The following is a 144,179-nucleotide window of genomic DNA, read 5'->3' as shown; positions in this document are numbered from 1 at the left end:
TCACATAATAAAACGCCCCGGGAAAGTCACCGCAGGGGTGGCTGACTTTATACCATCACCTGCTATCCTTCGGCTGGGCGTCGGGCTCCGGCTCTTTCTCTTCATGTTTGCACAACGGCTGCCGTGGTTCCAGATAAAACTTCCAGACACTACAACACCTTGTGGCTGAAAATAGCCATCTCTTTCTTTGTACTATTTATTTGTTGTTATATTTGATCACACATGTCAGAACAACTAAAATGGTAGTGGTTGGGGTATGGCTTCTTTTCTGCTGTATCATGTCTATGTTGTCCATTCCCACAGTCATCCATGAACCAAGGTGACTGCTCTACCCCGAGCTATCACAACCATGTTCCACGTAGCAAAATGAGACAAGGAGAAGGAGGCAAAAAGCACCATGAGTCAGCTATCTAGACGGAGCTTTATACACGCGTCTGCTTTCTCTGCAAGGGCCCGAACATATATGTGAGTTGAGAAATGCATTCCGTGTTCTGGGTGCCCCTATGATTTTTGTCCTAGTGCACAGCTACAAGGAGTCATGCCATGTTCATGTACCTCTCCATCATCTGGAAGCCACTTGCAGATTCCTCAAACATATCACTGCACACAGGTGCATGCCCAAGCCAAGCGTAATGAAGGGAGGATGCCGTGGAAATGGCTTATGTTTATGTTATCTTATGGAGTTGGTTAGCCTCTTCTGCAGCACATGGCTTCCAGTAACAGGGCAGATGCCGAGTGAGATCAGAATTCTTAGGAAGGAAGAAGACACAGCCAACACAAGGACCCACAGTCGTTTGTGCTCCCGTTGTACAGAAAACACCTGTCTAGTCCTTGATTCCATCAGGTGTAAATGCTTAACTGTGACAGTCTCCATGTAGTCACATTTCTCTACAGTTGCTAAAACCAATGTGGGTTTCCTGTGTCTGTATGAGACAAGCTGAGGAGAGGAAATTGGAATACTCACCCTAAATCTATGTACTGTTCCCACTTATTCAGCCTCTCCTACTTCATTCAAACCAAATTTATTTGTATCCAAAAGAATTGAATCGATACATTTCCCAGCAAAAACCACCTGTCCCTCATTGGGGCTGACTAAGAAGAGAGTGACAGAAAGACAAGTAAGAATTTAGAATGTTGTGTTTAGTTACTTGTATGCTTTTTGTGATATATAATTTTTTGAGGGTGAAAATCAAGCATACAAGAAAGAGAGAGAGAAAGAGACAGAGACAGAGAGAGACAGAGACAGAGAGACAGAGACAGAGAAAGACATAGAGAAAGAGAGACAGAGAGAGAAAGACAGAGAGAGAGAGAGAAAGAGGGAGAGACAGAGACAGACAGAGAGAGAGAGAGAGAGCAAGAGAACGAACAGATGCAGAGAACAGCTGTGAATGGAAACGCAGTAAGGACATGCCTGTGGCACAGGAGAGGTGCTATGTGCTTTTGTCACTATTATGTTGCTATGGTAATGAAGCAAAACTCAGCTGGATGAACTCTATGAATTTGCTGTAAACGAAGGACCAAATATGTGCCAGACAGATGACAAGAGGGATCTATAGTGAACCAAATGGACCATCTGTTTAGACATCAAATGAAACTTCATCACCACCTTTGTAAGACTGCCTGTCATTGGAACATCCGCTAAAAAGATTGCAGAGATATATACAGTAATTTTGAAATTTATTTCCATGAATTGAGGATGAATGAAAAATTCACAATTACAAAACTTCACAATTACAAATGCATGTTTCCTGTAAAGAAACACACACATACACACACATGCACGCACGCACATGCGCGCGCGCACACACGCAGAAAGCAGAAAAAAGCTGCCTGGTCCTGTTTGTCAACTCTTTGAATCAATTCTTCAATCTCCCCACTTAGGTGTTTTTACTTAGGCAGATAGTTATTGGATGCTAGCTGTTGGAGTTGGGGTCAGTTTGCCACTGTTTCCTGTAAGATTTCCAGGGGGAAAAACGTAAATATTTTGTTACCGTCCATTAAGTACCCAAGGCTATTCTTGATACATTGTAGCTATGCAACACGAAGGCGCTCCCCTAGTTTGTTTCAATGCTAGGAACTCTAGTCAGCAAGGTTAGTAATTGATTGTTGACTTGTCTGTTGAGTTGTTGTTCAACTATTACAGGTGTGGGGTTCAGGAGCCTTCTACCAGGGTCTCACAAGGAAACATATACAGCTTTTTATGGCTTTCAAAGGAAAAATACATACTATATTTATTATGGAACATGTATCCACCTGTTAGCCATACCCTAAACCCCACAAATTCATTCATTGAGAAAAGAAAATGGGTCTATGCACTGGAATCTTACAGGATGCTGAAGATTAGTGTGGAAGTGGTGGAGACAGCTGGGAAGTGAGGGTGGCTATGATTATCCAGTGGCTTTTTTTTTTTTTTTCAAACAATGAGGCGTTGCACATTTTCAGGGTGTGGCTGAGAACGAGTTCTTAGTTACAAGATGACGGGTGGTAGGTAAAAGGATGATGAGGAGATGTGCTGTTCTGCACAGCACTCTTGCAATGTTGGGGGAGAATCCTTCAACATAAATAGGCCTGGAGGAGACCGTGCATCTACTGGACCATAGAAGTAGGTGTGCCACCGTGTATGCAAGCACCAGAATTCCCTCTACAGGACTTCCAGTGCTTAGTTGGGCAAGTAAAGAAGGAACTCTTCAAAGGACCAAGCTGTGAGGACATGGTCCCAGGCCCAGAATTCCTGAGGACTTTTAAGGGGAAATTCCTGATCTCCTTTTAAAGGCTTCTTAACAGAGCCTGCTGCAACAGAGAGATAGGAGGGGGCATGGGGGGGTCCTTTCATGGTGAGAGGGAGGTGGGAGGATGTAGGCAGCTTCAGATGGGAAGAAACAGCTTCTCAGAGGGAAATGTGTAAACCCCCAAAACAGACAATGGCCTCCGTCAGAGTCCCCCAGACCCTGGGGACTAGGGTAGCATTTTCAGCCCTTTGCTCTGCTGCATGAGCTTAATCTTTCTTGCTTAGCAAGGTAAGGGAATTTGGGAGACACCCCTTCCAGCCCCCAGTCCCAGTTAGGATTGCTAGTGCTTTGACCATGACCATGACCATGACCATGACCATGACCATGGCCCAAAGCATGACCAAGCAACTGGAGGGGAAAAGCGTTTATTTGGCTATACTGCCACTTCACTGGTCAGGACAGGAACTCAAACAGGGCAGGAACCTGGAGGCAGGAGCTGATGCAGAGGCCATAGAGGAATGTCACTTACTGGCTTACCCATCATGGCTTGCTCAGCCTGCTTTCTTATAGAACCCAGGACCACCAGCCTAGGGGTGTCCCCACCCACAGTGGGCTGGGGGCTCCCTCATCAATCACTAATTAAGAAAATACCCTTACGGGCTTGCCTACAGTCAGATCTTATGGAGGCATTTTCTCAGTTGGGGTTCCCTCCTTTCAGATGACTCTAGCTTGTGTCAAATCCACATAAAACGAGCCAGCAACAATGCAAAGCAGAGTATTGTGTAGTATACGCTCAAATGTCCCCAAATCAGAATACCCATAGATTTCTCCATACAGATTTCTCATTGATTCCCAGATGAAACCCCGCCCCTTTCCCCATTCAGCCTGGCTTGTCAGCGGCACTGGCCACTGGAGCCTAACACAACAGAAGTCCTACACACTGCACCCCAGCACAGCCTACCACCGGGCTCCCAGTTTTACTGTGAATTTCTTGGTTCTTCTCTCTGCACTGTGGTGACCTTTGTGCACATCCTGATCACAAGATCTTCCTGACCTTGCCATCCTCCAGGCTGTTCTGAGCATTCTCCACCTCCCCCTCAACCCTCTCTGCATGGGAGTTGTTGCTGTTGTTTTCCTTCCACTGCTCAAATATCCACAGTTTGAACCCGCGTTTGCTCTCCCCGCAGCTACTCCAAGCCACTGGGAGCACTCGGGCTTCTGGCAGCCATGCTGAACAGCTGAATTTTTGCCAGAATCTTCTTGCTGCGAGAGTCCTTGGTGATGGCTGCCACCCTCCCAGACTTGCCTGAGATCTTCTGGACAGAATCACTGGGCTAACAGCACACCTGCTGCCCTGTCTTGTGAATAGCTACGTGTCTCATTTCACTGCTAAATTGCAATTTTTTTTTTAAGATGGAAGAGATTTTTTTTTTTTTTTTGAGATAGGGTTTCTCTGTGTAGACTTGGCTGTCCTGGACTCACTTTGTAGACCAGGCTGACCTTGAATTCACAGCTATCCTCAGCCTCCCGAGTGCTGGGATTAAAGGGGTATGCCACCACCACCACCCGGGAGATAAAAGAGATTTGAATTGGATTCTGATTTGCATCCCATTGCCTGCTTTGAGCCTGGTATATGGCACACCCTTATCAGTACCTATTGAAGGACAAATAAAAGGATGAAGTAGTTCAGAGAGCATACCTTATTGACTGGACTCTCGCTGCTGAGAGAGCCTGCTCCCAGCTTGCATAGACATCACCCTATGAAACATTGTTAGATCTTATCCTGTGCAAACATTAAGTCCTCATAAAAATGTATTTGCCATCAAAGATTCTGGAAAAAACAAACAAACAAACAGCTGTCAAATGCCTTATTTTTTGAGAGACCAGGAAACTCAGGCACAGAGGTTAAATGGCGCACTGGTCAGGCACAGATGTTAAATGGTGCACTGGTCAGACACAGGTTAAAAAGCGCACTGGCTCACACGGATTAGATTTGATCTGGGGCCAGCTGGGATGTGATCTTGACCTCTTGCCTCCTGACTCATCAGCTTTTGATCTGGTTTCCACGAGAAATGCCTGGTGTGTCTTGAAGACACCTCCAACTGGACTTTCCCCACATGTCTGAGATGGTTTAACTGCGCATTTCAGGCAGTGGAACTACAGATTTCAACTTTCCGCGTCCTCTCTCCTTCATGTGCTTCAAAACTTCTCAGCTTCTCAGCTTCTCCGCTCCACCTTCTCCCCTGCCCCCCTAGCCCCCTCCTGGCAGAATGAGAAGGGTCACTTGCTTGGGTTGTGCTTCTTCCCTGTGGGTAAGAGACACAGCCAAGCGCTAAAGTCTCCTCTCTACTTTCTCAAAGTGAGCTCGGTCTCCACGCTTTGCCTCCACTCACCTCTCCATGTCTCTGCCTTTTGCCCATCTGTAAAAATACCCCCAACTTCTTCTCTCATTAGTGTGCTTCCTGCTTGGAGATATTTACACACACACACTTGGCAAGTTAGCTTGACAGGGCTTCCTTTTGTCATGGATATTAGCCAATTTATTAGGTAGTTGACTTAACCTGGATTATTGCATCTAAAATACAGTTGGCTTTTAAAGTGTTTTTAAGTGTTTTGTGCATGGCCAATCTGTTTATCAAACCTTTGCCTTTTATTGCCTCTGAAGTTTTAGTGTTTTTTTCTTGCAATGGTAAAGGGTGTTTGCCCACCCACAGGGCAACAACTAAAGCCATTAACCTGCACTTGGTAGGGAGGAAGTGAACTGGGGGATGGAGATTTCCATCTTATTTAACTTCTAGGCTCCAGGGTTTCATTGTGAGCCACGGATTGCATGCCATGCTCTTGTGTGGAAGATGTGTGAATATGTGCACTTAAAAGTATGAATACCATCATGTATGAAGGAAGCGCCCTGTGAAACACATGGTTAACAGAAGTCTGGTGGAGACAATCGCACATCCAGGTATGTCACGTATGTTTCATGGATTTACACTGACTAAAGAAAGATACTCCAAATACATCCGAGTCACTGCTAGGCGTGTAGCTTAGTAGAGGGCTTGCCTAAAATGAACAAAGAAGTGGATACAATCCCCAGCCCCACCAGGCACGGTAGTGTGCTCCTGTAATTCTAGCACTTGGGATGTGGATGTGGGAGGATAAGAAGGTCAAAGCCATTCTCAGGTACCTAACAGGTTTGCCATCAGTTTGGGTCACGAGAAATCCAGTCTCAAAAAGTAAATAAAATAGAATATCAAAGCTGAATCAATGTCTTGCACACTTATGATTGAAGAATATTGAAAACACCATGCAATAAGCCTGGCTTTTCTGACATACAGGGAAGAAATGTTTCCAGTGTTTCCAGCACTGGTAGCCTTGAACTCACTCATGTCCTGCAGAGATCTGAACCTCCTCCTGAAATCCCTTCCCTGCACCCACCCAGCCATCCTTTTCTGTAGGCTCCCAGAACGCCCGGACAAGCAGCCTCAACATTCCAGTAGGGGGCGCTGTTGTCTAACGCAATGTCTACTGTCAATCGCCCCCTCCCCCTCCCCCGAGATCATTCTAAACTTTGCCCTTTTCCAAGATTTAATCTGTTTAAATGGATAGTGGTTATTCGCTTTTAAGTTCACTATGAATTTAATCCCATGTTTAATACACTGAAGTGCTATATCATTGCTTTTGCTGCACCGATTAACATAACTTTTCCCAAAATGTGTTCTGAATAGAAAGCAATCTTGTTCAGGAGCACGAGTAATAATTTCATTGTTTTTAAAACAAGGCAATATTTAATGACTTTGTAAAAAATAAATGAAGAGAATTTTGATGAGGTTGGTTCTGAAATTAATCTGGGTCGTCTCAAAAAATTGAATAAACAAATTCTGCCTTGAAAATTTATTTTATTTTATTAGTTGTGAGAGATGCATTCTATTTGCATTTTTGAGCCTGAATAATTTTAATTCCATATTTATTGTGCAAGGCCAAGAGGAGCATTTACCTTATTTTCTGTGATACAATTATTCTTTTCAGATACCACATGAACCATGAACCATAATATTATATTGCTGGCTAATACGTTTTGGCAAAAGTGTTAGTATTTAAAGTATTTACGTGAAAACACAATACATTAATGTAATGACTTTCTCGTCTGAGTACATTGTTGCTACAAAGCAATCATCTTTATTTTAATACAAGTAAAATTCATTAAATGTTTCTCAATTAGCTGAGCAACTTTTCCAAATGAGCTGGCAAAGAAAAACACTGCCTATTCTACCCAAGCCGGCTGATTTGACTGTTGGAGAGGAGAAAAACAAAGAGAAGGGCTTAATTTTAATAGATGTAATGCTGACTCTTAGGGGATTAGGTGTGGTCCTGATACACTCAGTTTCTCTTTAGTTCATTTCTAAATAATATTAGATTTGAAAGCAAAGGCCTTCGAAACAAAGATGTGTGCTTAAGACTTTCTCTAAAAGTATTAAGTATACATACCGTGATGTGTGTGTGTGTGTGTGTGTGTGTGTGTGTGTGTGTGTGTGTGTGTAAAATTCTTCCATTTTACAATTGTTCTAAAAATTAGGAGTTTACTTTGCAGGAAGGATATTTAAGACCGGTTCTCTTCCGTGGTTCTGATAGATTTCAGGGAACTGGTGGCAAGGGTACATGCATCGGTGTGAAAAGCAACGATGCCACACACAGGGTTTTTCATTTTTGTGGATATTAGTGTTGATTGTGTTTGAAGAAGCTGGTACTCATATGAAGGATATGTGAAAGCTGGTGAGCATATATACTGGTCTTTGTTACTTTTCTTTTCTTTTTTCTTTTTCCAAAAATTTTTATACTTTTATTTTATTACACATGTATAAAACAAACTACATACAGCAGGCAGGGAGAACCATGTGACAAGCATGAGAATAATGAGTTCTATACATGTTACATTCACAGTGACTTGGCCATCTGCATTCGACCCATTTGAAGTAAGTGTCTTTCCTGTCGTGTCGGGTCTAAATTTCCGAATAAAATTCAGTATCTATCCTATCTCAACTCTAATAGCTTAACTTCTTTATCTTTATCTAAAATTATCTTGACCCCTAACCAACTGAACTTGGTTGTAAAACTATACTATCTTGTCTTCAATGCCTCTCAGAGACTTGAGAAGGAATAAAACTTAATCGATATATATGGTAAATTAGTTGAATAAGGTCTTCAAAAGCCTCAGAGACACACAGAATACGGCATTTAAAGTTGTTCTCACAATCCTAAATTTCTTCGACAACAAGACAAGTTAACTCCTGACAACACCCAGCCTACCTCAAAGAAGATGATGAGCATCAAAGAGCCTCCTTATGGAGATGGCATCAAAGGTAGCAAACCAGCCACTGGGCAAAATGTCCTCGTTCCTGCCACAAACAGAATCTGCCTAAAAATGGGCAATTTAGATGCAGGCAGAGTTGACAGCCACACTCTGCTAAGTCAGGGTAAACTAGTCCTCAATGGTCCCTGCCCTGCAAATAAGTCTGGCAGAGATATTAGGCCAAAAAGCTGAAGATGAGGATCCAACATTATAAAGTGTATTGGGTGACTGGTCACGCAGTAAATTGTCTTAAGTCAATTTGTACATTTTGGAAGCTGCTAACCCACACTTCTGGTTCCCTCTGGAATTTAAGTTTTGTTACTTTTCTATTGCTCTGATAAAACACCATGACCAAAACAACTTATAGATGAAAGAGTTTATTTGGGCTTTTAGCACCAGAGCAATGAGAATCCACAGTGGAAGAGCAGAGGCACGGTGGCAGGAGCTGGCAGTGGAGAGTTTACATCCTGAACCTCAAGCAGGAAAGGGCAAGAGGACACCGAAGATGGCACTTGGCTTCCAGTGACATGGTTCCGCCAACAAGGCCACTCTTCGCAAGACTCCACAAGTGACACCACCAACTGAATATCAAGTATTCAAATGCCCAAACTATGGGGGCATTCTCACTTACTACAGGCTGGAACTGGGGTTATATATGTATATTTTTTATTTATCCCTTGTCGGTTTACGTGTGTGTGTTTACACATACCTCGAATATACAGAGGTCAGAGGACAGCTTGTAGGAGCTGCTCTTTTCCACTTACCATGTGGATCTGGAGAGGAACTCTGGTCACCAGGTGAGGCAGTAAGGTTCTTGCGCCAGCTCATCGTCAACCCCTGTTCTTTGAGTTTCATACATGTGTATCTTCATCATGCCCACCTACCCAGGCACTCCCAACACACCGTCCTCCCACATTTGTGGCCTCTTCTTTTTCTGTATAACTAACTGAGTCCAGTTAGTGCACAGCTGCATGGTGTAGAGCCATCAGCAATCTGCCCACTCCCACACCCTCAAAAAAAAAAAAAGATACCCTCTTCTTCCTTCCGTGACCACCAATTGCTCATGGATCCTCAGCTAGGATGACGCCTCTCCAGCCCCTTCTCCATCCATGATGGAAAGATGACTGGCTTGACCACGTGCAGCTAACAACAGACGCTATGAGTCCCTGAGCACAACAGCCATGCCATGTCCAGAAATGGGATTCCATTCTCCTCCTCATTCTCTCACCCTTATACTTTCTGCACCCTCTTCCAAGTTGTCAGAACTGTGCTTTTGACATGACATACTGTGGCTTTTTTTTTCTCTTCAAGACAGGCTTTCTCTGTGTAGCCTTGGCTGTCCTGGTCTCACTTTGTAGACCAGGCTGGCTTCAAAATCATAAGAGATCCACCCGCCTCGGCCTCATGAGTGCTGGGATTAAAGGCATGTGCCACCTAGTGGATTCTGGGTTTTTCTAATTAGCTTCTCTTTTTCCTTTTTGTAGATGAAGGGATTTCTGTACCAGTTTTATGAAAATAGACACATACAAGCAACTTTTGGGGATCTTGAATCTCTACATATGTAACTCAAATGGAATTTCAATTGAGGTCATGCCAGCCTGAGTCTGCTTTTTCCCTTCAGGTGTCCAGACACCACTACACACCAGGCTGGGTGGATGGATTAGCAGTATTTTGGTCTGGTGGTGAGTGCAGGGTTGGGGAGCCTTCTCCCTTATTGGGGGGGGGGAGAATAAAGACTATATAAACCTTGGGGGAGTGGGTAGAGATTTTTGGGGTGAGTGAACATCATTAGCTTGGGCTGAGGTGCTGGGAATGCTTCCTTTGCATGAAGAGGAATTCCAGATAGTAGTCGAATGTGTCCTTATAAGGAAACAGGAAGTTTTAAGTGGGAACCTGGCCACCAGGCTACAAGACTGCCTCAAGGGTGGCAGAGGTCGGGGTGGCAAGGCTGCATGCACCAGGACATGCAGGCCCAGAACAGAGAGGGATCAATTCTTATTCCTGCTGGTCTCAAGATGAGATTTTTGGGGTTTGGACACATCTCAGCCTCACTCTTGCTCTGGGCTGGCTCCCCTGGTTGCTCGTCTCACCCGGCCCACATCTCCCCCCTTTTGTATTTATAAAGAGAGATTTCATCATAGTTATCAGTCTCAATGTTAGGAACTGTTTGGTGTTGAACCAGAACCTGATCAGCAGTGATTTTTACAGTGCTATTTATCTACTGTTTTAGAAATTGGATGAGGCAGGCTGCCAGGAGATGTAAGGCTCCAATGGCCAGTACAGGGGCAAGGAGGGCTAGGAGCCAAGCTACGAGAGGGTTTGAGTACCATGAGGTAGGAGTGTTGGGCGTATAGTGTGCCCAGAGATCTCAACGAAGATCTTTGGGCATTTGCATGTGTTGTTCCACCAGCCCAGATTCATTGACATAGAAACTTCATTCCTCCCCTAACACAATGCAAACACTTCCTTGTCCAGCAGTTAGTAAGACCAGAGCTCTCCAGTTTTGAAGACCAACCCCCCCAACAGCGAGGTGATCTGTAGTTGAAGGGACTCCTGACTGATCCTACTGTCTGATCAAGCTTGTACCAGAAGTTGCTAGCCAGCTGGTGTGTTTGGATGAGGTGAGGGCAGCTCCAGCCACTCCCGGGGCACCCAGCAAGATGGTGAGACCCAGTCTGATGCCCAGAGGGATGAAGATCTCTTTTTCCTTTTTGTTCTCCTCCCAGCTGGAAACTGAATTCTTCAGGCTCATGGAAATAAACCTGGAGAACAATAATTCCAGGCTTCAGAACCCTAGAGAAGAGGGGTTAATGTGGAAACCGGTAGTGTTATTGCACCAGAGGAAAAGGGGAGGGGGAAATTTACATATTGTCTTGGTGACAGTGATGCTATAGGAACATGTAGGATGGGATCTTGAAGAGGGTTCTACAAGGCAAAAGGGGAGGCGTAGATTAAAGAAAGGGATGCTTTGTAACTTTCATGTGCATAAGGTTCCATGGGTTTCATGAAGCAAGATGCCATTAGTGGCCGAGAGAGGAGGGCACAGTAGAGGCAGTTGGGGAGTTGGGGCAGGTGCTTAGGGGAAGGAGCTCATCTGTATATTGGCTGCATTGTAGCCAGGAGACGGTGGCTAGGACCTCCTTCTGAGTTTGATTCTCCTGTTGAAGAATGTTAACACAGGTAAAGACTGATTTGGAGGCAGGGGTCGGCTCTGGTGTATTTAGTGTAGCCATTAGAACAGAGCTTATCCATAACTCCCATAGAATGTCGTTCATCCCAGGGATCGACGATGGAAAGACGAAAATGAGTGTGTTTTAGGTTGACGATCATGGTGCCACCACAACTGGTGCATTCAGTTTGGCATCCCCAATGTCTGCAATCTCCATATATGGAGGCCTCGTGAAGGCAGTCACCTGTGTTGAGGTAAGGAAAGCAGAAGAAAGGGTTGGGGATCATGGAGATGGGGTTGAGGAATAGAAGAACTTCAATCCCGGCCCAGCATCTTTCAGGTGGGCCGTCCTGGGTTCCTGGGATCTTGTCGTGTCTGTGGTAGGTCTCCTGAGCAGAGAATCTGCACTGGTGAGTCCGGGTATTGGGAGGGCTAGGGAGAGGCTGGGCAGTAACAGGGTTAGAACGAAGAATAACAGAAACAGTCCTAAGAATAGAGGAAAGGGAAGCCCGCGGAGGACATACGGCCTGGGAAGCAGCCACCAGGTCATGCATGTCCTTCCAGGAAATATTGCTGTTCTGTTGGGCGTGGCATCTTCTCTTCCATCTGTCAGCAAGAGGTGGGCCATCTTCTTGGTGGGTGAGGTAGTGTTGGACATTTCTGTCAGGGACCCAAATAGTCCTAGGCTGGTCCTGTGTAAAGACACAAGAAAAACCCCTTTCAGCTATAAGGAGGGAGTCTGGTCCCTTCCAAATCTTATTCAAGGATACTAGGATAGGCGGAGTTATTCCTGCTGTGTGCCAATGGAGGAAGATACGAGGAGGTTTTGAGCTCTTGTAAATGTTAAATATATTTAGGGCAGTCAGAGCCATCATTAACTGTATGTTGAGAGGGTAAACATTTGCTTTTTGTTTTATAAGTTGGACTTCTAGCTGTTAATGTTTTCTTCCTATTATCCCTTGGCCCTGGAGGGCTGTGAAGAATCCCTGTGTGGTAGGAAATTTCCCATTGTGAGAGGTTTTGAATTGGGGGCTAGTAAAGGCAGGGCCCTTGTCAGTTTTTTTTTTGTTTTTTTTTTTTTTTGGTTTTTCGAGACAGGGTTTCTCTGTGTAGCCTTGGCCATCATGGACTCGCTTTGTAGACCAGGCTGGCCTCGAACTCACAGCGATCCGCCTGCCTCTGCCTCCCGAGTGCTGGGATTAAAGGCGTGCGCCACCACGCCTGGCTTCCCTTGTCGGTTCTTATCTGCTGAGGAATGAATGCCCATGATAGCAAAGGTGGAGAGCCTGTGGTGAATTAACCTTCTTGAGTTTTCTCTTGTTTGGGCTGTAGCTCGTATAAAATGTGAGTGTCCCCAGTAACAAAGACAGATTTTTGTCTGTTGGATTGGGAAGTGTGGGTGGCGTCAATTTTGCACAGAGCATTGGATTTGAGGCCTGGGGGTTACTGCACATAGCTGGGGTAGTAATAAGCTGGGGTAGCAATAAGGGCTGCACAAGAGGAGCCTGCTTTTACTGTTCTCTGGAGCTGGGTGAGAGGGATGTGGGAGAAGCCCATGTGAAGAAGCCCTCTCTATTTGTATGTGTCCATGAATGGAATTGACTGCTCGCCCAACAGAGGCTGTGAATGTTCCTGTCGAGCCGGTCCAATCAGCAAGGGCGTTTCCGTCAGCTATCAACCTGGCAGGGGATGGTGAGACTGACATGCTGGATGGAGAAGGGAGTGGCTCTTCCCTGTAAAAGGGTGGAAAGTGGATTGGTGTGTAACTTGGTCAAGGATCTTGATAACCAGGGGAGAAAGTTAAGAGCATATATGCGGTCTGAAAAAAGAAATATTAAAGGGCCTACTGACTTCTTGTAGGGTTAAATAGACAGCATATAGTTCATTATGCTGGGGGGAGTAAACAGGCAGCAGTGTGAATCAGGTAACAGGGGGTTCATCCCCAGTGGGGTAGTATATTATTGATACAGTTCCCCACTTTCTTCCATCAGGAAACATTGAGGGGGCCCCAGTGATGAGCTTCTTTTAAAGAGCCAAGGGAGGCAAGTACCATAACAGAGGAAGGGTAGAAATCCATTTTTGGTTAGCGTAAAGGTTATCAATTTGTCCTGGGAATCCTATTAAGCTAATATCAAAGCAGGAATGATTTGTGAGTAGCCATTGAATATCAGAGAGAGAGAAAAAGGGGGTGGCAAAAATGTCATCCCCCCCTGAGGTTTGTAGGGCTCTATCCCTGCCATGTTTAATCATAATAGTGAATACATCTACCTCATATTTCTAGGTGCACTGCCCCCTGGGGTGTGGAGCTATTCCTGCACTTCCTGGGGCTGATATAAGGCTTCCAAAAGTGTAGGAAAGGAATTAAAGTTAAGCTGTTTGGGCATTGTTGGGTCTATCTAGCAAGTCTTTCAGAGTCATATTGACAGAATTTAGAGCTTAGATTGGAGAGTGTTCATGGGGAGGAGGGGCTTCTACTTCCTTTTAAGATGTCAAAGAGGGGCTGGGGAGTGCTTGTGGGAAGGAGAGCCAGGGTTGAAGCCAGTTATGGTTACCCAAAAAGCTATGGAGGGAGGCCAAGTTAAGTTTTGAGGGAAGGAAAGGGTGGGCTTGAGGGGGCATATTGATGTGAAGGAGATTTCCACTCCTGAGGATATGATAGGTGGAATAAGATGGATTTTGTGAGGGGCTATTTTGAATCCTAGAGTGGATAGGGAAGGAAATGATTGATCTTTAAGTTGGGAGGGAAAGGTGGAAGAATCTCCCCATTCCAGGATGTCAGCCATGTGATGGTATATATTTACTTCTTGGTCTAAGTAAGGTTTTAATTCAGTGGCCACAGCCTCCCGGCAGAGGATGGGACTATTAGCCATTCCCTGAGGAAGGACTGTCCATTCATAGCAGTTATGAATGCTGGCCCAAAGTTATTAATGGGGGGAGGTATTGAAAACACCAAGCATGTACAGGGTGGAGAGGAATAGAAAAAGAACAGTCTTTGGTATCTATTGCCTATAAAGGGACATTGGCAGGGATGGTTGTGACATTGGGCAGCCCCTTTTGGGAAGAACTCCAGAGTTGCATGGTTTTATTAATTGTCCTTAAATCTTGCAGTATTCTTCATTATCCTGCCCCCCTTTAAATAGTAGACACAGGAATGTTCCATGGGCTGCAGGAGAGGCAAATATGTTGTAGAAGAAGTTGCAGTTTACTGATTGTGTGAGTTTCTTCCTTGATAGAAGCCATTGTTCAACCCAGACCAGTTCCTTTGAAAGCCAATCAAGGCAGGGAGTGTGAAATTTAATAGTGGCCTTTAGAATTGGGGGTGCTTTGGAGGGTATAGTTTTCTTTATAGATATGATCATCCATCCTGATGCAATTCCTTTCTGATCGGGTGGCAACCACCACCTCTAGGGCTTGTAATATGTCTCTCCCTAGAAGATTGGTGTCAGCTACCAGGGACATATTAGACCGGCAGCTCCCTCGGGGTCTTCCCATCTGTAGGCCTCCTTACTGACAAGTACATGGGTGCAGCCCCCTACACCTAGAAGCTGGGGCCCAGGAATTAGCTGCCAATCGTGTGGGATCTCTTATTGTCTCCAAGTTGTCTTGTCCACCTCAGTATTAATAAGGCTTTTAAATGGCTTGTTATCTTCTTTTATGGCTCTTTTTGGGTGGGAGCTCCCTGAGATGCTGGCCACCCGTGAAGCCTCTTGGGATGCACTTTTTCCTGTCCAGGGCTCCCCTGTTTTAAGTTTGAAGGTACTATTTGTTTGTCATCTTTATCATAATGGAAGAGAAAATCTTTCTTCCAGTGGAAAGCGTTGAGACTCTAAGGACAGACTGTCTTAGGGCCATTGGAACCTGGCTTAGGGCATTCATTTTTCTAGTGTCCTTTTCCTCCACATTTAAAGCAAATCTGTTCTGTTTTTATTGTTGCTGTTAAAGCCTGAGCTACAGAAGTAGCCTGATGTGGTGCTGTTCCTATGTCTTGGGTAGCCACAACTCACTTATAGTGCTTATTTTTGAGACCTTGGCCGGTGAGCATGGACTCAGAAGTCACAGCCTCCCAGATGATGTTTTTAAGGAGGTCTCTGGCTGCAGGGTCAGGAATCTTGCTCTCTAAGCTCATTTTTGTTCTAAGAATAAAATCAGATGTCTTTTCTGCATTACGGCAGAGAAAGAGCCGGGAGGAGGGGCAGGGTGATTACATCCCGTGCTTAGAGGGCCCAAAGACACACCTGGTAATCATAACTGGAATGCTGCTCGCTGTGCTTCTATGGAAAAGGCTCCTGGCCAAAGCCAATCGTGGTGGTGCAAACCTCCCAGCACTCGGGAGGCAGAGGCAGGCGGGTCGCTGTGAATTCAAGGCTAGCCTGGTCTACAAAGCGGCTCCAGGACAACCAAGGCTAAGACAGAAAAACCCTGTCTGGAAAAACAAAAACAAAAAACTAAAACTAAACCAAAATAAAACAAAGCTCCTGGCCAAAAAGTTCATCCGCTCTCCACAGGATGTCACCCCGGTCCCGATTTTGCCTGACTTGCTGTAGGCATATTCATCCCAGAAGAAAGCTTCCTGTTCTAAAAAGATTAGACTAGGCAAAGAGGGGTGACAAGTATCCTGCCAATCTTGGAGTGTGTTTAAGGTGGAAATTTTGATTCTTTGGGAGGGTTTTTGTCCAAGGTGTGTGAATGCTGTCTTTCTTTAGCACTTGTTTGAGTTCTTTGAGTTTGTGGGTTGGTAATGGTACCAACTAAGTGGTTTATTTCGAGTGGGGTTTATACTGACTGGGAATGCCTGGATTTCTGTTCCCGTTTTTGGAGTCGCGAGTAGGGGCTGAAGGGCAGAGTTAACCACTAGATTCATTGGCATTGTTTTGTTTGTTTGTTTGTTTGTTTTGTTTTCTTCTGCTTTTTGCAACAGAATCACGGAGATTGCAAAACTGCTGCGTGGTAGAGAGCTGGGGTTAGGAAGCCAAGGGCTTCTGTGTCATTTCCTCCTTTTTCTTAGTGGGCTCCTAGAGAATGCAGCTCTGCTGGTGTGGGGTGGGATGGGGGTGTCCTTCGAGTGTAAGGTTTTCGGGCAAGGGGAAGAGAGCTAGGTGGGCCCGAGGGCTTGAGTAGTGCTCCCTTGAGGGCGCCTACGGGGTGGGGGCTGGGGGTATATGGTTTTGATTTCTAGTCTAGGGGTTGTGAGAGCTCCAACAGGGCAGTCTTTAGCGCTCTGGTCCTTACTCCCCTGATGGAGGAGACCCAGCGTTCTCAGAGGGCCCTGTTCCAAGAGAGCCGATGCATTGGTGGATTGCAGCTACCCCAGGCAACAAATGGGGAAATGGAGTTATTCTTTCTCGGATGTTTCTTGGTAGCCTTTCAAAACTGACTGCACAAAACTCGGAAATTTTAGAAACTAAGTGTCTAGGATTAATTTTGCTTTCATGAAGGAAATATATTAGTTTGGAGATTGCTAACTACTAGGACGTGTCATTACAAGAGATGCTATGATGTCAATATATAATATTTTTGGAAAAGTCAGTAACAGCTTGTCCGCGTAAAATAAAATAGATCACAAAAATGGTCTTATTTTTATTACACTAACTGAAGACTAAATAATAAAAACAAAGTAAAAGAGGGCAGAACCTATTTCCCAATTAATTTTTGTACCAATTTCATATTGAAATAGCATATTAGTTATATTGGTAAATGCACTAAAATTACTTTCACCTATCTCTTGTTAACTTTTAATGTATTTGCTAGAAAATATTGTTATACATAGTTTACGTTTTATTGCTATTACATGGTACCGTTTAAGAACACAGGCCTTTAATTAGGTTGATTGATACCAGAAGCAAGCCTATTTATGACAGCATGCTTACATGGAATTTCTCAAGAGAAAGTAGATTAAGATCTTGACAGCCTTTATCAATAATAGTTCTGTGATTTTATTAATTTAGTCATTATAGACTGCATTTGAAAAAAGGTAAATGTGTGAGTTAGTTGGTTTATTTTACATGGCCATTGGTAACGAGAGCGCCACACCTGGCTCTCATGACTGTTTTGGCCGTTGATTACCACCACTCCATTCCACAGTCATGCTACAATTCTGATGTTGGAGCGTCTGCGTCGCCTCTATAATATTCTGTGATTACTACCCTCAGCCCCTCTTTCTGTCCTTTTGACACTGTCTGGCTATAGGGCCTGCACTGGCCTTGAGCTCTCAATCTTTAGGCCTCTACTTTCCCAAGTGCTGGGATTATAGAGGCCTATGCTAACTGGGCTCTCTAGTGCTTTAATTTGGAAGGGTTTGCCAATTTTTCTTTTGATGTACTTGCATTTTTCTATTAGACTCTTAATTATGTGTAATATGTAATATATTATACATGTATATATGTTCTATCTATCTATCTATCTATCTATCTATCTATCTATCTATCTATCTATCTATCTATCTTTTCCTGGATGTCCATGTTAATAAAACCTCCCATTTTAGGAAATTTGTATGTAAGGTAGATTCTGATAATAGCAGTTTCTTTTATGTCATGTTTTCATCTTCTTCTATGTTCCTTCTTGCCTCTAAGTTGGAACTTGGAGTTTTTTGTTTGTTTGTTTTGTTGTTGTTGTTATTTTTTATTTATTTATTTTTTTTAGCTTTTTTGGACCTCACTTTTTATGTTGGAGGTTTTCTTAGACACCTAAGCTTTCTTGGTTTCTTGACTGGTCTAGAGTAGCTTAAATGCTTGGAAGATTCTGTTTTGCACGAGTGGCTGACCTGGCCTTATTATGGGAACTTCCAGTACATCAGTGTTCCTACATGTTTCCTCTATGCTGGTTTAGATGGTCAAGGAGGCAACTTTGTATTTTGAGTGGTATAGCCTTCACTGTCTGCTTCCAGGAGCCAAATTGCAAGAAGGACAATGGCGAGTGCTGATACTGAGTACATGAACACATTTCACACAGTCGTCTTTTCCAGAGAGTATCTACTCCATAACAGTTGCTGGAGCCACCTCCAATCTACCCATCCATTCCAAACACCCTCTTTTCCTTTTTTTTTTTTTTTTAAATGAGAATTCAGGCCAGTTTTCCACCAGGTGAGAGTGACAGGAGTTAATGAAGTTCCAACTACACCTTTAACAATTTTTCTAATGGCTCTCTTGTTTTCATCTTCATCTACATTTTCATAAATGCTAGGGCTATCAACCTCCAAGGCTTTAGGGACACGATCCTGAGGACTGTGCTTCTTGTCACGCTGGACCCCTCTTCACTGGTCTAGTAGGTGAGATGGTGGCTGTCCTGCCTCCCACTACCAACATATCCTTGCTTTCAATCACTTCTTGCTGTTCTGAGCTGAAAAAATAGTTTTAGAAGAATATTGACTTGCTTACTTACTCACTTATTGTGGTTCCACATGGCAAAGCAAAGGCCCTGAACATGCTCTCCATCTAAGCTATATTCCAAGTCCTCTGCCCTTCCCCAACAAAACGACAGCAACAACTACAACAAACCATCACTATGACTACAACAACAACAACAACAACAAAATCAAACCCAAATAAAACCTTCCATTTCAGTGTTTGGACAAAGTACTTTGAAGAAATGTGCATATCTGACTGCTTACCTGCTCTTTCACGGGTGGCAATCCAACAATAGGAATGAAATGTTTTCTTGGGCCATACAGCTGAATCACTAATCAGCTGCCGATTTCCTATGAGTTAAAGTCAAATAATCATTGTAATAGTTTTGCCAGATAGAATACAAAACTCTTCTTATAAGCACTTTACGTATTAAGAATTCTTTTAAGATGTTTTAAATGGCTGATGGCATGCTCGCCCTCCTGTGTATGCGCATGTGCTATGGCATGGTGTGATGGTCAGAGGGCAACTTCCAGGAGTCAGTTTTCTCCTTCCTCCACAGGTTCTGGGGACTGCATTTTGGCCGTCAGGCTTGTGCTCCTGTCACCAGTGGGACTCCTTGCTGGATCTATAGTGAATTCTTGTGACTGGCCTTTAACCTGTTAGTGTCTTGTGAAATAAGTAGTCAAAGAAAAAAATAAACCTAGAAATTTCATAGTAATATGAAATTACTCAGCGAGATATTAAAACAGAAAAAGTGAAGAATCCTAGTTTAAAATTTTCAAATATTGAAAAGGAGCTGAAAATTTTACATACTGTTTAGATCAAGGTAATCATATTTATGAACCCAGGTTGGGTGGTAGTATATTTGCCTTGGGCTCATATTTCAAGATCACGTTGGGTCACTCATAACTGTCTTGAACCATGCAGTTCAGAGGTGACACTTACCTCTGGAGAGTATTAACTTATTAAGATGCACAAACATGCTGGGCAGTGGTGGCTCACACCTTTAATCCCAGCACTTGGGAGGCAGAGGCAGGCGGATCTCTGTGAGTTCGAGGCCAGCCTGGTCTACAAAGTGAGTGAGTCCAGGACAGCCAAGGCTACACAGAGAAAAACCCTGTCTAAAAAAAAAAAAAAAAAAAAAGAAAAGAAAAGAAAAGAAAAAAAAAAAAAGAAAAAAAATGAAAGAAAGCAAGCACACACATAAAAAAGAAAAAGAAAGAAAGAAGGAAGGAAGCTGGGGACAGGTACCACACGCCTGCACTCTCAGCACTTGGAAGATGGAGGAGAGCGGATCCGGCGCTCATGGCCATCTGCTAATACATGAGGAATTCATGGCCAGTCTGGGTCACATGGATGCTTATCCGAAAAAACCACTACCACGAATAGATGCGAAAAATAAGTAGGTTTAGATACAGTGATCTTTTTCTTGGGACAAACTATTTTTCTCACACAGAGCTGACTTAGTTTCCCAAAAGCCAACTTGTTTTTTTTTTTTTTTTTTTTTTTCCAAAGTTCTGGTCATAGTGGCTCCGGCAGCGCCCGGTAGCTATACAAGGAAATGAAGAAGCTTATGTCTGTTAGGGGGAGAAGATGCACAACACCCCCATTTAAAAAAACCAAGGCAAAGGGCTGCATGTTTAATATGCTACCTTGTATGTAAGAGTGGGGAAAACAATATAGGCATGCCTTTGTATGTGGTTAGATGTGCAGGAGGGATGCTTATAAGGTTGCGGTTTTTCAAAAGTTAAAAATGAAGTCCCAGCACTAGGAGAAGCAAAGGCAGGAGGATCTCTGTGAGTTCGAGGCAGCCTGCTCTACAGAATAAGTCCAGGACAGCCAAGGTTACATAGAGAAGCCATGCTTTGAAAAACAACCAAACAAAACAAAAATAAAAAAAACAAGCAAAAAAGTTAAAAACGAGCTGTGAAGTAGGAACTTGGCACATGAGGAAAATCTGAAGAAGACATTTTTGCTATATACATTTTTTTGTGGTAGCAATTTTTAAAAGAAGACTTAAATAAAAAAATGATTCAATTTAAATAACAAAGCCATATCAAACTAAATCAGATTGGGAACAGTATTTTGTTGGTTTTGTATTCAGAGACCAGGCTCAGGACCAATGAATAAGACATGGATAAAGAAACTTGGATTTTCACGCACTGTGTTTATTTGTATCACCCATTCTCAGCTCTTGGCTGCCTTCTTTCAAGGAGCATATGGCTGTCCGCTGAGGTTCTGGAGAAATGGCCATCAGACCCAATGGATCATAGGTTTACATAATTCTCATGCCTCCCAAAGAGAAAAAGAAATCCTCTTTTCTTCTTTGGCAATAAAGTCTCAAGAAAGAGTCTTATCCCATCTACCGTCACATACTTAACCCATCCTTGATCCATGGGCTACATTGTGGTCAGGAGGCAGCAAGCACACTCTGACTGGGGAGAGGCACAGGTCACAGCAGATGTTACTACTGTTTGTACGTTCACCACGTGGGCAGGGAGAGGTGGTCTCTCGAGCTAGGCCTGGTGGGCAACGTACACATCCATTGCAGAAGCATGCTGCATATGAAATTTGAATGAATCATTTACATCCATGTAACTTTTTGGTTCTTTTTGTTTTGTTTTCTAAGTACTTCAGACCCACTGAGAACATAGTGAATTACAAGATGCTAGGGCTGTGAGAAATGACCAGCCTATCTAAGAATGTGCTGCCTATTTATTTGGGCTTGGAAATTGAAAGGAGAGTATGACATCTTTTTATTTTAGACTCTAAAAGTTGTATTATATAGATCTAGAAACCCATTAAACCCCTTCTCTGAAAACTCTGTTTATTCCTTCTTGAGAGTCTCAACTACAATGGTGAAACAAAGGAAAATTGATGTCAAAAGAAAGCGTAATACAGGAAGCTCTGGTTTCAGGCATGCTGAACTGTTCTTTACCACCTTGTGGGTTATTATTATTATTACCTTAGTTTGTTTGCTGGTGCTTGATTGGAGCCCAGGACCTCTGACATGCTGGGTACATGCGATGCCACCATACTACATGCCTCTAATTTGGCAATTTTTTATAATTTATTTTATTTTATGTGCATTGGTGTTTGGCCTGCATGTATGCCTGTGTGAAGGTGGTAGGAACTCTGGAACTGGAGTTACAGTCATGAGCCATCATGTGGGTGTTGGGAATTGAATGTAGGTCCTCTGGAAGACCAGTCCATGCTCTTAACCATTGAGTCATTTCTCTAGTCCCTTAACTTGACAAATTTTTAGAAAATGAAAAACTTAGATAAGCTTATTAACAAGTAACGTGCCTGATGATTGAAACAGAAGGATGGGTCTTCAGAAGGACAGTTAACACTGCATTCTGTAGCTTTTTCAGAGCCTGCAGAGAATCCATATGTTTCAAAAGACAACTCAGATGCGCTCAAAGGCTGTCATCCCTTTGCATGGCAGAGGCAGAAGGGTGAGCCAAGCTATGCAGACACTTTTAAATACCCCTTTCCCCATCAATACCAAGATGGAAGCAAACAAGAGACAAGATCTATAGCTCTAGGGGCACACATTTTTCTACTTCTTCCAAGAAGACCCCATTTCCTACAGTCTCCACTAACTCCCAGAAGTCAATGCAACTATGAATCCATGAGTATGAATCCATTGATGAGATCAGAGCCCTCAGGATCTAATCACTTCCCTCAAAGTCCACCAATAAACACTGCAGCATTGAGGCCAAGCCTGAATTCAACCCACAAGCCACTGGAGGATACTTCAGATCCAAATCATACATGAAGTCACATTAGAAAGACAGTTCAGGTCAACAAACTAGGAACTAGGTCATCACCAGATACTACTGTCAATTTTCTACATCAGCATCCCTAAGTGGATAGCATCTGTATAGCACTTGCCGTCTAAGGTAAACACATTCACAGGTTGTGGGTATCAGGACACGGACATTTTGGGGAGGTCATTATTCTGCCCACCACAGGAGTTTAAAATGAAATATCCACGATGATTCTTAGCTCTGTGCTTTCTGAGTTCTTAGACACCTGGTAAATGTTAACTTACAGTTTTAAAAATTCAAATATTTGACTATGTCTACTGCCAGGGTTTGGATCTGTCCCATGGACTCATGTTTAAAGTGCTGGGTCCCCATCTTATACTGCTTTAAAATCCTGTGGAAGGTGAGGCGTGGCTGACAAGACTGGATCACAAGAGGTGTTCCTTTGAAGGTCAGACAGACCTCTGGTTCCAGCTTGCTTCTTTGCTTCCTGGTTGTCAAGCGAGCAGCTAGGCCACGAGCTCCTGCCAATGACAGACTAAGCCATTGTCCCTTGCCTTTCCCACTATGAAAGACTAAAACTGTTAATCAAGTGAGCCTTTCTCCTTTTAAGTCATTCCACAGAGGCATTTGATCACAGTGACACAAAAATAAAGTAGAACAATGTAGAAAAAGACCAATTATTAGATATTGACTTATGGATTTATTTAGTGACTTACTTAAAGCACTGTTTGCACTGCCTACTTGCCAAACATGGCTTCACTTGCTACCTGGAACAGAATGACCTGGAGTAATGACTGAAACAGGGGTCTTTGCCTCTGACAACCAGCGGGCTGCCATGTACAGTTTCTGTGAGCTCTTGCTTGCTTGCCCTCCTCCACCTTGTAGTTTTAGAGTATAAGATGAGACTACAAAGTGCACCTAGCATCGAAGCCTCTCAGAAGCTGCCCTGGCTTCAGCCCACTGGTGACACGTCCTCTCTTTCACTCTCATTGGTATTAGAATATTCAAGGAAGATCCCACAGCATAGCTAATACACATACTATCCAATGTCAGTATCCAGGGTGAGGCAGAAACATAATGGCACAGGCTCATGGGTTCCAAAGGAAGGTGTTACACCTGTGAGCTTTGTGAATGTAGCGTCGGCAAAACTTCTTGTTCAAAAGTAAAAGGCAGTGCATAAATTACTTTAAGTAGAAGAGTCATCAACATATGAGCTGTCTTCAGCTGATGTAGACCAAAGGTACACATCTGGATTGTGGAAAGTTTTTTTTTTTTAAAGAAAATCTTCCATGTCCTGAAAAGTGCTGCAGTTTGTAGATGGCATTTCACAGATTCTTTCATCAGACACATTGAATTATCAGTGTAAGCAACTCATTGTATCACCCTGTACCGTGCCTGGTCCTAAGGGCATCCCTCCTTGTGGGAAGGGCTTGCTGGCTCCAAACTGTACTCAGCACAGTGCAGCAGCCCAGGCCAAGGGGTGGAGTCGGCTAGATGGTCTCCTCCTGCTTTACAACACTCCAACACCTCTCATGGCTAAATACAACTCCCATCACACTGAGGAAGGTGTATGGTGGCCATAGAGAGCCTCTAAAAATGGTTCATGAAGCTTAACCTTCACCCTCTAAATAAGGGGACAGAGTAAGGCTTTAGAAGTTCTAATAAAAAAATTAAAAAAAAAGAAAGAAAGAAAGAAAAAGAAAAAAGAAAAAAGGATACCCAGAGAGGTCAACCTCTGCAGGAGAGAAGTTTATATTTGGTATGGTGGGCCATCCCTGGTAGGTGCTCTTCTTGGCTAATAATAGTCTTTGTTCAGTAGTCGCTCTCCTGGGAGGGCATGCTAATGCAGAACTCACCGAGTTTTCTGCTGCTGGCTGGGAATTATCAATAGGTCATAAATAAACTACAACTACACAGAAAAGACAATGCGATTATAATGTACTCCCACCACCTCTAATTACAGTAAGAGCAACAATTATAAGGTTGTACTCCTGCAGCCACCCTGGGGAGAAAATGAGAGGAAAACGTTCCATTAGCTTAATGAAGAGAGTAGCAGAGTTGCAGGCAGATTTTGCCACTATTAGCACCTATGGTGTGCCCCAGCACCCGAGGAAGATGGAGTTGCAGAGTTAACAGTTCAACTTTCTGACAATTAACCTCTACAGCTCACAGTCCCTGTCTCCCAGGGAGACATTTCCATTGGTCTCACCTCCTGACTATGAGATTTGAGTGAATAATTTTCTTGTGGAAATGGAGGGACTCGTAGCGACTAAGAGGCATCATTGTCAGGCCACTGGGGAGCACACTGCTGGGGAGCATACATGGATGGAACCACCAACTGGGAAAGGCAGCTGAGCACAGCAAGGAAGACAGGACCACCTAGGGGGAAGAGTAGGTGTGAGGCTTTTCTTTGCAAATGCCAACTAGCCAGGCTTATCTCCTGGAAGGTACTGTGCCAGACGCACAAGAAGGAAGGCTCCCAGAGCACACTATCCTGGGCTCCGAGGCAGCTGTCACATTTAACCTTCCCAAGCCCCGTTGTTCTCCTGTGTACAGTGGAAGTACTGAAGGATAAACCGCATGTGTTACTGAAGGATTAAGAAGGCAATGCATGGGGATCAGTCATAGGACCTGATGAGCTGTCTATGGTACCCGGCTATCTTAGTTGTCTAAGTTTAGAATCCCAGCACTCAGCAGGCAGAGGCAGGCGGATCTCTGTGAGTTTGAGGCCAAGCTCGTCTCCAGAGCTAGTCCAGGACAGCCAAGGCTACGCAGAGAAACTCTGTCTCAAAAAAACCAAAACAAAACAAATTATAGCAGCTGTTTTAAGGTATGTTTGCTTTTTATCAGACTACTGGCTGCTTGCTTTTCCAGAGGTCCTGAGTTCAATTCCCAGCACTCACATGCAGTTCTTCTATAATGGGACTTGATGCCCTCTTCTGGCATGCAAGCATGCATGCAGACACAGCACTCATATATAAATACATGCATACATTACATTTTTAAAAGTGTGTTGGCATTTTTCAAGACACTGGTTTGAGAAACAGAAATCACTGTACTGTCAGCTGTGCTGGGGACTGACATCTTGGTGTCAGGCAGGCACTGACTAGCTCAGTCCTGGGCATGTGGGAAGGTGCCTTCTCATAGCATATTGAGCTCCTTCCTTGCTGGCTAAAGTGGCTCTCTTTTGCCTTCTGTAGCCTTCCTCCATTTCTGTGACCGTGGTGCATTATGTTGTAAAAGTTACACCCACTTCCATGGCAAACTCTTCAGTTCTCTTTCTTTGATAACCCCAAAGAATTTATAAATGCAAGTTCTAGTTTGTCTTTTATCCATTTATGCCAAATTCCACATTAACAGGAGGCTTTATTCTATCCTTCATCCTCCAGACGTAAAGCAATGCCTGGCGCTAGTAGATGATAAGTTAATGGTTACCTGTAAGTACAATTTGATAAACATTTTTGTGATTTGCATTGTATGGGAAAGAGTTTGTAGCTGCCTTCTTCTTTCTGCTGTGATCAGCCCGTGATCACCACTGCCTACACTTCTTCTGGATTAGTAATAATTTCACTCTTAAGTGGCCTACAGATGATAACATTCGATACCTACATTGACAATAAAAGGCACGATATTAAGATGATAAGATAGTGAGGGAGGTGGCTCGGCAGGCAATAGTCCTTGTCACCAAGCCTGGCATGAGTTCAGTCCCTAGGACCCATGTGGTAGAAGGCAAGAACCAGCTCCTACAGGTTATCTTCTGATCCACACATGTGATATGACATGTATGTGCATGCTCGAGTGCGTGTGCGCGCACACCCATAATGGTGGGGGGGCACCCCTACTCTTTTTTTCCATCCCCGTTTGCTTTAGGAGTGGGGACCGGCATCAGTGATGCAGCTGTACAGCTTCCCTCATTGTTTGAGTGTGGGCTTTCCTGTTTCAGTTCTAGATAGAGAACCTGGCAGTCATTCAAATGATTTGATAGTTCATGCTCATCAAAACAGAAGCTCCTTTAAACCTCTGAGGCCTTGCTCCCCATCTGCAATCATAAACAGGTAATTTCCATTGTTACCATATCAGCATGCGTCATATGAGCAGGACGGATGGGGGTCAGAGATGTACTGTAATGAAGTAGCACAGAGACCCTAGATCCCAATGTAGAATACTCTGATTCTCAAAAGCTTTATCACTGGGATTTATGTTAAGTTTTACCCACTGTACTGGCTGTTTTGTGTCAATACGACACAAGCTAGAGTTGTCAGAGAGGAAGAAACTTCAGCTGAGGAAATGCTTCCATAAGATCCAACTGTAAGACTGTGCTATTGTACAGTTGTCTAAATGGTCCCGATGTTTTGCAAGATGCTTTGATTGTATTAAAATTATCTTAACTGGTTTTTATTACCTAATACATTATTGTAATGGGCCAATAGTATGTATAAGTCCTCCTGTTTCGAAGACACATGTATGTGAATTATGAAGTCCGGCATATTTCCTTATTCTGTAAAACATGCTCCCTATTGGTAGCAGCATGATCTGGGTTTTAGTTTGGTTGGTAGCAGGATTTTGTTCTGTAGCCCAGGCTGTCCTGAAACTCACTACCTCTGTTCTGGGATCACAGTTTTGCCAGCACATCCGGCTGGTAACAGAATGGTCACAGATCCATCCCACAGATACATATTTAACAAAGCACAGTCTTTGTTCTCCACTCTCCTTTTCTGCCTTTCACTCTTTTCCCCTTTGTCATAACTACTAAGAAACCTATTGTCCTGTGGAAGTGATGGCCATTATCCACTGTAGGCATGACACTAGATTGTATGCTGCAAGTTTGTTTGTATGTTGAGTTCTAGACTGAGTTATATAAGGCCAATTTCACTTTCATTTTTAACTCTATTAAAAGATAATAATTATTGTAATCACTTTGTCTTTACTAGTTAAATTGACATTGTTATTGGGTTTTCTGTGCAGCTGTATTAGGGTTCTCTGGAGGAACATAACTGATATATTAACCATGTATATGTACATATGGATCTATTAGCGTGGCTTACAGGCTGTGGTCCAGCTAGTCCAGCAGTGACTGTCTATTGATGAAACTTCCAAGAGTCCAGCTGAATAGCTGTTCAGTTCACAAGGCTGGATCCCTCAGCTGGTCTTCAGTAAACACTGGAAACATAGGTTGTGATGCAAGTGAAGGAATGCCTTAGACAGGATGGAAGAACTTGCCAGTGAGGGTGAGGACCAGCAGGCACAAAGCAAAAGCTTCTGTCCTTCACTTAGGCTGCCACCAGACCCCAGATTAAGCTGCCACCAGACCCCAGATTTAAGCTGCCACCAGACCCGAGATTTCAGGTGTGTCTTCACACCTCAAATGATCCACTCAAGAAAAGTCTCTCACAGGTGTGCCCAGCTGCTCAGGTTTTAGTTAATTCCAGACATAGCCAAGGTGACAACCTAGAATAGCCATCACAGCAGGGTACAATATTAACCTACTTTCTGTGTGCTCACAATAGTCTTGTCACAGAAGCAGCATGATGGAACAAAACACAACAAACAGGGAAGTACATGCCTTTTGTGAGTTAAAAGGGGGCAATTATGTCAGCCTTACAGCACCTGTGGGTGAACAGCTAAAGCTAATTGAAGTGAAAATGCCAGGAAATATTAAACACGAAATACAAATACCCAGCAGATTGTCCTGAAAATGGTCCATGAAACATAATTCTTAGTTTTTCTTGATAGAACATTCAAATTGGAACACGAACACACGTGTACAAACTGCTTTTATTTCTTCTTTGTTTTAAGCTGTCTCACCCCTCAGCTATACACTCCAGGTACAAATGCTGTACTTTTCCTGTCAAAATAGGTATTTTCTTTAAAAGATCCTCAAAATCCTATTTTCACTTTTTGAATTTATCTTAATGCTCTGTATAAACAGGACCAAGATAACTCTGATATTGAAAATGTTTTGGCTTCTAGAAACATGTGGTCTTATTACATACTGAGTGTGCCTATTACTGAGACCTATTTAAACCAACCAACCAAGGCTGGCAGAACAGCTCAGTGAGTAAAGATGCTTACCACCAGCTCTGAAAACATGAGTTCGATCCCCAGGACCCATGTAGTGGAAGGAGAGACAGGACTCCTGCAAGCCACCCTCTGACCTCACATGCGTACATGCCTTCACAAAATAAGTAAATGTATTTGTCTTAAAAAACAGCAGAGGAAATTATAAGGTTCATTTTCTCCCTATTGCTTCCAAAGTAGCTTTACAGGCCATGCAGAGGAGCCCCTGAGTGCTTTATGGGAGCCACACTGAAATTATATCTAGAGAGGAATCAGAAAACATACAGTTGTGTAGATATTGATTTCTTTTTGAGACAGGGTCTCCCTATATGGCTCTGGCTGTCCTAGAACTCATTCTGTAGATCAAGCTGGCTTCTAATTCAGAGATCTGCCTACATCTGTCTCCCAAATGCTGGGACTAAAGGTGTGCACACCCAGCTTCTAATTATTTAAAGTTTCTTTTCTGTGTGTATGTGTGGGTGTGGGCTTGTATTCTGTGGCACCCTCAGGTGTCCTTCGTCAGGAGCTGTTCACCTTGTTCATTTGAGACAGCAGCTCTCACTGGGACCCGAGGCTGGGCTTATAGGCTGGTTAGCCAGTGAGTTGTAGGGCTCATGTGTGTGAGCACCACACTAGACTGTATGGAGATTCTGGAGATGGAATCAGGTCTCCCCTGCCATGCTCTCTTTTGATAGTCAAACAGATTTTAATGACATTTGATGTGGAGCCCTGATTGATGGATAGTGTATCTGTGTGAGCAAGAATGAAACATAATCAGACATTTGACAGAAACTTCCTGACAAAATCAGATTTGAATTTCTCTATGATCTCCCTCTTAAATTGTGCCTAGATCCGGAGTGAGCAGTGGCTTCATGCTATTATTTGCAAAAAGTAATTACTTTTAGCCTTAGTCCAAATTTTTAGAAAATCATAATAAACATCAGCAAGGACGAGAGTGCAGCACAAGAGGACATGGCAGGACACAGCATATTGAGACAGACAGAAGGAAAGTCAGAATAGTATAGTGAAAACAGTACTTAAAAGCTGTTAACCGTATGTGGAAAGACTCTCTGCATTCTTAATAAAGGTGAGAATGTCAGTCCTCAACTTTCTAGTTACCAAGACAGAGAGAGACAAGGATACATGTGTGTATGCTCACTTGCATCCTCTCCTCTCTATCTGCTCTCTCCTTCTCCTCCTTTTTGTGAGGTAGGATCTTTCTGTGTAGTCTAGAATACCTTGGGGCCTGTTATATAGCTCAAGCTAGCCCTAAACTCCCACATCTCCTTTAGCCTTCCAGGAGCTGGGACTGTATTTGTCACTGTAAGCAGCCTGTTCTTATTTTCTGTGCGTCTGTGCATATACTAGTTAGCTCATTTGCCATTGATACGAATTCTATGTGCTGCAATACAGATTCGGCACTTGGCCATTCCTTTGCTTACTAGAACATTGTCAGAAAAATATGTGGTATGTAAAATGATGGGACTACATCTAGCTCACAGGCTATAGATGGAAGCGCGAGCAATCACATTTATGGTAATCCCTACACTCACATTACAAGAAAGCCAGGACCCTGGGGCCCAAGGCCTGCTTGAAGAGAAATGGTATTTGAACTGTACTCTGCCGAACCATCAGCACATCCTTCACCAAGCTGCTCACTAACTCCCCAAGCGTCACTGTAAATCCTCGGCAGCACGATGGTTTCCTGTATTGTAGAGTCCCTAAGCATCAGTCTTTGATTTGTATGAAGTCCTTAGGTCCCTTTTGTGCATCATTTTGAGTTTCATATAGCCTTTTTTTTTTTTTTTTTTCCGAGGCAGGGTCTCTCTGTGTTAGCCTTGGCTGCCCTGGACTCGCTTTGTAGACCAGGTTGGCCTCGAACTCACAGTTATCCTCCTGCCTCTGCCTATAGATTTATTTTTAAAAATTAGCAGTTTCGTTAGAATTGGGAATATAAAACCAGTGTATCTGGAATATATAAAAACAAACAAACAAACAAAAACACCAAACCACAACCAAAACAACAACAACCAGACCTGGGGGTGGTGGCATATGCCTTTAATCCCAGCAGATCTCTGTGAATTTGAGGCCAGCCTGGTCTATATAGTAAATTCCAGGACAACCAGAGCTACATAGTGAAACTCCCTGTCTCAAAAGAAACCCAAAGAGCCAAAACCAAACCAAACCAAACCCCCAAACAACTAAAGAGAAATAACTACTCGGAATGCCTGAGTGGACAGGAGGTGGTTTGCAGCAGAAGTTCGTGACAGCCACAGCGGAGCTCCGCATCCGGTCGCCTCTTTCCCACTTTCAGAAGTCAGTGAAGCTGGTGCTGAGGCAGGGATGCTGGTCTACACACAGGACTGCATCTCCTGAACAGCATAGGGCTCGTTTGGGCAAAAGGGTTGATAGAATTAGAGGAAAGAAATTTTATTAAGTATTCATCCATTATTATTTAAAAAATTATTAGGCTACATTCACTGTACAAAATGATGGGCTTTATTTGGATATGTTCAGGCACATATTTCGTGCATTTTATATTCAATCCCTCATTTGTCCCGCCCTCCTTTTCCCAAGTAAGTCCCCTTCTTCTTTGGTGTCTTGTACTTTTTCCCTTGGCCCCTGGGCCCTGCTTCACTTCCGGGAACTACGTTAGAGTTTCCGGTAGCGCTCTGTGATTGCATAGTGGTTAGTACTTTGCGTTGTGTTTTGTACTTTTTGTTTTTTGTTTTTGGAGACAGGGTTTCCCTGTGTAGCCTTGGCTGTCCTGGGCTCGCTTTGTAGACCAGGCTAGCCTCAAACTCACAGCGATCCGCCTACCTCTACCTCCCGAGTGCTGGGATTAAAGGCGTGCGCCAGCACGCCCAGTGTGTCTTGTACTTTTTAAACACAGATTCTACACGAGATGAAACTCTTTCTGGGCCTGTCTTGTTCTGCCACGTATGGTGCTCTCGAGATCCACCTACTTTCTCACAAATTAAAGTCTCTCTTTTAAGAACCTCATTTATTTGTTTTCATTCATAGGGTGTTTTGTTTGCATATATGTCTCTATATCATCAGCATGTCTGGTGCCTTTGGAGGCCATAACAGTGTCGGATTCCCAGGAACTGGAGCTACAGATGATTGTGAATTGTCTCACGGGTGCTAGGAATGGAACCTGGGTCCTGTAGAAAAGCAGTCAGTTCTCTTACCAGCTGAGTCATCTCTCCAGCCTCAAAGAATATATTTTCTTTTCTTTTTTTAAAAAAGATTTATTTACTTATTATTTATACAGTATTCTGCCTGCATGTATGCCTACATGCCAGAAGAGGGCACCAGATCTCATTATAGATGATTTTGAGCCACCATGTGGTTGCTGGGAATTGGACTCAGGACCTTTGGAAGAACAGCCAGCACGCTTAACCTCTGAGCCATCTCTCCAGTCCCCAAGAATCTCTTTTTCATGACTACTATTTTCCCTTTAGCATAAATCCCCATGTTCTGAAACAAACAAGCAAACAAACAAACAAGTTTCTAGAAGATAAGTTTTGTAACTGAAGTAATGCCTCATTAGACCATGTTTCAGGCCATCTAACAAACACTTGTCAATAAGTTATTCAACATTTAAATAAACAAAAGATCAAAGAGGCAATAACTGGTACATTTAAGCATTTTTAGATCTTTTAGATGTTAAATTCTGGGAAAGCAAGACCTTAGTCTAATCTTTTTTCTCCCCGCCTTGGGCACAGTATGGCATAATAAATATGAAAGAATATTCACAATATAGTTATCTTTACCAGATAGCCAATTCATATTTAATCAGTGATTCATCTTATCACAGTGACTTCCACTCATAGGAGTTTATTATGAATGACGCATACTCTAACACTGAATTTGTTCAGTGTTCCTGTGGACAAATTTTACTGTCACTCAACTTGCTTTTAATAAAATGACATTTCTCATATGTGATTTTTGAGTGAAAGTTGTTCGATGATTCCTGATGAAACTTTCCAAAATGCCCACACCCACTGTCTCACAGCTGTTCTTCTGTCCCTGAGGCCCCACTGAAGCAGCTGACTAGGTGTTCCTGCAACGTAACATACAGCTGCACACTCAAAGCCATGGGCATTTAAAGACAGAGACAGGCCCATGGAAAGGCGGTTACAAATCTCGGATATAGAAAGGAACAGGCATTGAATACTTATGCACGTCGAACTTGGTACCATTCAATGCTCACAGTGACCCCAAGAAACAAGAAAGCAAAGACCACAAAGGTTAAATAACTTCTCTAGGACCACCCAGCTTGTAAAGGGCTGCATTAGGATTTGAAATCAAGCCTTTGTGACTTCAAGGGCTATTCTCTCTTTATTACTCTGGTCTTGTAGTTAAAAGAAATGTTTAAAATATCACTGGGGGCTGGGAATAGTAGTAAAATACTGGTTTAGCTTGTGTGTAAAGGTACCTGTTCCATCTTTAGCAAGACACACACACACACACACACACACACACACACAGAGAGAGAGAGAGAGAGAGAGAGAGAGAGAGAGAGAGAGAGAGAGAGAGAGAGAGAGAGAGAAAGAGAGAGAGAAACCAATAACATAAATTTCTTAGATACCAGCAACTCGATTTCAGGGATGAATGAAAGCTGTGGCTTTAGAGTGTGCAGCCTCCCTGGTCATACACTATCAAATGAAATCAGGTTTGCCTCTTGGAAATATAGTGGGGAGCCTACAAAGCTGTTTCTTGTAGAGTAAGTTCCAGAAGGGAATTTCTGAGGCTCACTGAAGCAAAGCCAAGGAGTGTCCCAGGGCTGCAGCATTAAGACTGAACGCTCTGCTGTGAGTCTGAGGAGTGGTGACATAAATGTCACTAGCTTCTCAGAAATGGCAATTAGAGCACAACTTACTTACACAGAATGTGCTCAAACCACAGCTTACCTAAGAACTTAATGCGCGCACACATACACACACAGACACACAGACACAGACACACACAGGGAACACCCACATCATCTAACAGTTGTTGACTTGTTTTAGGGGGAAAGACAACTGTCTTTGATATAAAATTAAAATTTTGCTATTTATTTCACCATCCCAAAGCTTCTTATTTGTTTCTAATGGTGTTGGTAAAAAAAATATGTGAACATATCCAGGCGAGGTGGCACACACCTGTGATCTCAGTACTGGGGACGCAAAGGCAGGCAGGAAAAACAAACAAAAAAACAAACAATGTGAAGATAAAAAAAAATCACTGCCAAAAAGTTAGGGGGACATAGGGAAAGAATCTGTAGTAAAATAAATCAATTTGAGGACACCACCCCCCTCAATGACTACAGAGCTAGAAATGCTACATAGCAAAATTCTTTCTAGATGTGAACCAGTGACTACAAATTATACACTGCAGTTATCAATAAGATTATAAAAAATTTCCTCATAGCTTTCCCTTTAATACTATCTATGCAGTATATGTTCTTCATTGACAGCACAGAAATAAACCAGGGACAATGAGAAAACATATTTAGTGTGAGGGTATGTTTGTATGTGTAGTTAATAATCTAGTTTTTGTTCTTTTGTCACATAGACTACCAAGATGTATAAGTTGTCCCTGGGCTGCTCCTTGGCTAGCCATCTGTTTGGAATGTTTTTGTATGAACAATGATGAAAAGTACTTTTCCATGTTCAAATGTCAACACACTGTAGAAGTTACAATGCACGACTGGGGACTGTACCACTTTCTTGTCTGTCTGGTTCTGGAGAGTCATATAATAGAAAAGCCACAGTAAAAGCTTAACATTATGAATTTGTATTAACTGCATTAAGGACTCCAGTTTAGACTCTGGATTGCTCAGCAACTTTTCATGCCGACACGTCTAGCTCATGTTCAGGTCTTCAGTATTAAACACAATGAGCAGTCGGTGCTCTCAGTATATGTAAGGGAAGACGCATCACAGGCTTGAGGGCAGTGACAGTCACATTACTGGATTCCTCGTGGCTGGGAATAGTGGAGGAGCACATGCTTAGGCCTTGGATTCAAGTTAGGACACAACAAAACACTCTTTTCATAGTATATTAATTAAGAAGGTTCCAAGCTCCACTAACCCCCTCTGGGTATTGTCTTAGCAAAAGCCACAGCAAAGGACCGAGCTTGCTTTATTGTGGATTCAGAAAAATTACAGAAAAGAATTTTCACTGACTCTGAACTTTGAAATAATAAATGCTCTATGTGTTATAGAAAGTGAATGAAATAGGAGATTGACAGTTTGTCTTGGTGGTGAATCTAAGAAAATAGTTCTTCAAAATTCAGCCAATTTTCAAGGGGTTATACAATGAACTTGCACTCAACACCACCTAAGGGATGAGAGAAAGTACAGTACTTTAATTTTGTGTGTGTGTGTGCACATGTGCACGTTCATGTGTGTGCAAGTGACTGTGGCCACACACATGGAGGCCAGAGGTCAGCTTTGGGTGTTGCTCCTCAGCCCTTGTTTTCTGAGACTCTTCACTGGGATGTGGGGCTTGCTGCTTGGGCGGCTTAACGTGCCCCAGGGATTTGCCTGTCTCTGCCTCTTTAGAGCTGTCACATCTTGGTTGTCGAATGGTTACTGGTGATCCAACTCAGGTCCTCATGCTTGTGGAGCAATTTTCACCGATTAAGCAATCTTAGAACAAAGGCCCTTTAATACTTGGTTTTGTTTTGTTTGTTTGTTTTTTCCAAGACAGGGTTTTCCTTGACCGTCTTCGACACACTTTGTAGACCAGGCTGGCCTTGAATTTAGAGATCCTCCTGCCTCTGCCTCCTGAGTGCTGGGATTAAAGGCGTGTGTCCCTTTAATCCTTGTTAAATGCGAGGTACTATTTTTTTTTACAATAAAAAAGTAACTTATATTGCTCATATTAGAAAGATCAGTAATGGTGGCCAGTGGTGGTACATGCCTTTAATCCCAGCATTCAGGAGGCAGAGGCAGGTGGATCTCTGAGTTTGAAGCCAGACTGGACTACAGAGCAAGCTCTAGGACAGCTAGGGCTATACACACAGAGAAACCCTATGTCAAAGCAAACAACAAAAAGAGTAAAACTGACTTTCTCTATTTTTGTCAACCTAATACTCAACTGGACAGCCATGTCTGTAATTTCACAATTGTTCTCATGTTTTGTTATTTTTAATGTACTATGAAATAAAATCATTATTTAGCTTTGTAGTTTCTGAGAGGAAGTCACATAAAGGTCTCGGAAGTCTACAGAATGTGTAGAAGTAAATGAGGTCCCTCACTCTGAATGGGATACAGTTCTTAGACAAAAGAAAACAAAACAAAAACCTAAACCAAAAAACAAGCAAAGGTACCATTCTGTTTTAAAGCCATCGGTCTGTATAATGTCTAAGCAACAGGCTTTTACTATCAGCCATGCAGTTTTAATCCTCTAAAGAGCAGCAGGCTGCTTGAAGAGGCAACACATATACTTTGAACACTTCAATAAATACAATGTAAACAGTCACTTTAATGATGATTCCTTTGTCAACCCCAAACAGTGTGTGTTTCCCTTGCCTCTGGCTGAGCCCCGGCTAGTAGAGTAGCAACAGCTGAGCACTGCAAGAATTTCCAATACTCATCTGCCTGTTCTAATTTGCTTTTCAAGGTTGATGATCAGAATCATTACACTGCTTGCAAAACAGTGTGTTTCTATGAATTTCATCAAGTCAGTTCTCTTGTTCTCAGACTTAGCTTCCCCAGCAGCTTTGCTAAGTTATTTGAACCAGAAGTGCCAGAAGCATCCTAGCTCCACAGTGTCACACAGATGAACTATATTTTAGAGACAAACCTGCTATGACCAAAAGAAAGGAAGTGTACACTGAAGTGAGAGGCTCATGTACTCTGCATGGTGTATATTCCACACCTTAGAGGAGAAAATGTTGCCTTTGACTAAAAATACTTTTATTAGTTGGAAAAATCTACTGAGTAATAATGCCAAAGCAAGGTCTACTGGGTCCTTTTAAAAATTATCCTTAAGATGACATCACCAGCAACCAGATCACTTGTGTGACTTTTAATACATTCATTATTTAAAAGTTGGAAATCTTAGAATTCATGTAGTCTTACTTGATACAAATTGAAAAAGCAAGAATTGATAGTTCAAATGTATGCTTTTAAAAGATTAATGGGAAAATCAAGCTGGCCTCAAAGTTTTGAATAATCCTAAATGTAAACAATTCTAAATACATTTAATACTCCCCATATTTTCTTTCAGTGAGGGAATGTATGCTACTATAGGTCCAACATCTAAAGAGCCCTATATAAAATTCTGGAAATTTTACTGGTGTGACATTCCTTGTACTAAAAAATAAAACTAGCAAAGAAAGGAAATTCTCACTTTTATCACTGACAATTAATAGTTAACAATATGAATTATAGTCTTAATTATCTGCTTATAACCTGCAGAGGACACTCAAGTCTCTTGAAGAAAAATTTAAAAATTTAAGGAGGATTAATAATTTTTTAAGTTCTAGGAGTATCATCTTCACTACAACAAGTATTGATCAAAACAATTTTAAGAAAAAATTATCATCTAAAAAAGGACATTTAAAGGAAACATATGGTTTTCAAAATTTTACTTCCTATAAGAAAATCCATGTTTTTATCCCTGGGCATTCAGCATTTGTTTAGGCTGGAGCAACATACAAGAATACACACTAATGTCAATTACACAATGTATCCTGGCCTCAGAAAAAAATCAACCTAGACCTTAGATAATCATGCTTACAGGGCAGGAAGCTGTGCGTCAGGGTGACGCCACAGTCTTTCCTTGCTTCCCGTAAACAGTGTGTTACACCTATGAAGTAGGTGGAAAAGAAAGAGAGAAGCTGCTGGAAAGCCACTAGCTCTTTAAGACTTTTAGCCATTTTCTAGACAAACACATGGGACCCTTAGCAATTCTCATTTGAATGAATCTCTTCATTATTATGAGCTAGTGATGTTTGTAGAGGTTATCTGAAGAGACAACTTTACAATGTTTCCTTCCCCTGAAACAACTCTGGGATTGCTCACAGGTAACCTCGGCTACATGGGCGTGGAATACCCTGCAGGAACACACAAGTACCTATGTGTACATACGCACCTTCCATGATGGCATATTTTAAAATAGTGAATATTTTATTGCCTATTTATTACATGGAGCAATTAACTACTAAAAATTCGAGTTTCATAGCAGCATAACCATAGAATCTTGCCCTTTAATGATATTATCTACACTTTTTCTGACCCCCCCCCCCCCCCCCGCAAAGTATCTGAAAACTGATCATTTAAATTAGGACTACAGGAGGCTAGTATATCACAAACATATGTATGCATTTGACTTGCTTTGATTTATAAATTAATTACAAGAGGTTTGTATAAAAAAAGCATAGGCAATGACTTAAACATTAAGTTTTATTGGAGAGTGCTACTAGGATAATGAGCAATTATATAATATTTTATGAATGTTTTGTCTTATTAACAAAGCTAATAATTAATAAAAACTTATTAAAAACAAATCTTATTACAAATTGTGTGTCTGTGTCTTTATATTTTATAGGTCATGAACTATGCTTGAATAAATCTTGAATTTGACATTTTGCAAAATAAATACTAATATTGGTAATTGCTTTAAAAAGTGAATTCTTTGAAAAACAGCATGAAACACATTAGAATTTTTTTCTTAAACTGCAGTCTATTTCAAAGTTTAAATATATGTGAGAAGAGGTAAAACAAAAGGCAGAAAACAGAATGACACTCAAATATTTTGTTAATGATACCACTTCTGGGAAAATGAATGCAGTTATTTTTTTTTTTAAATGAGAGTATGAGACTCTACTTCCTCAAGAAAAGAAAAGCTAACAAGATTGTGTGCCACATGCCTCCCTAACTGGATTTCTGTTTTTAGTTCTGCTGGGGATGGCGGGGGAGATGAGAAGACACTGCAGTCTCACGAAACACCAGTGTTTTCTCACATAACTGTAGCCACACCCTGCTTCTTGGGTTATCTGGGGGCAATAAGCACACACTCTAGCACACGAAACAAAACAAGAAGTTGTATTTGGAATGTAGCCTTTGTTGTTTTCTCTCTTCAAAGCCTATGATTCTTAATATCATTGTTAGGCAGAGCAAAAAAGAAATGTTTGTTCTCTTACGTAAGAAATAAACTTCATTTGGTATTCAATTGACTTTCTAACTTAGCAGACAGGACTTTACATCTTCAAAAACTGAGAATAAATTGCATTCTTGGCCCTTGCTTTAAAAGGTTATAGAGAATAAATGCACAGGCTGGTAGTGTTCTAGTGATCTCCCTAATCTCAGTTGCACTTTGTCAGAACGAGGTAACTGGTAGTTAAGTGAAATACCCTAGATCAAAGGGGGATTAATCACCGACTGAATCCTTGCTGAATCAACCTGTCATTCAAGAAAATTATTTCCACGGAACTTAGCAGAGGATTGAAGGTATTTGCATAACAGCAGCCAACACACTTCAGCCAGGTTAAAAGGTTCAGAATTCATCCCGTGCGTAGCTTTTTGCCTCTTTTCCCTTTCATCAGCCTGGTACAATGGTTTCTAATCTGATAATACAGCTAACTATCTAAATGATGTCAGAACAGGAAAGTATTGCAAAGTTTGGACGAGGGATGGATCAATTTCACTTTCAGTAACTCCTAAATCTGATTTGTTGGAATTTAAGATGTAATCCTAAAAAGTCCCTTAAACCTGAAGGCTGTTTATTAACATCCCTTTTTTGACCTTTGTCTTAGAAACAGCTCTTCTGCTAGGGCGGCAGGCAGTCCCTGCAGTGGTTTTGGATGCAAACGCCACCAACTATCTCCCAGGAGTGCTGTAGGAATCTGTGCATGACTGCTAAAGTGTTTTTGTTTTTTTTTTAAATATTGTAACAACAACAACAAGACAGAAAAAAAATCAGCAATGGTTACCATGTGAAAATGTTTGCTGTTAAACATAGCACAATAAATCTAAGAGCACAGTTTTCAACAGCAGAAATACTGAGATGCATGAAAGAAAATGGTTTTGACATAGGCTACGGTTTAAATAAAACTAAACACTTCTAAGACCCCCGAGGAGCTGATGTGCTTCCAAGTTGGCAGGCTCAATTATTTTAACTGTATAAAACACCCACACTGGGTAGTTGCCAGATTGTGAGCTTTCAAATATTGCTTAGTTTAAAAAAAAAAAAAAAAAAGAGAACAGGCTTTATCCAAATCATGACCCATCTTTTCTAGAGCATTCCCAGATATTTAAAAACTTTTTTAAAAAACCCTTGGGTTGAGAAAGAATAATTACATCACCAATATCAGATTTCATAATCATATTTTGTCACTAAAAGGGAATTTGTCACTCTTGCATCTAGAGCAGGTCTGACACCATCCAAATCTCTCACTGGAAGTTGATGCTCATAGTCACTGCACATGCAAAGCACCTTTCAAGTGAAAAAAATTGCAAAGAATAGCTATCAAAGAAAATGAATAAAATCCATAGTGAGATAATTTTTTAGAAAATGATTGAAGTTTTAAGCAAAGAAAGGACTCTTAGAGTGTCTTACAGCTTAGAGTAAGAACATGCCAATCACGATTAGGCTTCTGGAATCGGAATCCCTTTGAAATGCAGCTGTTTCTTCTTTAATTGTGGCAGTGGACTCTGAAGAAAAGAAAGGTCCAGCCTTAAAGATGAGTAAGGAATACAAAATAGCTCAGGATTAGTTGTGGAGTTCAAAGGTCGCTAATTACACTAAGGAGTTCCCAGACACAGGGAAAACATTAAACAGGTCACCTACCAAACGGGAACAAGCTTTGTCTTCAGAAATTATCCTGAAGTGACAGGTTTCTAGACAAAATCAAAAGCACCAGTGTGCCCAGCTGATCTCAACGGGATGGAAATGTGGGCTGGCATTTAGTTCCCCACTGCTGTGTTAGGATGGAATGGCAACAGATGGCCTTGGTTCCCCACCACCCCACGCTTTTCTAGTAACTCCTAGATTTTCCCCAGGTTTCTAGAAATGTCAAATTAGAGGTCACTGGTCTTTCTAATTTGTTTATGAAGAGAGTTTGCCTCAAGGATTACATATTGCATCTTTCCCTAGTCACTAGATAAATGTGTCTTGTGTACCCAGTATAATTTGCTAAGCATTTGTATAATCAAAATTTCCAAAGGGCTCCATTAATAAATTAAAATGTTAAGCTGTGAGTTGAAGAGTGATAAAGAACCATTATGGAACAGTGTTTTCTCACAAAAGAAGTTTTCACCACTGACTACCTCTGGTAAGTTGGGATAGCCAGTTAAAGTTCTGGTCAGGAAGTTACTCTCATCTCTTTACTCAGGATGGCTGTGAAAACAACTTTATTCTAGGGTGACACTTTGCAGGCAATGAGGGTTTATAGAGTAGGACTGGCCGGAATTAAAAACTGCATTCAAGTCCTAATTTTATATGCATGTTCCTTTCAATGATTATTACTCTCCTTCAAAGACTTAGCACCTTTTTCTAAGCCTTTTTTGTTTTGTTGTTGTTGTTTTTCGAGACAAGGGTTCTCTGTGTACCCTTGGCTGTCCTGGACTCGCTTTGTAGAGAAGGCTAGCCTAGAACTCACAGCGATCCACCTGCCTCTGTCTCCCAAGTGCTGGGATTAAAGGCATGTGCCACCACGACTGGCCTCTAAGCCTTTTTATTTTAGAAGACTCATTTTAAAAAAATCTAAGACCAACGAACCAACAAACAAAAAACCAAACCAAACCAAACCAACCAACCAACCAAACAAAACCCCAAAAGTTAAAAAAGAAACAGAACCCAGTATAAGTCTAATTAAATATTAAACTGTAATTCCTATTTTTTGTCAAGCTTCTAAATTGGGTATCATTTAAGTTCCCAGGATCTTTAACTTGCTTTCTTCTTTTCTTTCTTTCTTTATTTGTTAGTGGTCACTTAAAGTCTAACTTGATGACAACATAGTGCTCTGAAAACAGAATATGATGTTTAATAGTAGAAATGGGTAGATGATAAAGAGCATGGCTAGATGGTTTTGAAGAAATCAAAAATATGGTAAAAAGAAAATGACAGGGGCAGACAGAAAGAAAATGCTACATTAAATAAATGTAAATGATACATTTTACTCATGGAAAGGTTTCTGCGTGCTAATTCATTAACAGATTTTAATTAAACAAATAGTGTAACATCTAAAATAATTTTTGAAACCTTGTCCAAGGACACTAAATAATGAGATCACTGTGTTCATCTTCTGAAGTCACTACAGCCTTCTTAAGTCTACTGGCATCCTAACACACCATTCTGGCAGATTATTAAGTTAGTTACAGGAGTCCTAGAAGCGTTAGGGTCATAGTTCAGCTTGCATGAAGCCCTGAGTTCGATCCCTAGAGGGGCATAATTTGGACATGGTGATATAGCACTGTGGTCCCAGCACTTGAGAGGGAGTTCAAAGGTCACCCTCTGCTACACAGTGAGACCCAGGTCAGCCTGGGCTCCACAAGACTGTCTCAGAAAGAACCTCAACTAGAATTGTGCAGGTTCTTTATTGGCCAGCAGGAGAGACGTGATGAAGAGAGGGTGACTATTTGAACATTATCCTGTGATTTCCACTGTTACTTTGAAAGAAAGGATGTGTGGTGATTTTAACTAGATCATGGGTGTTCTGTCATAGCATGCTGTTCATACGGAGGTTTGGATAAGCACATAGTTTCTTTGTAAATCAACTACAACCCACAGGACAGCTGCTGAAAAACTGCACTAGGAGAAGGCTGAGCTTTTACTCAAGGAAGTGGCTCTGCCTGGTTCGCACTGTCTTGCCATAGGGAGAGCACATGTGGCTGGGAGACCCAAGACTGGTCTTAAGCTAAAATGAATATATATTCTGAATCAGTCATTCTGGCATGAGTCAGAGGACAACAAACAATGGAGACATTAGCCATGAAGATATTCTTTCACACTCTATCATGGGTTGGTTATATGACTACATGCAGCAAATAAGAACTCTAGGGCTCTCCTACAGAATGCTACCATCATATAAATCCCAATTGAATATGAGGAAATTATGGTAACAATGATGCATATGTTACTGGGGCAGGTGCTTTAGAATTCCAGATGTAATAATCAGAAGAAATTAGTTTCCGATCTACAAAAGGAAGAAGAAAAGAAATTAATGATAAAAATGTTTAGCCTTAGCAAAAACTCAGTATGAGAGCAAAGCTATCAGTTTTTGAATCTGGGGAGTATAGTCATGTCATGGTAACAACTTTGAAATGTTAATATTTTACTCTTTAGGCTTTATTACAACTTTTGTCTCATTAAATTGAGCTCATAAATATTTGGGCAAACCACACTAGAATTTACATGAAATATCTATCATTTACACCAAATGTTTATCTTTCCTGTTTCTCTAATTGTATTTCTAATTAACCATTACTTTTATTGTAAAAATAGTTTGCCATTTCTTCTTGGTTTTCCTTTTGTGACCTCTACCAAGTCCCAAATTCTAGCTGAAGTATTCCCTACTCAAATCACAGAGCTGGAGACACAAATCAGCATCCAACATCCTTACAACACCCTGGAGATTGCTCTTCTGGTTTCTTTGCAACTTGGGACAAATGGTAATCATTTTGAATCAAAGTTTTATAAGCTATACAACTGATAAAATTAAGCTTACTGGAGGTATACATATTTTTATTATTATATGTATCACTGACTATGTAATTCAGCTTTTTCTACCTTTCTTCATGCCCTTCAAAATGAATATAATATACGCTACATTACCTTTCCTTTTCTACTTTAGTAATATTGGAAGGCAGCGCAGCACACAGGCTCCAGCAACTGGCTGACTGTTTTAACCTCAGGCATGTCCTTTACTAGCTACATGACCCTCACCGTGTCTCTGCTCCATCAGTCTTCCTAGCCAAAACACAGGGAGATTAGTACATAAGGTGCTATGAAACACACAGAAACTGTACCTGGTACATAGTAGGTGAAAAAAAATGCTACTATTAAATTAACATTTTTACTAAACTATTTGCAGAACCAAGTTGTATATTCAGTAGAAGCAAAATGGAAGTTTGAAGGAATAAAAAGATAGGAACAATGATTCATTTGAAATGAACTCTTACAGTCAGTATCTCCCTATATAAAGAGCAAGCAGAAGCCGGGCATGGCAGCAGAACTTGAGAGGCTAAAGCATGAAGACGGTGACTTATAGGCCACCCTGGGCTAAAGAGTCAGAACCTTGTCTCACTAAGTAAACAGAAACTTCTTATTCTTTATTATACTTTCTGAAAATACATTTAGTTAAGATTAATAAAATATTTAATATATTTTAGTTATCTAAAGAGATAACATTTCTTACAGATGACTGAAAATACATATCTGTATTTAGACACAATGATGACTGTCAGTACTACACTCTCATTAGGGAACATACACACTATGAACATGATTTTGTCAATTCATCAAAAACAGCAAAGAATGCTAGAGGAGAAAACATGGGGACAACATGGAGGTAAAAACCCTGGCTTGGCTGGAGAGATGGCTCAGAGGTTAAGAGCACTGGACTGTTCATCCAGAGGTCATGAGTTCAATTCTCAGCAACCACATGGTGGCTCACAACCATCTGTAATGTGATCTGATTCCCTCTTCTGGCCTGCAGGTGTACATGCAGGTAGAACCCTGTATACGTAATAATAAATAAATAAATCTTAAAAAACATATTGGCTTTTCTGATTCCATGGCACAGATTACTGCCATTCATAGAGATTGCTTAAAATTCTGTAGTTCACAGTTTTCTATTTCTTCTGAAGCACTCAGGTATAAAGTCCTGTCCGATCCTTCCACTTTTTAAGGACTTTAATCCTTGGGTTTAGAATAAGTTTGAGTCTAGGAGTGTAGCTCAGTGATAGAACACTTGTCTAGAATGCATGAGGCCTGAGTCGCATCTCCAAAACTGCCAAACCAACCAAATGCACCTAAGTATGAGCGTTTTATATGGAGTACAGTTATCCTATCTAGGTATATAATGGCACTGTTCTCAGTGTAAGAGGGACGCCTCCCACACCTTTTCTAGCTACTTCATTCCTCGACTAGTCTATTAGATAATTTTAAGTATTAATTTCCACCTCCTGATATGTTCCTCTAAAAAGAAATGCGTATTTTCACATAAAGTAGTTGGTGCATACATGCATACCTATAAATACATTTTATAACCAATAAAGTCAATGAAGGCAGGAAGTCATCTTTCTATTGCCTGTCCACAAGCAGAACAGAAAAGCCACTGAATAATTTTACTGGCTATGACATTTACTAAAAATGATTTAAAATTTAAAATAAGCATATTTACTATTTATTAAACCTATATGTTAAGCTAAATGCTCAATAAATGTAATTATTCATAAAAATCATTAGGCACATAATATTGTCATTTCTACTTCACTACTTTTTTTATTACATGGAAACAAAACCCTAGTATGTGTGCATGTTCCTATGTGTGCATGCACACATGAGCATCACAGGACAACTTTTAGGAGTCAGTTCTCTCCTTCCAGGCCACCAGGCTTGGCAACAAGAGGCCTTATCCACGGAGTCACCGGGCTGGTGCCATCGGAACATGGTCCAAGAGCGGATTATGTGAGGGGAACGCTGAGGGCTTGTGAGAAATGTCAAGAGAACAAGACAAAAGTTTGTGACCTCAGTTTCTTCAGAAAGATGGAATCACTCTTGGAATGTGCTTTCATGTCCCTTCCAGGTGTTGTAAATAGAGTGAATTTACATTAGATTACTCATTATAACAGGTTATTGCTATTGATTATTGATTATTTACCTATATGGAAAAATATGTTTCTGCAATGTGTGGCTTATCTACCACGTTGCCCTTGTGACTATACACTTTACTTGTGTGACTCCTCTTAACACTGAGAGTATAAACTCTCTGATGCTTTAATTAAAGTTGGCTATTGCCTGAGCCTCTAGTCCACCTCCTTTTCAGGCTCCATTTTTCCAGGTCCCACAGCCTTTAGAGCAATCAACAGTCCCTATTATTTCTCCGTTATAAAACAGGAGATGAAAACTTTAAGAAGCTCATTAGCTTCTCCAAAGTTACACAGAACCTTGGAGGCAGACAAGAGCAGACTATGGCCAGAGCAAAGCAGAGGCATATATGCTGTGTGCTTGAGCCCATGCCTATTGGCCCCTGCTCATCCAGACCGTAGCTAAACCGGAGACGGGGGCAAAACAAAGTTCATAAAGGGTTATGTGGGAGTGGACAAAGCCGCAGAAATTTTTATAAAATGGGATTATTCTCCAATCTCCAACTTTCCTTATATTTAATTTCACCTTAGGTAGTGACAACACACCACTATTTTAATCATTTAGTTTGAATCTGTACAACTTACATGCACTTATTTTTGGTTTTCCTGATGCAAAAACTTGAACTGAATGCTGATCTGCATAACATCCGGTGAGTGTATAATCTGCGATCCTAAAATGAAGCTAGGGAAGTGGGAGAAATTGTCAGTTGAGCTGATTATTTGCTAAGAATCATGATCACAGTTTTCCCTTCATAATTTTTTAGAACTTCAAGTGAAAGCTCACAAAGTTTATACACAAACATTAAACTGCAGTTGTGAAAACACACGATAAATACGTGTATAGGCCCCTGTACTAAGTGCTTCAGCGCTCCACTCCTGAGAACCTGGTGCACACTGGAGTCCTCTGTACTCCGTACCTAACAGCAGAGTAGGTGTCTGAACTCAGGACTGCTCTCTGTATGATACATTGTATACTCTTTTCTCCCTCACAAGCTGTGATTTAAAAAAAAAAAAATTTAAAAGTGTTTTGCCTGCACACATGTCAGTGTCTGCTGGCCTCTGAGGCCAGAAGAGGGAGCTGGATCCCATGAAACTGGAGTCACAGATGTCTTTGAGCCACCGTGTGGGTGCTGGGAATTGAACCTGAGTCTCTGGAAGAGCAGCAGGAGCAAGTGCTCTTAACTACTGAGCCATCTCACAAGGCCCAATCACATTCTCTATAGGCAGGGATGTATATGCTTTTTAATAAAGCACAAAATGTAATCACGGCAAGAAACAACATCAGTTTGCCTCATGCTTAGAGAAATGGCCAGCTCTACTTAATTATTATTTTTTGTTTTGATAACCAAAATCTAACTTTTATGGAACCGTTACCAAATTATGCCTTCCCTTACTTAGAAAGCCTTTGTAAAATGTAACCTACAGCTCTTGGGTTCCACCAGTGATGTGGGGCCACCTACGTGCACACTAGCAACTACACTGCTGTAATACTGAGGCAGTAGCACCTCCTCAGGGTCCTTTGGCTGTGCATCTCATCTGTCTTGGTAAGAAAGAACCTCGTGTTGCAAGATCCTGCTATATTTTCAACACTTCCTACACTAACCTAAGGGCCTTCACATTCTAGGCAAGTCTCCATCTCTGAGCTACATCCCAAGTCTATACTTTTTCTCCTCTGCAAATTTCTCCCATTTTATGTGTGTGTACATGAGTGTAATAATTTTTGGATTTTAATAGTCATTTTCTTATAGCAAGTCATTGAAAGTGAAGAGCTTGTGCTTGCTTCAGGGTTATAATTCTCAGTGCTGCAGTTTATGTAGATAAGGTTAATTTCTATGTTTACTATATGCTTTTGATTAGATTGGGACTGGATAAGAGAAAAAATGAGTAGAAAAATTCTCAAAAACTACCTGCGGCAAGTATATAATTTAGTAACATTTCACTTTTTTTCTGAAAAAAAAAAAAAATCAGGAATACTAATAATAATTCTTAAAACGAAGGTGAGAGCTCAGAGAGGAAAAATGAATTCTCAGCAGTGCCTTCCTTACCTCACTGCTGCTGCCTCTGTGGACGCTTGTCTCTCGCCTCTGGCTTCTCTGACAGCACAGCACTCTGTTTCCCTGTAACCTTTTGGGTTACTTACTCCCTCAATTCTCCTTATTGATTCTTCTGAATTTTTCCTTATTTTCTTTTTCTTATCCTGATTTTATTCATTTCCTTGCTTCACCTTTTTATTTTCTATGGGTACTCCTAAATCCTTATATATGACTGATCTCTCAAGTGACTTAACGTTTACAGTTTCAGCTGTCAGACACTGAACTAGAAGCTGAAGATAACTGAAGAGTGAGTAAGACTCATGCAGTCTCTGTCATCATGCACTTTCCCCTCATCTATTCTCGATCAATGCTCATAAAGGAACCATTTTGAAAAATAAAACGTCTACCAAATGAATAAAATATGCATGCCCTCTATGTTCCAACCTAAATTACCTGCCCTTCCTATATAGAACTTAGGTTTCTAACACTTGCTTCTGAAACCTTGTTTATGTTTCTTCACTCTCTTAAGTCACTTTAAAAAATTTTTATTATGGCCGGGCGTAGTGGCACATGCCTTTAATCCCAGCACTCAGGAGGCAGAGGCAAGTAGACTGGTGTGAGTTCGAGGGCCAGCCTGGCCTACAAAGTGAGTCCAAGACAGCCAGAGCTGTAACACAGAGAGACCCTGTGCTGGGAGTAAAGGCATGGACCATCACTGCCTGGCTTCCAAACAAATGTTTTTTAAAAAAGACTTAGCCTCACAAAAAGCGCAGAATTTTTTAAAAATTCCTGGAAAATACTAAAACTCAATTATATATGCAGTTTAGAAATAAAGGAAGGTGTTCTGATGCAGTGTTTCATCTATTTACCTTTACGTGTGCTGTGTTTCCAATGCAAATGTGGTCAAATGGCTGCTTGTCATGGCCCTTGACTCCAAAAGTGAGTGCTCCAGAAAGACTAATTTCCATTGATTTAGGAAACTTTTGGCCTAAAACACAAGTGTAACAATCAATTATTCTAAAACAGAAAGTTCTACAGCAAATGAGAAAAAAAAATCAACAGATAAAATCTTGCTCACCAATAATCCAGACCAATAAGCTTTTCTCTCGAAATACTTCAAGTTGACCAAAACTAGCTTTGTATTCCAAATGGGTAATTGGACCTCTTTAAAACAAAAGAAAACATAGAAAAAAAATCTCAGATAAAAGTTTTAAAGAGGCAAGTCAAATTTTCTTATTGTATTTACATCATAAGAGCAGATCTGTATCTCAAGTACAGAAGAGAATGCATAATGAATACAGATCATAAAAAGCAGCAGAAATCACATAAACATCATTTGTGTATTTAAACTATATATTATACTAATTTTCCTAGATATAATTATACAATCCTACAGATTACATTCATATCATATGCATGGTGGAACATTAAAATTACAATTTTACTATTTAAAAGTACACTCCGTAAAGAGCTATATTGCAGACTACATTTTAAAAGTAGAACTGGTCTATGTTATAACTGGCTAATTCACCAGGTTATTGATAGTTAAGACTGATTTATATGCAGACGTCAGAAAAACTGATAGAGGACATGGTGTCATATTTATCCCTACCTGTTGTAAAAAGGTATATGAGCTTCACAGATTTCAAAATTATTTTTTACACTTTCATGTAGTTTTAAATTAACTGTTATTTTTAGTTGTACTTCTTCTTCTTGCATGTGATAAGAACCCAATATTGGTGGGACAGGGACCTGAAAACAGACATAACTCTTAATATAATTCTCATGCTAATGAGTCTAAGATATGAATGGTGATAGGGATAAAAAAGCCCCATGATAATATATGTTAGATACATTTACAAGCTGGACGTGGTGGTGTGCGCCTTAATCTCAGCAGTCAGGAAAGCAGAGGCAGAGGCAGGCGTATCATTGTGAGTTCGAGGCCACCCTGGTCTATAAAGTGAGTTGAGGACAGCCAAGGGTACACAGAGAAACCCTGTCTCAAAATACCTTAAAAAAAAAAAAAGTATAGACATATAGAATACATACTTTATAATCGTTATATTCAGGTATGGCCTTCATAGCTAGGAGGCTGTTCTACGTTGCTTTCACAGCCACAGTGGTGGCTCCACACCACCCTGAATGCACATTCTCATGTATCTCTGCGCAGAGATGAGAATGGTACCTGACAGCACACACAGCACACACTGTTCCTAGTCTTCTGGCTCCTCTGTGCACGCACAACTGCAGCACAGGTCGAACTCTACACATACTGTTGAACATTCTGCCCACAGTTCTCCTTTCCTACGCTGTAACATTACTGTTTCCAGGCCCCAGCTCACGAATGGTGTAACTGGTCACCAATGACTGGTTGAAGAGGAAATTGTCTGTATGCTTGAGTGAGCTCATCATCTTTTTTTTGTTGGTGGGTTTTGGTTGTTTGGCTGTTATTTTCCTCCTCTGTGTAGCCTTGGCTGTCCTGCAACTTGATTTGTAGACCAGGCTGGCCTCGAACTCACAGAGATCCACCTGCTTCTGCCTTACTGGTAAATCTGAAGCAAGACACGGGGCAATTCTCTGGTCTATGGAGGGCCTAGAGCTGTAAGAGCATGCACAGCAGAAACCCAAAAGGCAGAGAAGACAGGGACAAAGATATCAGACAACAGCAATTTCTGGTATAGAGTGGTTTAACTTTGATTCTAATTCTCAGGTAGCCTAGATCTATTTTTTTTCTCTTGAACGATAATGAGAATTCCTGTTGGTTTCTCAAAGTAAATTACTTCTAGTCAATCTAGTTTGAACAAGATTTTCTAATCTACTTGTTGATAATTATGACAAGAGACAAATGCTACTATATAGTAATAAACATGTTAGGCGTTGGGACTGTGGAAGAGCTGGTGTCAAGGCCAGGCTTGGCCACTTATCAGTCACAGGATTTTGTGCAAGTCATTTAACTTTTCTAAGATTTTTCTCATCTACAAAATGGAGATGACAACTACTTTAAGGTTTGTTGAAATGACTAGAAAAACACATGCAAAGTGCCTAGGATAGTGTCTGACACACACCCCTCATGAAGTAAGCAGAAACAGCTACTACTAAAATTACATGTTTATTTACCTAAGAGTTCCTAGGATTAAAATTATTTTGTGTTTATATTTAAAACCACGAGTAAACTAGGGTCTTATCCAGTGACCTTGGATTCCTAGTTAAAGATTAAAAAAAAAAAAAAAAAGGTAAATTAGGAAAGCCACACCCTTCACATTAGCCACACACAATATAAAATATTTAGGAGTTACTCTAATGAAGCAAGTGAAAGACTTGTTTGAAAAAAATTTCAGAACTCTGAAGAAAGAGATTGACGATGACATGAAAAGACGGAATGATCTTCCTTGCTCATGGATTGGGAGAATTAACATAGTAAAAATGGCCATCCTACCAAAAGCAATCTACGGATTCAATGTAATCCCTATCAAAATACCTACACAATTATTTAAAGACATTGAAAGTTCAATTCTGAACTTCATATGGAAAAACAAAAAAACCAGAATAGCTAAAACAATCTTGTACAATAAAAGGTGCTCCAGAGGAATCTCCATACCTGATCTCAAACTGTACTATAAAGCAATAGTAATTAAAACAGCATGGTACTGGCACAGCAACAGGCTGGTTGATCAGTGGAATCGAATCGAAGACCCAGATATGAATCCACACACATATGGTCACTTGATTTTTGACAAAGAAGCCAAATCCGTTCAATGGAAAAAGGATAGCATCTTCAACAAATGGTGCTTGTCTAACTGGAGGTCTATGTGTAAAAAAAATGCAACTGGACCCATATTTGTCACCTTGCACAAAACTCAAATCCAAGTGGATTAAAGACCTCAACATAAAACCAGAGACACTAAGTCACTTAGAAAAAAAAATGGAGAAGAGCCTGGAACATATTGGCACAGGAGACAACTTCCGGAACAGAACACCAACAGCCCAGGCCTTAATGTCAACAATTAATAAATGGGACCTCATGAGGCTGAGAAGCTTCTGTAAGGCAGGAGACACTGTCAAGAGAACAAAGCGACAGCCTACAGACTGGGAAAAGATCTTCACCAACCCTACATCTGACAAAAGTCTAATATCCAAAATATATACAGAACTCAAGAAATTAAACACCACCAAACCAAATAACCCAATTGAGAAATGGGGCTTGGAACTAAACAGAGAATTCTCAACAGAGGAATATCAAATGGCTGAGAAACACTTAAAGAAATGCTCAACCTCCTTAGTCATCAAGGAAATGCAAATCAAAACAACTCTGAGATTCCATCTTATACCCATCAGAATGGCTAAGATCAAAAATTCAAGCGACACCACATGCTGGCGAGGATGTGGGGAGAGAGGAACACTCCTTCATTGCTGGTGGGAATGCAAACTAGTACAGCCACTTTGGAAATCTATCTGGTGCTATCTCAGAAAACTAGGAATAGGGCTTCTTCAAGACCCAGCTATTCCACTCCTTGGAATATACCCAGAAGATGCTCCAGCACACAACAAGAAAATTTGCTCAACCATGTTCATAGCAGTCTTATTCATAATAGCCAGAACATGGAAACAGCCTAAGTGTCCATCAGTAGAAGAACAGATAAAGAAACTGGGGTGCATATACACTATGGAATACTACTCAGCTATTAAAAACAAGGAATTCCTGAAATATGTGGACAAATGGATTGAGCTAGAAATTATCATAATGAGTAAGTTAACCCAGAAGCAGAAAGACTCAAATGGTATATACTCACTTATATCTGCATACTAGCCCAAGGGACATGTCCCATGAAAGCCTTCACTTACCAGGAAACTGGGACAGAGAGGAGGACATCCTATTGGGGCTCTAGATGAGAGAAGCATGGGAGAATAGCAAAGTAAAAGGATCCAGAGGGTCCTAGAGACCTACAAATAGAACATTATGATAGGCAGATTTGGGCCCAGGGGTCCCGCTCAAGCTAAGGCACCAGCCAAGGACAATACAGGTGGTAAACTTTAAACCCCTATCCAGATCTAGCCAATGGACATAGCATTCTCCACAGTTGAGTGCAAAGTACTCTGCACGTACTCTGGTGCCTCACATTTGACCATGTCCCCTGGAGGGGAGACCTGGTGGCACTCAGAGGAAGGACAGCAGGTTACCAAGAAGAGACTTGATACCCTATGAGCATATATAGGGGGAGGAAATCCCCCTCAGGAACAGTCATAGGAATAAGGGGAAAATGGGAGGGAGGGAAGAATGGGAGGATACAAGGGATGGGATAACCATTGAGATGTAACAAGAATAAATTAATTAAAAAAAGCAAACAAATAAAATAAATACCTTTACTTTGAAAATTAATGCTATGATTACAGGCATCAGAGAAAGGAGGTAGCCTGTTCAAAGAATTGAACTTTATCTTTTTCATTCCTTCCTTCCTGTCTTGTAAATAACTCATGAAGTCATAAATGTCCAGAATAGCTTACCTGAGAAGTGTAGTGGCATAAGTTGAATGACTCTAAAGGCGGAGTGAATGGGAATTTATAAGGCCCACTAAATGCGGAATCATCCACTGTGTCAATGCTACTAGAAGTCAGAATGGCAGAATCAAGGGATGTCACACAGGGATGAACAATAATGTCTTGAAGTGGAGATCCGTTGGTGGGGAGATTCAAGCTGACCGTGACATTTGGCATGAGTCCTTCCAAATCACACTGCAACACGAAGAAATAAGCATTACCAAGATCTTAAAACAGTACAGCTTCTCTGGGGCATCTCTGAATTCAACTCATTTCTCCCAATTTAATTTTTCTCTCTAGGCATTGTTTTCTTTGCTGTTTTTTAATTAACAATTTAATATGCTGTTAGCCAAGATAGCGGTAAGAGGGCCTTCACAGAGCCCTGGGCTCACCTTTAAGCTCCTCTATAAGCTAGTTTACGTTCACTGGTTTCTCTCAGGCCCTGTTGAGGCCCTCACAATGTTACAGCTCACTAGCTGTATCTACATTCTCTTTCCTCTAGTCCACCCAATCTTCACCTGACTCTAATCTTCTACTCTTTGATTTATGTTGCAAATGTATAGAAATCTTGCATTTTATCCGAATAAACCATACCATCTTGTACTTCTGTATGCACCTTGGTAGTCCTTGTATTTTTTTTATCCTTGCTATCGTATTTCACTTAGTCCGCTGTGATCGCTTGGTAGGTAAGGGCACTGGTAGCCAAGCTTCGCAATCTGAGTTTGATCTTTAGAACCCACCTGAGAGAATCAAATCCCCCAAGTTATCCTCTGATCTCCACAAGTGTGCTGCGGTACCGGTACCCACAGTCAACCCTTATGACAGTCCACTTTTGCATGGAGACGCCGGGACGTGCTCTCTCTATAGGAAAAAGACGCCCCATGTGTGTTGAGTTAGTTTGCTAATGGTAACCCGGAGGACTTCATCATCCTTGGGAGGTTAAGGAAGGCTCGGGAGGGAGCACCATGGTCTTCCAGATGGAGTACGTTCACAGCCCTCTCCTTAACTCCCTGCTTTGAGGGTCAATCGACTGAAAGACTGAAATGGCAGCCCTCAGACTTCTCTGTGAATTCTGACTTCTGTACCTATTCCAGTCTCCAGAATGAAGTCTTGAGTGACTTTTTCTGTAATCAGAAGAAAACATTTACTCCCCAGCACCTCTGGTACGTAGGAGTTGCCTTTACTTCATAAGCCCACACCAACAAACCTTACTTGTGTGTGTATACATGAGGATGCAGGGAGAGGGGTGTAGTACCTTACTTCTAACTTGACATTTACACCCTATTTTATTTTGAATTATGCTTATGTGTGAGAGGCTATGTGTGAGGATGTACAGTGCCTGTGAAGGCAGAACCAGAAGACAAAGGCTCCCCTGGAGGTGGAGTTAGAAGCAGTTAGCTGTGAGTTGCCTGGCATGGGTACTGAGAACCTAACCCAGGTTCTCTGCAGGAGTAGTAAGCACTCTTATTTGATGAGCCATTTCTCCAGCCCTGATTTACTTGTAATATACTGGATCAAATTAGCCAAAAGAACCATACAAAGTCAGTGGCATTGTTGATTTGACTAGAGACACACAAGGCATTTAATAGTAGGACTCGGCAGGCACATGCTTAGGTCTAGATACCATACAGTCTGCACCACGCATCAACTGCTTGTTAGCAATATGCAATTTGTTTGTGATTCTATTTGTTTTCTTCTTTCAGCGTTAAGTTCTTTCAGAACAACAGCTGTTCTATGCTTCTTTGTAAATTGTTATTCATAGGAGATCCTAAAAATGTTCGCAGTTAATACCCTTTAAAAATTTTGAACCTTATTTCTTCCCCAATATTAATATTAATGACAATTATAAGACTGTCAATAAAATTTCAAACCTGAAAGTTAAAATGACAACTATTCTTACTAGAAAATTAAAAAATATGTGCTATGTTTGTATATTAGTAAGAATGAAAAAGTTTGGTTTTGTTATTTATGAAGATCATAAATATAGAAATATTTAATAGTAAGTAGTATTAAAATTTGAAACATCATTGACTTTTGTTAAACTTTTCCCTAGAAGTGTATCACTCATAACGGGATCAAAGTAATGGCACCATTATAGAAATAAACGATCCAATATCCAGTTACTTGAAAGACTGTGAGCATAGCATGAAGACTGCCATTCTAGAAGGAATCTGGTTTTTAAAATAGTTTGGCATATGCAAATCTGGACCTCGGAACTAGGAAGTATAAAAGCAAAAGGCACAAAGAAGGTTGTCTTATTTTAAAATGACAGAAGAATTACAAAGTTATGTGACTTTGTAAAGACACAAGACATTCAGAGGTAAAAGACAACCTCAGAGAAACATTTAGTGTTAGGCTGAGGTGTACACCTTTCTTCCTCCCCACTTTAAATCAGTTTTTTAGAAAAATTCCATTGGTTTATTTTAGTGTATATGAGTATGTATGTATGTATGTATTCATGCATGTATGTATGTATGTGTATAACCATGTATGCTAGAGCACACATGTGGAGATCAGATGACAATTTGTAGGAGTCAGTTTTTGCACCATGGGAGACAGGTTTGGTGCTAAGTACCTTTAACTAGCCAAGCCATCTCGCCTGTCCTCCTTTATTTAAGAAGGATTTCCATTATGGTAATTTGAACCAGGACTAAGGCTAAGAATCAACCCACATTTTCCACAAATAAGAAACTAGGTTAACTTATCAATGAACAGAGAGATGTAAACATCATGCTAATTGTAACACAATATATATAACACCCAGAATGAGAAAGTAGTGACCTTTTCTGCTTTTTTTTTTTTTGGTTTTTCGAGACAGGGTTTCTCTGTGTAGCCTTGGCCATCCTGGACTCACTTTGTAGACCAGGCTGGCCTCGAACTCACAGCGATCCGCCTGCCTCTGCCTCCTGAGTGCTGGGATTAAAGGCGTGCGCCACCACGCCCGGCCCTTTTCTGCTTTTTATTACACTGGACCCATGAAAAAATGAAGCGTGGACTTTAAGAGTGATGAGTGAGTGACACAGTTCATGAGTTTCAAGCTTCTTAAAATAGTTTGTCCTAAGAGGATAATTTGATGCAGTTTTGAGCATAACAGATACTTTTAGCATAGACAAAACTTTTAGTTTACTCTAATCCAGAAAAAAAGGAGACACTTTCCCTGTCTAATTCTGTTCTTAAAATTTACTTTATTCATAAGACTGACTTATAGTTGACTAAATGTTAACTTTACAAAATATATAAAATAAAGAATCAAAAAAGATATTTGAGAATACTATTAATACTTACCTGTAGTGTTTAGTTTGAGGACTTTGATTTTTGATCATTATTCAACCTGACATTAATCACTGTTATCTGTATTGATGCTTCTACTGTTTTCTCTCATTTTCTAACTTTGAGACAGATAACTCTACTATTGAATTATATAAATAAAGCAAGAACCCTTCTGTTATTTAATGTAAAGTCAGAGGACTTGTCAACTTCATCTCCTAGACAAAAGGAAGCAAGATGATTTTAATGTATTTCACAAGTTCTTTAAATCAACTCTTTTTCACTAGTGGACCTGGTTCTGATCTCTTCAGCATGGCCAGACTTAGAGTGACTGGCTTTGTATCTAATAAACAGAATGCAGTTGAAATGATGCCGTGTGGCTTTTTAGAATAAGTAGTTAAAGCAGTGGAATTGAATCAATCTCTCTCTTTCACATACATACAAACACACACTATCTCATCTGAAAGAAGCCAGGCACAAAGCTGTCAGGGCACTTGAGCAGCCTGTGGGGAAGTCATGAGGGGTGGAGCTGAGGTGTCCTCCTATCAGCTAGCACTGACTTGCCAGCCACGTGAGGGAGTCATGCTGCACGCAGACGTTCCAGGCCCAGTCAGACCTTCAGATGACAATAGCTCCAACCAACATCTTGACTATGGGCCCTTGAGATTCTACACTGGAGGTTCCAGCTAAGCTGCTCCTAAAGTTCTGACCCACAGACCTTTAAAGAAAGTGTCTATTTTAGGGCAATAGGACAATTCATTATATAATAATCATTAAGTAAACAATCTGTAAGAAATACAGAAAGATAGCATTTCATGGCTGCTGCTAAGGAGAACAAGCATATTTTTAAGAAATGTAAAGTGCAAGTTGCAAACTTCACAGTGCTTCAGCGTTAAAGGTTTATGACAAAGCAAATCTGGCGAAAACCTCACCTTGCAAGTGACTGTTCCAACAACTTGCCATGTGTCTGCTATCTCCTGTTTACCATATTGCATGCATTTTACTTTCTCAGTGATAGAAATAGAAATCTGTGCTTTTCCTTTGTATGTTCCAACTTTCCAGGCTGGCTGTTTTTGTGGCTGAGTCACACATGCAAGATTAATGCTGTTCAGTGAATTCTGCAAGTTAGCATCCAATAAAGTACCCAGTGGACAAGCCTGTAGAAGCAAGTCAGGCAACTGACTCACTTTTGTGTTTAAATCAGTGTCATTTTTCTGACTTGAGTAAAGAAAATCCTGAATCCCAAAAAGCAGCTCCAAGCCTTGTGAAACTCCACTAATACTAATTAAAGGTGGGCGAGGCGAGAGAGCTTGTTCAACCAGTGGGACACTTGCATAGATCATGTCATTCCTCAGAAAAGCAACGACTGGCCAGAGTTCTTCACCTCCTACTGACAGCCCATAGATAGATGTTTTGTTGATGTGGGAACAGCCATCACGCCTCTCCACAAAGTCCTTATCATCATCCAATAGCCTGAGTTGGAAGAGTAATGCTTTAAGAAAGGGACCATCTTCAGGTACAGGAACATAATTCATTCCATTGAGGACTTTGGCTCGCTTTTCAACAGTAGGATACCGCCTGCATTTGGAAACACAAACATGGCAAATGATTGTTCCAAGTAAAATAAAAAATCGAAGAATTAAAAGGTTCTACAACACAAGGCAAACAGTTATAACAATAAGACATAAAGCAACAAATAAATAGCATACATTACCAGAGAAAATAACCCCAAACCATTAAACCTGTTAACTTCTGCCTGGAGCCAAGTACTTCACATTTAGTGTGTTATCTCAAATGGCAAAATGTGCTATGTACCACTGAGAAAGACGGACTCAATTTAACTAGTTTTAAATAGGTTGAGTACATGATTCTAACTCAATACCTTTGTTTTTCAATCGCTCAGATCCCTTCTCGATAGATTAATCAGGTTAATCCTGACTGTCAGCTTGATGGAAAACGGGGGTTGGAATCCCACCCTGAACATGGGGGTCGGGGATCCCATTCCATGCACCGGGCCGTGAGGAGAATGAAACAGAGATAGAGAACGGGGCAGTAGAATGCACAGCTCTCTGCTTCCTGACTGCAGACACAGTGTGACCAGCTGCCTCCCGCTCGACCTCTCGACCCTGAGGGACTATGTTCCCAAACTGTAGGCCCGAATAAACTTAGCTATCTATAATAAGATTTTTAAAAATTCATCTTAATGGATTAGACACAAAGTAGCTAAACTGTTAGACTCCTTTATTGAAATGATATCGAGTTTATATAATCACTAACAGATCCTCTGAATGTTCTTAGCAACCCTTGCAAAAACATGGAAGACCATTTTTGTAATAATGGCTTATCTCTATAGTTCTGGAAGATATTTTGATATTAAAAACGAGTATCAAATTTTATCCTGTATGGTTTACATCTTCTGGGTAGATGTAATACAATATACTTTAGGCACTTTCCGTCATTCATAAGAACCCACTCATCAGAGCTGTACCTTCTTCCAGGGCTAAGGACTGAAGCCAGGCCTTAGCAAAGCTCTCTATTGCTGACCTCAACCACCAGCTCCTGAACACACTTTCCGACTTCCAACAAATGTGCTTTTCCTTATTCCTCTCCCTTCTACCTTAAGGTCCAGAATAAAGTTATCTACTAACTACGCATTTTTTTTTTTTTTTATTAAATAAGCTAACTCTCTGTGACAGCTATTCTTGGTTGTCAACATGACTATATCTAGAATTAACTAAAACCCAAGTGTAAGTTTTAGTGAGAGATTTTTTTTTCCCTTTACTTAAATCATGTAAAGTGAGAGAGACCCACCTTTAATCTGGGCCACACCTTCTGCTGGCAGCCTATATGAAAGACATGGAAGAAGGAAGCGTGCTTGCTCTCTCTTAGCTTGCTTCCCTTCAGCCTTGCTGGCAAGTCCATGCCTGCACGGGCATTAGAGCCTAATTCTTGGCAATTCCCGTGTTTACTGAAGACCAGCTGAGACATCCGGCTTCACAGACTGAACAACTACCAGATTCTTGAACTTTCCATTGCTAGAGAGCCATTATTGGACTACCTGGACCACAGCCTTTAAGCCACCTTAAAAAATATCATATATACATACATATGTGTATGTATATATATATGAGCTCGCTATAGAGAAACAGAGTTGATAAAATGAATATTTATGAGATTTCTTATATGTACATATATTTATTTTATCAGTTCTGTTCCTCTAGAGAACTATGACTACTATACTTTCCTAAGCTCGTTTTCTTATTTGTAAAATAAATGACAGGTCAAGGGGTGTATCTCAGTGGATGAATATATATTTAGCATGCATGGAATATTGGGTGGTTCAATATGCAGCACCAAAACAAACAAAAAACTAGTAAATGGATAGTAACTACTAAGCATTTGTTTTTATAATTTTCATAACAATATTTTTCTCTAATAAGATACTAATGCTTGATGATAGTTAAAAATAATGCACTAAAATGATCCATGAATTAGTGGACCTTCTTCACTGAGATTTTTATTTATTTTTCTGATTGAAATGAGGAAAAAATTAGCTAGTACACCATTAGTGACCTGTCTGGCCTTGAACTCACAGTGATCTGCCTGCCTCTGCCTCTGGAGTACTGGGATTAAAGGCATGTGCCACTATGCCTGGCTAAGAAAAATCTTACTAGTTTTCAGAATGCTTTCCCAGTTCTGCATATTATATATTCTAGAAGACACATTTAGATGTTTAGGTGAGTTTCACTACATCTCCATGGCGGTAGCAAGTTGAGGGCGGGGGGGTCACATAATTCATCTCTGTGTCACTTTAACTCTGTATTGTTGAACAAATTGCTAGTTTTGTGAAGTTCTGCACTGTCAGATTTCTGACCACTTGGAGCTGATGTCAAGGCTCTTAGATATGAATTAACATATGCCCCAAACCCTTTTACAGAAAGACAGAAAGACGTGTGTAATAGCCCTAGATTTAAAGGACAGCAACAGATAAAAGGAATCTAGTCAAGTTGAGCTTGGCAAACCACTGTTTTTATTGGGGTTTTTTAAGGGAGCATAGATGACTCACTAGAAGAACACATCAGCTAAGGTCAGTTGTTTAACTGCTGTACTATGGCAGCTGATGTTTTGGGGAGGGAAGGCCTTGAGAAGTTCGTTAGGGTCTCAGCTGGGTCATCTTATCTACTCTGTCTCAACCCTGAGGAAGTAACTCCCACTGTTTCATATTCTGTACATGCACGCCAAAGAGGAGTGGCCGTCATTTAAGACATAGGAAAGCAAATAATCTTAGTACAACAAACTTGATTGGTAATATCAGCTTCAGTGCAGCTCAGGTTGGTGTCCCAAAGCTATAGGGACACTTAAGGCTTGAATCCTGTCTTGAAACAAAACCTACATTAGTTAGAAAAGACAAATTAAGTCATCCAACATTGAGGTTTTGTTTAAGGCCCCAGATTAATTTATTTTCATTAGAGGAGGATTTTATGCTTAAGAATTTTATCCTCCAGGTAACTAGAAAATAAGACAAGGTCTACAAAGTGAGTTGAGGACAGCCAGGGTGACACAGAGAAACCCTGTCTTGAAAAAAACAAAAACAAACAAAAAAAAAACCAACCCCTCCCCTCAAAAGAATTTTCCTTTAAAATGTTTATTTTAATCATTTTTCAATTAGGTGAACATATGTGGAAGGGTGGAGGTAGATATGCGAATTTGAGTGCTGATGGCTTTAGGGTCCAGAAGAGGATGTTGGATCCAGTGGGGCTACAGTGGTGGCAGGTGAGCTGCCTCAGATGGGTGCCGGGGAAGCAAACTCTAGTCCTCTGCAAGAGCAGCCCACGTTCTTAACTACTAAGCATCTCTTCAGCCATATGACTTCTTCAAAGAACTTTTTTCAATTAACAAAAAGTATCACTTCTATCTATTACGATGTTAAGATACAAATATATACACACAAAATCAGAACACTGGCACTCGGAGAAGGACAAATTAATAGACTAGTGAGAGATCAGTGTTTCTATAAAGGAATATAGCCAATATCAATAGTGAATCAAAGCAAAAAAAAAAAAAAGATATGGGCTTACACGATGATGCTAGGCAAACAGTCAAACAGTATAAAGGAAAACTGAGCTTCCCATTCAATGCCGTACCCAAAGATGCACTTCAAATGGACTAAATGTTTAAATATAACAAATAACATTGTACAGAATAGATAAAATGGTATCTTTGGAAAGTAAGAGTTATTCGCAGAAAAGGAAACCCAAGAGACTAACAAATACTTCTACAGAAAGATATACAAATAGAAACGAGATCTCCTTTATTGGTAAAATTAGAATAAGAGTCAGAAAAGCATGAAATTTGATAATTTCTAGTGAACATGTTAGGATTCAGGGAAGCTGTTTGTTGACATTTTGTCAAAATCAGGCCTGAGACCCTGTCTGAGTACTGTAGCACTGTGCAGAATGAAAGAGGTACCTTGGATGTATCATTAAGGAATGTAAGTGAAGAAAATCATATATTCCTACAGACCAAGTATCTCGATGTGCATTGTCCAATATGGCAGACACTAGGTATATGTGCTGTTTAAACGGAAGCAAAACTAAAAGAGGTAGGGCATGGTGGTTGCATGCCTTTAATCCTAGCATTCAGAGAGTAGAGGCAGGAGGATACCTATGAGTTTGTGGCTCCCCTTGTCTACACAGTGAGTTCTAGGTCAGCCAGTGCTACAGTGAGGCTCTCTCAAAACAACAGCAAGAAAAAGCTAATAGTGGAGTTCCTCAGTTATGCCACCCACGTGTGCTTGCTGGTTTACAACATTAGCACAGATTTAGAATTGGTCCCCTTTCTGTCGTGCAAGAAGTTCTATTGTATTCCTGCTTTCCAAGAACAGGAGGCTACTCAATAAGACAAAGGTTTCTTAGAAATACTGCCAGCAACAGGAAACAACCCCAGGAACCGACAAATGGGACCACATGAAATTAAAACATTTCTGCAATGCAAATAAAACTACAAGTGGAGAGACAGCCTCTAGACAGGGGTGGGGGTGGGAGGGGGGAATGTCAGTCAGCTATACTTTATAATGGGGATAATATTTAGTATAAAGGACTGTATACTTCTCTCCATAGAATTATTTTAGTAATATATGGAAAATTCTGAAGATGGGACCAAATCACTTAATGTCATCTAGGAAAAGTGATTGTGATTTTTCATACTGCCTTCTATTTCATTCAAACACTAGAAGCTACAATTACGATTTCTAGCAATCACATATACTGATTAGACAAAAATATCAGTCTATTGATCGGCAAGTTCTCATAAGAATTAATTAAAATATTCTGAAATAAATTTGTCACTGAAAGTTGAAAAACCTGAAAACATATTTAGTGCTCAGTAAATTTTTTTCTTTCATCATTTCTGTACCAATCTTAAACAGATGGGATTCATTTTAAGATACAATAATACAGCTGGGTATGGTGGCCCCACACCTTTAATCCCAGCACTCCAGGGGCAGAGACAGCCAGGTATTTGTAAATTCAAGGCCAGGCTGGTCTATGTTTCGAGTTCCAGAGCAGTCTGGGTACAGGATGCTTGCTTGTCTCAAAGGGGGGTCGGGGGAAGATACAATAACTGTAAAATTAGAAAACATGTCGCAACGAGTCAAGTAACTCAATTCTTGCATCAGGAATGTGAGATAAGCGTTCGCTTAACTTGCCCCAGGGCACTCAGGGAGCTGTTCCTGGCAGATTCGAGATTCGGTGGACCACAAAACCAGTTACATGATCCATCCTTGGACCCTTCCCGTTTAAGGATCCAGACTTGCAATTACCTGGAGAATCTGACTGAGCCACCAAGTGGAGTTCCTGGTTCGTGACGTATGAGCCACACAGCCCGCTGGGCCATAGTTAAGGCACGGTAGAGTCAGAACATTACAGAAACTAAGGTCGCCAGCCAGCCCGAGCAGAAACGTCTTCTAGATGGACTCTACCAGACAATGTCGGAGTTCTCTCGGAGCCCCAAGAGCTCACCGGAGACGCTCGCTCTTCCCGGAAAGGTGACTCGTCTCCTGGTCCCTCTGGGAGGTCAAAACACACCTCAGAAGGTCTTAAGAACCCGCACCCGGAATCTCAAGGGACTGGAATACGCTTGTTTTCCACTTCCGGGATGGTGGCCCGCTAGGCACAAGGCGCGTCACCCGCTCGCAAAATAGCGTCTCCGCGGCCCGCCCGCCGCTCGCTCCTCTCGCCCGCCCCGCGAAGTCCGCCGGGCGCGCGCAGCTCCACTTCCGGCGTGCGAGGCGGTGACAATGGGAGCGGCGCGGGCGGCGCCGGGAGGCAGCTGACAGGCGTCTGCGGCTCCGCTTCATGGCCGCTCTCCCGGGGCTGCCTGCGCTGTGTGAGGACCCGGGCAGCTCGCGGCGTCCCGCGCCTGGGGCCGGAGGAAGTAGGCTGAGCTGGGACGGGTGAGCGGCGCCGCTGAGGCGCAGCATGTGAAGCGGAGACGGCCTCGAGCGCGGGGCGAGCCTCTCAGCCGGCCGGCATGGCCACGACGGCCGAGCTCTTCGAGGTGGGTCCCGGGGCTCCGCGGGCGGCGACGGGGGAGGGGCAGGACGCTGGGCCGGCTCGGGTCTCTGGGGGTTTGGGGGGTGTCATGGGGTGGCAGTCGTTCTCCCGGCCGGACGAGGTGTGGGCAGGGCTGACTCCCGAGCCCAGGCTGGGCTAGCCGGGTCATGCCGCGCGGCTGCTCGCGGTGGTGCTGCCCGGGGCACCTGAACTGGGAGTCGTGGAAGCTTCTCGCTGTCGACGTTCCTACACGCTAGAAGTGCGCTGGGGTGCCTGCCGGCTTGTCCTACAGTCTGAAGGCTGGGTGGCGGGGGGGCTTTCTTTTTAGGACAATAAAGGCCTACTTAGCCTTACCACGGAAGGGAGGCGGCACATCTTAAGGCATTTAATTATCGTGGTACCACCCAACTGCTAGTCAGAGAATCTTTAAGGTGTGAGAGAGAGGCTGTGGGCGTTCAGATGTGTGGGTTTTGGCCTTTTTTGTTTTCTGAGCGTTTCCGTATTTCAACTTGAAAATTGGTTTTTTTGTGGTAAGAAGCTGTGATGTCTGAGATAATGGGATGAGATTACAAAACAATGAAACAGTGTCTCCTTTTGGGAAAAAAATAGTAGAGCTATGAAGAAAAATGAAGGCTGTATACACCATCTCCCCTTTGGAGCGCGATCACTTCATAGCAACAGAAGTGTAAGTTGTAATGAACACTGTAATTCACAGTTAAGAATTTCACCTTAGGTGAAAATTGTATCCTTTCGGTTTGAGCATCAGCATGTCTTGTGGCTTGAATTTTAAAGACCATAGTTTCCATAATAAATTGAACTTTTCACTGTCAGCTTTTTGTTACTACACGTCGACTTGCAGTTGTCCCTAGCATAAAAGCTGCACATGTTCATAGAAATAGAATGCCTAAATTGTAAGCTGTAATGAAAGTGATCTGAGTAAAGTAATTACACTTAAGAAAAATGTGTTGCTTTTCCTCAGACATTAAGTGTCTGGAGATATATAATATTAGTTTATCTAATCGTAAAATTCTGCCATCTGTTTATGTACACAAGGCCAGGGAAACAGTCTTAGTACTCTGAACATTTGTTGTGTGTCCTTGGTCAAGATACTGGGTAATTCTGTAATTTCTTGTTTCAGTCTTTATGCCTTACAGGATTTGAGATCTTTAAATGATGAATTTCACAACAATCTACTTACTAACAGAAAACCATTCCATTCTCTTACTGTTATAATGAGTTCTCTTTAACATTCACTGTCTTGCCTTGGATCATACTGTATTTTCTTCTTCAAATGTATGTCCGAGATGAGCCCAGTAACTTATTTGAAAATGTGCTTTCTTTCCCAGGGAGGAAGAGAAGAGGGTGAAGAAGTTTGTTTTTTGCTCTCTAGGCCTTGCCATTTAGTTAAGTTGTTAAATTTGCTTAGCTAAGTAAGTAGTAGTTTTATAGGTGAGAAAGCCAATGATGACACAGTAATCAGAAGATTCACAGAACAAATAAGTGTATTGATAGGTCTCATAACTGGAGTGATTCCCTCCCCCACACACTTATAGCTTCATCAAAATTAAAAACATAATAATAGTTACAGTAAAATACTATGTTATGTATAATTAAGTCTGTCTTTTCCTGGGTGGCTGTGAGTCTAGTCCTGCAGTAGACTCTGCTTGAGAAGAAACTATCATTCTCAAAACGAGAAGTCAACTCCTTTACTGTAGAGAGGGGAGAAGGAAAAGGGCCCCCAGTCCCTGCTGCCATTTCCTGCAGCTACTGTCACAAATGCAGATTGCAAATTAAGCCAGGCAGTGTCTTTTTCTCCTACTTCCCATTCTAAGCCACAGCCAGAGAACTGGAGAAAACGGCAGGATGTATTCAAGGATCTTTTGTTTTTATGCATCCGGGCTTTCACATACTACTAAATAGAATTGTACTTTCATTTCCCATGTTAGAGAAATTAAATGGAAACAGAGTTGAATTTTCAGCCTATAAAATTTCTTTGCTAACTTTGCTTTTTATAAAATCTTCTTACTGATTTGATGACTCACCCTTTTTTAACAGACAACTTCTGACAATAAAATCAAACTGTAGCTCTTTCCTTGGTTGACAGAATGATTTATTAATAGATGACTCAGTTACTGCAACAATGTATGTCCTGGAAGTTGCCCAGAATACCTCCTTGTTGACAGGTCTTACTGAGGAATCCATTTGTGGTATTTTTAAGTAATAAACTCAGGGTGGCCTATCTGAACCCAGATTTCTCAATGGTTTGGATTAGTGATGTATCCAGCATATAAAGGAATGGCTCAGGTGGTAAATCTTCTTTGCTGAAGACATTGCTTGTTTATTAGCACTACTGGAGATACTTTGTCCTCCTTTGCTGATGGTCTCTCCTGTTCTCCTTACTGATCCTTTCCATTTCTCTTGGCAGCTACATTTGACAGGAGAGTTCTTTGTTAAAACTAGGGCCGGTAATTGACTCAGTAACTATTTTTGAGTACTTATCAACTTCAAGATAAAGTGCTAAAAATTGACAACACTGCATGTTCTATTGGACATGCCACAGAAAAGTCTATTCATTGATGCAGCTGACATTCCATGGGTTGGGATTAAAAGATCATGAAGCAAAATTATAGGTGAGGTAGACAGATGAGTCAATTGAGAAAGATTGTGCAGATGCCTCCTTTCCTGGGATAGTTAGGGAACATTTCACATAGTAATCGTGTTCAAAGTTAGGTATTGATAGGTGAGTAGAAACTTGAAAGGTGAAGGGTGTTTAGGACATACTGAGTCAAGGGAGGGGTGTGTGTGTGTGTGTGTGTGTGTGTGTGTGTGTGTGTGTGTGTAGATGTAGGAAGTAGAGGCTCCGGCAAATCTTTGTGATGATAGAGTTTGAGGAAGTTTTGAAAAAGCTTCTGTAGATCATGGTAAAGGAGCTGATGACTTTTTCCTAGTAGGCTCAAGTGAATCACATGACGTCAATGTTAGTGTGAAGAGTGGCCTGCAGTGGGGATTATTGATAGCCTGGCATTGACATTAACATCTGTTCTTGTCATTCGGTAATCCTTCCAAATTGTCTGTTATTGATTGATTAACCTAGAAGGTAAATATCTTAGACTAACTTAATGGAGACAGAAAAACCAGAGGATTGGGAAGGCATTTTGGAGAAGAGTTTGGTGCCTGAGAACTTAGTTCATGTATGTGAAGTTGGGAAATGAGGTAGGGCCCTCTCAGGGAGAGGGAGGGATTCATTAGACGTAAGTGTGTATCAGGGAGAGGGAGGGATTCATCACATGTAAGTGTGTACTAAGGAGAGAAGGAGCACAGTTCTTTAAAGTATGTGTTAGGCTGGGACTAGTGGTACTGATCTATAACCCCAGTTGCTCTAGAGACCACTGAAGGATTGCTGATTCAAAATCTGTGAGACAACTTAGATTTTCGTCCGCCCACACCCAACCCCTCCCAGGGACAGGGTTTCTCTGTGTAGCTTTGGCTGTCCTGGACTCTCACTGCTAGGCTGGCCTCAGACTCACAGAGATCCGCCTGCCTCTGCTTCTGCTGGTATTACAGGTGTGGACCACCAAGCTTGATAACAATTTACATTCTTGTCTCAAAATAAAAAGCAAAAATATGACTGAGGATAAAGCTGAGTGCTTGACCAGCTCATAGAGGGCCCTGAGTTCAATCCCCAGTATTGCAAAAAGGATGGGGAAAATATAAAGATTAAAGCTGCGCATTGTAGCACATACCTATAACCCAAGCAGTTGGGAGGTGGGCAGGAGTATCTGGAGTTCAAGATAATCTTGGTTACAAAGTGAGACCCCCCTCCCTCCGATTCAAAAGCTAAAAATAAACAAAACTACAAGCAACAAAAAGGGCTTTAGCAAGGTATCATGTGAAGATATCAGAAGGCAATCAATTAACTGTAAATATAAATCAGTAACTCAGGAGAAAGTCACAGCTAATTTTAGCACTTTAGAAACTGTTGCTCTATATAGATAATAATTTAGGCTTGGGAATAGATGACACCTCTCAACTGTACATTTCAGTAGCTGGATTGTCTGAGCAAATAACCTATTTTCTTTGTACTTCTGTTTTCTCATCTGTAGAATGGAGAAAAATAATATGTTCTACTTCAGAAGGCTAGTTTGAAAATTACCTTAAATTTCTACCTGTGGATTGGGGGGCGATAATGAAGATTTAACTTAAATTTGATAAATTAGTTAGAAGAATACAATTAAAAGAATGGTAGCCACATTGAATTTAAGCTGATTAATAAGACAGGAGGGACCTGGCCCAGCAGCACATACTTGTGATCCTGACAGTGGGGTTGCGGAGCAGGAAGAGTGTGAGTGTGAAGTCAGCTTGAGCTACATGGTGAGTGCCACTCACTCCCACCCCCCACAAAAAAATAAAAAAGAAAGACAAGATTGAGCATCTATTGGGGCAAGAGGGAAGCCTTTCAAAGTAGACTGAGAAAAAGGCATACTAGAGAGAGTGATAGCAGACTACAATGAGAGAGAATTAAAAAATGTGACTGGAAGGTTATATTTATGATGTCTGCAATCTGTCATCCTACAATGTGACTTTCACTCATCCTCTTGGGTTTGTGCTTTTTCATGGATTGGAAAGTTGAAGAAAGGCATTTACTGGGTGAGAGGAAACATACATGGCAACAAACCCAGAGAAAAAAGACTCTTCTCAAAGTAAAGGTGGGACCAGGAAAGCCAAAAAATTCTCTAAGATGTTTTAAAACTTAGTTATTTTATCTTGATCCAACTGAATTGGTAAAAAGCAAACTATGAGCTAACTTCTCTGATGTTCTCACTTCTGGAATCGAAATAAAATGAGAAAGAAATGAGATGAAAGAGTTGAGCTAGGCTGATATTTAAAGACCATTCTTGCTTTAAAAATTTTAAATCTTTAATTCTGTGGTTCTGTTAGATCATGTAAAAGATACCATTTCATTTTGTTACTTTTTCTTTGGAACCTAAAGCATATTCTCTCATAGAAATGAGACCTTACTTAATATGACCTAAAAAATTGATACAATTCTACCTACAACTGTTGAGTCTTTTAAAGCATCCACTCCTCCTTCAAGATTGAATATTGTATAGGTAGTTTCCAAAAACTTATTAAAGCTCGTCTTGATTTTATATGCTAGTGTGCTTTATTTTTCTACTTTTCTGTACTAAGGTAAGGCCCATTTTGGTGGCCTGAAAGAAAGGATTTCATCGTGCTTTTCAAATAACTAATAATTAATAGTTTACTAATTTATAGAAAATATATAAAGACTATCATTAGCAAATCAAATGGGAATAGAGAGGAGGGCAAAATCATTTACCTAAAGTGTTATTGTTGGTTAGGCTTTTATTTCTAATATATCATGTGTTGATAGCATCATGTAATGACAGTTGGCTTTTTAAGTTTTTAAATTTCTTTTTCTGGTTTATGAGCTAGTTAGGAGTTTGGGATTTGTATATGTGAAGTTTGTGGATATATATATCAGGGTGTGATTTTTTTTTTCAAGAGCAGTTGAAGGAAATTTGCATATACTTCCAACTAGCTAGTATTTTGGTTTGTTCAGCATTGCTCTATTGGGCCACATCTGGAAAACAAGAACACGTGACAGAGCTTGCCTTTGCTTTCAGTTAAAATATGGAGAAAAGAGTAAAAAATAGAAAAAAACTGTTCTAAAACAATAAGTACAACTGGACTTGGTGTCACAAGACTGTGTGACCTTAGCTACATAGGAGACTGAGGCTGGAAGAGTCCAAGTTCAGTGCCTGGTTGGACTACAGAGTCCAGGGGCCAGCCTGAGCAACCCAATGAGGTTTTGTCTCAAAGTAAAGGAGGGCTGATAGTACAGTCTACAGAGAGTGCTTATGTAATGTTCAGTCATTAAACAATAAATGAAAATGAATTGCTTTGCATTTGGCATTTGAACTTGTAAGGTTTGTAGGGGTTTAAGAATAGAGAAATGGTGGTGATCATGTGGGAAAGAGATGGATTTGAGCCAGGCTTTTGGTCATTGCATAGTATCCTGCTCCTATTTGTTTGCTTGGATTTTGTTTGTTTTGGGTTTGTTGTTGCTACTGCTTAATTTAAAAAGAAATTCTTTTTTTTTTTCTCAGTGCTTGCAGTTGAAATATCATGGTGTTTGAATTTGGCAAAAAGCCTTTTATTTATCCTCAGTGGAGAGCAAAGAAGAGTGGAAGACAGGAGGAAGACTGGAGTAAACGCAGTGTTGGCTAATGAGCTCACAGCCTCAAGTTCCTTTATAACTGGAACAAGTCTTTTCATGAAGGCAGCGTCTTCATGATGCAAACACACTCCATACACCTTATCCCACAACACTGCTTCGCGGGGAATTAACTTTCCAATACATGCTTTTTGGGAAACATTCAGCCATAAGAAGTTGTATTAATAGAAGGAAGAAGGCAGGCATCCTGTAGGGCACAAGCAGCTGAAATGGGGAGAGTTGGAATAGGCTGAAAGGCTTATAGGGTGTGGCTGTTGTTTGGGGAAACAAAGACTAGGATAGGAGGCTCAGGGTGAGCTTTAAAATGGAGACACACGAGTGTGAACTCGATTGGAATTGCTTGGGACGTATCTGAATAAAAGGAAGCACTGTTTTCGTGATTTCTTTGATGGAAATAGGCACTTTAATGTAAGGGAAATACATGATACGCAGTAGTTGAACTTACAGCTTTGTTGGTCTAATGGTAAACAGAAGTACTTGATTCTGAAATTTTTCTATTCTTTGACCTAAATTGTAGGGGAATTACTGTAGTTTCTTTGAGTTTGTGGGTAGTTCTGACACTTATATTGGTCTATTTGGGGTTTAGTGGTATAGGAAAATTAAATTTGGTTGGATTTGTTACAATGGAGATTTGTGTTCTTGATTAAAAGGAATAGTTTCCAAGAGATTTTCAGTAGGAATGAGCACAAATACCATGCTTTGTCTTTCAAATGTAAGAATTTAGAGGATAATGAAACCAGTTTATATAGTAGCCAATTATGTAGAGTTAAATATAATGTACATAGTGCTTTGACTTTTGTTGCAGTTTGGCTGATTAAAAAAAAATGACTACAGGTGGAATGATAGCTCTCTATGAGGCCTATGAAATTCTAAAAGGTTTTGTTGTTGTTTGTTTGTGAGAAGCCTTTTGGGAGGACATGGCCATTTAAAAGCTGTGAGCCTTGTTAGTAAATGCCATTGTAGCAAGGCTATGTATTAGAAACCAGCGGTGGGATTTGTTTGGTTTATAAGCAGAAATTTTCCTTTTTAAAAAATTTTCTTTAAACTTCATCCTGTAGTGATCAGTAATTGCCTTATTTTAAACCTTAACAATAATTTGGTTGTTTCAGAGGATAAAACTTCTGTTTTACTTCTAGAATATTGCTCTCCTGATTTTGTTCCTTTTTCATTGGATCTTTTTCTTGCTATTTCCCTGTAAATTGGCGTACCTTCCTAATAATTGTGCAGTCCTGAGGTTTTAAATAACTATTTATGTGATAACTCCAAAGTTACAGATTCTGTTTCTTCTCTATAACACCAACCTGGCTTTTTAACTGCATGCTTTGTGTTTTCACATTGACACCTAATGGACATCTATAGTGTGATACATGCAGAACAAATTTCTTGTTTCCTCACTCCCGTATCCATCTCCTTCCCTGCAGTCTTGCATCTCAGCAAAAAGTACCACTGCATAGCTATTCGGGCCATAAACCTTTCCTTTTTTCTCCTCTCTTCACTTCATCCCTTCAGCAATATATAAATACATCCCGTAAGATTACATGGTCCCATTTCTCAGCTCCCTGCCCTCTACCACCCTCATCTAAGCCACTATTATCTTTTGGCCAAGTTGTTATAGTTGGGTCCTCTTAGAAGCAGATACTGAGACCGAATTTTTATTACGCACCACATTTATTAGGAGGTACTCTTGGGGTGAACAGGTAAGATAAGCAGTAAGATAGAAGAATATATGCAGAAGTGCATGTGTATGGCAGTGTGCAGTGTTGTCACTCTGGTTTTGACCATTCAGATCAGGCCTTTGTGCACCTGTCTCAGTTATTGGAGTCATGTTACACTGAGAAAGGAATGATATTCAGTCAAATAGCCCTCAGCTACTGAGAGGATTGCTGAGGATACCACTATGTAAAAGCACTACTGCTGCCAGCTCAAGCAAGTCCCTGTCTGCAGGAAGAGCTGGAGGACACATCACTGTCCACAGTAGGCCACCTTGTGTTCCTAGATTCTGTATATTCATTTGACTAACAGATCCTCCAGCATTCTACTTCAGTCTCATGGTGGAAAACTATAAGATTATTAGTAGAGTAAATTTCTGGTCTCTCTGTGGTAATTGGATGGCTTCAAGTTGCAGTTGAGCCTGTATCTTTTCTTTGTGATCATTCTAATTTCATCTTTTTTCCCTCCTCTAATTCCACCGTACTTTTAGTACTTTTGCCATTCTTACTGTCTAAAGTAGTTGGCGTAGTCTTCTTAGGCTATTGTCGTGACAATTATCTGTGTGCTTTCAAAATTGAGAGAATTGATCTTCCCAACAGAATTGTTTCTGTGACACACAAGATACTAGTCTCTGCCTTGGTATAATAGCACCTTTGCCTCCTCTTGATCTTGAGGGTCACAGTTGATTGACCCTGCCAAAGGTAGTCATTTTTCTTTCCTTTCATTCTCTGAATACGTGCAACTAGGGTTACCAAGCAGCCCATAAAGCCAGAGTTTAGTGCAGACCTATTTTTTTCTTCACACTTTTTCTTATGAGTTAAGTGTATGTGTCTGGGAGAGTATGTGCTAGATGTGTGGAGGTGTCTGAGGAAGCCAGAAGAGGGCACCACATCCTTGGACCTGGAGTTCCAGGCAGTTGTGAGACCCCTGGCACCGAGAGCTGTTAAGTGAGCTCAGGTCCTCTGAAGGACAGTAAGCACTCTTCCCTGCCATTTTGCCTTTATTGCAGTTCTCATTTCCTCCGTGCTTAAGGACAAGCATTTCCCCTTTAGTGTCACGATCTCTTTCACTATAGACATGAGCAGATCAGGAGATAGGTAGACAGGACAGTTTGCTTTTTGTTCCTAACCTAATAATTTTTCCCCTTGAGAAAATGACATTAAAGGTTTTTAGTTTGGAATGTATCCTGCAACTTAAGGGGACAGAGCTCCGACTTTATAGAGAGTACCACCTCTGAACTAAAGCTTTTGTTACACCAAAACTGTAGGTCTAGTCTATTACGATAAACCTGAGTCTTCTATTCCCATGTTTATCTTCTCTCTTACTCTGACCATTATTGAGAGTAAGGCATTGAAATTCATACAATTTGTAGAGTTCCTTTTCCATTTTAGTTCTGTCATGCCAGAACATTCTGGGTTAACACATTAAAGCTAACTTCAGAAGTTGTGTTGATATTTCATTAAGGGAGGAAAATAGCACTTTCTTCTTGAATTAGTTGGACCAAGAGGCCAGATTTCAATTCTCTGCTTCTCTCTCTGGTCTGTAGTCTGGTTAGTGGCCTATCTAAACTGTCTGTCCCTGTTACCTGTAAGTTGTGCTTTGTCTGTTTTGTCCCTCAATCTATGCCTATTCCTAACAAGGGGCTTTGTTCTGTGTTTATTGAACAGCACAGAAAACATGGCATGTGAACGGAACCAGAGATGCTTTAGAGAAATCTTTAGCAGAGTTTTACAAGAGAAGTTACTTTACTGGCCCCAGCTGACTCTTGCATAGTAAGCACTGCTGCAAGCAGACATCATCAAGCTATATCCAGATTGCTTCCAGCATTTATGGTGGACAGTGGATGCTTCCAACCTCTTGCCTGCTTTCATCAACACACAGACACAAATGCAGTACTTTGGGTTACAGTAGAAGACTTTATAATTTCAAATTAAAACTATGCTTAATTTAGATTGTAAAGTAGATTGCCAGGGAAATTCAAGGCATATTAAGATCCATTATATTGTTCTCTTAAAGGCAAGTTAAACTTAAACAGGCTGAGTATAGTCTTAAGTGATCTCAAGGCTCATTATTAACTTTGGTTTGAGGGCTGCCAAAAGTTAAATTAGAGGTATTTTCATTAAAATGTATCCTACACTGTCAGGGTTTCTCTGTGTACATACAGCTTCTCATTAGGTACTTAAATATTTTTAATTGTTATATCTTCTTATTAATTGCAACTTTTATAATATAGTTGTCTCTTGTAATGTGTTTCAAATTTTCAAGTCCTCTTTTTTTGGTTAATATTGTATTTATCTTGTGTATCATTCTTTCACTTTGAGTCTTGCAAACAGCATGTAGTTAGGTCATATTTTTGGTTCTCTTCTAATCTGTGAAAATTTTTAACACACTTAAAGTGGCTGCTGATGAGGAAGGACATTTGTAGTATGCTGTTTGTGTTCGTTATGCCATATAGCTTTTGGCCATCATTTCTGGCCTTCTCAGTTCAGTTAATCATGTGTTGTGAAACATTTAAATTCTGTGTTCATTTATTTTTGTGTGTATTTTGTGAAATTTTGTTTTTGCCATAAGGCTTGTATTTGAGTTCTTATCAAAATCTAGTTGAATTTATATCAGCTTAAACTCAGTAAGTTACTAACAGTGCTCTATTCTTATCTCATTCATTGTTGATATTACAAAATTACCTTTACATGTATGCCTAAAGTTTATATAACATTTGAAATATATTAACCTTTTAAATTATGTACAAAACAAAATATGTTGTAGCCAGTGTTATTGTTTATCTACTTGTTAATTTATCTCCATTAGGATTTGTATTGCATATGTTTTTAGGTTATTTATAGTACCCATTTATTTCACCTTATATCCTAGGAAGGTCTAGTGGCAACAGACTCTCAGCCTTTGTTTATTTGTTTGTTTTAAGTCTAGGAACATATTAATTTCTCCCTTGCTTTTGAATGCAGATGTAGCTGGGTGTAGAATTCTTTGACAATTTTTTGTTTAGTACTTTGAACATATTAGGCATCAGCCTCAATGTGATAACAAACCCTGCTAATAATCGTAGTGGTCCCCATGCGTGACCTCATTCTTCCATGCTGTTTTCACAAGTCTTTGCCCTTCAGAACTTTGAAGGTGCTGGGATTGCAAGCATGCATCATTTTGCCTAACATGCGTATTTGTCCATTGATTGGACCTTCTACTTCAATAAGTTAAACAATTGCAATATAAAAATGTTAGTATTCTTATCAGTGTATACATGTTTTCTCATTTCATTGAGTGTTGTTTTATGTGATTTTAATAGAACATAGCTTTTCATCTAAGTTTACCTACTTTGTAAAGTACTTTTATTGAATATTCATATAAATAGTTTTCAGTATTGCACACAGTGCACAGTTACTCCAGAATTCTTTTGTGTATATATTTATCTCCTTGCAATTTATTTTATTTTTGACTTCTGTTTAAATTTTTGAGACAGGGCTTGCTATGCAACCAAGATTGGACTTGAATTTCTTATGGTCTTGCCTCAGTCTCTAAGTGGTAGGAAAATAAAATTATGAGGTTAAAACTCTGAACATTTGTAACACTGATGTTACCAAAAAAGCTCCCAGCTGTCTTCCTAAAAGATTATATTTGTTAACATTTTTGACGTAGTGAAAGTGCAAATTTCAGTTTATGTTCTTTTTACCACATTGTACTCTGTAACTAAAATACATTACTCTGCTTCTTAAGTTAACAAAATTATAACTTGCTAGATACCGTATGACAAAGGCCTTTAATCACCAGTATGGTAAAACAGAAACAAGAGGATCTCTGTGAGTTTTAAGATCAACCTGATCACGTCCCCTGGATGGGGAGGCCTGGTGGCACTCAGAGGAAGGATAGCAGGCTACCAAGAAGAGACTTGATACCCTATGAGCATATAGAGGAGGTCCCCCTCAGTCACAGTCATAGGGGAGGGCAGTAGGGGGAAAGTGGGAGGGAGGGAGGAATGGGAGGATACAAGGGATGGGATAACAATTGAGATGTAATATGAATAAATTAATAAAATATTTTAAAAAAAGATCAACCTGGTCTTCATAGCAAGTTTCAGTCAGGGCTCCATAGTGAGACCCTATTTCCCCTCATGCCTCACCCCCCCAAAAAGAATCTGACTTTGATTGCTAGTAAAGCTATACATTTCATGTGCTTTGGTTTTGGTTTGGTTTTTTATTTGTTTGTTTATTGTTTTTGTTTTTTAATAAATTATCTTATGTTCTTTCTTCATTTTCTATTTGGGTGCTCCAATGAGTCAATACTGCTGGTCTGATATTTTAGCATCCTACTTTTCTTTATTTATTAAAGACTTTTAAACAACAAAAACTTTTAGCAATGGTAGACATTAATTTCAAGTTCTCATGTAGTAAGGTCTCTTTTAGACTTGTACGTTTCTGTAAAGCCTTTTGAAAACACGTTTATTCTGTGAACCAGGAGCCTTTTGTGGCTGATGAATACATTGAGCGGCTTGTGTGGAGAACCCCAGGCGGTGGTTCTAGAGGCGGACCTGAAGCATTTGATCCTAAAAGGTAAACTTAAAAACAAATTTCTATGGTTCCAGTATAGCACTACAAAGTGTTTAGACTAGAGTCCACTGTATTGGAATTCCTTTCAGTATTCGTATAAAATGATTTTAATTAACAGTTTGTCCCCACCTCAAAAAATTCCTAGCAGCATCGGCATCTGAAATTGTGTTTTTTCCTTAAGCACTTTACCTTATTGGATAAAAGGATTTTATTTACGTTAAGAACTTAATTTCTCCACTTAGCATTAAATTAGAAAAGGCTGGTTATACTTCTGAAACGAAAGCATGGTGTGTGTGGGAGTGTAGGCCTATAGTCTCAGTGCTCTAGAGGCTGAGGCAGGGCTCTGAGTTGGAGGTTAGCCTAGAATACATAGCAAAACCCTGACTTTGAACAAACAAATAATAACAAAAAGTTGACTATATTCTTTTAAATTTAGTAGCTGTAAATCAGGAAAACAAAGTCACTAAAATCCATAAATGTTTTGTTGTACATTTATCTTCTTGAATTTTAAGTAAAGTAAAGCTTTACTTTGTTGAGGTTTTCATTTGTTGGGGATTTGTTGAGGTTTTCATTTACCTCAAAGATAATCCATTGCAAAGTCAGTAACAACTGGCTATATTTCCAAATGCTATGTATTTTTAAAGTCATGTGACCTGTTCAAAGTGAAAAGAAAATTATGACATTGAAGAAATTGCAACAAGATGCTGTAAAGGAAACTAATATGCTTGTCCCTATCTCAAAGAAATCTTACTCAGACCTTCATAGAGATGCTCAGTTCCTTTTGGCTAATAATGGGCAAATTGATTATATTATTGATTTCCTCTATTAGGTTATTAGAAGAATTTGTAAATCATATTCAAGAACTACAGATAATGGATGAGAGGATTCAAAGGAAAGTGGAGAAATTAGAACAACAGTGTCAGAAGGAAGCTAAGGAATTTGCTAAGAAGGTACAAGAGCTCCAGAAAAGCAATCAGGTATACATTTAGCTAAAGAATGCATAGTTTATTACTAGACTATAACATATTTTCATTTTTCTTAGGTTATAGTGTCTTCATTTCTTTTTAGCTTTAGGCTTTTGAAGAGTCAAGTCAAATTATATTATATTCTAACTCTCTGGTCCTATAGTATAAAGTATTAATGTATTGTTATTGCCTACTGTTGGCATTGGCATGCTACTAGGTGGGTTTGGAATCACAGCACTCTCCTTTTCAGGTTAGGGTGGTAGATGCTTCAGTGTGACCCTAACCCTTCACTTCTTAGTTGAATAAGCTTTCACAAAACTGACTAGTTCTTAGACATGCACTTTGAGAAAATCCTTATTAGAATGGATATTTAAGTAGTCTTTTAATTCTATTTAATCATAAATAAGACCAGATCTGGATGAAGTTATCTACTAGATCAGTGGTTCTTAACCTTCCTAATGCTGTGACCCTTTAATATAGTTCCTTATGCTGTGCTGACCCCCAACCATAAAATTATTTTGTTGATACTTTATAACTATAATATTGCTACTGTTATGAATCATAAAGTACATATCTGATATGTAGGATATCTGATATGCAACTCCTAAAGGGTTTGTTACCCACAGGTTGAGAACCACTGCCCTAGAGAAACTTGGTTTGAGTAGTTTCATAAAAGTTAATAGCGTATGCCTCAGTGAAGTCTGCTGTAACTGAAAACACAGGTGTAGAGCTCTCTCCCTCAGTCCACTTTTCAGTTGGAAACAAACTGCTAGTCTGGCCCCCAGGCAGTGCATGCCAGACTTGTTAGCACCTCTTAGATCCTAGATTTCACCTGCATGTCTGAATCTCTCACTGGCTTGGTTTAATTTGGAATTTGGCTTTTCTAAGTGTAGTTTGAAGAACGTTGTTGAACTTTGCTCACTCTCGGGAGTTGTTTATTCTTCAAATTTTTTGGAATTAGCAAGCTCATTTCTGTTAAAACTTCATTTATATTCTTTTATTTAAGAATACATGGCTATGGTCAAGTAATTGATTAAAGAAGTCAATAATTTAAGTATAATTGTTTTTGAATAATTATGGTGACAATTTCCATATATTTCTAATACCGATTTGCTTTGAGTAATAAAAAATAATATTAATATTTTATAAATGAGCCAGTCTGCCTGAATTTGAATTGCAGCCTGACCACTAAGCTAATTATATAATCTCAAGCAATTTAACATCTCCTAGCTTTGTGTTTTTGTTTTTGTTTTTATGGTTTTTCAAGACAGGGTTTCTCTGTGTAGCTTTGGCTGTCCTAGACTAACTTTGTAGACCAGGCTGGCCTCGAACTCACAGCGATATGCCTGCCTCTGCCTCCCAAGTGCTGGGATTAAAGGCGTGCGCCACCACTGCCCGGCTAGCTTTCTGTTTTTATGTGTAGTTGATAAGTGATATATTTAGAGTAGTATCTGATGCAAAGCAAGTCCTCAATACATGTTTCAGCTTTTCCCCCTTCAGTATGAAAGTCTTCTATTGAAATTTTGGCCGTTATCAATTGTTCTGATATTGGCAAATCTAAAGAATTCATTGCATTCAGTTTTCATGTATTGTAAGACAAAGGAAAGAAACTGCTGAAAGTAATATAATAGAATAACTGCTATAGTCTATTCTGTTTTAAACACTTGGAAAGAACAATTTTATCACAAATATTATTGTCTCTGGCATTTTGGCATCAGGTATTAAGGCAGTATTGATATGTAGCTCACACTGGCCACTCATTTGCAACTGTCTTCTTATCTCAGGGTCCAATGTGACTGAAATTGCAGGCATGTATCACTACACCCAGCTTAAAATTCCTTTTTAAGTATTTTTAACGTTAATTTTATAAATCAATACCCTTTAAATTCTGATACATTTTTCTAATATTTTCTGTTTATTAGCAGGAGTGTTCTTTAAAAGTCCAGTTCTGTGGAGCTGGGGAAGTGGCTCTTCGGTAAAGTGCTTAATGTGCAGGCATGAAGATTTGAGTTCCTAAAAAGCTGGGTTTTTACATCATGAGGTGAAGAGGTAGCAAGAACAGAGACAGGAGCAGCCCTTGAGCTCCAAATTCAGACAGACCCTGCCTCATGAGGCAGGGCATAGAAGTTTGAGTTGTTAGAGAGTGGTGCTGAAGCTGGTCTGGATCTGTACTTATTGCTGTGGTGGGAATAAGACCTAGGGCCTTGTTCATGAGAGTCAAGTGATCTACCGTTAAAGCCCTGAGCTGGCAGTGTAGCTTTCATAAGTATTAACTTACAAACTTACTTCTTTCTCTTTTCTGTATGCACAAATCCCTAGGTTGCCTTCCAGCATTTCCAAGAACTAGATGAGCACATTAGCTATGTAGCTACCAAAGTGTGTCACCTTGGAGACCAGCTGGAAGGGGTAAACACACCTAGGCAACGTGCAGTGGAAGCTCAGAAATTGATGAAATATTTCAATGAGTTTCTAGATGGAGAATTGAAATCTGACGTTTTTACAAATTCTGAAAAGGTAAGCATTGACAGAATAAAAGAAGTAACCAAATTTTAATTGGTTTGCTTTCTATTTTCAAAATATTTATTTATAAATGCTGAGGTGACTGTATTTTTAAGTATTTCCTCATCCTTTGACTTTATTAATGAAATTTATATAGTCTTTAATTGTTGTATACTATTGGGTGATAGATCGAAAGGGTTTTTCTGTAAAGAAATCCTCATGTTCTAGTTTTTATTTACTTGAATAAAGATTCCTTCTAAAAAAATAAAGCATCTTAGATCATGATCATTGAAAACTCTGAGTTGGTTATGTTATTCTTTTCGTAACATAGTCACTTAATCTCCATCTAAAGGTATATGGTATTGGTTGTTCTACAATTTTGAGAAGGCATTTTAGCTTGTTTTTCTCTTTTCAGGAGAATAAATAAAATGTATGAGGAAAAAAAGGACACTCTTGTGACTCATATGTGCTCGCACCCACTCATGTATTGAGTACAATGTAGTGCCTCAGATTATAAGATGTTAAAAACTAAGTATTTCAGGGGGTTTCCTCTGAATTAAGCAACATGTTTTTGTGTAGAGCTCTATAAAGCCAAAGGATTTATAATTTTTAGATATAAAAAATGGTTACATGTCTGTAGATAATCCCTCTAAAGAAAAGACAGGGTTCAAGAATTAATAGTTTAGAATAGTCCTGATAAACATCAAGGAAAGTGTGATGTTTAAGGATTTGATACTGGTAGTATTGTTTTATATTTATCTGATTTATATACAAGAATATATGTGAGACTTGGACAGCGAATTTCATGTCAGGATAGTATGGAATTTTAAAGCTTTTTTTTTTCTTTTTATTTTTTTCGAGACAGGGTTTCTCTGTGTAGCCTTGGCTGTCCTGGACTAACTTTGTAGACCAGGCTGGCCTCGAACTCATAGCAATCTGCCTGCCTCTGCCTCCCAAGTGCAGGAATTAAAGGCGTGCGCCACCACTGCTTGTCTTTAAAGCTCTTTTTCTAAATATTAACAAATATGGTATGAAAGTACCTATGTAAAACATAAAAATTCTGTTTTATATAAAAATATTGGATATAGTAAGACCAATTGTTTAGATCACTGTTGGATTGTTTGCTTTAAGCAAAATACAAGTATCTTAACTGATATGTTAGCCTGTGTTTGCTTTGTTTTGGAAATACTGTTTTTAATACAATATATTCTGATTATGGCGTCTCCTCCCCAACACCTCCCAGATCCTTCGCACTCCCCAGCCACCCAAATGCACTCCTTTTCTTTCTCATTCATTATGATAGAAGCAGGCGTCCAAAATAGTAATAATGGTTATTTTTATTTAATAACTATTTAATAATTATTTTTATTTTAGCTAATAGCAGTAGCAATTATTAATAGTAAAAATAAAAATAAGACCAAACAAAAGAAAATAGAAGCAGCTTCAGAAAACACATTCATGCATACAGAAATCCCATAAAAATGCGAAATTGAAAACCATAATATATATACTTATAGGACCCATAAGGTTAAGAAACAAAAGCCCTTACAAAGCACTGTGAGGCAAAGAACCTCTAAAATGGCATTGAGTTCATTTTATGTTGGCATCTTCTGCTGGACATGGGGCCTGGCCTTAAGAATGGTATGTATACCCAGTAAGACTCCGCTAGAGAAAGCTAATATTTCATTTGCGACCAGTTATCAATTGGAGATAGCTTCTGAGTTAAGATGTGGGCTTTTGTCCACTTCCCCTCTCAGCACTGGGACCTCATCAGGACTGTGTATGCCTTGTGTGCTGTCACAGTTTCTGTGAGTTCCCATGTGCATCAGTCCTGCCTTGTTTAGAAGGCCATGTTTCCTTGGTGTCATCGATCCCTTCTGGCTCTTACAATCTTTCTGCGTCTTCTGCAGGGTTCCCTGAGCCTTGAGGGGAGAGAAATGATGGAGACGTCCCATTAAGGACTGAGTTCTCCAAGGTCTCTCACTCTCTGCAGTGTCCACCTGTGGGTATTAGTTTCCATCTAGTGCAGGAGGAAACGTCTCCGATGATGGCTGAGTGAGGTGCTGATCTATGGGTATAGCACAAATCATTCGGAGTCGTTTTGTTGCTATGTTCCTTTTGAAGTTCTGCAGACTAATTTAGAATCTTAGGAAGACAGGCGTATCTATAGATTTTTTTAAAAAACATGATTTATGCTTATTTGAATGTTTACTGTTTAAACTTTAAGTTTTTAAATTACCCTCAGCTAATTGCATTGTTTTTTATGTTAGTGTTGTCTCTTAATTCCTTAAGGTTTTAGTTGAAAGAAAATAATCTTTATATTGTTAATAACTTTCTTGGTTACTAAGACGTCTATAATTGGAGACTCACAGTATTTAAGTTAGTTTTTCTCCTTTGCTTCATTTTCATTTGTATCCCTGGCTTGTGTGTTTGTTTGTTTGTTTGTTTTGGGGGGTGTTGTTTTTTTCTCCTGTGCTTTGCATACTTTACTGTGCTTTTCCTACTTGCCTTGTTTGGTTCTTGTTATTGTTACTGTTTAATAATTAAGAGTCATCATTTTTTGGCTTGGAACTCTAGCAGCTAGCCCTATGCATATGTGGGGTCTTAACAACTGTCTTAGTGGGGGAGAGAGAGCACTTCTCTTGCAGAAGACATATAGGTTCAGTTCTCAGCACCCACATGGGTGGCTTACAGCCATTTTTATTCCAATTCCAGGCAATCCAACACCTTTTTCTGATCTCTTTGGGCACCAAGCAAACATATAGTACACATGCATACATACATACAGGCAAAAGTCATACACTTAAAATTAAATATATAAATAAAATATTAATTCATCTGTGATGTTAGATTGACACTTGTCAAATACAGTTCTGGCTATATCAGTTTCAGGATTTTTGCCAGCCACTTTCCCAGTGGGGAAAAAAAGGAAAGTCACCCACATAGTTCTAGGGAGATGTGACTGTAGGAGGAACTAGAGTGAGATAAAATGGCAAACACTTGGTATTACTTTTTTTTCTTATCTCCCCTTTGCATGTGTGTGTCTGAGTGGTTCAAAAAGAAGACTCTTATTCCTACTACATACATTAAGTTTGCAGTCTTTTAGGAATATTACAGTTTTTGTTCCAAAAAAATCTGTTTTATGTTTATTTCTATCTTTACATATATGTGTTTTTCCTTACTTTTTTTTTTTTTTTTAACTTTGCTTCTCTTTTTTAAGACAAGTTCTCATGTAAGGCAAGCCATCCTCAAACTCTCTACATAGCCAAAGATGATTTTGAATTTTTGATCTTCCTTCGTCTCCTAAGAGCTGGGTACATGTGTGTATCACCACACTGGTTTTACAGGATACTGGGGTTAGAACTCAGGGCATGTGCGTGCTAGGCAAGCACTCTATAAACTAAGCTATACCTTTATTTTTTTAAAGAGTAGTTGATTAGCTGGGTGTGGTGGCGCACACCTTTAATCCCAGCACTTGTGAGGCAGAGGCAGGTGGATCACTGAGTTCAAGGCCAGCCTGGTCTACAGAGGGAGTCCAGAACAGCCAAGGCTACACAGGCAACCCTGTCTCAAAACAACAACAACAACAAAAGAAGTGTAGTAGATAAGTGCCTTTTATGTATAAGGCCTGATGAATGTTGTGAACTGTTTTAAACTGTTCAAATGCAAGCAGTTAATTAGGTGTTCTTCTGGAACCTTTTGTATTTACTGATGTATAGTTTAAGTGATACTATAACCTTACGGGCTATTATATGTATTTTAGACAATTTTTACCAAACAATTAGCTCTGAGGATTCAATAAAAACAGCTTTTTGAAAACAGAACTGTGGTACTTCTACATCAAGCAAAGCTTACAAACAGTATGTTTCCTAAAAGGAGTAAAAACAGAATCCTGTAGAAAACACAACTGGGGATTAGCTATGTCCTGAGGTGGATATTGATGGGAAAAATGATGGGCTTTGCTAGTAAGACTGCATGGTGTTGGGGAGGGGCTAGTGAGACTGCAGTGACATATATATTCACATGTATCAGGGTAAAGAGAGAGAGCTGTGACGGCTGAAAACAAATGACCTGCTGAATCAGACAAGGAGAGGTCTGAAGCAGTAATGCTACTGTCCCTTGCCAGGGATCGCATACGCTCTTAGAAAAGTCTATTCTAGTGTTCCTAGTCCTTCTTTTATGGTTATATGATTCTTATTTTAATGTACAAGAAAGAGTATGAGTCATCAAAAAGGCAGTTATTAAAATTGTGGTAAAAGTACTAAATTGCAATGTATAGAAGTGGCCCTATATGACTTCCCTGTACTGTTTCATAAAATGATCATAAATGTCTACATTTAAGGAATTTTAGAAGCCATGCCTAAGTTCCTTTGTTCAACATGAAAGTGAATATAGAGAAACCTACAAGAAGAACTTTATGACAGGCAGATCTGGATCCTGGGGTCCTCCTCAAACTAAGGCACCAGCCAAGGAGAATATAGGCAGTAAGCTTCGAACCCCTACCAAGACCTAGCCGACGAACATGACACTCTCCACCGTTGAGTGGAGAGGGAGATCTGACTCTCACACGAACTCTGGTGCCCCTTTTCTGACCATGTCCCCCAGATGGGGAGACCTGGTGGCACTCAGAGGAAGGATAGCTAGTTACCAAGAAGAGACTTGATATTCTGAGAGCATATATAGGGGGAGGAGGTCTCCCTCGGTCACGGACATAGGGGAGGGGAGAGGAGAAGGGGAGAAATGGGAGGGAGGGAAGAATGGGAGGAAACAGGGGAAGGGCTAACAATCGAGATGTAATATGAATAAATTAATAAAAAAAAGATGGAAAAAAAAAAAAAAAAAAAGAAAGTGAATATAGAGAAACCCTGTCTCGAAAAACAACAAAAAGAAAGTGAATACTCAAAAGTATATACACATTTCTGTACTATATCTCATTCAGTATACTAAATTGAACTGTTATCTTTGGAGTTTTTATATACATGTTATAAGTTTATATAGTTAAAGTACATTTTGTTATGATTTTATTCAGCTTAATACATGCAGCAGCATATTCTTAAATCTTGCCTATTCTGTTTGACCTCATAAACTTAGTAGAAATTTACAATTTGCTTTTGACAAACAAGGATTTATAATTTGTTCACAGTAAAATTGAACTGCAGATTTTCTTGGGAAGAATATGTTACATACCAAGAAGATAGGTGCTTGGGTTTTGAGTTGTTATGATATAGTGCCCACAAAGCTTTAAACAAAACTGTTTGGGGCAGGTGTTATGGCTTTGTATAGGGAGGTATTACACTTCTTAGCTATACTGTTAACTTTTGAAGTGTAGTAATTCTTTTCATTGTGGTTTTTACTTATTTCTAATAGATAAAGGAAGCAGCAGACGTCATCCAGAAGCTGCATCTGATTGCCCAGGAGTTACCTTTTGATAGGCAAGTTTATATCTCAAGAGCTTACTTGTAAATATAATTTATGGGCTAAAATTGGTTTTTGTTTGTTGCTCATTAAGTAAGCAAGAATTTATTGAGCACCTCATTTGTACAAGATACAATGTAATATAACGTTAAAGTAACTTCTTCTTTTTTTTTTTTTTTTAAACAAAATTGATGAAGCGCTTTCATTTTCCTATTTGGAACTTTGAGAACCAGGCTGCACTCGGCTATTCAACTCCTCTCCCCTACCCTTACCCCATTCCTATAGACCAGGGCTAAAATTGTGGGCTTCTGATAGCCTTTGAAAAGCTGATGAAACCTATATAGTTTCATCAAAAATTAAGACGTGTATACTTGTATGGAGGTTTAGACTACCCATCGAACCTATCCTAGAGAATTTAAGATGAGAACACCCATTTAGTGCAAGGTCCTGGGGCCATCACTAACTAGATTCTATCTAGAATTCTGTCTAGATTGCTTTTCATGATCTGATCCAGTCATGGAATGCCAGTCTCTTTAATAAGAAATACAGCTTTCTGCATAACAGACAACATGGTTTTCTAATGTTGATAGTTGGAAATGTTCAGATGCAGATAGAATGTGGATATATTTTGTTGTCCTTAAAGCTTGACTGTTATTTTTCCTAGCATACAGTTAACAACCCCCCATATATTTATCTTACTCTCAGCCGTGTACCATCATAACAGATAAGCATTAATACTTTGCTTCAAGTCACCCAAAAGTGGACCATTACTTTTTATAAAAGTAATTTATTTATTTTTATTTTATATGTATTGGTGTTTTGCCTGTATGTATGTGAGGGTGTCAGATTCCCTGGAACTGGAGTTGCAGATTGTGAGCTTCCATGTTGGTGCTGGGGATTGAACCTGGGCCCTCTGGAAGATCATCCAGTGTTCTTACTATCTCTCCAGCCCTGGACTATTACTTAAAGTGAAAAAATATTTAAATCAAGATTCGGTGGATGTTATTAACTGGCTGCATCCTCTGTCCTGCCTTCCATTCTGATTTTCTCCCCCAGACTGCTACCATTCTTGCCTATATCTTCTCTACTCCTCATGTGGTGGTGTTTGTTGGGGGGAGGTGTTCTGAATGTTGGGGAGTGAGCCCAGACTCTCCCATGTTAGGCATGCCTCGCTGCCAATCCTTAGTGTTCAATATCTATCCTAATTAGATCTAATATGTTAACAAAGATCAGCATAACCATTCTGTTGTCTACCTTGACTCTGTTACAAAATGTTTGTATTGCGCTATAAATGTGTGTTTTCTCCCTCACCTGTGTGTATCATCTCCTCCTTTCTTCAAATGATCAATTATATAAGATCTCTCAAAGTCAGTTTCTCTTGATGCTTAATATTAAAAAATGACTCAAAACTTTACATTGTGGTTGTTCTTCACAGTAGCTGAGTAAGGAGATGGCCTAGGCTGTTAGTGCTTCCAGTGCACCTCTTCCTTTAAGAGAGGAGCTGATTAGTCTGTGCATGCTTCCTAAATGAGAGGTAGAAATTTCATTTGAATTGCCTAAATTCAGTACCTGGCATGTTTCCTTTCAGTATTCTTTTCCACCGCTCTAATTTTTCTTTTTTTATATATATAATGACATTGGCTTTCATGTTTTATATCTTAGAGAAGTTAGAAAGATAATACAAATGCCTGTGACATTACTGCACGCAGCTTCCCTCTTTGTTTTGTCATATGTTATATATGTTATAACCTCAGTGTTGACTTTCTGTTTTCCAGGTTTTCAGAAGTAAAATCTAAAATTGCAAGTAAGTACAGACTGTCTATTTAGCACTTTTTTAAAAAAGGAAAAACAATCATATTAAAAAAAAAACCCAGCAGATGAGAAAGTGGGAACAATACCATTGATTCATCCCATCCTAGAGTTTGAGTCCTCTTCTATCAAAATAACCAATTTCTGGGATATTCTTCTAGTACCTTGTGTGTGTTTTGATGTGTCTTTCTATGTTTTAAAATAATCGGGAACAGGTAGCTTTAGACTTTATATTTAGCCTGACTGTGGTTTTTGAGATTGTGTTCATTTACACACTCAGAATAAGGATTCTTTTGTTGTATTGTGAGGACATGAGCATTTTACTTCTTACTTAGCTGTTTGGCTCCTTACATGTTTGTGGTTTGGCTTTTGGATTTGTTTCTTTTGTTTTGTTTGTTTGTTTGTTTTGAGATAGGGCCTCACTGTATATTCCTGGCTATCTTGGAACTCACTATGTAGACTATGCTGGCCTGGAACTCACAGGGATCTACATCTGTGGGCCTCTGCCTCCTAAGTGCTGGTGGGATAAAAGGTATGGACCACCACACCTGGCTTATATCAGTCTTTGGGTTGTGTTTTAAGCTATCCATGCTTCTGGGGGGGAAAGAGTCATTGTAATTTTAGCACATTTCACCTGTGCTTGATGTTTGGTAAGCCATTTCACAGAAAGCCAACCACCATATTTTTAAGTCTCAGAATAAAGATGAATAGATAGTTGATTTTCCTAAGAATATTTTTGATCACTGTAAATTATTAATCCAAGGTTCAAGTAGTAATTAAGAGCTATAATAGCCTTGAGAGTATGGTATTAAATTATGGGCCACACACTATCAGGATAAAGTTTGATATTTAATAAATTGTTATGCACATTAGAAGTTACTTGCTACAGCTTTAGATTAAAGATTAAAGAAAAATATTGCTATATTTTGCTATCAGAATTGACATCTCCTGTTTTCATTTAAATATGTAGTCATATTTTGGTTTAAGTAATAATTATAAATGGCTGTTATACTGTGAGGAGCTCAACTCTTACCTGCTTCTATTTTTGTGTCTTGAAATATAAATTTGTATATTGTATGAGCTAGAGTCATTGTTTATAATTTCATGTTTTTGTAATTCTTCCAAAAGAAAACATACCCATAACCACTATAATTTTTTGTAATATTTGTAGATTTAGATACATCTATGTAAGTTTTATACTTAGGTTGCCTTGATACAGCTGAATGATTTTCTGGCTTTAGGTAAATACCATGACTTAGAATTGCAACTGATTCAGGAGTTTACTAGTGCCCAAAGAAGAGGTGAGGTCTCCAGGATGAGGGAAGTAGCCGCAGTTTTACTACATTTTAAGGTAACTGTTAAGATTGTAATTCAAGATCAGTTTTCAAGTTTCTCAAGATTTTATATTTTTTGTCCCTTGATTTCTCCTATTGTATAATTATATGATAGAATAACTTTTATCGGTGCTATTAAATGCTATTTAATATTTAAGAATTTTATGGTGATATTAATGTTATATCAAGGAATTTAGAATAGTTGGAGGAAAAAAATCACATCATCTGCCTTCGTCCTTTTTAATGTATCTTTTTCAATTAAAAAAATTATAAATAAGTAAAAAGTAAGAAACCTGACTGTAAATGTCTGGTGGAAGATATGAATCAAAGACTAGATGCACTATGACTAGGAATAGGGCTTGGGGAATCTTGGGTGGGGCGCTGAGGACAAATATGTGGATTATGGAGCTATTTTCCTGGAATCTAAACTGGAAAGAAAAACCTCATTGAAAATTGCTATAATTTAATCATAGAAAATAGGACAAGATGCCCTTGTTAAGTTCCTGACTGTTCTCTACCATTAACTTTATTTAAGTCTGATGACTGTTGATCTTTCACTGGGATACAAGACATAGCTTAGTTACATATAACACTTTTGTTGATATTGTTATTATAGTTGAACCAGATAATGATAACATTATTTCTTCTTTATAGGGTTATTCCCATTGTATTGATGTTTATATAAAGCAGTGCCAGGAGGTAACTATATAGATACTTTATTGAATTTTATTTTATAATTTGTATTTTGAAGCCATTTAAAAATAACATCTTAACAATGCAAACTTCCTCTGGTGTTTAGGGTGCTTACTTGAGAAATGATATATTTGAAGATGCAGCGATCCTCTGTCAGCGAGTAAATAAGCAAGTTGGAGATATCTTTAGTAATCCAGAAGCAGTGCTGGCCAAACTTATTCAGAATGTCTTTGAAATCAAACTGCAGGTAACCTTAAAACAGCCGTGGATTGAATAGTTCTTGGGGCAGTATATGCCTGTGTTTTCCTACAAGACTTTTTAAATTTATGTTTATTATTTTTAGTTGTATGTGTGTATTTATGCATATGAGTGCAGGTGCCCACAGAAACAAGAGGTATTAGATTTCCTGTGGAGCTGGAGGTGGCTTTGAGCTACCTGATGTGGGTGCTGCGCTGGGAACTGAACTTGGGACCAGCCACTAAGCCAGCTCTGCAGCCCCTCTCCAGGGTTTTTTATATTAATTTTTTTAGGTCAGCATATCAAGAAACGGGTTTCATTATGGAATCTTCATATTGTGTGTGTCATTCTCCTTTGTTCTGTCACTGCCCTACCTTTTGCCCATTCTTCTCCCGATGGTCGCTGTTGCCTTGTCTAAGCCTCTGCTCTCCTGTCACATGCATTCTGTTCCTTCTCTGCCTCTCACTTCCTAAGATCCTTCCTCCTCTAGTCTCTTTCTAGTTTTTTGTCTTACACACAACATACTCATATAATCTTAAGTCTAGGCTTCAAAGACAAGAGAGATCGTGATATTTGTGCTTTTAAATTTGTTTTGTTTAACATAATGATCTTGAGAAGTTATACAACTTAATACTTGCTTAACAGAATGTTACTTTTCTCTTTTAGAATTTTGTGAAAGATCATTTAGAAGAAACTAGGAAATCAGATGCTGAGCAGTATCTTAAAAGTCTCTATGATCTGTATACAAGGTATATTACTATTTCATTACTTTTTTGGAGACAGGCTCTTACAATATGTAGCTAGCCTGGAGCTCATCATGTAGACCAGGCTGACCTCAAACTCATTGAGGTCCACCTGCCTCTTCCTTGTGAATGCCAGTCTTTCACAGCATGAGTGACCATGCCTTGCTAAGGTATATTTTTAATTATTAGACAATAGCAATACATTTCATATTTTCTCTTCTTTATTTTTTTAAATAGAAAATGGGAAGTATTCAAGGACTTTGGCAGATAGCAGGGTCCCTTTAGCATTAAGTGCTTGCCTAAATAGATTGGAGTTGCACACGAGTAGAATTCTTACTGTACTGACAAAAGCCCTTGATTAAACTGGCTTAAGAATTTTGATTCTGGTAGTACAGTGGCACACACCTGTAATCCCAGCACTTGGGGAGGCAGAGGCAGGTAGATCTTTATGAAGTTGAGGTCAACCTAGTCTACAAAGTGAGTCCAGGACAGCCAAAGCTATACAAAGAAACCGTGCCTCGAAAAAACACAAAAAGAATTTTGTTTATTTGTGAGGTAGTTTTTGTTGTTGGTTTTTGTTTTGCTTTGTTTGTTTTAACTTTAAGAATTAGGCTGAGAAGTGGTGGCACACGCCTTTATTCCTAGCAGTTGGGGAGGCAGAAGCAGGCAGATCTCTGTGAGTTTGAGGCCAGCCTGGTCTACAAAATGAGTCCACCACAGGCAAGGCTGCACAGAGAAACCATGTCTCGAAAAACAAAACAAGAATTAGAACAGTTACATTTATCTGCAGTCCCTTTGTTTTGGATGAAAGTTCATCTTAGTAACAGCAGCAACACTCTCTTCAACAGTGTGAATTAAAAACGTAGAGGTCTGTTTACAGACAAAGACAGAAATGAACAGTCACTAGACATCTTCGTACATTTGGGTTCTGTGTGGATGGAGGAGTTAGGGCATGCTTTAGGCTGCTCTCCATTCTTGTCGTTTCTATGTTGGTCATCGCTTTACAGCCTTTTTTCCTATGTCATCTCTACCACTTAATAACAATTTTCAAAACTATGTTACTTATAATATTCTATGTTATTTATAATATTGTCTCATATATCACTTGGTAAGCCATTCTCTATAGCCTCTGTAGTCTCCTAACATTTAAGAACTGATGGTTTGATAGAAACCATGAAAGTCTTTTTTATAAATATATAGAATTTTTAATGTTGCTATATCTAAATATATATTAATCTTTCTCTCTCTCTTTTCCATGAAAAGAACCACCAATCTCTCCAGCAAATTGATGGAGTTTAACTTAGGTACTGATAAGCAGACTTTCTTGTCTAAGCTTATCAAATCCATTTTCATTTCCTATCTGGAGAACTATATTGAAGTGGAAATTGGATATTTGAAAAGCAGAAGTGCCATGATCCTACAGCGCTATTATGATTCAAAAAACCACCAAAAGAGATCCATTGGCACGGGAGGGTATGTTTCTAAAAATTAAGTGGTTGAAGTTGAAAACATTGAGCTTGGGCAAACTTGGTAAATATTAAGTGTCATTAAGATTTTCCATGAACAGCTCTTCATATTGTATGTACCAAATCCTAATCTTGAATCACATGCTGAAATGACCTAAAAAACATGATTATTTTGTAAATCAAATACTTCTTAATCAAAATAATACACAGAAAATATTAGTAATAGAAAGAATTCATAGCTGGGCACAGTGGTGCACCCCTGTAATCTCAGCACTTGGGGAGGCAGAGGCAGGCAGTTCTCTATGAGTTTGAGGTCAGGTCTACAAAGTGAGTCCAGGACAACAAAGGCTACACAGAGAAACCCTATCTTGGTGGCGAGGTGGCGGGTGGACAATCAGTAACAAATAAAGAATTCTGTAGTTTCAGTTCCTTCCCAGAGTAAGTTATTCTAAGTTATTAACTAAGAATCTCATCATTCGTATTGAAGATGTCAAGAAAAGAGCAAGTAGTTTACATTTTCAAGCCTGAGATAACTTGCATATGAGAAGAAAAGGGTTTACTTGTAAAGCTGGTGACATTTAGTTGCCCAGATCATTCACAAATGGGACCCAGCAGAGCTAGGGAGGAAGACTATCTTCTGTGGTGCCTTGCAGACTATAGGGTCCACACTTGCACACCCAGGCCACTCTCATTAGAGGTTATAATAATAAATAAAGGTAAGATCTGAATGGTATTAGTAAAGGAGTGAAAACAGGCTAATGACATGGCTCAGCTGGTGGAAGTGCTTCCTGTGTGAGCCTTGATAACCCAGGCTCCGTTCCAAGAATCCATGGGAGGAAAAGGGACTCCTGAAGGCTGCCTCTGCCTCTTGTGCACCTGCGTGCGTGCATACACACATCTAGTACAATTTTAAAAGGAAAGTTCTTGAGTTGTTTTATGCTAAATCCCAATATTTACGTAAAATGTAAAAAAATCTAAAGAACAATAAGACTTTAGAAATGAGTTTATAATAGCCTGAGCTATATGTTCTAGGAGCAAAAATGGTTTAACCAAAAGATATCTCCATAGTGAATGTTCCAGGGGATCTTTAGTCACTAAGAAAAGCTCAGTTATACTTAATTGATCTAGTTTAAGATAGTGAAGCAGTATATTTAAATGGTTGTGGTTTTTTAAAAAAGTACTAAAATTTTTATGTTTTCTTTTTAAGTTTTCTTCCCTTTTATTTATTTTTATTTAGAATAGCTTCTTGAGTTGAAATTCTGAAGCCACCAAATAGCTTTAAAGACTATAACTTTTGAGGCAGGAGACATAGTTTAGTGGGTAAGAGAATTTGCTATTCAATTATAAGGACCTGAGTCCAAATCCTTAGCACCTGCATAGAATGCCAGCTGTGGCTGTGTACACACCTATAGTGTGAGCATGGGAGGAGCAAACAGGAGGGTCTTTAGGGTTTGCTGGTTGCCAGCCTCATTCCAGATGCAATGGGAGACAGTGGCTTAAAGGAATAAGGTGAAGGATGATGGAGTAAGACACCTGACATCCTCAGCTGACTTCTTTGTGAGCAAATAGACACATGCACCTAGACACACTTGTGCACATACACACCAAAGATGAGAACTCTGAATTTATCTTTTATATGATGAAAGTCGTTAAAAACTAGTGCTTGTAATTAGAATTTTATTCTCTTAGTTATTGGTTCATTTGGGGTTTGGTTTTTTTTTTTTTTTTTTTTTCCTTTTTGTTGATATGCACTACATTTAAGAGTATTTGCAGTTACAATCTAAATATAGTAAACTTCTTTTTTCATTTGTCTTTATGACATACTAGTATTCAAGATTTGAAAGAAAGGATTAGACAACGTACCAACTTACCACTGGGGCCAAGTATTGATACGCATGGGGAAACTTTCCTGTCTCAAGAAGTGGTAGTTAATCTTTTACAAGAAACAAAACAAGCCTTTGAAAGATGTCATAGGGTAAGAATAATAATTACTTTTTAAAGAAACAGTTGTATATTTCAAGTTTTGCCTCATTTATAGAAAGATAAATGTACTTTCTAATTATGACCAAGTTTTTAATATTGACTTTTAATTGGCATAGTTTATACAAGTTGCATGTACTTATAGATACCATATGAAGTTCTGATAAAAGTGTACATTGAGTAATACTCAAATCAGGATGACCATATGTATCCTCAAACATTCATCATTTCTTTGTGTTAAAAACATCCAAAATCTAGCATTTAAAAGTATGTTAATTTGTTGTCATTTCTACTGGTGCAGAAAAACACCAAAATTATTCCTCTTTCCTAATTTAACAGTACTATTCATCAGCCTTTCCTCATTGTTCTCTACCTCCTCCCGCTCTCTCAGCTGCTGTGGACCATATAGTACTCTCCTGTGAAATTCAGCGTAGGAGCAAGATCATACAGCATTCATTGTTCTGAGCCTGGCTTAGCTCACTTAGCATGTCTTCCGGTTCCGTCCCCATTGTGCAGACAGCATGATTTTCATGTCTTGTTATGGCTGAAAAGTATTCCTTTGTGTTTGTATATACTATATTTTCTTTATCATTTAATGGATACTTAAATTGATTCTGGTTTTGGCTGTTGTGCATATTGTTGCAATAAACATTGGAATGCAGGTTCCTCTTAAACAAGCAGATTTCTTTCTTTCTTTCTTTTTTTTTTTTTGTATACCTAGTAGGGGGGACTACTGGGTTTAATGATTTTTAACTTTTTGAGGGACCTTTATACCATTTTTCATAATGGCTATTTACATTCCCACCAACAGTGTAGAAGAATTCTTTTCTCCATATCCTCACCAGCATATGTCACCTATTGTGTTTTTGCCTTCCTAACTAAAGTAAAACGATACCTTGCTGTGGTTTTGTTTGGTATTTTTGGTAATTAATGATAACGATCATGTTTTCATTGTGTTGAGTTCCTTACATATTCTCCATATGAACCTATAATTATTAGATTGTATAATTGCAGATATTTTCTCCTTATTCTGTAAGTTGTTTTTCATACTTGGCTGTTTCCTTTGCTGTGTAGAAGCTTGATTGTTGAATGTAATCTTGTCTGCTTTTACTTTTATTTCCTTTGCTTTTGGGTTCTCATTCAAGAAGCTTTTATCCTTTCATTCCACTGTCATAACATATTTTCAGTTTTGTAGTTCCATAATTTTAGGGATTACATTTAAGGCTTTAATCTACTTTGAGTTAATTTGTATCTATGATTATAGGTAGGTAGTGGGTAGCAACATTGAGTGACTAGATGATCTTTTTCTAATTTGTGCTAATGTTGTTGTCAGATCAAAAAGAAACTTCCTGTGATCAAGCTAGGGCAACACTAGTCTATGTATATGAATTTAACTGTTTAGAAACTAGTTTGTAACATGTCTGTTTAGCCAGACAGAGCAGTAGGTTCACTGCTAGGGTCTATGACCTTCTTGGCCATGGGGCTTTGATCAAGTTCATAGTACCAGGCATGAGCTCACTCATGTGGAACAACCTTCAGATTCCATTAGAACCTAGTTGGCTGTTTCTATACCAGTCACACCACTGTTAACACCTGCTTGTTACTCACTCTTGATCTGTTTCGGCCTTCTGTTTCTTCATGATAATGTCCTAGAATTTACCCAATTCTTCTAATTATCAAATTTGCTGCTGTATTTTTATTCATAATAATCTGTAGTCCTTTGTCTTTTTATAGCACTCATTATAATGTATACTTTTTCATCTCTTGATTTACTTATGTAGAAATGTTTGTTTTTCTTTGTTTTGAAATGGTCTCACTCTGTAGCCCTGGTTGGCCTGGAACTCACTATGTCACTACATTTAGCATAATCATTGATTGGTAAGGTCTTACCATTACCTTTTTTCCATTCCCTCTTAGAGTTTGTCTTAGTGGTTAAGTGATTTTATCTACTAGTGTATATTGATGTTTTATTATTTTGGTATGTTTATTAATAGGTCTATGTTTTTTAGTTATGATGTTACTTAAAACATTTTTTAAATTATAATAAGCTATTTTAAACTGATAGCAACTTAACTATTGCTTGTAAAGATAGGGGCAAAAAAAAAAAAGGAATAATTAAAAAAAACCTTTCTATTACACTCCTTTCTCTCCACATTTTGAATTTCTTAATGTCCCCCTTCACTTTTAGTGTACTTATTACTGCTTTTGTTTTTTAGATTTTATAAAAATGTTATGTTTTGTGTACTATGTTCATAGTATTGAGGCTTCCTGAATTAATTGTGTTGTCCATTCTTATCAAAGAAATCTATACCTTCAAGGTGTTTACATCTTAACATCTTATCATTCCAGTTTGGAGAAGTCCCTTTAAGCTTTTTTTTTTTTTTTTTTTTTTTTAGTTTGTTTGTAAGGTAAATGTGGTAGTGATAAATATTCTCTTACATTTGTTTGGAAATGGTTTGTCTGGAAATGTCTTAACTCTCTTCATTTGTCAAAGCTAGCTTTGCTAGCTATAGTATTCCTGGGTGCCAGGTTTTTAGTTGTTGGGTTGTTGGTTGTTGTTTTGTTTTTTCAATGCCTTCAACATGTGAGTATGTCATCTCAGTCTCTTTTGGCCATTAAAGTTTCTGCGGTTCTCCAGTTGAGTGACTGAATGGTGTTAAAGGGGGAAAAAAGGACTCAAATACATAATACCGGGAGGGAACAAAAGAAGCCACATTTCACCTTTAAAGACAGGTGTATACTATTGATCCCTTTCATGCTATTTGTTCCTTTTGTTTCCTTGTTGCTTTCAGAAGCTTCTTTTATTTGAGCCTCGAAACTTGGTTATACTGAGTTTTTGTAGTTATAAATTCCACTTCTTGTGCATTCCCATCCTTGTTGGACCCTAGCAGCCCAAATAGTAGTTCTCTTCGTGCTTCACTGTGGCTGCTGTGGTCTTCAGACCGTGGCACTGCCTCTGTTTAGCACTAGATGGCACCCTAAATGTAGAGTTTTGGGGTTTTTTTTGTTTGGTTGGTTTTTTTCCCCCCAACTCTGAGGTTCCCTAGCTGTGGTTATTTCACTACTAGAGTGCCTCAAGCCCAAGTCTGTCACAAATCCATAGTCGTCCTATAAAGCTGACATTGGCCTGACACCAGGAACGATCTAGACAGCAGGAGCTGCGTAGAAAGGTAGGTCATGCTGTTTCTGCATCTTTTTACTGAGCCAGAGTAGAACCAAAAGCCTTTTCTACAGTCTGTGTTCAGCACTGCAGTTACTGCCTGGCACCCCACAGCCCTGCACCTCCAAAGAATTAACCTGCATTCATCACTGTCTTCTTTCTCCAAATTAAGTTATATGTCTTTGCTGTCACAGAAATCATACCACTTGGTCTTACTCAGAGCTCATAGCCTATTAAAATGAGTGCAGCACAGGGATAGGACAAAGGCCCACTGTTGTGGTCTGCCCCAGTGCTATGGTGTTTGTAGCTTGAGATCTCTGCAGTTCTGGAGGTTCATATATCTGGCCCATCCAGACTGTAGTTTCCACCTGTGCTAGGGCAGATACAAACACTCCATCTGTGGGCACTGGACTCGTGTTACCTCTTACCATGGTAGGCCTGCCATTCGGTTCAAGGACAGCGTGTGTGCTTAGGTTCCTGTCCGCCTTTTAGCAGATGAAGTCTTTGTACACATTGTGTATGTTGTTCAGCTCCGGAGTGGTGTGCCAAAAACAATCCGTTGGTTGCCATGACTGATCCTGAGCTGACCTGTATCTGAGACTGTAGCTGAAGGATTTAGCAGATGTTCATTGTCCTAGAGGTTTACTCAAGGACCAAGCTGCAGCTGGTAGTGGTGTGGGCCTGAGTACAAGCCTGTCATGTTGCAGGTTTCTGCTTAGCCAGTCCAGAGGCTCCATCTATAGACACTTACTTTGGGCAGTAGCAGTGAGGCTTTGCCCACTGCTGACTAATCTAAACACTTCAAATAACTCACTAATCACCATAAAGACCCAGTGAGATGTTACAGTTTTATGGTGGAGAACCATAGCTCTTAAATACTGGAATTAAGAGCCAAAAAAAAACTTAGTATTTGTCTGCATATATATTATTTATGCATTTTGAATGTCAATTAATATACAAAGAAGATACATATATATCTTAAAATATAAATTACCTATAATAGAATATCATCTAAGTTGGCATAAATTAAGAATTATAATGTTGTCATGTGTTGGTAACAAAGTGAGGTAAAGGGAATTTTCATTTACTACCAATGACTTTGAAAATTATTATACTGAGGACTGGGACTGCAGCTCTGTGTTTGCCTAGCATTTGCGGTTCTAGGCTCAATACTCAGTAATGAGAAAGACGGGGTGCGGGAGGGAGGAGAGAAGGGAAAATTGCTATAGTTACATGAAGAATAGTTTGTCCTTTTTTTTTTAATTCTTATTTGCGTGTGGTACTCTGATGTCATTATAGCATTCTTTATTACGGAAAAAAAACAACTAGAAGAACGCACAGTGAAAAAGAGAAGTTAAAAATAATGGCGTTGCTCATACACTAGAAAACTATACCAATTTAAAGGTCATCTAAAAGACTCAAATGGTACTCACTTATATCTGCATACTAGCCCAAGGGGCATGTCCCATGAAAGCCTTCACTTACCAGGAAACTGGGACAGAGGGGAGGACATCCTATTGGGACTCTAGATGAGAGAAGCATGGGAGAATAGCAAAGTAGAAGGATCCAGAGGGTCCTAGAAACCTACAAGTAGAACATTATGATAGGCAGATTTGGGCCCAGGGGTCCCGCTCAAACTAAGGCACCAGCCAAGGACAATACAGGCAGTAAACTTCAAACCCCTACCCAGATCTAGCCAATGGTCAGAACATTCTCCACAGTTGAGTGGAGAGTGGGATATGACTTTCTCACGTACTCTGGTGCCTCACATTTGACCATGTCCCCTGGAGGGGGAGACCTGGTGGCACTCAGAGGAAGGACAGCAGGTTACCGAGAAGAGACTTGATACTCTATGAGCATATACAGGGAGAGGTAATCCCCCTCAGGAACAGTCATAGGGGAGGGGAATAAGGGGGAAATGGGAGGGAGGGAAGAATGGGAGGACACAAGGGATGGGATAACCATTGAGATGTAACAAGAATAAATTAATAAAAATAATTTTTAAAATGTCATCTAAAATTACACAAATCAGCATGAATTAACCCCAGAAATACTTGGCAATGATGTGAAAGAGTCACAGGGTGTTTCTTTTTAAGAAACAGCTAGAGTGTGCAGTGCTAGCGTAAGCTTTTATCTTCACATTTTCCTGATGTTTTGATGCATGACACAGGGGTCTTCCTATGTGTTTGTCATCTGGTCATCTTTAATGAAGTGTTTTATTCATATCTTTGTGCAGTTTTCCTTTTAGGCTGTGGCTGGCTTATCTCCTTAATTTTAGCTTTCTCTATTTACTATTTCAGTATAAAAGTTCTTAACTTTGATAAGATGAATTTTAACAGTTTTCTGTTGAGGATTTTTTTTTTTTTTTTTGCATTGCAGATAAAGCTTTATTGAGCTAAGAATTACAGGAATTGCAATTTAGATTTTTAGTAGTGGTTTTATAATTTGTAGTTTGCTCATTCAGCTTATGTGAGCTCTGATTTTATTTAGGGATCTCATGTATGTTTTGCAGTTTATAATGTTTACAATCAAGTTTCCATTTGTGTTGCGTCATTTACTGAAGACTTCTTTCTCCAACAAATACTTTCAACTTAGATCAAAAATAAGTTGACTGTTTACACTTTATTTCTAGTCTCTGTCTGTCCTGTTTATTTTCATGCTAATATCATGAGGTTTTAACTGTTATAACTTAGTAGGTCTTGAGTCAGGTAATTTAAGTCCTCTGACATTTCCATATGGGCCATTTCATATTTAATGTAAGTCTCACAGCTTATCGGTTTCTAGGAGAGAAGTCTGGTTTTGGTTGGAATGATAATGAATATAATTTTATTTGGAAATAATTGACATACTTTTATTATAATATAAAAGTATTTTCAATCTGCCAGGCCTATAGTCCCCTATAATCTCCCAAGGGAGACTGAGGCAAGATTGTATGAGTTCAAGGCCAATCAAGCTACATTGTGAGTTCAAGGTAGTGTGGGCTACAGAGTGAGGACCTGTCTCAACAAACCCAAAAATTTTAAAGTATTTTTTAAGCTTATGTTTAATATGGAAGAAAGTTTTATTTAACTTTGCATGTAGAATCTAGTTGGCCTTTACATCATACAACCTAAGTGTGATATTCTAATAATCTTTCCATAGAATTTATTAGATCTTCTGTAGAGACTACCATGTCATTTCACCATAAAGACAGTTTTACTCCTTTCCAATGTAGATGCTGTGTGTATGTGTGTGTAGTGTGTGTGTGTGTCTTTCTGTCTGTCTGTCTGTCTGTCTGTCTGTCTCTGTGTGTGTGTGTCTGTCCGTCTATCTTGTTGCTCTGCCTAGGCTTCTGGTACAGAGTGGAATAGAACAGAGACGGGAACAAACCCTTTTCACCTGGCCTTCAGAGCACAGCATCTAGTCTTTGATCACTGAGTGTGATGTTGTCTATAGGTATTTTTTATGGATGCTGTCTATAGGTATTTTATGGATGCTGTCTATAGGTGTTTTATGGATGCTGTCTATAGGTATTTTATGGATACTGTCTTTTATTTTAGTTTGAGGGAAGTCTTTAATACTTGTTTATTAAAGCGTACTATTAAGTTTAGACGTTATTTGATCCTAGTACTTGCGAAGTGGATGTGAGAGATCTTGAGTTCAAGGTCATCTATGCCCGCATCAGTCTGACTAAAGCCAGCCTGGCCACGGGAAACACTATATCACACAAATTAATAAAGCAATGAAACAAAACAAAAGATTTGGTGTTAGATTTTGTTACACTTTTTTTTTTTTATTCTTTTGGGAGGATCATGTTAACAACTATTTTAGATGTTAGCCTTGCATTCTTTTAATAAGCCCCAGTTTGTCATCACTTGCCATTTTCTTACTGTCCTATTTATACATTGCTGGGTAGGTTTGCTAAATTAAAAACAACAACAACAAACCAACTTTTTTTTCCTTTTTTTATTATTAATTTATTCATATTACATCTCAGTTGTTAGCCCATCCCTTGGATCCTCCCATTCCTCCCTCCCTTCCGCTTCCCCCCCTACTCCTCTCCTCTATGTCTGTGACTGAGGGGGACCTCCTCCCCCTGTATATGCTCATAGGGTATCGAGTCTCTTCTTGGTGACCTATTATCCTTCCTCTGAGTGCCACCAGGCGTCCCCATCCAAGGGACATGGTCAAATATGGGGCACCAGAGTTTATGTGAAAGTCAGATCTCCTTCTCCACTTAACGGTGGAGAATGTCCTGTCCATCGGCTAGTCTGGGTAGGGGTTCAAAGTTTACTGCCTATATTTTCCTTGGCTGGTGCCATAGTTTGAGGAGGACCCCAGGGCCCAGACCCGCCTGTAGTTTTCCAGGACCCTCTGGATCCTTCTATTTCCTCATTCTCCCAGGCTTCTCACACCTAAAGTCAATAGGATGTCCTCCCCTCTGACCCACTTTCCTGGTAGGTAGACTTTTTCATGGACTAGTGTCTCGATATAAGTGAGTATATACCATTTAACTCTTTTTGCATCTATCTGGTGCTTTCTCAGAAAAATGGGAGTAGGGCTTCCTCAAGACCCAGCTATTCCACTCCTTGGAATATACCCAGAAGATGCACTACCACACCACAGGGACATATGCTCAACCATGTTCATAGCTGCCTTATTCATAATAGCCAGAACATGGAAACAGCCTACGTGTCCCTCAGTAGAAGAATGGATAAAGAAATTGTGGTACATTTACACTATGGAATACTACTCAGCTATTAAAAACAAGGAATCTCTGAAATTTGTGGACAAATGGATTGAACTAGAAATTATCATAATGAGTGAGTTCAAACCAACTTTTTAAAAAAATTCCTGATACTTATTTATTGTGTGTGGGCACACATTTTGGATGTCAGAGGAAAACTTAGGAAATCGATTCTGTTTTCAACATAGGTCCCAGGAATTGAATTCACATTATCAGACTTGGCAGCAAGCTCACTCAACTCTGTGAGCAGTCTTGCTGGCCCATGTGTGCTTGATTTTGTTAAGAATTTGTATCAGTGTTAATGAAGGATGCTGTCCTTTGAATGTCTTTGTCATATTTTAATAGTGAAAGTAATGCTTTACCCATAGGATGATATGCAAAGTCCTTCTGCCTTTCCTTTTAATTGTTTGTGGGTTTAGGTAATGGGCTTTCTGTCTTCAATGTTTGCTATAACTCAACCAGGGAAATTACTTGAGGTTTTTTGTAAGAATTTTAAAGTAAAAATCCAGCTTATTTATAAAATACAGAAATATTCAGGCAATTTAATTGTAAGTGAGCTATGGCAGTTTGTATCTTTGTTTATTTGCTTGCTTGCTTGCTTTTGAGGTAGGGTCTGACTGTGTAGACCACTTTGATTTCAACTCACAGAGATCCATTGACCTGCCTCTGCCTCCTAAGTGCTGGGATTAAAAGTGTGTACCACTATGTCCACCTAGTTTGTATCTTTTAAAAACTTTTTTATATTTCACAGAAATTGTATTTATTGAAATGGAGTTGTGACACTTTCTTACTGTCTACCAGTTTTTTTTGTTTTTTTTTTTTTTCTGTCTACCAGTTTTTGTGGAAACTATAGTAATAATTATCTGTCTTATTCCCAGTAGCAGTAATTTGTTTCACAGTTTTTTCTAGGCATATCTTGGTAAAAGTGTATTATTTTTACTGATTTTTTCCCCCAAGAACCACTTTTTGTTTTTATTAACTCCCCCCAACTTGAATTTCTCTGGTTTCTGTTCTTTATTGTTTTCTTCCTTCAACTTGCTTAGGCGTTACTTACCCCTCTCCTGGTTGCTTTTGTCTTGGTTTGGTTTTTAGGTAAAGGCTGAATTGGCTGACCTTTTCCAGTGTGTGTATGTAGCTACATTTCTCTCTCAAGTACTGCATTAGTTGAAAACTAAATTTTTAAATATGTTTTATTTTAATTCATTTTAAATTTCTTTTTGATTTTTTTTTTCTGGCCCTAATATGATTGAGAAATTGTGTTATTTGGTTGCCAAGCGTTTGGAGACATACTAGATGCCTTTCTATTAATAATTTTAGATCTTACTCTATTGTAGTCAGTGGACAAAGTTTGCATCATAGTGTCAACCCTTTTGTACTACAAGATACAGCCCACAATGATAAAGGTTTTCTATATACATGAGAGAAAATATATCTTCACATTGTTGGCTAAGGTTGTCTGTGAGTCTCAGGTCTTATTTGTTGTTGTCTTCTACTTTTTAATCATTTTTCGGTTTATCTCTTCTATATTTTATGCATGGACTTGGGGATATAGGCAGGAAAAAGGTTAGAACTTCGGCTTGGTTTTTATGACTTATGAATGTCGGGGTGCCTGTTGAGCGTCAGAAACAAAAGAAAAGAAGTAGAGAGATTGATAAGAATTAAAGGTTGGAGTAGAGGTTAAGAAGTCATGTACCAAAGGATCACTGAGTTTTTAAGGTGCTGTATGGGATTCTTTATAAACTCAGCTTAAACATCAGGCTTATATTATTACATTAGCATTGAGTATCCTTAATTTAGACATTCAGAATCTTTCTTGCTCCAAAACATAAAAGTTTTGATCACTAATATGGTGCACATTGGAAAGTTCTACTTGAGTATTAAGTTGTCCTTAGGGTATTTGTATAAGATATTCATAAAACATAAATGAATGTTATGATTAAACTCGAGTCTCCCAAGGTATCTCATTATATATTTGCAAATATTTCAAAATCTCAAACAGTTCTAGGCCCAAGTTTTTTGGATAAGGGATTCACATCTGTAGTATTATCCTGAAAGCCATATGGATGGATATTGTAAGTTTTGACAAAGGCAGAAAACAATTTATAAATAATATAGAAAGCATTTGAAAGAAGTTGAGAATAATTTCCTTTTAAAGAATTCATTTTTCTCAACGTAACTAGTAACAGTTCTTTAAATAGTCTAGCCATAGGAACATCAAAGTGAAAATTGTGAGCTTACTATAAATCAAGTTCTGTTACAAATACTGCAACTTTTCTATTTTATTTCAACCATAAGACTATGCGGAAATATTGATCTAACAGTGATGAGTTAAAATTTGATCCTATTATACTTTACTATGTATATTAATTGATTTCCTATCCTTATTCCACAAGAATCTTTTTGTTGTTCTTTTGGGTTTCATTAGAACAGCCCGGTTTAAGTTAGAGGCTCTCAAATTTCTTTGACTGGGATCCCCACAATTCAAAATGCATCTCACATAGTAGCAGATGTACACATGCATATAATTGGATCTAGCTCACGGATTACAATCTGCTCTAGGTCAGGAGAACCACAAGCCATCCCAGAGCATCATGACTGTTGTGTGGACAGTGAGATGGGTATAGTGACATTTTTACCTAAAATAATGCTCTGTAAAAAAGACTGCTTTATTAAAAGTTGGGTATTTTGTCATGTAGACTTGAAGAGTAATACTGCTTTTGCTTATTTTTAAAGCTTTCTGATCCTTCTGATTTACCAAGGAATGCCTTTAGAATTTTTACCATTCTTGTGGAATTTTTATGTATTGAGCATATTGATTATGCTTTAGAAACGGGCCTTGCTGGTAAGTTGACTTCTGTTGTACTTTTTGTTTAACTCCTTTAGTGCTGCCTGGTTGAACAATATTCATAATGCTGTTTTATCTATAACTTCTATGTGATGAATTCAGTCAATACAATGTATTTTGAGCTTCTGTGATAATAGGATGTGCAAGATGCTGGAAACTAAACATAGGCATAATTCTCTCATATTTACGCCTAGTTTACATCCAGTAGAGAAAGACTATAGACTAAATACCTAAGCACAATATATTGGCAGAGGGGTCTATGCTATAAAATATCAAGGCATAAATGGAGGTAAGAATAATTCTGCTTAGGTATTGAGTAATGCAGTTTAGAGAGAAAATATTCAAAAATAAATCTGGAAAGTTGTGTTAAAGTTTTTGGCCTCATTCTTTTGGGTATACTGTTTCGTATCTAGAGAATAATAACGACATCTTTCCTGACTTCCTGTCTCTTAGCCCAGTTGATAACCTGCCCTTGTGACCTGTTAAGTGGGTATCTTAGATTAAACACTTCAAAAATAAAATTCTTTAACCAGGCATGGTGGTTCATGCCCGTAATCCTAGCATTCAGGAAGCCAAGGCAGAGGCCACTGAGTTTTAGGCCGGCCTGGACTATATAGTGATTTCTGAATAACCTAAAATAACAAAACAGTCTTCCTTCTAGGTTAAAGGAAGTTGTTATTTACCAAACCCTGAAACTACCTTAACCTTTCTGTTTTCATTGCTGATAGTCAATTCATTAACAAACTCTGTAGGTATACATCTAAGTATAATTTATCTACTTTGCTTTGTCTCTCCTGATGCCATCCCGCTTTAAGCTCTGTCATCTTCTAACTGGTTCCTGTGCCCATTCTTGCTTTCCCAAGTTACTATGTAATAGCCAGCTTACTTGCTGTTTTCCTATTGAAGACTCCTGAGTGATTATTACTCTTGTGGGGAATACAAACAAACTGCTTAGAACAACATGACTTGTGGTGTGCCTCTCTTTGTCCTTCACCATGCTGCATTGTCCCAATACCCTGCTTCCCGTTGATTTTTCTGTTAGGCTCTTTGCACTCGCTGTTCTCCCATTCGTAAAACCGTAACCTCAGCTCTCCACATTTCTTTTCATCCTGACCTCAGCTAAGACATCACCTCTCCAGAGACATTGTGCTGATCACCTCAGATGCAGGAGTGCTCCTGTTGCAGCATGCTTACCCATTGCCCCGTTATTGAAATTTATTTTTCTTTGTTAATGTCTGTCTCCTCTCCATAGTTATTCATTTAGCATACTTTTTACATGCCTAACTACGGGGTTCATATTCTTGTAAAACAATAAAACATGATTAGGAAGGATAGTAAAGAAAAAATTGGATAAGGATAGAGAATACTAACAGGCAGAGTAAAGGATTTACAGGCAGAATTTTTTTCTTTTACATTATTATTTATTTTGTGTGTTCACGCATGTAGGAGTCAGAGGACAACTTGCAGAAGTTGGTTCTCTCTGTCCACCATGTTTGTTCCAGGGATCGAACTCAGGTGGTCAGGCTTGGCAGCAAGTACCTTTACCCACTGAGCCATCTCGCCAGCCCCCCAAAAGCTTTTTATGAAAGGGTAGTCAGAGAAGGCTTCTAAGAAGACACATGAACCAGAGAGCTCAATAAAGTGGTGAGTAAACTGAATACTTAGAGTAAGAATATTCTAAGTAGAAACAACAGCACATAAGTTTTTAAGGATAGGAATCTCAATTCATTTAGTTCTCCCCCCACCACCTGCCCCCAGCTTTATTCTCTGGCATGTAGAAAGCATATGCAGCTCCGACAGTCTCTATTGGCTGTGTAAAACACCATCCTTGAAACCTTTAATAATGATCCAGATTTAACCATAAATCAGTCACTTTGGCTTAACTCCAGTTAATAAGCAATGATGTCAGTAAGTATATTTTTAACTTAATTATAACATACTATTGACATCAAGTATTTAACCTGTACTGGTAGCAACTTACTTAGTGTGGTCGCTTGTATTGGAATAATAATTTAAATCTTTAAAGTTGTGAAGAATAAGGGCCAGCAAAATGGCTCCGTGGTAGGAGGCATTTGCTGCCAAGCCTGACAGCCTGAGTTCAGTGCCCAGACCCCATGGTGGGAGGAGATAACTGACTCCTGAACGTTGTTGTCTGAACACACACACACACGCACACACACACTCACGCGCGCACACACTTTAACTGTTCATTAAAAGAGATAACAAAGACTAATGTAGATTTAAATCTAGTGTGAAGATTTTGTTGTTTATCTAGTATAATAGTATTCTGAACTAGGAAAATTTAGGAAACTTTCATTTGGACTGGGAATATTCCTCGTATTCGTGAGCATGTTCAGTGTAGTTATTTAGTGTTCATGGTCATTGTTCCTAATGATCGCATAAAATTCTGCTGTGATAAGACATGCTGGAGTAGACTGTAGAGGTTTCTCTTGACTGGGTTTTTTTTTTTTTTTTTTTTTTTAGGTAAAGTCCCCAGTCAACACACACACACACATGTATATTTTAAAATAATTTTCATTACACAGACCTTTATTTTAATGTACCTTTTCCTTAATGGGATTATTCTGAACAATTTATGCTGCATCTGGACTGTATGTATGTATAGATTTTTAGATATGTTAGTAGTTTTTCAATTTTTTTTATATTTTATTGGTTAAATACATCCACTAATACTGTCTTAATTTCCATATTTTATGGTGATTAGTATTTTCTACATGTGCTTCAGTTTTTTTATTGTATGTTTGTGTTAGCACCTTTCATTTTCCTACCAACTGATTGTGTCTTTTATACAAAACAACATTTTTCCATTTGTAAAACTAAAAATCATCCTATAAAGATATTATCATTAGTTGTGGATGTTTTTCGTAGTTTACTCTTAATTTTGTATAGAAACATCTAGAACTAAAAAGAGCAAGGAACCATGAGTCCATGAGTTAGTCTTTATGAAAGGAGAGGGTTTCGGTTCCATCTTTTGGTGTCAGAATGTGGTTGATTACCACACAGAGTATTAGGTGAGGTTGAGGAAACACGTTTCTGAGGTCATGAGATTTTGAATATTTTTGAGGAAAGAGTGGAAAACATGATGATCATAGTGTGCAATAGACAGAAGTCTGTGTAAGGTGGGGGGTGAATGTTGCTAGAAGACCACAAGGAACAGGAAGGTGTCTGTGAGAGGGAGGAGGACCTGCTTATACGGAAGGTGGCTCCAGTGTATTCAGGGGACCTGGTCAGAGGCTGGGGAAAGAGGGATAAGGTAGAGCCCAGGCACTTTGCTAATTGATCCATTTTTCCTTTTATTTAAACAAATCATGAAGATGATTAACTTTGGGGTATAAGATGGCTTTGGATGAAATTTGTTAAACTGTTTAGCAAAATCCCTATAGAATCGTTGCTGATTTACTATGTGACAGTTACTTTTATTCATGTGGTATATATGAAGCCATTCATTTTCTTTTTCTCAGTTTTTTTCAAGGTTGGTTCTCACTTATCTGTACCTTCCAATTTTAGGAATTCCATCATCAGATTCTAGGAATGCAAATCTCTATTTTTTGGATGTTGTACAACAGGCCAATACTATTTTTCACCTTTTTGACAAACAGTTTAATGATCACCTTATGCCACTAATAAGGTTAGTTGCATTGTTATATTTTCATTAGTATTTCAATGAGTATTATATTTTATATTTTAAAAATAATACATGTTCCTGAAAACATCAAACAGGACAGGAGGTTTGAAATAAGTCTTTCTTTTTGAATTCTCATTTTCTCTTCCCACTGTGCTGTTGATTTTGATATATTTGAAAAGTTTTAGCTATCATGAACCAAAAACTGAAATCTAATGTGAAAAAGGCTTTCCAGCTTAGTGCAGCTCAGCAATTTACATCCTTTGGCAAACAACAGGTACTAGGCATGGCAATATACACCTGTAATCTTATCTACTTAGAACGCTGAGGCAGGAGGATCTCAAGTTTGAGTCAGTCTAGTCAGCATAATGATTTCAAAGTCCACTCGGACAACCAAGAACCTATCTCAAAAGGCTTTTTTGTTTGTTTATTTGCTTCTTTTTTGTTTTAGTTTTTAAGGCCTAAGGCTAAGATAGGTATATAGATGGATTTTCATGGAAGAAAGGGAATGGAGAAATGATGTAATTATGTTCTAATCTCAAAAATAAAATTAAAAACTTTTTTAAAGCTTTATTTATTTATTGTGTATACAGTGTTCTGCCTGCATGTATGCCTGCATGCCAGAGTAGGGCACCATGTGGTTGCTGGGAATTGAACTCAAGACCTTTGGAAGAACAACCAGTACTCTTAATCTCTGAGCCATTTCTCCAGCCCCCTAAAAACAGTTAAAGATGTAGCTCAGTGACAGAGCTTGTTTTGGTACCTGTAAGGTCCTGGGCTCACTCTCCTGTACCATGCATGCACACCAATAGAAACGATACACTTGTTATAAAGATGCACAGAAAACATTGAGCCAATTTTGATAAAGCATTAGCATTTGGTGCATATCTTACTATCAATTTATATGGACTTTTAAGGCTTTTGAAAAGTAAATGGAAATATATATATACATATATGTGTGTGTGTGTGTGTGAACATGTTTCACAAAGATGTTTCTTTAGCACTATTATCTATGGAGGAAGTGTTGAGGTAAATGGCAAAGTTTGATAGATTTTATACACAGTGTTATGTGATGTTTAGACCAGAAACAAGCTCAGAGATCACTTGTGATTCCTCAATCAGACTTTGAAAGGAAATTTGCTGTTTTTCTGTGTAACTCAAACAGGTATTACAGTCATTAGCCACCAGCTTAGGCAGTTTTCTTATTAATTTACTTTTTAAAGAGCTGTTATGCCACGTAGCAGAGAATTCAAAGGAGTCTTAGTGTTGTTTATTTCTTAATATTTTGAGTATTTTTGACATTTTAATAGTATTGAGAAGGCAACCATGATTATTAGGTTTCGCATCTTTTTTTAAAAAAGTTAAATGTAACTAGGTTTGTTTACTACAGTCCACATTTTTATTTTTATTTTATTATGAATTTATTATGTTCATAAGAGTTTTGCGATACCTGTGACTCTTCTTACTATTACATCAGATATTTAGATACAGAGGAAACTAGCTTCGAATTCAGAGCTGTATGATTAAGTGCTATCTCAGAGATCAGAATAACAAGTCTGTCTCTGCTTTTACTAGGTTGATTTTTCTGGTATGAATGAATTGGATATATTAATGCAAGTAATTAATTGCAAGTAATGATTTGTTTTCTAACTAATGATTATGAGCAAATAAAAATAATGGGTGTTGGAATGTATTAGTAGATCTGTATACGCAGTGCACAGAGCAGACGCTTGGAAAGCAGGCTACTAATGGGAGGTTTTCCTCTTTATTAAATACTAGCTCCTCTCCTAAGTTATCTGAATGCCTCCAGAAGAAAAAAGAGATAATTGAGCAGATGGAGATGAAGTTGGATACTGGCATTGACAGGCAAGTTAATTGTTTTCTGTCTTTTTTCTCCTTCAATTCTAAAAATTGTAAAAGTGTATTTGCATATCATTGTGAACCGAGTTTTTAGAAAAGAAAGCTCGTTGACTTTTATTCTCTTGCTGTAAAGTTCAACACATTGTTCTCATCTTTAGGAGTATGTTATTTTTATTAAACTTTCAAGGTGTTTTTTGTTTCTTCTGAAAGTCAGTATGTTAGATATACTTTCAAATAAAATTCCGTTAGAAATCTCTGGTAAGCCCTACTGCTCTGCATCACACATGTACAAGCTACAAGTTCCTTTAAAAACTGAGGTGTGGGTCTGGGATATAGTCCAGGGCTAGAGTTATTGCTTAGCATCTGGAAGCCCTGAGTTCTATCCTCAGTACTGCTGAAAGAACAAAGGTGTGCAGGGTTTTTTTTATAGTCCATTTAGGGGATTCAAGCTTATCTATGAAATATGTAGAAAAAAGTATGTAAACGTTTTTTAAATGTCACTCTGTTAAGTGGAACTTTGTATAATCTTTACCCAAGATAATTACTTCTGAGGTTTCTGTTTTGAGATGATGGTGTTTATATATTGAATGAAAATTAGTACAGCTCCCAGTTTTCTAGTGTTTGCTATATCTCACCTTCTTATGTCTATTGTCATTTTGTTCCTTGACCTCATTATTGTTATGCTTAATTATGTGGCCTATCTCTTGAATTTAACATAAAACTTATATTTTGACCATTCTGTCTTGCTGTCTTTAAACTTTAAGTTATTGTAGTCTTTTTATTCTCATAAGCTGAGTGATTGCTCACTGTTGAAAAATATCACATAAGTTTGTTATTATTGCTGGCCTTATTTCTTAGCTGGAATTTTAGTACCATCTTCCTAGTTGACCTTGATTATGGGACTCAATGTGCCTGCTGCCATAGCCATTTTTTCCCAGCCTTTTTATCCTTCATAGATAGACTCTGTGCATGGCTTTGCCTCGGGAGCTCCTTAGTTGTGGAGTAGATGATTAGTCCTAGGATCTTAATGTCTTCTCAGGGGGAAAAGAGGATAAAACAAGGAGCTCTTTGATAGCAAGTTACAGAGTGACTTTTTAAAAATCTGGTTTGTCAATACCAAAATAGTTTTTGATGCTAGGAAATTAGGTAATTTAACGTAATTCAGTATAATGCAAAGGTAAAACTGAGTAAGTCAAATGCGTCATGTATATTGTCTTCTCAATCTTCAGGACATTAAATTGTATGATTGGACAGATGAAGCATATCTTGGCTGCAGAGCAAAAGAAAACAGATTTTAAGCCAGAAGATGAAAACAATGTTTTGATTCAGTATACTAATGTGAGTGGAACTAATCAGTTTGCTAATATGTTATCTTCTTTCTTAATACTTAATACTCATTAGTGGGCCTAGTTGTAATGTAAGTTTTTTCTCTTAAGCCGATATACATATCTGTATAATAAATATTAAAAAAACTTTTACAGGCATGTGTAAAGGTCTGTGTTTATGTAAGAAAACAAGTTGAAAAGATTAAAAATTCCATGGATGGGAAGAATGTGGACACAGTTCTGATGGAACTTGGAGTGCGTTTTCATCGGCTGGTTTATGAGCATCTTCAACAATATTCCTATAGTTGTATGGGTGGCATGCTAGCAATTTGCGATGTAGCTGAGTATAGAAAATGTGCCAAAGACTTCAAGGTACGTATAAACAAATACCAAGCTTGCAAGTGAGATCAGGAACAGGAACAATACCATTAAAAGCCTATTCTGACTTGTTAAGAAGTGTGTGACTTCATTGGCAACATGAGGAAAGAGCTCTAATATAGCCTACCTGAAGGCATGTCATTCCAGTTATATTTCAGTATGATCATTTTCCCCCTTGGGGTCTTATTTTAGATAAGGTTAAAAGATGGTCCTTCTAACATCCATAATGACTAATATTTGTGTCACACATTAGGAAAATAATATTCTTTCTTGATGTGTGTTTCTCTGAGATCAGTTTCCCTAATTTTTAAATTATTTTTTTTAATTATTTTAAAAGATATTATACTAATGATAATTAGTTCTAGTGTACCAAATTACAGATTATTGAGAAAATCAAATAATATTTCTTCAAAGATTATTAAGAGTTTAACTATGGAAACTTTTGAGTTTTAGCTCTTAGGAAGCTTAAAAAAAGTCTTTACATTTGGAACTTCCCCCATACTACTATTAGTAATTTGATTAGTAGGATGTGAGAAGAATTTACAAAACATGTTAGGAAACAAACTTCTGGTTCAATGCCTTTGTTTCCCTCTCTCAATTCAGATTCCGATGGTATTACATCTTTTTGACACTCTGCATGCACTTTGCAATCTCCTGGTCGTTGCTCCAGATAATTTAAAGCAAGTCTGCTCAGGAGAACAACTTGCCAATCTGGACAAGAACATACTTCATTCCTTCGTGCAACTTCGTGCTGACTATAGATCTGCCCGCCTAGCCCGACACTTCAGCTGAGTGGAATTTACAGAGGAAATGCGTTGTTTTTCTGAAGGCCTCAAATGAAAGAAAGCACAGGAGATTTCCTAGGACACAGCCAATATTTTATGGGAAAAAAATGACTGGAAGAAAACAGCAGCCATACTTACCCAGGAATTTTATTTGAAATTTGGACACCATTAGCAATATTTTGCTTTTTATCTTTTGATTGAATTCCATACTTTAATTTATAAATTTCAAATTCTATAAACCTACATGTGACTGTTATAATCCTAAAAAATGTTGGTGTCAGAAGATAAATGAAATTTCACCAGTGTTCTGGTTTTTGGTCTTTAACATATTCAATCTGGAAATTTTATCTTCTGGTTTGCATTAAAAATAGGTGAAGTACAGTAAAACTATATTGTTATTTATCAGTTTTTCAGTGAAATTTTCAGCACTGGTGATTTTTGACGAAGCTATTAGGTTTTCCTAAAGACCTTCGTACATCTGAGGAGGATCGCAGTTGAGCGTCGTTTTTGTAGGTGGTGATGCTTTTCCTGAGGTGCAGCAACAGTGCTGGTCCACGGAAAATGTTCTGAGCTAAACTAACACGATGAAGCGTTTTAAGTAGACATTAGGAATGGATCAGGATGTATCTGCTTTCTGGGTAAAACTTAAAGTTTACTATTTTTTATTTGATAAATAGATTTTAGGCCAATTAATTAGCAAGAAATTAATGAAACTACCTTATTTTATATTTAACTTAAGGTGGAAAACTTTTAAGGACCATGTTTGTTATTTTAATACTCTAAGGGAGTAAAATAGTGATGTAGTGTAGCAGTATATATGGGAAACAGCAACATGTTTAGCAACATGCAGTTAGTCCCTTGAGACTCACATTGGATCAGTTGGGAATGGCTAAACATGTGTAGTCTTCTATTTTAAGAGGAATTGAGAATTTTAGATAATAAATAGTATATATTCTAAGTTTGGAGGCAAGCTTGCACCAAAAGCCTGCTTTCAGATCTGTAGATTGTTTCATCGTCCATTTCAAAGACATTTCTGAAGTTATTCTTCCTTGGATATCATTCATTGAATTGGCTTAATATGGCAACATAATAAATTACTCACAAAGTTTTAAACATCAAACAAAAATTTAGAAAGGCTGTTGCTCTGTAAACCCTGTTAACTTACGCTGTAAGGATACATTCTAAGTTATATGTAGTCCACAGCCTTCTAGGAACCACGTAAACTGTAATGTTCAGTTCAGTCATAGCATTTTTTTCTCTTTGTAGGATTTTGGCCTAATTTGGGGAACTGTTTTTCTTCTGAGAACCTGATGGAATAGTTATCACCATTTCAAATTGTCTAGGTCCAGAGCTAACTACTGTTGACTGAGTTTTCATTTCCTGTTTAGCCCAGTGTTACAGTGGTAATCAGGGCAGTGAGCATGCCAGCATTTGTCACCTTCATAGGACATTGTGGCACTTGTAGAGGCTTTCCAGACAGCTGCCTTCTGACAAGGGGAGCCAGAGCAGGTTCCTGACGCTAGAAAAGCTGTGATTATACTGTGGCCACTTGAGAATGTACTGGTGTGGATTCCAATTATACCTCTGTTACTAAAAGCCAACAGTTTAAGGCAGTAGTTTTGCTGTCCATTTGAACTCTTTGTACAGTGTCAATTTGTAAAAAAAAAAAAAAAAAAAAAAAAAAAAAAAAAAAAAAAGAAAGAAAAAAGAAAAACATCAAATAAAACATGAGATAACATTTTAAGACTTCCAAATCAGAGAAGCATTTCAAATTATTTTGTTTGGATTAATTTTTAAAATGTAAAGCAGTTACTTGTTGCTTAGATATTTTTGTTAATTATTATTTCCATGTTTGAGTTCTGTGCAATAGTTTCCATTATGTCCACTGACAGCACAAAGAAAATTCAAACCTTATTTAGAAGTGTTAAGTTTCATGCTCAATAAACAAATTCCCTGCGGTTGGGGCTTTTTTTTTTTTTTTTTTTTTTCACCTCTATTTTTAAATCTTAAGACCATCTATAATGAATTCTATAAATGTTTTTTACTTAAAAATACTCATTTTTTATAGCTTAGGTCTTCCCCTTTTTTAGCAGAAAGGAACATGACTGTATAATCAATATTTAGAAGTCTAGCTAGAAAAATAAGATGTTTCTCTAAAGAAATAAAAATGTTTTATTGTGTAAACCAGTATTCATTCTTTGCATTTTAAAGTATTTACATGTATGGACATCATAAAATTTAGATCAAAATAACTCAGAAAGAATTGTCAGTAGATAAAATGCTTTTATATTTACACGGGAATTTTTAGTTAGCCATAATGGAGCTTACTAACTTTTACCAAAATTTAAATAAGAATCTTTGTAATGTCCCACAGTTCTGTGTGAACTACATGTAATATTTAGGTATAAATATTTAGTTTACAGTGTGAGTGTCTTACTGTGAGATGCAGAACGTAGGCTAGGAAGGAAGACTAGCCGTTAGGTCACTGAGATGATGGGTCATGCCACAAGGCCTCAGACACAGGCGAAGAAGGCAGGCTGGCCCCTGGATTATGGAAATGACATAGTATATCATGAGCCTTACCAAGAGTTATTAGGCAATAGTTGGTAGATTGCTTTTTAGGATAGACCATGTGACCATTCCAAGACAATAGCTGGCCTCATTCAGCAGGGCCATTGTTGTGAACCACTAGGATCTTCCTTGTTTGAAGAAGTGCTGCTAACATAGGCTAAAGGAGGTTAAATTAAAATTTAACTTGAAGCCGGCAATTTGTGTTATACTTTATCTATTCTTTCCATTTTTCTTTCTAATAGACAGTGAAATGATTATCAGCCAATTTATTGATTCAAAGTAGAGAATTAATGATTCTTTGAGGTGCCTGTGTCTACATTTGTATACATCCAGATGAAGAGATAGTGGCTTCTAAAATGCCACTGCACCTCAGAGTGATCACATTTTTAAGACTAAGACATGCTTGAATTGTTGGTACAAGAGGATGAGTCACTCAAATACATGCCTTGTTGGTGACCAGAAAAACTTGTATCTCATAATTAACATGTTTTTCATACAAAAATACTCTGTCATTGCCCACATACTGTCCACTGTTGGTTTGGGGTTTTTTATTTTTTCAGGAGTGTGAGATGTTTAAGTCTCTTAAACTCTTGGTTGCCAAAGGAGACTTTGGTATACAAAGCACTCTGATTTATCTGGTTCATTTAATTACATCCAGTTCCTTTACTACTCGATTTGAGAAGGCTTATCCTACAATTTACTACATATTTTCGGGGAAAGGCCAGTGCATATCATCATGCCAGATAGTAAAAACAGCAATTTAAAATTTTAATGCATAATAAAGGTAATTATATCTGCATTTATTGGACTTAAGTCTCACATACTATGCTAAAGCCCTTTGCATATATTATTGATCCTAGAGTAACTCCTATCATTTGGGTGCTACTGTTTCTGTTTGACATGAAAAGCCTCAGGCACAGAACAGGCAAGGAGACCTTCAAGGTCTGCAGCTGACATGGCTCAGACTTAGATCTAGTATAGTGGGAGTGAATAATATCTTTTTTTTAATACGTTATATTTTTCTTATGTATGTAACATTAAGTATATTCTTTATTTTTATAGCCTCGTTAGTTTTACTTAATCTTCTTTTCACCCAGTGTTTGATTCTCACTGTGAGATTTATATGATGAGGTCGGAGTACAGGATCTATATATCAAGCTACTGTTGGATTATTTAAAATATGTTCAGTGTGTGATCAACTTTCTCAGCTGGTGTTTAAAGTTATGTAAGTAGTCATCAAATTTTAATTGAATACTAAGTTTGTGTTTAATGCAAATATGCCCATCACAGAGGTTCCCTTAGTGAATATATTATACAATCATAATGTTTCTGCTTAGTAATTTTCACAATAGAGACTAGGTGTGAGATTATAATATAATTACATGATTTTCCCCTTCTCTCCAAACCCTCCCATATGCCTCTCCTTTTCTCTTTCAAATTCTGGTTAGTCTTGAAAACATACATACAAGTAACATTACTTAGACTGAATAGACTATAATTCTGTATTTAGGAATGTATATATATACACACACATGCATATGCTCATACAGTTTTTTTTATAACATGGGAGAATACAAAGAAATCAGTATTTTTACATTGAAAAGTAGAGTGATGTCATGGGCTTGCTCGTTCTGTTAGCTGTTTAAAACAAGGGTAGTCTTGAAATGGCTAAGTCTAGAATGAAAATGTGGGGCAAATTTGTTTATTAATAATTTGTAATCATTAGAATTTTCATTGGTGAGTGGAGCTGGTAACCCTGGGCTTAACTAAGTAGATAGTTTTAAACTAGGTACTGCAAATTGTATCACTGCTATTTGGAGATATTATTTGGTGTAAGTGTCAGTAAACTTTCACTCTTATGATTAAATATCCATTTGGGGCAAAAAGGACAAGCAATTAAACAGTTTCTCATTTTCTCAGTGGTTCTCTTAGAAGGTTGCCATCTGCCTTATCGTACAAAGCCAATTTAAATAGGAATATGTCACATCATAACTTCAAAAAGCAAACAACCTCAGAAGAAAGGCATTATTAGAAAAGCATAGGTTTGTGCTGGACAGCAATGAGGCGTTACAGAAGTATAATTATTTGCACTAATATTTGAGCAGATGGAATGGATTAGAATATGGTCAACATTATTCTGCTGACGTGTATTTTTCTGTTAATACGTACTGTGCAACATGTGTTAAAGCTGTCAATAATTCATTTTAGTCAGGATACCAATATTTATATTACTGTGTTTGAGAGGCAGTATCCAACTGAGCCACTTTTAATTTAAAAGTCTGAAACCAGAATTACATTTATATTCCAGAAAGCACTTAACTTTATAATCAAAAGATCAGTAAAACAGACTAATCAGTGCCTGATGCTTAACCAGGGGGAAATATAAGTTTATGTTAGTAAGCAAGGTGGAGGTTTATAGAACTGGTTTTCTGTGGTGGACTTCCAAATTGTTGGTTAAACTTGATGCCCATTTAACCTTAAGCAGGCAGATGCCCTCAGCGAGGCCGTTCTTTGTTCCTGCCTTTCACGTCTGTCTGTGTTCCATGGTAATCTCTGTTTCTTTGAACTGTTGGCCTTTCATAGGAGTTCTGTCAAATGTGCAGTTTTTTACAATAAGAGACATACAACTAGAACTCTAGACACAGTACTGACCTAAAGATGACTGAAGCTACCTCCGCATATATGGTTTGTAAACACTGTAGGGGGACACACATGAAATTGTGTGAAAATACACTTTATAACTATTTTTTTAAGTGCCTATCAGGATTCTCTAGGAGAATGTATTTTCAGATTTTTACCACAAGGGGGTGATGTTATTTTTATAGTGATAACTTATTTTTATTTAAGAAATAGAATTCATATAACTTTACTGAACATTTATGAACACTATCATACACTGCAGGGGTGTGTGTGTGTGTGTGTGTGTGTGTGTGTGTGTGTGTGTGTGTGTGCGCAATTCAGAAATCATTCATGAGAAAAATTCTGAGGAAATTAAGAACACAAAACCCAAAACGTGTTTGTGCACAGTAGATGGAAGACTTACACCAAATTCACAACTAAAATTGTTTAGAATTTTGTATGTTACATTGGATTCTCTTGTCAGCTTTTTAAAAAATAAGGGTACTGAGTCATCGTCTGCACTTAACTCTTTGTTTGGTTGGTTGGTTGGTGGTTTCTCTGTGTAGCCCTGGCTGTCTTGGACTCACTCTGTAGACCAGGCTGGCCTCGAACTCACAGAGATCCACCTCCTTCTGCCTCCTGAGTGCTGGGATCACAGGTGTGCACCCGGCTTGCATTTGCTTTTTGACAGGAAGCTTTTGAAATACGCTCAAGTGTAGAGAGGGTTTTAGTGACTACACAAAACAGAAACTTTCCGCTTGGAGGGTAAATTGCTCCCGTGATGCTGTTATCTCTCAGTCTTGTGTTTCTCAAAAGGATTCTGCACCATAATACAGCTGTCACACTCAGGAATCTACGCTGACATGTAACTGACGTCTAGTCTTCAGACCCCGCTAGTAGGTTTACAGGTTTGTCTCAATAATGTCTTATTCTAGGGTCCAGAGGAAAATCATGTGCAGCTGCAGGTCTTTTGATTGGCCCTCCAAACCTCTGGCTTTCCACACCCTCCACACTTTGTGGATTATAACCTAGTAACTATGTGCCTGAGTTTAGATTCCTATTTGGTCATGGCTAGATCCCAGACATACTTCTTAGGGGCTATCACAGTTGCATTCTGCACTCTCATTGCATGCTCTTGCGTATTTCAGCTCTACCTCACCACTGATGAAGTGCTCATTCAGCCGCTTGATCTCCACTGTAGAGCCGCTCTTCCCCCTTCACATTCCGTTGTGGGGAGCTGCTCTGTATATTTCGTAGTCCTGATCGTACTTTCAATTTATTACCAGTTTTCTATTCAAGGACATTGTGAGGATCGCCTCTAGTTTGGTCAGTGGAAGCTTCTTCGGGTTGGCTCTTGTGCTCTTTTAGCATGCCCATCTTTTTTTTTTTTTTTTTTTTTTTTTTTTTAATGTATTTTATGTCTGAGTGCTCTGTCTGTGTGTATGCCTACTTGCCAGATGAGGGCATCAGATCCCATTATTGATGGCTGAGAGCCACTGTGTAGTTGCTGGGAATTGAACTCAGGACCTCTGGAAGTGCAGCCAGTGCTTTTAATCCATCCTTTCAGCCCCACGTTCCCATAATTTTAAGAGCACTGTCTTGCACTCAGTACAACAGCATTTTTCAAGTTCATTTTGTACTGTCTACCATAGCTCTACCATCCTAACCATGCGTCACTTTAAGAAGAGATGCTGTTGGATGCTTTCAAGCTGGTGCGGCTATACATTTGTTCCAGTGCTCAAACCATTCTGCTTTGTAGTGGGAATTGGTACTTGGAAGCCAGGGTTTACATCAATTATATTTATGATGGAGATGCTGCTGCTTCCAGTGTGTGGTGCTGGGGAACTTTATGTGATATTCACACGCATACATTCCTGTTGCCCCTGTGAGCTTTAACACCCCCCTCCCTGGGTTCTCTATGCCTATGCAGAAGAGGCCATCCTCACCCTACTCAGCCACTGAAGTACTGTCTTTAGGAACAAAATGAAGGGATGATAGCAGCTGTTTTAGAAATCCTGCAGGTTGGTTGTTGTTGGTGCACACGTGTAATCCCAGCACTTAGCAGGCAGAGGCAGGTGGATCTCAGTTCGAGGCCAGCCTCGTCTATAGAGTGAGTTCCAGGACAGCCAGAGAAGCTCTGGCAGGGGCGGGGGTGGGTAGGTAGGAATCATGTAAAGATTTTTAAATTCTAAATAAATTACTTATAATTTTATCAGTCAAACAACTCTATGTGGAGAGGGAACACTGTAGTGAAGAAAACAGTAATGCTGAATTGTATAAAGTGTACACCAAAGAAATTACATTTTGGAGGCAAATTTGGAATGCATAGCATGTTTATATCACTTTACTACTATAGTTATTTAATGATAGAGTACATCATAGGAACTGTGAATGAAAATTAGCTGTTTACTGGATAAGATTTTTTTTTTTTTTTTTTTGCAAATAAATTCCAAAGGAAAAAAATTATAGAATTGTTGTTTTTGTAGGCCCTTAGGAAAAAATGCACATTCAGGTGGAGTTAATGATAGAGACAAGAGTCACTATAGATGCTGGTCATCTTCATGTGAAATGGTAGATTGAGGCACAGATGTCAACCAAGTTTTATTTCTAAACAATAACATAGAATTCAGCCTTGTCCTTCGGCTCCGGGACCTGATTTAAACACTTGCTTGTGTCACCTATAGAAAGAGTTCATAAAAGTGGTCGTGCTTTACCTGGGCGTTTAAAATAAAAGAGCATTTTACAAACTGAGTCAGGGGAAGGGGCAGCATGACTGCTTACACGTGTAGAATTTGAACCAACGCTGTGCTCACCAAATGGAAAGACACTTTGAGAATTCAGTGTGAGTGGGTGTGTGCTTTAAGACAAAGTTGTCAGTGATAGGCCAGTTGATTGATTATAGAAACAAGAAATCATTAATGATGAAGTAGAGAAGCTGGTTTTAGACAACACAGCAGGAATATATGCAGTGAAAGGCAGAAGAGAACAGAAGCCAGACAGTTAATGTGTGTGGCGAAGGCCTGGACTAGGGTTAGGATATAGAAGTAAAGCGGGTCTTGGGTCCAGAGGCCAGTGAAAGACTGAACTAGTAGGACCTTTCTGTTCCTGTCCCGGATGTGAGGAATAAAGGACATCAAAAGTGACACCTGCTCTCAGCTCTTGATACGTAAAAACTATTGGCTTGGCTACATGTGTTAGAAACATCCACATGTGCTGAGAGATCATCAGACCTTTCACCAGAACCTGACTCAGATTTTGTGAAGAATTTAAACTTTAATTCTCACTTTTCAGAAAAGCAAGGTTGGAAAAGGAAATTTGTTTCTTTATGGGTTTGATAAGGAAATGAATGTTGAAATTTTACTTGATAGCTGTATATGCGTTTGAGATTTCCCTGCTCTTTCCATGTTTCCGTGCTGGCTGTTGTAGGGAAACTGATAGGACAATGCACTTGTCCTTGAGGCCACTCCCATAGAAAGTACAAGCTAACCTTGTGTGGAAGTAACTGCTTGTATCCTTACTGTTTTACATCCTGATTCCTAATTCTAAACCTGGATCTTCCACTTTTCCAAGGGTGTCAGGTAGCCCATTCTGGAAAGACACTCCAGATTTGTAACAAATCTGACCCACTCTATTTTTGCTATAATCCCAATTGTTGCATATGTATCTGAGTAAGGTCGGCAAATGAGCCGTTGGCAACAGTGTGTAGAAAAGTGTAATGACATAACTGACTGGTGATGCTTTCCAGACAGTATTTTGAGAGCACGTTTTGTGATCATTTGCAAGTGTGGCTGACAAACTTATTTCAGTGGAATTGCTAGTTCACCAAAGGAAGAGCCATCCGTACAGCACAGATACTTTCTAATCTGTTGTGAGAATTTTATTAGCACAATGGAATGAAATAGGTTTCATTCGAATTGCTAAAAGCTTGCACCGAAAGCATGTGTACAGAATATTGGATATTATTTTAATTAATTGTAGTCAACCTTATTATGAGAAACTTGCAAGTAAGGCACATCAGACACCAAAATCAACCAGATTCAAAGTCTATGCATCTCAAAGACAATAGCCAGCCTAGGTTAACATGTGACACACGGTTTAAACAACAACAAAAACAAAAACAAAAAAAAGGAACATTCTTGAAAAGTTCCTACAAATATTAAAAGGAGAAATGATACCAGTTTTGTACAGACTTTGCAAGTAGTAGAATGCTTAACATATAGCCAATATAACCTAAATGCTGAAAACTAATAGAAGGGAAATTACAGATTATCTTTCATGCATGTGGAGAAGAAAATCCCAAAGTACTAATAACCTAACCCTGGTGATAGCTAAAAATATTTATGTCAAGAATAAATTATTTAAAAATAAAATCTACCATGATTATTGAACTAAGATGAACATCATCTCAAAAGAAACCACAACTAAAAATATAAAAATAAAAGAAAGAAATTCAGTGCTGTGGGGTGTTTTTTATTGTTATTGTTATTCAACCCCTTTTTAAAACTTACTGATTTTTTTGTGTATTTTACATTATGTACCCCAATCTCCTCATCTCCCCATCCCTTCATAGTCATGCTCCATCCTTTCAACTTCCCCCCAAAAGAAAACCGATTAACTAACTAAATAAACATCTCGGAAGCTACAATGTGTTGTGGCATGTCACATAGTATACATACCCTTTTGCCCACACTTCGTTTGCAAATGTTCATTGCAGTGAGTCTGGTTCTAGGCTTCTGGCCTCTGCTACACTATCAATCCTGGGTCCTCACTGAAACTCGTCCCAGATATACTGCTCTGTGTCATGGTCCTTAAGCTTTGGATCTACGGGACCAGCCTCTTCACATGCAGTTCATAGATGGGGTGGATGTTTAGGAAGTCTGACTCTAAGCTCTGCATCTGGCCCTGGGTGGTAGCTGCATTGGTCAGTTGGCTAGTTCTCCTGCACCCCAACCACCAGGGCCTGTTCTTCAGCACTGCGCTAGCACCCTGGCTAGCTCACCCACTCCCACACCACCAGGGTCAGCTCTGTGCTGCCCAGGCAAGGTGCAGGGCCTGCTGTCTCAAGTGCTGAAGCTGGATAGGGTCAACTCCCACGTGCCGAAAGTGGAGAGGGGAGGGGGATCATTTTTTAAGCAAACTAGGGATTAAAACTCCTTACAGTAGCTACAAAAAGTAGCAAGAATTATAATAGTGCTAAAATATTGAAAACTTGCTTTAGGAATCAGTAATTAGACAGGGAAATATACTATCATTTCTGTTTAATATACTGGAGACCTTTGCCAGTGTAATAAGACAAGACAAATAAAATTGCATTGTTTGGTGATTGTGTACACAGAAAGTCTTTTAAGAATCTAACAGGAAATGTTGGAGATATGACTAAGAGGTTAAGAGCACTGGTTGCTCATCCAAAGGTCCTGATTTCAATTCCCAGCAACCACATGGTGACTATCAACCATCTATATAATAAGATCTGGTGCCCTCTTCTGACCTGAAGGTGTTACATGTAGGCAGAACACTGTATACATAATAAATAAATCTTCTTTTTATAAAGAATCTAGCAAGATTGCTGGGCACAAAATCAATATATGAGAAATTAATTTTCATTTATACCAGAAATAGCAATTTGAAGATTAGAGTTTTTAAGACAGTACCAATTACAAAAGCATCAGCTATCTAAGAGTAAAGGTAGTGAGGGAACCTGTGTCTAAGACTTTAAGACATTATTGAGAGAAGGTAGAATACAAGGCCATCATGGATGAGAGGGCTCAATATTATAAAGCAGTCTCCACACTTAACAGAATCTCATCCAAATTACTTGACCCTCAAGCAATCCATTCTACTGTGGTAGAATTCTGGAATGATGCTTTTTGGAATGATTCTTCCCTTAGCATCTATTCAGATTCATCTACATGCAGTCATCCAGTTTGACTAGCACCACTGAAAGATGCTGGGTTTTTTTTCCCAAGCGTGTATTTCTGGCCTCTTTTCCAAAAATAAAGTGTCTATAGGCATGGGGATTTATGTGCTGGTCTTTAATTAGATTCCATTGACCAACATGTCTGTTTGTATCCAATGCCTTGCTGTTTTACTAGCATAGCTTTGTGGTACAAGTTGAGGTTGGAAATGGTGATACTGCCAGCAGTTCAACATTGTTTTAGCTACCCTGGATTTTGTGTGTGTGTGTGTTTCCATATGAAGCCGAGAATTGTCTTTTCAAGATCTGTGAAAAATTGGCTGGAATTTTGATGGCGATTACATTGAATCTGTAGATTGCTTTTGGTGGGATGGCCACTTTTACTATGTTAATCCTCCCAATCCATGAGCATGGGAGATCTTTTCATCTTCTTCAGTTTCTTTCTTCAACGTCTTAACGTTTTTATTATACAAGTCTTTTACTTGATTAAAATTACCCCAAGATATTTTATATTATTTGAGAATATTGTGAAAAGTGTCATTCCCCTGATTTCTTTCAGTCTGTTATTTTTATATAGGAGAGCTGCTGGTTTTGTGAGTTAATATTGTACCTAGCTACTTTGCTGGAAGTGTTTATCAACTATAGGAGTTTCCCATTGGAAATTTTTGGGCAAATAAAGATACTTTGACTTCTTTCTTTCCAATTTGTATCCTCTTGATCTCCTGCCGTTGTTATATTGCTCTAACCAGGACATCAAGTACCATATTGAACAAGTATGAGGAGAGTGGGCAGTGTTGTCTTGTTCCTGATTTTAGTGGAATTGCTTTCAGTTTCTCTTCATTTAATTTGTTATTGCCTTTGGACTTACTGTAAACTGCCTTTATTATGTCGAGGTACCCTAATCTCTCCAGAACTTTCATTGTGAAAGGATATTTAATTTATCAAAGGCCTTTTCTGCATCTAATGAGATGATTGTGTGGGTTTTTTTTTTCTTTCACTTTGTGTATATAGTAGATTATGTTTACTGATTTACAAATGTTGAACTATCCCTGTATCTCTGGGATGAAGCCTATTTGATCATGTTGGGTGATCTTTTTGATGTGCTCTTGGATTTGGTTTTTGAGTGTTTCATTGAGAAATTTTTCATCTATGTTCATAAGGGAAATTGGTATGTAATTTTCTTTGTTGGGTCACTGTGGCATCCTAAGACAAATTGGGCATTCCTTCTGTTCTGTTTGTGTAATAATTTGAGGAGTATTGGCATTAACTCTTTTTTTAAAAGCTTATTAGAATTCTCTGCTAAAACCATCTGGCCCTGGGCATTTTTTTTTTTTTTTTGATAGATAGACTTTTAATTACTGATTCCATTTCACTAGGGATTATAGATCTGTTTAAGTTGCTTATCTGATCTTGATTTAATTTTGGTAGATATTATATTTGAGAAAATTATTCATTTCTTTTAGCTTTTCCAATTTGATCGAGTACAGGGATTTAAAGTACATTCATATGATTCTCTGAATTTCCTTGGTATCTGTTATGCCCTCTAATGTTGCTTTGTATTTTCCCTCACCACCTTTTAATTTGGCTAAGGGTTTGCTAATTTTATTGATTAAAGAACCAACTCTTTGTTTCATTGATTCTTTGTATTGTTTCTTTGTTGTTGTTGTCATTTCTAATTTATTGATTTCAGCACTGAATTGACTATTTCTTGCCATCTGCTCTTTTTGGGTGTGATTTCTTTTTGTTCTAGAGCTTTCAGATGTGCTGTTAAGTTATTAGTATGAGATCTCTCCTATTTTTTATGTACGCACTTAGTGCTATGTATGTGTCCACAAGTTTGGGTATATTGTGTTCTCATTTTCATTCAACTTTAGATAGTCATTCATTTCTGTCTTGACCCACTTCCCATTCAGTAGTGACTTGTTCCGTTATGGGAGTTTTTGAGCTTTCTGTTGTTTCTGTTGTTGTTGATATCCAGTTTTAATCTGTGTGGTCTGTTTGCTGTACTTTTAAAATCTATTTTTATTTTGAGTTCCTTAAATCCTTCTCCCTACTCCACTCCAATCCCAACAGCAGGTTGGGGAGAAAGAAGGTTAGTGGGGAGAATGAGCTATGTTTCCTTAGCTACTTCCTGCTGTTTAGGGTTGTCAGGTTCCTTGGGGCAAGTCCAATCCTCACTTCAGGAGATCTCCAATTTCTCCTCATGCTGCATCAACAGCAACCGGGAGCAGCAGGGAGGACGTACCAGCAGCCTTCTTCTTTCTCAGAGCCCCCAGTCTCTTGCTGGTTCTGACATTTATCCCCACTGACAAAGACCACGCCCCCATGCAAGGTAGTTCCCAGCAGACAAAGATCATGTGCCTTCTCGTGAGGTAGTTATCGGCTGTGGACAAACTGGAGCAGTCCCTATATCTCACACCTGGCATTAAAACAAAAACATGTTAACATATAACCAAAACGTACTTCCACAACAGTGGTCAGATAGGATGAAGAATGTTATTTTAATTTTTTTTTTTTTTTTAAATATCTGGCAAGGCTGGCTTTGTGTCTGAGTATGTGATCAAGTTTGGAGAAAGTTCCATGAGCTACTGAAAAAAGATTGTGTGTGTGTGTGTGTGTTTGAGTGAAATGTTCTGTAAATATCTATTAGGCATTTTTGGTTTATAACTTCAGTTAGCTCCAACATTCCTGTTTAGTTGTCTGGATGACTTGTCTATTGGCAAGAGTCGGGTATGGAAGTTTCCTACTGTCAGTGTTTCTTTCATGAACTTGGGAGCTGTTGTGCTTAGTGTAGAGATACTAAAAATTGCGATGTCCTCTTGGACAATTTTTCCTTTGATGAGTATATAGTGTCCTTCCTTATTCCTTGTGATTAGTTTTAGTTTGCAGCCTGTTTTGTCAGATATTAAAATGCTACACTGGCTTCCTTCTTAGGTCCGTTTGCTTGCATTATCTTTTTCATCCTTTTACCCTGAGCTGATGTCTTATCTTTGATGTTAAAGTGTGTTTCTTGGATGCAGCAGAAAGATGTATTCTGTTTTTGCACCCAGTCTGTTAGTTTGTCTTTTTGTTGGCTAATTGAGACCACTGAGAGTTATCAATGAGCAATGTTTGTTATTTTGTGGTTGTATAGTTTTCTTCTTCACTTTTCTCTTGATCTGCTGGTCTGGGATTATTTCTTGTGGGGATTTTGGGTGTGGTTGGCCTCTTCAGGTTAAAGTTTTCTTCTATTGACTTCTGAAGGACTGGATTTATAGATAGAAACTGTTTAAATTTGGTTTTAAGAAATGTAGTGGAAGTTTGGTTTCTTGAAAAACTCTGTTATATAGGCCAGGTGTGGTGGCACATGCCTTTAATCCCAGCATTTGGGAGGCAGAGGCAGGCAGATCACTGAGTTTGAGGCCAATTCTACAAAGCAAGTCTAGGACAGTCAAGGCTACACAGAGAAACCCTGCCTCAAAAAACAAACAAAACAAAACAAAAACCACAAAAAAACCCCCCAAAAAACAACAAACAAAACAAAACTCAGTTATGTTATGTAAACAGGTTTTTGTTTTAATCCCAAGTGTAGGATATAGCACTGCTTTTAGTTTATCTACAGCTGATAATTGTCTGTGTGACTCAGAGAAGGGTGTGATCTTTGCCAGCTGCAGATAGTTTAATTCTGAGGACTCTGAAAGGGTATAAATACCAGAGCACACACAGAGAAAAAGGGCACTTCGAGGATGCTCCAAGGAGATGGAAGGAGAAAGAAGATTGCTGCCGCATTTGATAATCTGCTGGATATTCTCATGACTGAGACTGGTGTTTTTCTGAAAGAACCCAATGACCCTAACTAGCTAGAACTAAGTATAAAGAGGTCTATGTCCCCTCTCCCCTGTCCTCACTAACCTTCTTTCTCTCGGGAGTTTGGAAGGAAGGTAGAAGCATTAAAGAAACCAAATAAGATAGAGTTAAAAAGTAGAGCTTACAATGGATTGTCTTTTTTCCCCCTCCATCTCTTGTGATTGAAAGTTTTGTTGGGTATAATGGTCTGAGCAGGCATCTGCAATCTCGGAGTTTGTAGAACATTTTTCCAGGCTCTTCTGACTTTTTGAGTCTCCATTGAGAAGTCAGGTGTTATTCTAATAGATCTGCCTTTATATGGTACTTGGTCTTTTTCCCCTGAAGCTTTTTTTTCCCCCTTGAAGCTTTTAATATTCCTTCTTTATTCTTTATGTTTAGTATTTTCATTATTATGTGCCAGGAGGGATTTCTTTTCTGGTCCATTCTATTTTGTGTTTGGTATGCTTCTTGTACCTTGATAGGCACTTCCTTCTTTAGGTTAGGAAAATGTTTTTCTGTGATTTTGTTGACAATCTTTTCTGTGCCTTGACCTGGGATTTTTCTCCTTCCTCTGTTCTGTTATCCCTAGGTTTGGCCTTTCATGATATCCCAGATATCCTGGGTTTGTTTTGTTTTGGTTTTTTGGCCTAGTTTTTTGGTTTGGTTTGTTTGGTTTGATTTTGGAGTTTTTGTTTATTTGTTTTTTGTTTTGTTTTGTTTTGTTTTGTTTGACTTAACATTTTCTTTGACTGAGGTACCCATTTCTTATATCTTGTCCTCAATGTCAGAGATTTTTTCTTCCTTCTCTTGTATTTTGTTATTGAAGCTTGCTTCAGATTTATGTTCAAGTTCCTACATTTTTTTATTTCTAGATTTCCCTCAGTTTAGGTTTCCTTTTTTTTTTTAAATTATTTTATTTTTGTACATATACGTTTATATTATTACACACATATATATAATAGATTACTTATGGCAAGAAGAACCGTGACACAGTCAGGAATTATATAAATGTTACATTCTTAGTGTTTTGGCTATTTGTATTTGACAGCCTTGAAGAAGACAGCTTTCCTATCTTGGTGCATCTAAATTTCTGAATGTAAATCAGTTTCCATCACATATTGTCATTATCAACTTAGAACACCTATCTAGACCTAAAAACAGGTTTAGGTTTTCTTTATTGATTCTATTTCCACTTTCAGCTTATGAACTGTTTTATTCATTTCCTTTCCCTGCTTGTTTGTGTTTCCATAGATTTCCTCTTCAAGGCCCTCTATCATATAAGAGCTGTTTTAAGTCTTTGCCTTATGCTTCAGCTGTGCTGAATCTATCAGGGCCCACTGTAGTAGGACTGTTGGGCTCTAGGAGGGACATACTGTCTTAGCTGTTATTGTGTTTTCATGCTGGCATCTGGGCATCTGAGTTTGGCATCATTGTAGTTCTAGGTGCTGATATCTGTTCTTGTCTCTGTTGGGTGTGTTTGTTTTGTTCCTTGTTTTTTGTTGCCCTCTCTGGGTCTTAGGAGGGTGTGGGTGGCTGCGTGTTGCCTGATAGGGATTCTGGGAATTCTGGATAGAATGTGTTTCTAGGTAAAGGGGGCTGACATTTAGGAATGGGGATGGGTTAGAAAGGGGTGTGCTTAAAGGGGGGTCCACAGGAAGGAGGACAGCAAGGTGCGCAGCCAGGATCTGCTTAGTCCCTGGGAAGGGGGGGGGGATAGACAATGAGGAGAGGCTACAACAGATAGAGTGTTACTGAGCTGGGCATGAGATTCGTGGCTTGCATAGGAAGCAGAGTGAAGATCTGAAGTTCTGCTACCTGCTCTCCTGGCCTGCTTGCTTCTCTGACAGGCTTAACTGCTGAGTTTTCAAGGAATGCCTGCTGGAATTAGGGCTGAGACAGCAGGATGAGTCTGGAGGAAGGTTGGAGGAGGAGCAGAGAGGAAGGGGAGGCCACAGCAGGTGGTCTGCTACAGAGCTGGGGGCAAGACTGGGAGGTTGGATTGGAGACCAGAAGAGAGAGGCACAGATCTGCAGTTAGCCTACCTGCCTTTCTGGCCAGCTTGGTGTGCGGCTTGCCAGGGAATAAATGTACTTCTTAAGAGTATGTTTCTAGGTACTTCTCAGAGTTTGTTGTATCCTAATAAAAATGTTATTTAAAACAATAAGTGAAATGTAATTCCTTTCTTTAAAACTCAGAACTCCTAATGGTGTTGGTAAAAAAATATTACAGAAGCCACAAGCTCATTGTTAGAACATTCTGGATATAGTACAACTGTAGGCTATTGAGTAATTGACATAATTTGACCTGAATTTAGATCTATTATAATAATTCCTGTATAGGTAAATTCATACATGTTTATGATCCCTTCTTTTTATTTTTAAATAACACAAACATGCTATAAAAACCCTAACAGAATTAAACAATGTAGCATGAGAAAGAAAATATTTTATCATATATTGTTGCTTATATTGACGGGGAAGAAGGAAAAACAAAAAACAAAAAAATGACCAACTTAGAAAACAATCCAACACCTTGGTTAATGATTCCTTCCTGCATGCTTAGTACGTGAACCCCACAGATGATTAGCTAATGAGTTTTCTCAAGCTTGTGAACCCCAAACTTAGTTTCAATACTTTTGTGAAATGTTTTTATCAGGTCTCAGATATTGAAGCCAATTTAGCATTGTCCAACAAAACTCTCCAAGAATGTCCATACTGCAGATCATCACTTGAAGAAGTTACCCCGACTCCACACCCCCACCCCTGATGCCAAAGCCCATTTACCTTTTCTGCCTTAAAATGATTCGTAGTAGGACCAGATCAGTCATGGGTAAAGTGGATGTCTCTAATCCAGGCTGGTCTCCTTTAACACCGTCGCATAGCACATTGATGCCCCTGCCTAAGTCTACACATAGGAAAGCACTTCCCCAATGCTTCAATATCCATCACAGCCAATCCTATATTTACAAAACTCCTAAACAATAATAGCTAACACTCATAGAATACACCTGTTTTAATATGTATACAAATTCTACAGCACATATTACTGTTTTTTATATATATAAATGAGTTAAGGTATGGAGAAAAACAATGGAAATTTATCCAGTAAAGAAGCATAGAGCCAGGATGAAACAGAGCAGCTCCCTTTTGGCATCTATACCATTGAATACTCATGGTAAACTTAAACAAAACAAAACAAAAAAACCAAATAGCATTGGGCGTGGTGGTGCATGCCTTTAATCCCAGCACTTGGGAGGCAGAGGTAGGCAGAACTGCTGTGAGTTCGAGGCCAGCCTAGTCTACAAAGTGAGTCCAGGACAGCCAAGACTACACAGAGAAACCCTGTCTCAAAAAACCAAAAACCAAGACAAAACAAACCCCCCCCCCCAAAAAAAAAAGGGAAAAATAAAGCTGCTCAGATTGAAATAGCTGGATTTATATTTTTGGATGACTTCACCTTCCTAGGATCAGTGGATGAGCTCTTAGATTCAGTTGGTGTGACAAAAGAGCCCCCCACCCCCTTCAGGGTGATTTTCTCCATAAGGAAATGCCTCAAAATATAATGAAATTACCTCATGTCAGGAACCCAAATTATCTAGCATTCCCCCCCCCTACAAAACAAATAATTTTATCAAACAAGCCAGAAGCTTGCAAGAGTGAAGAAACAATGTCAGCCCAGCTCTAAGATCAGCATCTTTACTTGTAATCAAGCCATAGGTTTTTATTAGCGTAGCTTCAGATTGCTTGATCTCAAATAATCTATGCTTCTCATGCTTAATTGTGCAGCAACGAACGTCACTAGCATGGCCTTTCACTGCCTGAGCAAAGCCTGGAAATACCTACACCAATGTGTAAAACTTACTGTGCTGTTTTGTAATTCTGAACAAAGAGGCAAAAAGTCAACAGTTAGTTTATGGTAATGTTGCTTGACTTCTGGGTGGGGCCAGCCCCAGAGCAGGTTGCAGAGTTTGCGGTAATAGCCTGCTAGATTGCAAGACCTGACTCAGGTTCAATGATGAATAATAAAGACAATATGAGTCCATGCATAGGTTATGTGTGCTCAATAATTAGCCAAACCAGTAAGTGACAGCAATACAAAAGTGTGAGTGGTGAGTCTCCCAATGCCTGTTTTGCTCTTTTCTGAAGCCTTTCAGGGAAGAGACACCACATAGTTCTACCTCGTTGTGTTTGAGCTCCACGTGGAGGCCCAAGCAGCACCTGAAGCTTTGTCTTCTCATTCATCAAAACCACTAAGCAAAACCACTAGTAAGTACCCAGCATTGTAGGTGAAGGGAAGTCACAGTGTTGAGCTTGCCTTCCAGCCACAACATAATTAGTAAGTAAACTCTGTAGTACATTAACATGTGATTAGAGACATAGAAGGAGCCCAGATCAGACCCTAGGGAGAGGGGAGAGTTAGTGTGGAAGAGCTTCAGTTTAAAAACCAGGGGTTGGGGCTAGAGAGATGGCTCAGCGGTTAAGAGCCCTGAATGTTCTTCAAGAGGATCAGGGTTCAGTTCCCAGCACCCACATGGCAGCTCACAACTGTCTGTAACTCCAAGATCTGACACAATCACACAAGACATACATGCAGGCAAAACACCAATGCATATAAAAACAAACAAACAAGACTCCAGGGGTCAGCATGGCATGGTAAACTTTATGAGCATGAGGCCTGTGCAGCTGCCTTGGATCTGTGCTCAAAAGGGCCTACACTTGGTTCAGTGTTCTGCTGACATCAGCTTTTAATTCTCCATAAGCTCACCCTTGAACTTGTATTTCTAAAGCCAAAGCATGAACACATAGTGAACAGAGGCGGTACTCATACCATGAGTGTCTGCTAATTTTGTTGAGATTCTAATTAAAAAGTAGCATTGGGGGCTGGAGAGATGGCTCAGAGGTTAAGAGCATGGTCTGTTCTTCTAAAGGTCCCTAGTTCAATTCCCAGCAACCACATGGTGGCTCACGATCATCTATGTAGTAAGATCTGGTGCCCTCTTCTGGCATGCAGGCACACATGAGGGCAGAATACTGTATACATAAAAATAAATAAATCTTTTTTTAAAAAGTAGCATTGGACAAGGCCATGATGGATTGTCCTGAGTGGTCACTTATTATAGACATGTGTGTTAGCAAAACCAGTGAGAAGAAAACAGAGAAGCCATTGACCTTGTGGCCTTTTCAGTGGTATCTACACACACACACACACACACACACACACACACACACACACACACACACACACACACACACACAGAGAGAGAGAGAGAGAGAGAGAGAGAGAGAGAGAGAGAGAGAGAGAGGAGAGAGAGAGAGAATAAGGAATGAATGCAACTAACAAACAAGGACCACAGGAGCTGGAGTGATGGATGTGGCATTCCTAACTTGTACAAACCAGAGGAAATAAATTTCATGCCAGACTCAAGGTTGTAATTCTTCTGGTAACTACAATGGATGCACTAAGCCAGAACATATGATACATGAAAACAACAGAGTAAAATGGCATACATGCATGAAGATGCATGATGAAATCATGACGTAACACACTAACTTAAAAACAAAAAGTCAGAGGTCTCTAACAACTGTCTACAACTTCTGTTCAGGCTTAATTTTATACTTGAAAGTTCTTTACAATAATGGTTTTTTGGGGGTGTTGTTGTTTTGGTTTTGGGTTTGTTTGTTTGTTTTCAAGACAGGGTTTCTCTGTGTAGCCCTGGCTGTCCTGGAACTCACTCTGTAGACCAGACTGGCCTTGAACTCAAAAATCCACCTGCCTCTGCCTCCCTACTGCTGAGATGAAAGGAATGCACCACCACCTCCAGGCTACAATGAAATTTTAATTATTTGTAAAAAAAAAAAAAAAAAAAGTCAGAGCAATAACTTGATGGGAAAAGGGACATGGAGCTCTAGACTGAAGTGAGGTGAGCACAGAGGTGTTTATGGTGCACAACCCTTCAGCATCCTGCTGGAGACGTTTTGACCTGTGGAGAACATTCAGCTCAGCCAGGTCACTAATAGACCCAAGAGGAAAGAACTTACAGGAGACCAGATCTGAGGCTACAACTCTATCCACTCTGCATGAGGAGTTTGCACCCTCCTTACGGAAAACAGTGGAGTGGACTGAGTTAGTGGTGCCTAAGCCAGCCACATTAGTGGACCCAATGTCACTCATATACAACTCTTTTTCATTTTTAACAGTGGCCAAGGAAATGTGCGTTTGTTGTTAAAACAAAGGGACCTTCTGTGCCAACTGACTTGCAAGTGACACTGAGTTCCTACCAGGACACAGGACAGCCAGGCCCTTATGTGGTGTGTGGAGAGGGGGTGGGAGGCTATTGTTCGGATCCAAGAATGGCGATCTACACTTGAGTATTCCTTCTCCACCTAAGCAGTGAAGGAGCCACAATCCAGGAAAGAGTTAAGTATGTCAGACTGTATGTTCAGAAATAAGAAAGGAAAATATATCACCAGCGTAGCTTTGAACAAAAGACATGAACATGGGGCCTCCTCTGGGTATGGAAAAATTCCCTTCCATCCCTATTGACAGCCAGAAGGGGTTATTATTGAGAATATGGGTAAAGTTACTGCCAGTTTTTGTTGCTACTCATGTTTAAAAAGAAACTATGGAAACCACGAGAAGGAATATTAATTAAGTTCAAATTTGGAATGTCTTTGCCAGGCGTGGATGAATGAATTCAACGAAGCAACCTGTTGGGTTGAAACTCAGTGTTTTGTTTGCAATTTAAAAGAGTGCTGAACTTTTCCTAGATTAACACTTTTTGCAGTAATCTTATTAAAAGGTTATTTCTTCATAAGATTAGTTCTGGAATGTGATTTTTTTTTTTTTAATTTAAAGAACCAGTAGATTTTTTTTTTTTTTTTTTACTTTTTCACAATTGTAAATAGCTGCATTACTACCCCAAAATGTTGACTATGCTTACAGATGTTAACACATTTACGTGTTAAAATAGCACCAAATGGTCGGACTAGCAAATGTTCAGATGCCTCAACCTGGGTGTCTTCCCCAGCCTCTAACTGAAGAGCCCTCTTACCAGTCTTGTGGATCCTTCAGAGATTTGATTTGCAAAAATTAACTTTTTCAATTTGCAACGTCTGGTACTGAAAGAGAGAGGCTCAAGTGGGTAATGCTAATGAGAAAATCTGAATTTTCGGGGGAGGACAATTATTCACTTAAATCTAGAATAACTTCCCTGGCCACTGCGGGTGGGGGGTGGAGGGAGGTTGGTTAAAGGATGTTCCCACTTTACAACGCGAATAAGTGTGATCGTCTTAGTTCTCAGTCTAATTTGCTTCTTTCTGATAGGGGGATGGCAACTCTGAGGGAAAACACTGACTAACTGGAAATCAGCTCGGTTTAGTAAATGCGAAGCTGCCGTCTAAACACAGGCAGTGTCCTTCAGAGCTCCGCTCCCGCACGTTAAGCCGCGTGCCTGGCTGCTGGGCCGCGGCAGCTGCACACAACGCACTTCCCGTAGATGGTAGGAGGGAGGCAGTCTTGTTTCAAGTAATACTATTTCTGGGCGGTAATCCAAAATGCGCAGTAGGCAGAAGTTAAAAGGAAGCGCTTGCTTTTAGGTTTTTAAAATATATCCCTTAATCCCGGGTGATGATTGACAATCATGATTTAGAGTATGAGGGGGCCGCTCTTTAATCCAGTAAGTTTGATGTTATTTGTGTATCTAGTAGGGCTTTTATTCTGCTAAAACTAAGTGGAAGCCTGTGCAATTGATGCCGCATTTCAGAACTGATTCTTGGCCTGTGCTCTATTTACAGATTAGTAAGCACGCAGGATCCGGCCTCCTCATCTTTTTGAAATTTAAAGGTCTTGAAAGGCACATTTACAATTAAAATGTTTCTTGCTGTGTACGAGTGTGACCAGGAAGTGACATGTTTTCCCTTGTGATTCATTTTTTTCCCCTAAATCAGAAAAGAGGCAGTTTGTAAGACTTTCTAACATAATTATCAAAATATAACGCTAGCCATTGTGTTTACAGATGGTTGAAATATTGTCATAGTTGCCTTTGTGTGGTTTGCTGGGGGTGACATTTGAGAGATGTTATTGACTTGCCCCACACCTTTTGTTCCCACTGCAGATGAGGCTTTTTAGGGACTGGACCCCCCTGCAGCCACTGTGTAGCTATTATTTTCATCAGCTGTGACAATACTCTCATCAATAGGTCCACACGATTAAATTGTCATCTCGAATCATAAAGTCCAATAGTAAGATACAAACAAACAGAGGATGCAAAGGAATCAGAATGAGCCGTGTGCTTCGCAGTGGGGGTTAGGCATGGTTCCGTTTGAGTCCCCCACTCACTGGCTTTACGGTCTTTTCTTCAGTCCTTCTGAATAAAACAAACTGGCTTGAGAAGTGAGAGGCGCTAACCAGAAGTCTGTGTTCTGGTGTTTTTTAACTTGCAAATTCTTAAAGCAGAACGCACTCATTGCAGAACCTTTGGGAACTATTGAGAAGAAAAAGATGCTATCACCCCTGTTCAGAGGCAATCCTTGTGGCAGATAAGGTCTTATTTTTTTTCCTTGTTGCACTGCAAGGTGCTGGACATCAGGGCTAAAACACTTCCCAGGACACATCCTTGTTGCTGGGGGGCTGTGTGGAAGTGATCAAGGAGTGTTTCCTACAGCCTCTGGAATGGGGGGGCTTGCTTTGCATTTTGCAAAAGTTTCTGTTATGAAAAGAAAGTGGTGGGTCCCTTTTATTAAGAATATATTCTAATATGATACGTAAATATTTATAATACTGTTGTTAACACTTCCAAAGGCTTTTTATTAGTGATGCGGGGCGGGGGGGGGGGGGGGGGGGGAGGGCACAGTCCAGGGAATTGTGTATTTGATATGTAAGGGCTAATAAAAAATACAATTGACAGGAAAATCATGTCAGACTATCAGTTGAAAACCAGCTATCAGCTTTTTTTTTTCTTCTTTAGACTTTCAGGGTCTTGTCATGAATGACTGAGTAACTGTTATAAATTGCTACTTGCCTCGGCTCTGGCCAATTGATTCATAAGAACTGCATAGAAAAGTCATCAAATCTTAATGAGGATTTCTGAGACCTGTGATAGGTGAGGCTGAGTCTAAGCTCACAGATTAAATTCAGACTGCCAGGGAAAGGGCAACACCCCCTCTGCAGGCCTTCATCCAAGAAACCAGACTAGTCACATGGCTTTTCCTTGGCCTAAAGGATACTTTCTTCTCGTGCCTTCCACTCTCAGAGAATTTTTTTGAAGATATGGCTTAAATATGTCCTTTGCACGATAGCTGTAGCCCCTCCTCCAACTTCCCAGCCTCTCTCTCTGCATACAACACACACACACACACACACACACACACACACACACACACACACTTTCAGCTATCAGCAACTCTGGTTTCATTATTTGCATCCTGTCTGCCCTCCCTCTTACCTGTGAGCTCCCACAGCCTAACTTGGGGCAACATTATGAAACGATTTACTAACTAAGTGAGTTGCTAACCAGATGAATAATAAATGAATGATGGATTTTCTTATGAGCTAAAGGCGCTATGTACTCAGAACCCTTCACTCACCTAGCACATAGTACTTGCTGGAGAAAGAACAACCTCAAACCTTTATTGCTCTTACTGAATACTCATCAATTTTATGTTTAGTGCCTGATGAATTAATTACTTATGGTGATCTTATTTTGTGCATATTTTACAGAAGCAGTGACTCTGAAGCTTAGAAAAAATAGATCACTTGTGTAAAGACAAATGCTCAGTCCCCTCAGGGCAGGCATTCAAACTTAGACCATCTCATTCTAAACCCATGTGTTTACTAAAAGCAAACACTGCCCTTTCTCTAGCAGAAAGTGGATGGGCATTACACTAGTGAATGAGTGTGCTCTCTATATGAAAGAAGTTATAATAAAAGGTGGCAGTAAGTGCTAGATGCATGGTAAATGCTCAATAAACAGTTATGCTATTGGCTTTTTTATATTGTAGCCAGCCCAGAACCAACCTAATGACATCAGTAAAAACCTGATGCTGTATAAGGGCTTGATTGGGAAGAGTTCTAAAAAAGAGGAATTTAATGTCTACACAGCAGAAATGGGCCAATCTCACAACGATGCTGCTTTCTCACCTTCTTCCCTTTAAATTCCCTCTGAAGCCAGGTGTGGTGGTGCACGCCTTCAGTCCCAGTGCTCAGGAAGCAGAGGCAGGATTATGCCTGTGAAATGAAGGACGGCTTGGTCTACATAGTGAGTTCCAAGACAGCCAGAGCTGCACAGTGAGACCCTATATCAAAGTAAACAAACAACCCAGTTTTATCTGAACTATTACCACAGTTTTATTGTTTCTAATACACTTGTGCCACAGCATTTGTCTAATTGTTCTTCAAAAGGCATCTCCCTCCCTCGGGAGTGATTTCAAGCAGGGGTCGTTTCCTGCTTTCCTGCTTCTATTATGCCTCATCAAACTCACAACCTGCCTGACAAATCCTACTGCCAAGGCTTCCTTATGATATAAAAAGCAAGTACTACCAGAAAGGGTAACATAATAACCTTGTCTGTGAATGTATACACTGTGACTTTCAGGCCTAGTTACATGTTGACATCACCTGGAGTATTGCTCTGTTGGTTTTGTTTCTCTGTACACCAAGACCCACTGTCAGAGACCTTGGCAGCTGGTCAAGGATGGGGGTGGGGTCAGGCCCAGGCCTTGTACACACACACACACACACACACACACACACACACAGTATCTTTAATGTGCAGCTCAAGTTGTGCTCCATCGGTCTAAGTGTGAAAAATTTGATCATCTCCTTTCTGGAGGGCAGGTTTTGATTGGGAAGGCTAGGAAATGGAGTTTGGCTGAAGGGAGGTAGGGAGAAGCACCTGGGGTGGTTACAGGGAGGTTGGGGGGGGGCAGGGGGGCGCAGATTAGGATGGGATGCTGCAGCTGAAAATAAACTTCTATTTGTCTGCTTCGCCTAGGGCTGGCTCTGACCCAGGACGGGAGACAGATAAGAAGCAAGGAGGAGAGTGAGCTTAGGAGGGACGAGCATCTTCATAAATACATATTTAAAGTGCTCCCCCAGCATTCTTAATGCCACTGGGTCCTGGAAGTTGACCACCTTTAACAAAGCCATTTCAGTTCCTGCAGTAGTGCTTCTTCCTGGCTTAACCCTAAAATAAAAACTTCTGCCAAAGTGAGGATTAAAGTCTGTCTATGGCTCCTGGTGAATGAGGTGTCTGCTCATAGACCCTGTGCGAGAGTTTAGGTAGGGAATACATTTTACTGTGTTACTGGAAAATCACTATACAAATAATTTTTAATCTAATTCTTTTTGTTTGCTTCTCCATCTCTGCTGGCCGAAGAGCTTGCTCCTTGCTCTGTTGTTTTGTTTGGCAAGCGTGCTGATGAGCTGTCTCAGAGCTGCGTGGTACCTCCGCTCTGCCACCTCTGAGAGGCACTGTGGCATTGTGCATCGAGCTCCTGCAGCCTGTTGTGGATGGCAGCTCCGGACCTTGGATGAAGCTTACGCAATTTCCATGTCCCATCTGTAAAATGGGAACCATATCGATCCTGATGCAGACCGGAGAGCTTGGTGGGGTCACATGTGACATTGCTTTGTCAGCGTTAGTGGCACAGCAAGGAAAGAACTGGGTTGCTTTGGGAGTAATGCTGCTGCTCTTGATTTCTGCATCACATCAAAACAGATGTGCTGAGCTGACCCACCTGGTCCACCTAAGGTCACAGCTCAAGGTCCTCATCATGGTACCTGGAAACATCAGTCCCTGGATGCTTTGCCTTAAGATCTGGACCAGACAGATTGGAATGATGGATAACTGAGTTTGTGCTTCTATCACACCATGATATCCAAGACCCGAGTTCTTCAGACCAGCAACACAGGCGGATCAACATTGCCAAGGGAAGTTGTTTAAATGCTAAGACACCAGTAGCTACACCCCTGAACTCTTGAACTGGATGCTTTGGGGATAGTGCCCAACAGTCTGCCTTCAACAAGCCTTCAAGGGAATTTTGACATCCCTATCATGCGAGAAACACTATTTCACAAGTAAACTACTCAGGAAGCCTGGTCACCGATTTCCTTTGGCTCCACAAGAAATAGAGATGACGAGGTTGAGGGTGACTCAATGAAAGAGGACATGTTTAGCAGTACACAGAGCTACAAGTTCAATTCCCAACACCACACACACACACACACACACACACACACACACACACACACACGGAGGGAATGGCCTTCAGACCTGTCTTTGAAGTATTGCCACTTCTTTGTGGGAAATGGGCTTTATTTGGCCTGTATTGGTCACTATTGAGTGTACTGAAGAAAGTTTTAACTGTCTGTGCTCACAAGCCATGTCTTTTCTTAAAGCGTGCCTTCAAGTTAATGAATCTGATGCAAAACTCTTGGCCTAGTGGGTATCAGTGAGGGGAAAAATGGATTTGGAGGGAAAGCTGAGACAGCCTTTGGAATGCTATCATCCATGGCTAGAACTGACTCCAGGAGGATGGCCACAGGACAAAGGGGCAGAGAGAGGTTGTGGGTCCCATTTACCCACATAGCTGATAGGGGCACAGGATGGATTTCTTTAATGATTAGTTTTTATCATAAGTTGGCATAGTATTATAGAGTATAATTATGGCGTACAAAGTGCTGTTATGAATTATAAACATAATGTTTTTGGTTGTTAGTTTTTTGAGACAGGGTTTCCCTGTATAGCCTTGGTTGTCCTGGACTCACTTTGAAGATGAGGCTGGCCTCAAACTCACAGAGATCTGCCTGCCACTGCCTCCTGAGTGCTGGGATTAAAGGCGTGCGCTACCGCTGCCTGGCTTATGAACATAATGTGTAATTAAAGCTTACTTATTTTTGAAGAGAGAACATGCAATTGTTACCCAGTCATCTTGAGATAGACAAAACACTATTTTCAACTATATTTGCCATGCTATACAGTAGATCTCATATGCAAAAACCTCTAAATCATTTCTCTTGCTTCCTTGAGCTTCTGACCGTCACATCCCTTTCCTCCAACCTCCGGCTTCTCACGCCTGCTACTGCATGTGAGGACATTCAGTATTCTCTTTCTGTGCCTAGCTTATTTCACTTTTCCTTTCTTATGTTCTCGAATTCCATTTGTGTTCTCACCAATGACATCTCTCTCTGTAAGGACTGAACAGAATTTTGTTATGTGTAGGCACATTTTCTTTGTCTACTTGTGCACTGACAGACACTACAGTGGATGCCACAGCTACACTGAAGATCTCTCTTCATCCTCTTTTCATATCTTTAGAGCAAATTCCCCAGAAGGGGGACTATGGAGTCACATGATAATTCTATTTCAGTTTATTTTTGAAAAATTAGCAAACAGCTTTCCAGAATGGCCATATTAATTAACTCACATTCCTAACACTAGAGTTATAATGTTGATTCAGCTCAGATATTTGGGGATGAGGGAAGCATATACAGGGCAGAAAGCAGAGGCAGCCTACCTAGTAAATTCCTCTCTAGTCTGGATGCTGCTTACTTACTTCCCTTCCTGAACCAGAGAGTGCAGTTCAAGTAAAAGAGAACTGACCTCTGGGTGGGGCCTTTGCTTCACTCCCACCTGGCCCCCAACTTGCTATGGCCTGGGCAAGTCAAGCATCTGGATATTTGTTCCCATGAGTATAAAAAATGGGTTGTGGTGGTTTGGGGGTGATAACATGATCCCTTAGGACTCTCATCTCTAAAACTCATACATTGGCCTCCCATCCCAACCGTTAGCTACTCACTCCGTTATTAGCTCCTTCCTAACTGTCACGTGCCATCTGATCTCACCACCATCATTTCACTTGCAAGGAATCATGCTTGCTATAGAGGAGAGCAACCCCGCCCCCCAGCACCATATGTCTCCCAGGGTTGGTTTATCATTGTAGCCTTTGATGGAGCATGGCTATCGGAGCCCAAATAGACAGTAATAGTTCCACTGGCCTGGGCCCTGTGCTCTAGAGGTAGGACCAGCTGCCCTGGGCTTTCTCCCTCTTAGAGCTTGGCTTCACCCAGCGCCTGGACTCCAAGGCTTTTACTTTCAGGACTCACAACCTTGGGAAGAAAAGCTTGTGATTTCTCTTCCTCGGTAAATGTGCATTTTGTTATCTGACCTCAAGAAATAGCATGAAATTAACTTATTTCCCCTACTCTTGGTTAAAAGAAATGTAATTTTTTTCTGTGGCTCTCCTCACGTTTGGTAATATCTGACCATAAATAGTTTTAGGACTAGAGAGGGCCAAGCAAATAAAACATCCTTGCCCATGGGCTGGAGGAAAAAAAATTCTGCCCAACAAATTTAAATTGCCTCTCCTTTGATCATAACGCTTATTGGTGGCCTGAAGGAGGATAGCACCAGTGGGCTGAGGGCTGAAATTTCCATTTCTATCGCTTTTTCTTTGCCCACTGGCATGGCTATCTGGTCATGTTTAAGTGAGTTGTGTCACTTTCTGCTTCCAAAATATACAGGAGAGCTGTGCAGGCCAGCACTTTAGAACCAGCAGTAACAAACCCTGGCTGGCTCTACATACGACTACCATTCTGCCGCTAATATCTGATAAGTCACATAAGGAAGCATAGAAAACATATTGACTATGAACCCAAAAAGGTGACTTCTTAGGTTCCGATTCATAAAGACACCCAGGCCTAGAAACTGCAAGGTGCTTTCTTGATGTTACTCAACTCGGAGATTTTGTGAGTCCAGGACAAAAGAGCCCCTCTTAGGTGCATCCCTCACTTAGTGTTGTACGCTGTGACAATAAGCCATTTCCCTACTGTAAGCGAAGCTGGCACCTCCTTGTCACAGTCGTTTCTTAATATGGATTGTGGGGCTTGAAGAAATGACGTGATTGACAAAGAATGAAGTTTGGTCATTTGCTCTGAGAAGACATGTAGTTGGGACTAATGATATTAAGTCTCAAAAAGACTGTGTCGTCTCTCATACGTGGCTTCTAGATTTTTTATGGACATAAAACCGTGTGTGTCTATATGACGGAAATAGAATCAAAACTGCCTAGGGAAACAGAGGGAATTAATGAGAGGGGAGGGGCGAGGAAGGGCACAGTGGGGAGTACGGAGAGGAGACCATAGCTTAGCGCGCAATATATACTTGTATGAAGATGTTCTTATGTATCACAGCGCTGTGAGTAGAGACAGTGGGAAATGTTAAAGACTGATCGTAATCAAGATGTAAAACAAAACTGACAGCAGAACAGCATTAAAAAAATTAATTGGCCAAGATATGAATCATAGGCTGTAGGACAGTTAGCGATGCCAGCTTGTCCCCAGCCACAAGGGGATGGGGACTTGAACCACCAGAGCTCATTCCTTTGTCCACCTGGGCTTATGCTCCAATGACAGTAATTTCAAAGCACCCCCTGATTATTTCCTGTCTGCTCTTTGACCCAATGAAGACAGGCAGCTGGGGAGAGACTGGGATGCGGGAACCTCCCTCTGCATCCAGGGCTTTCTCCTGAAGTCTTGTCCCTTCACACCCAGCTCCAACAGGGAACCAGGCTAGGGAAGACAGGAGCCTCTCCAGTGTGATCTCTCCAGATTTTCAGGGCAGTTTCTGTAATGAGACTGTGTCTATACTCCAAGTAGCAAAATGCTCAATCTATATTTGTTTAATAAAATAAAACAAGGGTTGGAGAGATGGCTTAGAGGTTAAGAGCACTGTCTGCTCTCCCAGAGGTCCTGAGTTCAATTCCCAGCAACCACATGGTGGCTCACAACCATCTACAATGAGATCTGATGCCTCTTCTGGTCTGCTGGTGTACATGCAGGCAGAGCACTGTATACATAATAATAAATAAAAAAATCTTTAAAATATAAAATAAAATAAAACAATTGACACATGCACCCCCTAGAGAAAATGCTAATTTAAATTAAAACATTAACTGTCCTCAGCTTCATTTTATCAGTGAAGGTTTATATTCTACGCTGGGACCTTTTCAATGATCTACTTTTGTGTGTGTGTGTTTCAAATGAGAGACAGAGGCACGAAGTGGCCAATGATTTGCCCCAAATCACACAACACAAAAGCAGTAGCCATGAGGCCTGATTGCAGCTTGTGATGCCCAGCATAAGCTGTTTCTTCCTGTGCCAGGAGGCAGGCTAGGAATTGTAGCATAGATGGTAGAGCCCTTGCCTGTCATGAATGAGGTGCTAGGCTCAACTCCTAGCCACATACAAGAACTTCTAACACCAATAAAATCAGAAACCCCATTTCAAAAAAAGAATAAAAATAAGTAAAGTCATAGTTGGACTCACAAGAGGACAGGCTTTTGTTTATATGCTGCTCCATTTTTAGAGACACTTTTATTCAGGGATGCACCAGCTACTCTCTCCATTAACTTTCCAGGCTATGCTTCAGTGTTGGTATAGTGTGGGCTGGGAAGTCCCCTTCTGTTTCCTCCTTGAACTCACAGGTATTCATGTACTTTATTTTGCGGAAGTGCATATTTTGAAATTAATTTCTGTGTCCGTATTTTAGAGAAGCAAAAACCACTTTTAGGTTCTTTGCATTACTCTCCAGCCAAATGCTATTTAAATGAGCAATTGTATAAATTCACTGGAAACAAGTGTAGTTTTCCTCTGAAGACATGTAACTTTTTTTTTTTTTTGAGACAGATTCTGTCTCAAAGATGGATAGATAGATAGATAGATAGATAGATAGATAGATAGATAGAGTTTCATAGGGCCCCTAACTCAATATGTAGCTGACCTTAAAATGTATGATGCTCTTGCCTCCACCCACCTTATGCTAAGATTATGAGTGCAGCACACACCCAGCGATTTTGGATTTGAACTCAGGGCGTCATGCATGGCATGCAAACCATGTGCTATCTCTAGGTTCAACAGAAATAGAGACTGTGCTGGCATTCACCCTGTTTTTTCCCTATTAGTCCTCATTATTTAAAAATATCGGCCAGGCAGACATGTCTCAGACTAGTCTGAGATGAAGGGAATAAACATTGATGTTTTCATCTTACAATTTCACTATCTACTGGCGAAAGTTAACTGGTAAACATCGTTCCATCTTCAAACCGTGAGGCCCGAGTAGAGGAAGGTGGGTGTGGAGAGAGGGCTGCGCCACATTCTTCACAACACGTTTTTCTCTTCCCAAGTCTCTGCCTAGATATGAAAACAAGTTTATTTTTGGAAGTAAAACGGCTATGGTGCAGGAGCAAGGACCGGCC

The 144,179-nt window shown here is 39.5% G+C and overlaps 2 protein-coding genes across 2 annotated transcripts; one reads left to right on the top strand and one right to left on the bottom strand.

The window, feature by feature from the left end:
* Positions 1-41,942: 41,942 nt before the first annotated feature.
* Positions 41,943-63,022, bottom strand: Ap5m1 (adaptor related protein complex 5 subunit mu 1). The gene is made up of 8 exons (XM_051142969.1): positions 62,878-63,022; positions 56,990-57,635; positions 52,758-52,985; positions 48,868-49,007; positions 48,334-48,419; positions 48,125-48,243; positions 45,808-45,904; positions 41,943-42,548 (listed from the first exon to the last, which is right to left on the bottom strand). Exons 1-8 carry the CDS (start codon positions 62,949-62,951, stop codon positions 42,466-42,468), a joined length of 1,473 nt encoding a protein of 490 aa, XP_050998926.1. The 5' UTR covers positions 62,952-63,022; the 3' UTR covers positions 41,943-42,465.
* Positions 63,023-63,334: 312 nt separating this feature from the next.
* Positions 63,335-113,955, top strand: Exoc5 (exocyst complex component 5). The gene is made up of 18 exons (XM_051142970.1): positions 63,335-63,614; positions 76,044-76,138; positions 76,965-77,112; positions 79,420-79,614; positions 84,967-85,031; positions 86,790-86,818; positions 88,065-88,174; positions 88,812-88,856; positions 88,957-89,097; positions 89,754-89,836; positions 91,094-91,303; positions 93,124-93,271; positions 103,896-104,004; positions 107,536-107,656; positions 109,430-109,516; positions 110,740-110,848; positions 110,992-111,207; positions 111,817-113,955. The coding sequence occupies exons 1-18, from the start codon at positions 63,588-63,590 to the stop codon at positions 112,003-112,005; spliced, it is 2,127 nt and encodes a 708-aa protein (XP_050998927.1). The 5' UTR covers positions 63,335-63,587; the 3' UTR covers positions 112,006-113,955.
* Positions 113,956-144,179: the final 30,224 nt, after the last annotated feature.

Source organism: Acomys russatus, chromosome 3, assembly GCF_903995435.1.
Source record: "Acomys russatus chromosome 3, mAcoRus1.1, whole genome shotgun sequence".
Classification (NCBI taxonomy): domain Eukaryota; kingdom Metazoa; phylum Chordata; class Mammalia; order Rodentia; family Muridae; genus Acomys; species Acomys russatus.
This window is presented reverse-complemented; position numbering and strand designations above follow the sequence as displayed.

Excerpts from the sequence above, each read along its gene's own strand:
- Ap5m1 (XM_051142969.1), bottom strand. The coding sequence starts at position 62,951 with ATGGCCCAGCGGGCTGTGTGGCTCATACGTCACGAACCAGGAACTCCA. Across the intron at positions 52,986-56,989 it reads TTGGAACAGTCACTTGCAAG|TGTGATTTGGAAGGACTCAT; the intron begins GTGAGGTTTTCG and ends TTCGTGTTGCAG. Across the intron at positions 48,244-48,333 it reads CTTATTGGTCTGGATTATTG|GCCAAAAGTTTCCTAAATCA; the intron begins GTGAGCAAGATT and ends CTTGTGTTTTAG.
- Exoc5 (XM_051142970.1), top strand. The coding sequence starts at position 63,588 with ATGGCCACGACGGCCGAGCTCTTCGAG. Across the intron at positions 86,819-88,064 it reads AGTAAAATCTAAAATTGCAA|GTAAATACCATGACTTAGAA; the intron begins GTAAGTACAGAC and ends TTCTGGCTTTAG. Across the intron at positions 111,208-111,816 it reads AATGTGCCAAAGACTTCAAG|ATTCCGATGGTATTACATCT; the intron begins GTACGTATAAAC and ends CTCTCAATTCAG.